The 144,179-nt window shown below is 44.2% G+C and overlaps 2 protein-coding genes across 6 annotated transcripts; one reads left to right on the forward strand and one right to left on the reverse strand.

Annotated features, from left to right (window-relative positions):
• The first annotated feature begins 6,566 nt into the window (after positions 1–6,566).
• Positions 6,567–74,272, forward strand: LOC118757710 (zinc finger protein 14 homolog). Of its 5 annotated transcripts, none has more exons than XR_009246807.1 (6): positions 6,567–6,698; positions 10,101–10,168; positions 13,787–13,913; positions 14,236–14,331; positions 16,291–17,358; positions 17,391–17,798. XR_009246807.1 is itself a non-coding variant. In XM_058674404.1 (6 exons), the coding sequence occupies exons 3-6, from the start codon at positions 62,600–62,602 to the stop codon at positions 74,268–74,270; spliced, it is 1,602 nt and encodes a 533-aa protein (XP_058530387.1). In that variant the 5' UTR covers positions 46,667–47,069; positions 57,627–57,782; positions 62,523–62,599; the 3' UTR covers positions 74,271–74,272. The 5 variants fall into 5 exon arrangements, 4 of the variants coding, with proteins under 4 accessions (XP_058530389.1, XP_058530387.1, XP_036348631.1 ...); XM_058674404.1 differs by lacking the exons at positions 6,567–6,698; positions 10,101–10,168; positions 13,787–13,913; ... (1 more) ...; positions 16,291–17,358; positions 17,391–17,798 and adding exons at positions 46,667–47,069; positions 57,627–57,782; positions 62,523–62,608; ... (1 more) ...; positions 70,400–70,498; positions 72,904–74,272; XM_058674406.1 differs by lacking the exons at positions 6,567–6,698; positions 10,101–10,168; positions 13,787–13,913; ... (1 more) ...; positions 16,291–17,358; positions 17,391–17,798 and adding exons at positions 24,244–24,482; positions 30,970–31,096; positions 33,513–33,605; positions 36,338–37,689; positions 73,158–74,272.
• A 16,685-nt stretch (positions 74,273–90,957) lies between these two features.
• On the reverse strand, positions 90,958–140,554 carry LOC101518415 (zinc finger protein 568-like). Its single transcript, XM_058674397.1, has 7 exons — positions 140,429–140,554; positions 138,255–138,381; positions 137,925–138,020; positions 105,209–105,255; positions 97,578–97,707; positions 96,998–97,093; positions 90,958–92,848 (listed from the first exon to the last, which is right to left on the reverse strand). Exons 2-7 carry the CDS (start codon positions 138,376–138,378, stop codon positions 91,416–91,418), a joined length of 1,926 nt encoding a protein of 641 aa, XP_058530380.1. The 5' UTR covers positions 138,379–138,381; positions 140,429–140,554; the 3' UTR covers positions 90,958–91,415.
• Between the last annotated feature and the right edge of the window lie 3,625 nt (positions 140,555–144,179).

A 144,179-nucleotide genomic window follows, 5' to 3' on the forward strand; every position in this document is an offset into this window, starting at 1 on the left:
GGATCCACGAGCTTGGGGACTACCACTATTACCCCTGCCTCGCCCCACCTGTCCCGAGACTATCTCATCTTTCGTGGAGGCTCCGTAACCTTTGGTAACCATTTCTCCACCATGATCCTTTTCCTGAAAATCTAAAGTGGCCCCTGGAGTTGAGGGACATGACTGCTAATGCATATTGCTTGATCTTTCTTCTCGGCCTGATCAAAATAAAAGCCCACAGAAATGTGCGTGATCTCAATATGGCTGAAAGTTGGCAAGACATGGAGCCTGCCTTAAAATAGGCTTACCCCAAAACAAACTGGGAAGCGGCAAGTTTCTCAAATTACCTTGAACTAGCTCTAGCTGATTACAGGAATTTCCCCCATCTCAAAAGGAGGCAGATAAGAATCACAATAGAAATGCAAACAGAATCTTGGTCCTAAATTCCTCAACAGCATTCTCCAAGCCTGCCCCTCCCTCTTCTATGGCTGGTTCTGGCTTCAAAGGTGAGAAGGTTACTACCTGGCTGCTGGTTCCCTGGATTCAAAGACTGTGGCTATCGGAGCTTCTAAGGGAAAAATCTCCTAACAGCACAGCTCCAAATGCGCTCTCCCATTCTAAGGCTGTTTGGGTTTCAGAGGCGAGAAGCTGCTTGGTTGATAGAATGGAGAAGGGAGACAGAACAAAGTTACTGGCCTTTTCTCAGCTCATCTGGGGGAGTAAAGAGGGGGTCGTCCAAAGCTCCGCACGAGTCACTTTAAGGGATCAACCCAAGTCGCACACTTGTGGGGGTGGCCAGGAGTCTCACCCCTCCTCCACCGAGGAGAGACCAGCCCGAAACGTGGCTGGGGGCTCGGCACTAGGGTATCCATTCGGGCGGTCGGCGTTCAGAATCCACCTGGGGAGTTTCTAGTCACGCAGAAGTGTCGCCTCTGCCAGAGACTGTCAGTCCTCCTCCAGGTATCCTCCGAACACACGCACCCACGGCCTTGCTCCCGAAAGGAAATGGAAGGTGATAGGAAAGGGCAAAGAGGTGGTTAGGGTTTAGAGCCTCTGAAGGCCTAAACAGCCACCCTTCCTTACACCACCCCCCTAATAATACAGTCCCTCTGAAGGTTCGACCGTAGCTAGGCCGTGGCTGGGGGTCCTTCGTGTTCGTGCAGAGCCATGGGGTGCCAAGGGTCACTTCCACGGGTGCAGTCCCACTTGAGGGAAGGCATACAGACCTTAACAGATATATTTCCTATGCTCCAAAGAAATTGCAAAGACAGGCTAACATTTAAGGTTGCAGCAACTGTATTTTTTGCCATAGCAGTTTCAGCTCATACTCCCATCCCTTTCATTAGTTTTTAAGGTTCTTATCAAACCATTTCCCAGAGAGCATGCTACATGTCTGGGCCAGATTCCGGGGCAATGGGTAGGTGTTGTGCCGGTTTCTGAAATCCCCAGATAATCATCAAGTCTGAAGCCGGTGCTAAGGCATAAACGTGGTTTATTCGAACTAACCTAGGTCTCCCAGCCACCTCCCCCAGCCCAGCATGGCCGGGCGGGGGAGGGGCAGCCGTTGCAGGATCCGCAGCAAGCCCGTGAGCCAGAGAGGGAGAAAGGAAAAGACCCCGAGAGCCCAAGCTCCCCAGTTTTTATACATTTCAGGCTATTAATTATACAGTCATGATCTAGCAGGCTTCTATTGGTGGGTTTGAAACTAGCGACTTTCAAAAAGTACAAATCAATGAGCTATAGGGTGGTGGATCTTATCAAACACTAGGTACCTCCTTCCTGAGGAGTGGTCTGCCTACGTGACCTGCCAGGTGTCCTGCTGGGTGTCAGGCCTAGAATCCACACAGCCCCCAGCCAAGCCATCAAGGCGGGATCACAAAGGGCAGAAAACTTCCAGGCTCTTCAGTAGGCACACAATAAGGTGTCCAGAAACGGCATGGGCTTAATTGTACTTCTGTGTGTAGTTAAAAGCCCACCCACCAAGACATTATCAATAGCATTAACTCTCAAGCTCACTTAGATTGCAAAAGCCATCTCACAGGGGCAAACAACAATGCCTCAATAGATTACAGAATTCTCAGTGGGGTGGTCCGGTGTCCATGCAAAAAAAGGGGTGAGACTGGGTCAAGGTGGTCGGAGAGACATCCGCCGGGCCCTGCCAAACAGCTGGAAGCTCCCCTGGGCCCTGCCAAACGGGAGCTGTTGTTCTCTTCACACCTTCGTGCCATCCACACCCACTGCACAGACCCCAGCACATTGGTTCACTCCCCAAATAGCTGCAATGTATTGGAGCCTGGCTAGTCTAAAACCAAGAGCCAGGAGCTTCTTCTGGAGTCTTCCACAGGGATGCAGCAGCCCAGCCACTCGGGCCATGCTCTGCTGCTCTCACAGGCCATTATGAGGGAGGTGAATCCAAATGGAGCATCTGCCACTAGTACTGTTGTCCAGGTGGGTGCGGGTGCTGCAGGCAGGGGCTTACCTTGCTACACATGGCACTGGCCCCATTCTCTTGTTTGAGGTGTCTCTTTAAGTCTGTTACTGACTTTCCCCTTTTGTTTTATTTTTATTTCAAAGCATTTTTTAAAAGATTTATTTCTTTTTCTTGAAAAGTCAGATATATGTAGAGAAGGAGAGACAGAGATTTTCTGTCCGATGATTCACTCCTCAAGTGATCACAATGGCCAGAGCTGCACTGATCTGAAGCCAGGAGCCAGGAGCCTTTTCCAGGTCTCCCACGTGAGTGGAAGGTCCCAACGCTTTAGGCTGTCCCTGACTGCTTTCCCAGGCTACAAGCAGGGAGCTGGATGGGAAGCGGGGCTGTCGGGATTTGAACCGGTACCCATATGGGATCCAGGTTTGTGCAAGGCAAGGACTTTAACCACTAGGCTACTGCACTGGGCCCTCGAAGCATTTATTTTGATACTGTGACATAGTATATAGAATTTCTGGAGTGAGCTTTTGGCCTAGTGGTTAGGTCTTGTGGTGTCATGGTTGGATTCCCACTTGCAACGTCTGATTCTACTTTATCTTATCTGTAAATCCTTCAGAGGGAGCAGGTGAAGGCTTTACAAGCTCCTGGGCTCCTGCTGCGCTTGCAGAACCTGGTCAGTAGGGAGGTCAACTGTGGATGGCACTGTTTGACTCTGTTTCTCAAACACATAATTATATATGCTTCCCCTGTTTGCACATAGTGCAATTGAGGAAAACCAAGAAACCGATAGACTTTTAACTAATTGGAAGACGCTTTTGAAATTTTTAGAAGTTTCGTTTTAAATTTTTGTTGTAGTTGTTGGAAATGCAGATATACAGAGAGAAGGAGAGACAGAAAGATCCACTGGTTCACTCCCCAAGTAGCTGTAACAGCCGAAGCTGAGCCAATCCAAAGCCAGAAGCTTTTTCCTGGTTTCCCACACAGGTGCAGGGTCCCAAGGCTTTGGGTCGTCCTCTACTATTTTCCCAGGCCACAAGCAGGGAGCTGGATGGGAAGTGGAGCAGCTGGAATTGGAACCAGCGCCTTTATGGGATCCTGGTACATTCAAGGTAAGGACTTTAGCCACTAGGCTATCGCACCAGGCCCTTAAATATTTTTAATGTTCTTTTCTATTCTGTGATCCATTCCCAGGTTTTATGTTGATTTATTTGTTTGCCTCATTAGTCTTTCTAGTAAGGTAGAACTATCTGAGATAGTTCCTTATTGCTTTTTATGTTTTATGACCTTTACATTTTTGAAAAGTATTGGTCAGTTGTTTGGTGGAATGTCTTTAGATCAGTGCTCGTGTGACATGTTCTGATTGGTTAAATTTAGATTATACATTTTGGGCTATAAGATTATAGAAATGAAAAAAAAAGATTATAGAAATGATGTCGTGTTTAGTGTGTCACATGAGGAGTCATGTCACTAAATATTACCACTGTGTTAACTCTGATCTCTCGGTGAAGGTGTCTGTCAGGTTTGTTCTCTGTCATTATTGGCTTTGGTTTTATTCCCTAATGTGTACATTATAGAGAGATGCTTTGAAATTATACAAAAATCTTAGTGTTTCATCCTCATAATCTCAGTTTCAATGCAAACGCCCACACTTCTGTGAAGAACTACTTGAGATTTTACCCTACTTACAAGCTGACAATTAGCTTGGTACAGATGCTGGTAGAAGACGGTCAACTTCTGGGTCAGCGATAAAGGACAGTTACTCAGAGCAATAGGGTGTGGACAGGTTCTTGGCATTTATGCCCACAAGATGGCGCTTGTGCGCCTCCTGGCCGTTGGCAACTTGAATTCTTGACAGCGGACAGTCAGCATGCCTGCCCTTTGCGCTAAAGGATGATCAAAGACCTCTTTGTCTTCCAGGACTGTTCACCACATAAAATCTTGAAAGAATAGTCCTGATCAATATCGCTTTGCTTGCAAGATGGTCTGAAACATTCAAGACCCACACGGGGCCATCTTCTGTCAACTTTCGATGTTTCCTCATTACTTCTTTGTTTAGCCATGAGAAACTTGTTTTTCAGTTTCAGCAATTTGTTCTGTGCTACAATACACATGAAGTGGCTTCAGATTGCTTACCCACATCTGCATAGAAACAGTATTTGTGTGTAATTTATTTTCCTTAACCTTAGAGTATATGGTCAAAGACAATTTCCAGAATTATTTTGCTTAGCTTTTTTTCTTCACCACTCAGCGTGGTTTTGTTACTGGTTTTTCATACCTCTTTCCATTCATGTGATGTATTTTGGGTTCTACATACCCCACATCCTGGTTGTTGGTACCTGCCACAATATTTTGGGTATATAACATTAACCTGGTTCCTGCCCACATCTATGTAAAATCAACTTCAGAGCCCAGCTTGGTGGCCTAGTGGCTAAAGTCCTCGCCTTGAGCACGCTGGGGTCCCATATGGGCACCGGTTCTAATCCCAGCAGCCCTGCTTCCCATTCCAATTTCCCTGCTTGTGGCCTGGGAGAGCAGTCAAGGATGGCCCAAAGCCTTGAGACTGTGCACTTGCATGGGAGACTCGGAAAAAGGCTCCTGGCTCCTGGCTTCATATCAGCGCAGCATCGGCTGTTGTGGCAGCCACTTGGGGAGTGAATCATTGGACAGAAGATCTTCCTCTCTCTCTCTCCTTCTCTCTGTATATCTGCCTTTCCAATAAAAATAAATAAATCTTTTTAAAAAATCAACTTTATATCCTTCCCGTTTTTTTTCTTGCACAAATGAAGAGTTACATGTATTTTTGAATGACCTACCTTTTTTGTGTTAACGAGCATACTTTAAATGCCCCCTTTCTAGTTTGCTTTTGTTTTACTATTGCAGAAGTTCAAAGAGATAGTGACAGTTTTTTAAAATAGCTTCAAAATTTAATACATAATCCTATATGGTCTCTTCTGTATATGGATAGTGGGGTAGTTTATAGTATTCTTCTATAATGCTATGGTAAGTTAATCCTATATATATATATATATATATATATGTTTTTGTACTTCTAGGAGTGGCATCTGAGGGTGATTTTTACAGCTGGCATTGTTGGATCTATATTGTTTTGTTATTGCCAGATTTTCCTCTGAAACTGTTTTTTTCTTTCTTTCTTTCTTTCTTTCTTTCTTTCTATCTTTCTTTTTTTTAAACTAGTTTTCATTCCTGATTTAGGAATATGCCTGTTTTTCCCCATAATATCTTGTTATGTTTTTTTTTTTTACCAGAACAATACGGAGGAAACAACATCTTTAAAAGTATTTTTTTAATTTTCTTTTTAATATTGTTTGTATAGTTGACAGGGATGCATCCCAAGTAGGCCTCTGATTAAGGTGAGACGGTTTCAGTTATGGAGGGAGGTGGGTGGGGCACATGTCTTAGTTCTTTTTTCCTCCCCTTTGTGGTTTCCTCCTGTGTCCACACGAGAGGAGGGACAGGGGGCTGCTCCTTGCTGTCAAACCACACCAGCACCGTGGGATGGGAGACAGTCATTTGATAACGCCTTAGAGAGCCCCATGTGGGGAAGAGTGTTCTGAGGGCGTTACTTGAGTAGCTTTAATAGTTCTGAGAAGTGGTTGGTTTTGCTACTAAGGTTGAGAAAATCTTTCCAAGCTCTGTTGGCTGACCAAGTAAACCTCAGTGTGCATTCGTAGATCCAAGAACATGCTGCAAAGCTTGACCAGGAGGGTTGTCCAACCTGTTCTGCTTTCATTCCTCTGATGAGGCAGTCGATGTCCCCTGCTGGCCTGGAGGAGTTGGCGGTCATGTTCCCTGTGTGCACCTGGGCATGCTGTCCAGTGTTCAGGCATCAGCAACTGAGGAGGCCCAATCCCGATACAGGCACTTCAAGGTCGGACCACATACTTTGTGAGTTTCCGAGACTGGGATTGGAGTCCAGTGGTCTGGCACGACAGGTAGCATGAGTTTCCGTTGTTGTCAGGTATGCTTTTCCCTTAACTCCCGGGGCGAGCATGATGCAGGGCCCACGTGGCTGCTGTTCCTGCAGAGCATTTGGCGAGCACAGTGACAAATAGTAAGTAGTGAAAATAGAGAAGCCGTTGCTGTTATAGCAAGCAGTGAACAACATGCCATTTGTTTAAAAGAGATGTTATCTTTTATCCTTCCAGGTTATCAACTGTATTAACAGCCCTGGAAATGGCCCAAGTAAAGAGGAGCCTGAGCCTGGCACTAATAGCACATCCAGCAAGAGGAAGATTGTGAGACCCCTGGAGGACTGTGTCTCCCAACAGTAGGTATTTCAGAGATGTCATTTATGTAAATGTGAACAAATAATCAAATATTTGTACGTTTTAGCAGCCTCGATACTGTAACATGTGGACTTATCATACTTGATTTGATCATTCTACTGTGTATGGATGTTTGTGTTTGAGGAAATTTTCTTTCTAACTTCCTAAGATAATATTACATTACAGAAAGCTGAGTTTTAGGGCCTGGCACGGTGGCCTGGCGCAGTGGCCTAGCAGCTAAAGTCCTCACCGTGAACGCACCAGGATCCCATATGGGCACCGGTTCTAATCCCGGCAGCTCCACTTCCCATCCAGCTCCCTGCTTGTGGCCTGGGAAAGCAATGGAGGATGGCCCAAAGCCTTGGGACCCTGCACCCGCGTGGGAGACCTGGAGGAAGTTCCTGGCTCCTGGCTTTGGATTGGCACAGCACCGGCCCGTTGTGCTCACTTGGGGAATAAATCACCAGACGGACGATCTTCCTCTCTGTCTCTCCTCATCTCTGTATATCTGACTTTGCAATAAAAAAATAAATAAATCTTAAAAAAAAAAAAGCTGAGTTTAATAAAAATAACAATGGCATCGGCCTCTTGCCTCACTTGAGGTAGATCTATGGCCCTTGTGTTGTGTGCTGTCTTCCAGCCTCCCACCGCCCAGAGACCCTCAAGGGCCACGAGGGTTGGAGGACAGTGCCATGTGGCCACTGACTATGCTGTGCCCTCGGTTCCCCAGACCATGGATAATTCCCATCTCCAAGACACCCTCTCACGTTGGTCCTGAGGCATCTGTACTCTACCTGCCTCTGTCTTTCACATTTCAAACTCACTGGTTAGCCTTACACATGGGATGTTTTTAGGTTTCTGAAGTCTTAGAAAATTAGCCATTAATGAATAAAAGTCTTTGTTTCTGTTTGCTCTACAATTAAGACCAAGCATGAACTATAGATAATTTCCTTCACCAAAGAGAGTCATCTCCCACAAGTAAGAATTCAGCCCGGGAAGGTTTGAAATGCAACCAGCATAGGGTGAAATAGGACTTCTTATTTCTTGCCATTCAGCTTGGAAGATAATGCACTTAGAAGATCCATTTAACCAGGGAAAAAAACAAAAATAGAGACCAGAAGAGTGGGGCATATGGGCAAATTAACTCTGTTACCAAATATTTTGACATTATTGATGTTTCTGTAGTATTTAGCACAATGCCTGGCATATAATAAGCTATTTGATCAAAGACTTATAAAAAGCTTAGTATGTTTTAACAGTAATATTAAAGGGCGCTTTAGAGACATTTTTAGATTAGTCTGATTTTCAGTTTCTATTATATGCATACCCCTGGTGATATTTCTTGAATGCCTAATGGTGGAGGAAGTGTTTAGATAGTTGATAACATGGTGCTGCATTCCAGGTTATCAATTTAATGTGGAATTATTGATGAATCTAATGCTCAAGGAATTTTACATAAGGATGAATTATTTTATAATTTGTATCATGTTTAGTTTATTAAATTCCCATATCTTTTTTTTTTTTTTTTTTAAAGATTTATTCATTTTTATTACAGCCAGATATACAGAGAGGAGGGGAGACAGAGAGGAAGATCTTCCATCCGATGATTCACTCCCCAAGTGAGCCGCAACGGGCCGATGCGCGCCGATCCGATGCCGGGAACCTGGAACCTCTTCCGGGTCTCCCACGTGGGTGCAGTGTCCCAATGCATTGGGTCGTCCTCAACTGCTTTCCCAGGCCACAAGCAGGGAGCTGGATGGGAAGTGGAGCTGCCGGGATTAGAACCGGCGCCCATATGGGATCCCGGGGCTTTCAAGGCGAGGACTTTAGCCGCTAGACCACGCCGCCGGGCCCAAAATTCCCATATCTTATAAACCAAAAAAAAACCCAAAAACATTTCTTTGTTTTTTTAGGGCTGGCACAGTAGGCTAGCGGTTCGAGTCCTTGCCTCATCCATGCTGAGATCCCATATGGGCACCAGTTCATGTCCCGGTGGCCCCGCTTCCCATCCAGCTCCCTGCTTGTGGCCCGAGAAAAAGAGATCTTGAATTTGCTGTGTCACTCCCCACATGGCGACAACATCCAGGGAAAGGCCACCCCAAAGACAGGAAACTGGAACTCTGTTCAGGTCTCCTGCTTGAATGCCAGGCGTTCAACTACTTGTCACCATCTAGTGCTTTTCCAGGCACATGAGCAGGGAGTTGGGTGGGATGGTAGAAGCCAAGGCTTGAACTGGCATTTTGGTTTGGGGTTTGAACATTGCAGATGGATGTTTAACTCACTCTAGTAACCCTGTTGGTTTTTTTTTTAATAAACTTTATTTATTTTAAATTCAGAATGACGAGGGACACAGGAGAGAAAGAGGTGTCTTAGTTATCTTCAACTAAGACCCATTAAGCTTAAAAGCCTTACGAAGTGAGGCTGGATGAATTGTTTCTTGGGCTGAACTTAGGATCTGATTGTACAGTTGAGCTTGTTAAAAAAAACTCCTTTGAACACATCTATCCAAACTCAGAATGTATTTAACCTTTTTTTTAAGATTTTTTTAAAAGATTTATTTATTTTATTTGAAAGGCAGATGTACAGAGAGGAGGAGAGACAGAGAGGAAGATCTTCCATCCGATGATTCACTCCCCAAGTGACTGCAATGGCCAGTACTGCGCCAACCCAAAGCCAGGAGCCAGGAACTTCCTCCGGGTCTCCCATGAGGGTTCACTGTCCCAAGGCTTTGGGCCTTCTTCAACTGCTTTCCTAGGCCACAAGCAGGGAGCTGGATGGGAAGTGGATCTGCTGGGATTAGAACCGGTGCCCATATGGGATCCCGGTGCGTTCAAGGAGAGGACTTTAGCCACTAGGCCACCACGCCAGGCCCAGAATATATTTAACCTTGAGTAGTTTTATTTTTTGGAATTAATCATTTAGATCACCTGCGCATAAAATGATACATGCTCTAGGATATTTATAATAGAACTATTTATTGTAGTAAAGTACAAAAGCAATCTATCATTGATTTCAATAGGTAAAATAAATAAAGGCATATCCATTTAATGAGATGGCTATCTCAGTGTAGCTGTTAAGTTAATTACATAGCACAATAGGTATTTGTTGGGATTTATTGTGTGGTTTATTCAGTATATAATTATGTGTAGCCATACTATCATTCAAGTAAAAACATTTTTTTTTTGCTTTTATTTATGTTTCAGTACGTACTCTCCAAGTCCTGTTGCCCAGAGTCATCCTGCTGTGCTCACAGTCTGGTTGTCTTTAGAACTGAAGATGATGAAACATTTGTTTATGTTTCCCACGAATACCACTCAGGTTTGTGCAAGGGGCACAGAGGGAAGCGTGTTTGTGTGAGGGGCGCTGTGAACAAGGGCATCTCATCTCTCTTTTGTTTCTCCCAGCTGTGTCGTTAGCCGGAGGAGGAGCCCAGTGGAGGTCCGTTTCCGCAAGCATCAAAGCCATGGCTCAGGTGAGAGTCTGTTTCCTTTTGCTTACATAAAATCATTTTTACTCATGGAACATTCGAATATTTTCATTCCTTTCGGTGTTACGCATTAGAATTAAAACAAACAAAGAAATAAACAAAAAAGTTTTGTTTTTTTTTTTTACCTGAACGGGTGCGTGTAGCTGGGCCGCAGGGTTCCCTTATGGGAGGGAAGTTCACAGTGGGCCTGCAGTATTCCCAGCTCGGAGGCCTTTCTAACCGGCACAGGTACACACATCCGAGCACACTGGCTGCCTGGGGAAGGGATGCTCAGCGGGCTTCTGGGACCATCCCATCTGGAAGGGTATTTTATTTTTTACCTGCACAGGTGCTTGTAGCTTGGTCACGTGTTTTCCCTAGGGGAGGGGAGTCTGAGGTGTGCCCTGGCGGTTTGATGGTTCTGGATTTACAGGGGAATGGCGGGAGGGCATAGGCAGTAGTTTGTGATGACCTGAGGATTTATGTCCAGGTTAGGAATTACAGCTGAAAGACCTCCATTGGTAAGTCCACAACATGGGTGTGTAAGGAGGAGGCTGACACCGAGTCGGTTTGGAGGGGAACATAAGAGTCAGAGAAGAGGGTCTGATGGTAGAATCTGTGGGGCAATGTGGGCTCACCCCGTGGAACTGCAATCTCTGCTGGCTCGCCCAAGAACTGCGATGGGAACAGGCCTGGCTGGGGAGCTAAGGGGACATCCCAGATGGGTTGGGGTTCTCACTGGTGAGGATGAGAGTAGGATTTGTAGCAGCAAGATGGGCTGGACATGGCTACAGCCTCCACTGGGGTGAGAGTGCACTGGTTTAGGCAGCAACAGATTGAGCTAAACTCTGACCCCTACTGGTACTCATGAGAGCCAGGTTGGATATAGAACGGGCCAGGCTAGGTCTTGACTCCCACTGTGTCTGGGCATGGACTCAGTATTGCTGGGCTGCAACATCCAACAGCAAGAACCAAAATGTGTGTGGCCAATTGAGCAAGGCCACTGTTCTTGCCAGGACAGGAGATGAAAAAAGTCATTCTGAGCCAAGGACGCACTGATGGGTAGGGGAACTGTCACTGGGAGGAGACTTGATGGAGGGGTTTGGGAAACTCCTTCGTCGGGACTCAGTCCCTGCAGGTGAGCACAAGAATCAAGGCAAGGAGCAGCCCAGACCAGGCCGGATTACAGTACCCGCCTGCATATACGTGGATCAAATCTGGGGACAGACCAGTCCAGGCCAGTTCATAACACCCACTGGCAGATCAGAGAACCAGGACAGGGTCAGGAGGAACGAGATGGGGCCACAACACCAGCCAGTTCACTTTAGGGTCGGGACAACAATCAGGCTGGGCTGGGATAAATTGCAACACCCACCAGCAGGAGCTGGAACAGGGGGCAGGCTGGACCAGGCCAGGTTGTGGATGATGAGGGGGATGCTGAGGTGAGGCAGTCATGTCAGTCTGGGGCCGGCAGGGGCCAGGTTCGTGAGTCCCAGAAATGGGGGATCTGACAGGGCCTAGGTAGCTTGGCTCAGGTCCTGGGACCCACCTGTGTGGTGGGGACTGGATTTGTGAGCCCAGGGAGGAGGGCCCATCGGGCATGATTCGAGTCGCCTAGTCCAGATCCTGGGACCCACCTGTGAGGTGGGTGTTGACTTCGTGAGCCCCAGGCGTGGGCGATCTGGTGGGGTTCAGGTTGATTGGCTCAGATCCTTGGGCCCACATGCAAGGAGGGTGGTGGGTTTGTGAACCCCAGGGGTGGAAGACCCAGAGGGCCTCAGGTCACCTAACCTGGATTCTGGGGTAGGCCTATTAGGTGGATTCTAGGTTCATGAGCCCTAGGGTGGGGGACCCAGTGGCGGGACTTAGGGGGATCCAGCTGGGCTTGGGTCACCTGGCTTGAGTCCTTGACCACATCTGCGAGGGGGTGCCGGGTTATTGTGCCTCAGAGCTAGGGGATCCAGGGGGGCTTGGGTCAACTGGCCATCTGGCCTGGGTCCTAGGGTCACCTTGTGAGGTAGGTGCCAGGTTCGTGGAGATCCATCGAGGCTTGGGACAACTGGCCCAGGTCCTTGGGCTCTCCTGAAGGAGCATTTCCTACATAGTGAAAAGTGGACACAGGCCCAGCTGTAAAAGGAGAATATGGCAAATCATTTGGTGATATAATAGAAGAAGGAGAACAGAACAAACTAGACAATTACCCCAGTCAAACGACAGCAAAAAATCCCAGTGAATGGGAACTTGAGGATTACTGTGTCAGCCTGTGGACATTAGGAGGGCGGCTTCATCTTTGAATCGGTAAAAGTGACATTTCAACCTATCCAAGCCACTTGGGCAGAACCCTCAGAATATGTACACATGGAGACGCGGGGTTGATATGAGGTGGCGGTTCCTCGTCTCTGGCTACTGGAGGTGTGGAAAGTCGTGTGGGGCTTCCCCCTTTGTCTCTTTCCTCCAGAAATAACAAGAAGTAGCAAATTTGGAAATAGTAAGTTCACCCAATTTTCCCTAAACCGTCATCCTTCCCACCTTGATCAACCATGTAATCATTATAAACAATAAAATAACAAAAATCTTTCAGTTTGGTTAATAAGCAGTATCAAACTTCCATTCCCTTTATTATAAAGGAGAGTGTAGCTAAGATGCCAATTAAAAAGTTTCTCTTGGTAGAAATAATTATATAAGCAAGAAGTTGTTAGACTTTGTTGAAATTTAATACCCTTAATTTACAGTTAGCTATTAGCCAGCCAAGTGATTCAATAGCAAGTTTCTTTGAATACATTTTAATCATATTAAAATCCATAAGAAAATTGCTTAGTAATTTTTTATCAAGAATTCTTATTTCTTCCTATAAACAGATTGTGTATATATATATATATATTTTAAAGATTTATTTATTTTTATTACAGTCAGATATACAGAGAGGAGGAGGGACAGAGAGGAAGATCTTCCGTCCGATGATTCACTCCCCAAGTGAGCCGCAACAGGCTGGTGCGCGCCGATCCGAAACCAGGAACCTGGAACCTCTTCCGGGTCTCCCACGCGGGTGCAGGGTCCCAAAGCATTGGGCCGTCCTCGACTGCTTTCCCAGGCCACAAGCAGGGAGCTGGATGGGAAGCGGAGCTGCCGGGATTAGAACCAGTGCCCATATGGAATCCCGGGGCGTTCAAGGCGAGGACTTTAGCTGCTAGGCCACGCCGCCGGGCCCTATTTTTTTTTTTTTTTAATTGGAAAGTCAGATATACAGAGAGGAGGAGAGACAGAGAGGAAGATTCACTCCCCGAGTGGCTGCAGTGGCCAGAGCTCAGCCAATCCAAAGCCAGGAGCCAGGAGCTTCTTTTGGGTCTTCCACGTGGGTGCAGAGTCCCAAGGCTTTGGGCCCTCCTCGACTGCTCTCCCAGGCCACAAGTAGGGAGCTGGATGGGGAGTGGAGTAGCCAGGATGAGAACCAGCGCCCATATGGGATCCCGCTCATGCAAGGTGAGGACTTCAGTCACTAAGTAATGACATTGGGACCCACTGATTGTCTTTCTCTTTGTCTGCCTTACTCTTTTTCATCTCTTTCCATCACCAAACACTTGTATTTTTTTGTTAATTGATTCATGTGCATGGTTGCTGTTGCAGGAGTCAGTGATGTTCAGTGATGTTTCTGTAGAATTCTCTCGAGAGGAGTGGGAATACCTGAATGATGACCAGAGAGCTTTATACAGATACGTGATGTTGGAGAATTACAGCAACCTGCTTTCCGTGGGTAAGGAAGTCTGTCCATAATTATTCATATTTTGCCTTTGCAAGATGTTCCTTCCAATATGAAATATTCACGTGCCTTTCAAAGCCTGCATTTCTATAACCTGTCTTTGCAGAAATGTCCTAAATATCGTAGAGACAGAAAAGGGAAATTGCATCGAGTTCTAGGAGGAGTTTCAGATCTTCTGTCACGTTTCATAAGATAACTACATCTTCCTTTGGCTCTTCCTTCAATACCATACATTTTTTTCAATAAATTAAAAGAATTAGGTTTGAATTCTAGAATAGTCTGATCATAATTTGTCTCATTACTTCTTTTTGAGCAGGATATTCCATTTCTAAACCAAATGTGATCTCTTGCTTGGAGCAAAGGAAGGCGCCCTGGCTGGTGACCAGAGGGCTGACAAGAAGCCAGTGGCCAGGTAAGTGAGCCATGGTGGGTAATGACAGCCTGTCAATGGAGTAACTGCACCTTGGCTTCTTTCTCAGAAGCGCCCCTCAGAGACGTTGAGATGCTGTACAAGCAAAGGCTTGTTCTAGTGCGATCTTCTCAATGCGCTCACCTCTCTTCCTTACCTGGAGCGCTGCCTGCTTTTCTCCTCCTGGGCTTCTCTTCCGGTTCTAAACACCTGGTGCCTTTCTCTTTCCTCTCTAATAATATTCCTTTCTGTCCTTATTTTAGATTTAATTCTTTCCAAGCTTTTCACTCTTTTTTGTATTTACTCTTGTAAAAAGCATTATCATATTCTGAAATACTTTTTTTTTCCTCTAAAATTGCCAAGGGCTTCTTTAAAAAGATTTTTTAATTGGAAATGCAGGCTTACAGAGAAGGAGAAACAGAACGATCTTCCTATCCACTGATTCACTTCCCAAGTGGCCATAATAGCCAGAACTAAGCTGATCTGAAGCCAGGAGCCAGGAGCTTTTTCTGAGCCTCCCATGTGGGCGCAGAGTCCAAAGCTTTAGGCCATCCTCTGTCGCTTTCCTACGCAACAAGAATGCAGTTAGGTAGGATGTAGAGCAGCCAGGACACAAGCCAGTGACCACGACGGATCCCGGAGCATGCAAGGCAAATATTTGCCACTGAGCCATTGCTTCAGGCCCGGATTTATTTTCTTTGGCTAGGTTTTTTTGGACATAGAAGTCCTAAACTTTTAATTTATTCAAACCTTTAATCAAAACTTTCTCATTTGGGGGCCTGGTGCGATAGCCTAGCAGTTAATATCTTCGCCTCGCATGCCCTAGCATCCCATATGAGCGCTGGTTCTAATCCCGGCAGCCCCGCTTCCCATCCTGCTCCCTGCTTGTGGCCTGGGAAAGCAGTGAGGACAGCCTAAAGCCTTGGGACCCTGCACCCATGTGGGAGACCTGGAAGAAGCTCCTGGCTCCTGGCTTTGGATCGGCTCAGCTCCAGCCATTGCAGTCACTTGGGGAGTGAATCATCGGATGGAAGATCTTCCTCTCTGTCTCTCCTCCTCTCTGTATGTCTAACTGTCCCATAAAAATAAATAAATCTTCTTTAAAAAAGAAAGAAAAAAGAAAAATTAAAAGAGAATATAACAGAAAGTGAAGGGTTAAGATGTAAAAGCCGAGTTGATCCATGTAGAAGTTATTGGGAGATTTTTGGGTGTGTTTTACCAATGTTAGAGCTGTGTTTCTATGGAAAAGTTAAAGCTGTAAAGTATGGAGAAAATTAGTATTAAGGAGGAAAACCCATTAGCACATTTGTCCAATATACGTTGATCAAGTAAGTATTATTTATATGTAGCAATGTTTTATCATGAACTGTGAAGTGCTAAAACAAAACCAAAAAATCCAGCAAGAGGATAGAGGGCGCTGTTTCGTGTGAGATTATTTTTAAATACATTTTATTTGGCTTTCCGGTATAGTTCCATAGGTTCTGGGGTTGCCCAAGTCCTTCCCCAAGGTCCTCTCTCCCCCCACATTGATTTCCCCTCTGCTCCACTAAAATATAATATGTAATAACAAAGGCAGGATCATAGCTCACTAACCCCTAGACATTTTCTGTTAGGCTTGTACATTAGGTTCTGCCCACTGTCCTGGTAAATAGCACAGATCCTGCTCCATGCTTTAAAGGTGCTGGGGTGTGCGTTTATGATTCAAGTCCTCCTATAACAGTGGGGATGAGGCTAATACAGAATATGAGTATTTTGCAAATTTCCATAAGAAATCCTGATATAGAGGAATGTTTAAAAAATCAAGGGTTTTGTTATTCAATCACTATCTTGATCACACTGTATGTCTTCACTTTTATCTCACTTTTTTCTCCTCCATTTTTCAAAAATGAAGCTTCATTCTCCTATTTTAATAGAACCTTCATTTTTCTCAGCAAGAAAAATGTGTGATTTTTTTTTTCCTAGAATCAAGAGGTGAGGCCAAAAAATTTCTGAAGAAGGAAATTGATGATTTAGAGTCAGCCCAGTGGGAGATCATGGAAAGGCTTACAAGACATGACCTTCAGTGTTCCAGTCTGAGAGAAGGCCGGGAATGCAATGGCCAGTCGGAGGAACAGCGTGGCTCTCAGGAGAGACTCTTCCGTCACCTGGTAATTCCTCGTGAAGAAATGCCCACTTTCAATCAGCATCCATCCCTTACTTTACAACAAATCATTAATCAGAAAGAGAAATACTGTGAAACAGGAGACTATAGGAAAATTTTTAGACCTGGCTCACAATTCACTAAACATCAGATAATTCATACCGTTGAGAAACCCTATGAATGTAAGGATTGTGGGAAGGCTTTTAGGCATCCTTCTAGACTCACTCATCATCAGAAAATCCATACTGGCAAGAAACCATTTGAATGTAAGGAATGCGGAAAAACGTTCATTTGTGGCTCTGACCTTACCCGACATCACAGAATTCACACGGGTGAGAAACCCTATGAATGTAAGGAATGTGGGAAAGCCTTTAGCAGTGGCTCAAACTTTACGCGTCATCAGCGAATTCACACTGGTGAGAAGCCTTACGCATGTAAAGAATGTGGGAAGGCCTTCAGTAGCGGTTCTAACTTCACTCAACATCAAAGAATTCATACTGGGGAGAAACCCTATGAATGTAAGGAATGTGGAAACGCCTTTAGTCAGAGCTCACAACTTATTAAACATCAGAGAATCCATACCGGCGAGAAACCGTATGAATGCAAGGAGTGCGAAAAGGCTTTTCGTTCTGGTTCAGACCTTACTAGACATCAGAGAATTCATACTGGCGAAAAACCCTATGAATGTAAGATATGTGGAAAGGCCTATTCTCAGAGCTCACAGCTTATCAGTCATCATAGAATTCATACTGATGAGAAGCCTTACGAATATAGGGCTTGTGGGAGGAACTTTAACTGTGGCTCACAGCTTATTCGGCATCAAAATTTGTACTGGTGAAAAGCCAAGGAACGTGAAATCTGTGGGAAGCCTTTTCATATGGCTCAAAATGGTTCACGAAAAAGTTTGTCTTGTTAAAAACAGAAACATTTTATTTGCTAACTACAGTTTGCTCAGCCCAGGAAGAATCATGTTAAAGAAACACCCTATGAATAAAACAGATTTTTGAAGTCAAAAAGCTCCTTTTTCTCTTGACAGATTGTGGAAATTTAATCATGTGATAATAATTTTCTTTTTCTCTGCAAGTTGTCTATAATTATTACATGTGTAACAGCAAAGCAGAAAGGATTTTATTAAGATTGGCATTATTTTGCAACATCATGTAATCTATGATAAAAGAAATCCTGAATATAGTATAAACATTGGTGGCACTGAACAAAAAAAGTTTGAAAAGACAAACAGCATTGTTTAATAATTGGAATCAGAGATACCGTACAAATTAAAAGGGTTATACTGAATAAAGTTTGTGCTACATTTGAAAACCTAAACAAAATTATTTTTAGGACAACACTTCAGGCCAACCGCTATGACCTAGTGACTAAATCCTCACCTTACAACTGCTGGGATCCTGTATGGGCACCGGTATTATCGCAACAGCAACACTTCCCTTCCAGCTCCCTGCCTGTGACCTTGGAAGGCAGCAGAGGATGGCCCATAGCCTTGAGAGCCTATACCTACATGGGAGACCCAAAAGAAGTTCTGTTCCTTTAACGTCCGCTCTAGGAAAAGGGTGCTGGAGAGACAAGTTGCTGTGGCCTATTTTTAGACGTAAGCATCAACGTGAATGGTGTTTCCTGTTGGTCCTGTGAAATGTGTTTTTTTTTTTTAAGATTTATTTATTTTTATTACAAAATCAGATATACAGAGAGGAAGAGAGACAGAGAGGAAAATCTTCCATCCGATGATTCACTCCTCAAGTGAACGCAATGGCCGGTGCTGCGCCAATCCGAAGCTGGAAACCAGGAACCTCTTCAGGGTCTCCCACGCGGGTGCAGGGTCCCAAAGCAGTCCTCGACTGCTTTCCCAGGCCACAAGCAGGGAGCTGGATGGGAAGTGGAGCTGCCGGGATTAGAACCAGCGCCCATATGGGATCCCAGGCATTCAAGGCGAGGACTTGAGCCACTAGGCCAAGGTGCCGGGCCCTGAAATGTGTTTTGATTTTGTAGGACACGGGAGCGCTTGCGTTCACCTTCAACATCTTGTCCGTTGAACTGATAGGGAAACCCTCGCAGTAGGACCTATGTGCACCTCTGCATTTGTTGGGTTCTTTCCATCACTTGTGTGGATTTGAAATGTGCACCTCTGCATTTGTTGGGTTCTTTCCATCACTTGTGTGGATTTGAAACTTGTGTATTAAGCCTTTAAACAGTTCCTGCTATTTTGTACAGGTTTTTCTTTTAAGATTTATTTTATTTTTGTTGGAAAGTCAGATATATAGAGAGAAGGACAGAGAGAGGAAGATCTGTCCGCTGATTCATTCCCCAAGTAGCCATAACAGCTGGAGCTGCACCAATCCAAAGCCAGGAGCCAGGAGCTTCTTCCTGGTCCCCCATGCAGGTGCAGGTTTCCAAGGCTTTGGGCCGTCCTCGACTACTTTACTAGGCCACAATCAGGGAGCTGGATGGGAAGCCGGGTTGCCGGGATTAGAACCAACACCCATATGGGATCCCAGTGCGTGCAAGGTGGAGGCTTTAGCTGCGGGGCTCTCGTGTGGAGACCTGTTTCGTTGGTTCTTAATGAACCTGAGCTTTTTAAATATTTTGTTTAAAAAAAAAAGTTTTTTTCCCCCCATGTATTAGTCTCATTTGAAAGGCCAAGGTACAAGAGAGAAGGAAAGACAATGGGAGATGTTACATGAGGTTGTGGGCAGGACCGGAAGTGGAGCCGCTGGGATGTCAATGTGGTGCCTGTATGCCACAGGCTACTTTGGCACGGTGCCGGCCTGGTTTTAGGGTGTCATATAAGTGGTTTCGAGCTGTTCGCCGGCAGCTCTTTCCTGATGAGAAGAAAGGAAAACAGCCAACACTTGGGTTTGGCATTTCCTAAAAGTTTTTTTTAAAGACTAACGCCCTAACAGTTTACAAGAGTTAAGAAACTAGAGATGCTTGAATGTATTTGAGGCTTTCGAGAGGCCAGTGTGCATACAATTATCGTTGCCAGACTGAAGGGGCAGAGGACCCCGAGATACTGGCTGGGTCGGGAGTCACACACCGCCTGATCTCACACAAGGACTGTATTCCAGACACAAGCAGACGCTAGCACGCGTGGTTCCCAGAGCTCTGCAGCTGCCCCGTCCTGCCCACATCCACAGGTAGAACCCTGTGCCCTCAGACCCGCGGGCAACGAAGCCAGCCAAGTCTCAGGGCTATCCAACCACTGAAGTAACACTGTTGGAGCACACCAACCCACGGCGGGGATAAGGTGTCCCCCAAAGTCCCCATTGCCTAGGCGCTGGTGTATTCCAACAATGAGCAGCCCCTCTCCTTCCTCCGTAGGAAGACGCAGGAGGAAAATGAAAACAAACAAACGTCTGTCACACCTGCCTTCCTCCATACCTCGACCCTCCCCACCCCAATGGGAAACACACATGGCCGTGCACCCCTCTCAACTAGGTAAACAATATTAAACATAAATCAAAAATGATCAAATAATCTGACGCACAACGTCTCTGAGACATAGCGCGGTGCTGGGCACGGAGACTTTCAGGGTGGGTGGAGGGGGGCTCCGTGAACGCTCAGGTTCGCCATCGTGCCTGGCCCTTGCCGGGAATAATCCCGCTGCCTGAGGAAGGGCGCGGGCAGGTATGCCATCCCGGGCAGGAGCCGGCGCGCCTGCTGGCGGAGGGAGCCACGCCCCGCCCCCTGGGCTGGGCGCGCCTGCGCACTCGCGGTGGCCGTCCGGCCTTCCCAGCAGCCCCGGCGTCGGCCCGGTTACGCCCCGGGATCTGCGGCCTGCAGGCGGCTGGCGCTGCTTCCGGCCGCCCGGCCGCCGGAGAGACCCGCGGTGCGTACCGAGGAGCCACGAGGGAGCGGGGCTGGCCTGGCCTGTGGTCCTGGCCATCGGAAGCCAGGTGCTGGGGGGCAGGGGTATGAAGAGGAAAGGGGAGGGTCCGCGGCTCGCCCCCGCCTCAGGCCCGCGAGTGTGAGACGGGCGGGCGTGTGTGTGTGTGTGTGTGAGAGAGAGAGAGAGAGAGAGACCGGGCCGCCCATCAGTGTGTGTGTGTGTGTGTGTGTGTGAGAGAGAGAGAGAGACCGGGCCGCCCATCAGTGTGTGTGTGTGTGTGTGTGAGAGAGAGAGAGACCGGGCCGCCCATCAGTGTGTGTGTGTGTGTGTGAGAGAGAGAGAGACCAGGCCGCCCATCAGTGTGTGTGTGTGTGTGTGTGAGAGAGAGAGAGACCGGGCCGCCCATCAGTGTGTGTGTGTGTGTGTGAGAGAGAGAGAGACCGGGCCGCCCATCAGTGTGTGTGTGTGTGTGTGTGTGTGTGTGCGCGCGCGCGCCCGCGGGCCGCCCCTGTGTGAGCGGAGGTGTTTGTGGCGCTCTGGGTGTGACTCCGGTGGGCCCAGCTGGCATCCGAGGGCCGTCTGTCCCCTCAGTCTCGCCGCCCAAGCGTTAAAGACAAGATGGCAAAGGTACAAAAAACAAAAAGGCTCGGGGCCTACCGGCCGGCCCGACTTCCGCCACGGCACGTCCCTGTGCACGCGGGCTGGGAGGGGTCCGGACACGAGTGCGCTGACCCCGAGACCCCCGCAGGAGGCTCTGGGAGCCGGGACCCCAGCTTCCCTGTCGGGGCCCGCTCGCTTTAGGCTGGATCGCGGCGTGGGGCCCTCGTCAGGGCAGCAGCAGGGCCACCCCGTGAAGTCCGTTCTGAGAAATGGGCTTTCAGGAAAGACCTGGTCACGTCAGTGTCAACGTAAAATTGGGTTTCCTGTTGAAATGCGTTTTGATTTTGTAGGACGCGGGGGCGCTTGCGTTCACCTTCAGCGTCTTGTCCATTGAACTGGTAGGGAAACCCCCACTAGGACCTGTGTGCACCTCTGCGATGTTGGGTTCTTTCCAACAGACTTGAAACTTGTGTGTAAAGCCTTTAGACAGTTCCTGTTATTTCATACGCTCTTAATGAACTTTAGCTACTTTTTTGGTTTTAAATAAAGTGATTTTTGTTTTGTTTGTTCCAATTATTAATTTCATTTGAAAGGCAGAGGTAACAAAGAGGAGGACAGACGGGAAATCTTACAAGAGCTTGTGGGAAGCACCGGAAGTATCTTCCGTCTGATGACTCACTCCCCAAGTGACCACAACGGACCAGAGCTGCACCGATCCAAAACCAGGAGCCAGGAGCCTTTTCCGAGTCTCCCACGCAGGTGCAGGGTCCCAAGGCTTTGGGTCGTTCTTGACTACTTTCCCAGGCCACAAGCAGGGAGCTGGATGGGAAGTGGAGCTGCTGGGATTAGAACTGGTGCCCATAAGGGATCCCAGCGCATTCAAGGCGAGGACTTTAGCCGCTAGGCCACGCCACCAGACCCAAGGGTGTCATATAAGAGATTTTGAGATGTTCACCGGCAGCTCTTTCTGGATGAGAAGGAAGGAAAACAGGCAACACCAAAACTAAAATTTTTTTTGTTTGTTTGTTTTAAGACTCTAACGCCCTAATAGTTTACAAGAGTTAAGAAACTAGAGATGCTTGAATGTACTTGGGGCTTAGAAGGGCCAGACAGTGTACATAAAGAGTCCTAAAGCCGTCCTCGACTGCTTTCCCAGGACAGAAGCAGGGAGCTGGATGGGAAGTGGAGCAGCCAGAATAGGAACCAGTGTCCATAATGGGATCCTGGTGCATGCAAGGCAAGGACTTTGGCCACTAGGCTACCTTGCTGGGCCCTGTCATGAATTATTTTTATAATTTCCATGAATATACATCTTTTAAAAATATTCTGAGGTTCAAATTTATCTCTTTTTGTTTTTTGAGATTATTTTATTTGCTTGAGGGGCAGAATTACGGAGAAGGAGAATCAGAAAGAGAGGCCTTCCGTCTGCTGGCTCATTCTCCACATGGCTGCAGTTACCAGACCTGGGCAGTTGGAAGCCAGGAGCCAACAGTTTTTTCCATGTCTTCCCGTACCCCCCAAATATATATATATTCCATTTCTCCCATATGGGTGCAGGGTCTAAGCACTTGGAACGTATTTCAGTGCTTTCCCAGGTCATTAACCAGAAAGCTTGATTTGAAGGGAAGCAGTCGGGAAGCGCCGATAGGGGATGCCAGCACAGGCTGCAGAAATAACTTTTTAGAAGTAGAATTTCAGGGTCCATTGATCAGAAATTTATAAAGTATTCATGATATATCAATTCTGTGCTAGTGTTTAGAAGAAATACAATGACTAAAATGATAAAAATGTGAAAATAACCAATTTTTCTCATTTTTCTGTCCAATGCTATCATGCTGATTTATATGTATATATTATATATAGTATATATAAATAATAAATATAACGTCTGTTTTACCTTATTTATATAAAACACTATGTCTTGAGTATTGTGTAATTACAACACTCACACTCCCTATACACAGGTTTTGCCCTACCATAACAGATTAGTCACAAGTGTTGTGTAACCTGATTTCTTCACTCAGCAGCATGTAGTAAGATTATTTTCATCTTCTCAATTAAATATCTACATTATTATTTATAAGTAATAGCAGTTTTTTTACTCCATGAGTATTTTTTGCTCTGTTTATTTTTCATTGATTGATATTTGGTTTCTTACCAGCTTTTTTTCTATTTATGAACAATGGCTTTCAACATATTCTTAAATATATCTTTCACTACATTTCCTTTTCTTGTATTTATTTATTTTTATTGGAAAGGCTGATTTTTCAGAGAGGAGCGACAGAGATATCTTTCAAGCACTGATTGATTCACTGCAAAATTGGCTGTATCAACCAAAGGTGAACCAATGTGAAGGCCGGAGCCTGGAGCCTCCTCCAGGTCTCCCACAGGTGCAGGGTCCCAAGGCTTTGGGCCGTCCTTTTCCCAGGCCACAAGCAGGGAGCTGGATGGAAACTGAAACAACTGGGACAAGGGGCTCCTGGCTCCTGGGTTTGGATTGGCTCAGCTTCAACCATTGCAGCTGCTTTGGGAGTTAACCAGTGGATGGAAGATGTTTTTCACTCTCTCTCCTCTCTGAAAATCTGCCTTTCCAATTCATTTTAAAAAATAAGAAAATGTATGATAGTTTAGCTGCTAAGAGAATTCATCACACCTTTTCTAGCCTAGGTTGTAGGAAAGAGAACGGCGAAGTAAAGCAGAAAAGCAGTGTGGAGTATCCTAGTTGTCAACACAGCAGATGAACTGGTTGTAGTCAGGGCTGTTAGTGCAGCAGTTTTGCTACATGGTACTTTTTTTTTATTGCATTTCATTTAATGACCTTGTTTCATAGGCTCCGAGATTCCCCCAACCCCTCCCCGTACCCTCCTCCACCTTATTGCAGTATTACAGTTCAAATCCAGTCATGCTTCTTTCTTTGCAAGCGTGTACCATGCATAGAGTCCAGCATCTTATTGTCCAGATCAATTCAACAGTTTCTTGGGGAGACCATTTCTGGTCTAAAAGCAGAGCTGGCAGAAGATCGTTCCGACCAATTAAAAGCCGTAACATAACATCAACAACAATTTCCAACATTATGGAGTTAATTGACATGGTATGGAGTGACCGATATGTTAGAAAATGCAAGTTCTTAGCCACATCCTGTGACTACTTCATTGACATTTCAATTTTAGTTTATATATAACCGGCTTCTATCCACCTTAAAATGGCTATAGGATACTATTCAGCTGCTGCATGGGTACTTCTAAATTTGTCTTCTCATGTCCTGCAATTTCAGGCAGGCTTGTGAGACTTGATTCTGGCTTAGAAGATGCAGAATGTGCAAGTTTGGGCTTTCCAGACTCCTTTAGATGTCTTCATGTATGGTGTGTATGTGTGTGATTTGTGTGAGCATCTGCCCACACTTGGTGGAGAAAGGCTATAGTGGGAAATTATGTCAGCTCAATTGTTGTGGGAATTCTGGGGCACAGTTGTACTCCTGGTCTTGTTTTCCTCCCCTAGCTCCGTTCTCTGGATTCTTCTCTCCTGGCAAGTGAACACCAGAGGAGGACTTTGCATTTCTAAACCATGGCTCATGTAAGTTACTGGATTTTTTTTTCTCTTAGAATTATCATGTTACGTTCCTATGTATATTTGCTCATCCTGAAACGTCTTAGCTAACAAAGTTATATTCCAGAAATTTCTGTTAGTTCTTCTAAACTTGGTGAAGGATGAGGCTTAATGGAATAATTGTTATCCTATAATCTTTTCTTTCTGGTCTTCTTTTTCTGGCATATATTTTGAATAGTCATCAGCACCTCCCATATGTGATCAGTCTTATATTAAAAAATTGCAGTGCTGCGGAAGTGAAATCTCTTGAAAGAGGCATTTGATTATCCCTTTAAAATCTGAGAGATGTTAGGTTTGTTTAAGTACTCAATGGAAACTTTCAACTTTTTTTCAGACTTGAGCTTTCCCAGTATATAAGATAAGTTTCACGTTTAATTGGCTTCAGCCTCTTTAAATTGAGGCTCTCATGCTTTTGTAAGACTTTTAGAATTGGATCGGAATGTGGCTGAGTGCATACAGAAAAAAAGGTCGTGGTTCTTTATTGGGCATTTGGTTTTTTCTGTTTTTTTTTTTTTTTTTAAAGATTTATTTTTATTACAAAGTCAGATATACAGAGAGGAGGAAAGACAGAGAGGAAGATCTTCCATCCGATGATTCACTCCCCAAGTGAGCCGCAACAGGCCAGAGCTGCGCCGATCCGAAGCCGGGAACCAGGAACCTCCTCTGGGTCTCCCACGCGGGTGCAGTGTCCCAATGCATTGGGCCGTCCTTGACTGCTTTCCCAGGCCACAAGCAGGAAGCTAGATGGGAAGTGGAGCTGCCGGGATTAGAACCGGCACCCATATGGGATCCCGGGGTGTTCAAGGCGAGGACTTGAGCCACTGAGCCACGCCTGTGGGGCCCTTTATTGGGCATTTGTAAGAGTTATCCACTAAGGGCACAGGTCTCTCTCTATTTGACATCTCAATTATTAGGCTTACCAACTGCCCATGAACAGTCATGTTTTAAAAAGTGCATTAAAAACAGCTGTGTAACAAAACAAATGCTTATGATATGACACACTTCCCATGATTAGCTTGGAGGAAATTCTTTAATTATATTCAGATCCTGTATAATAGAGATACTGAGAAAAAAAAGTGAAAATAAAAAAAACCAAAAAGATATTGTAGGGAGCCTTTGTGTAAAAATAAATTTATTTTATATTTTATGTTTATATAGTTGAGAAGGATGTATGCCCATGTGAACCACTGATTAGGGTGGAAAGAATCAAGGTGTGGAGGAAAGTGAATGAGATAGTTGCTTCCAATTTTTTTTCTTCCTTCCAGGAGAGGAAAGGAAAGGAAAGAAGGGGAGAGTACTACTCCCAGCAGCCTAACAGGATCAGTAGCCAGGGATCGGAGATGACCACTCAATGTCATGCTAGGATCCCCAATGTGGAGCATGTTCCAAGAGTACTGCTTTTACGTGGTTTCAAATAGTTCTGAGATCCTGTTGATTTAGGGTGAGGAAATCCCTCGAGAGTCCATTGGGTGACGTAGTCTACCTTTAGTCTCCACTTGCCCAGCTGCTTGCTGTCAAAGCTTAGGAGAGTTGTCCAATCTGTTCCACCGTCCATCCTCTGCTATGGTACTAGATGTCCTCTGCAGGCTTGAATGAACTGTTATGTCCCACATGTGCATCTGGGCATGCCATCCACTACACAGGGTTCAGCAACTGAGGAGACCCAGTTCTAATAGATGCATTCTACGGTCAGATAACAAATCCTGTAGTTTTCCCCATGGTTGCAATTCTGAGTCCAGTGGTCTAGTTAGCGACAGGGAGGGTGTCTCCAAAGAAGCCTCACCAGAGGTGATCCCAGACCTGTGCAGTTTCTGGCTCAGTCTGTCACCCACATTATCCTCCACACACACTGGTGGTTGCAGTCACTCAGTCAGTTCTGTCTCTAGTCCCATCTTATATGCAAACAACACATGCTGTGAGCCAACTCAACCTTGCCCGCCACACATTCGGCTCTCAGGTACACCAGCAGGAACTGCAGCCCAGTTGGGATGACCCCCAATAACTCCCTCCAGGCCTGCACCCAGTCCTGGCTCCTGCGCATGCTGGTATGTTCAGCACACTGATCCAGTCCATCCCACATAGCATTTGGCTCTTGTACACACCAATGGGTGCTACATCCTGCCCCGCTATCCAGCCCGTACTTATGCTGACAGGTGCTACCACCTGTCCAGCCAGTCCTGGTCCAAGTCTCATGCTCATCAGTAGAAGCTGTGGCTCATCAGATCTTGCACTTTCCAGATGATAGTGCGGTATAGCCTGACAGAACTTTTCCCCCATTGCTGGTACTTGCCAATTGATGCTGCAGCAGAGCTCAACTAGCCTGTACCTACTCTGGCTCATGTGGCAGCAGATATGGTAACCTAATCAGCCTTGCTCTTCCCCTAACCCAGCTCACGTGCAGATCAACTGGTTTTGTAGGCCTGCTCAGCCTGTTCTGTCCCAAGTCCGAGCTCTCAAATTCATTAGTGGGAGCAGCGGCCTCCGTAGCCCTCCTGCTGGGCTTACCCCCCACCCCCACCCTCACAACTGCCAATTGGGACCATGAACTGGCCCCACCCGGCCTGTATGCCAACCTGACCCACACATATACTGGCAGATTGTGCAACCCGGCCTGGTCTCAGTTGCTCCTAACTTCGGTTCTTGTGTTCACCCGCGGTGACTATGTCCTGAAAGAGGAGTTCCCTAAGCTCCTCTATCAGGCCACCTCCCAGTTGCATATTTCATGTACTCTGGTGGGTACTTGGCCCAGCCTGACTTGACCCACCTCCTGTTCTGGCATTCACAAGCGTTACCTGATTGGTCCATACCTATTCCAGCTCTTATTGGAGGGTATAGCCACACTTGTCCTACCTCCATTCCCAGCTCTCATGTGGTTCAGCAGGTGGTGAGACCTAGCCAAGCTTGTCCTACACCCACCCTTGCTCTTGCAAATGCTAGTGGGTGCTTGACTCTCATCTAGACTGGTACAGCCCTAAACCAAGTCCACACCCATGCTGAGGTATACTGCAATCATGTCCAGCCCAGTTTGTTGTCACCATTCTAACTCCTGTGCTCACTATTGGGGACTGCAGCCCAGCAGGGGTATCCTTTTAGCTTCCTGACCCAGCTGCTCCCAGTCACAATGCTGGTGGGAATGCTGGTGGTTGTTCTTACCTACCCCAACATAGCCCATCTTCCATCTTGGCCTTTGCCATCAGATGCTGCAGCCTGGCCTAACCTAGCCCACTGCCAGTCCTCTCATGTCGGGTGCTGCAGCCTAGTCCTGCCCATTCTGCCCCCGTCCCCAGCTCTCAGGCAAACAAGCCAAAATGCAGAAGCCAAGCCAAGCATGGCCCACATCCCATCCTGGCCGCCACGTGTTAGGTGTGTGCTACAATTTGTTTTTTTTCTTTTAAAGATTTATTTATTTTATTACAAAGTCAGATATATAGAGAGAAGGAAAGACAGAGAGGAAGATCTTCCGTCCGATCATTCACTCTCCAAGTGAGCCGCAACGGCCAGTGCGCACCAATCTGAAGCCGGGAACCTGGAACCTCTTCCGGGTCTCCCACGCGGGTGCAGGGTCCCAATGCATTGGGCCGTCCTCGACTGCTTTCCCAGGCCACAAGCAGGGAGCTGGATGGGAAGTGGAGCTGCTGGGATTAGAACCGGCGCCCATATGGGATCCCAGGACGTTCAAGGCGAGGACTTTAGCCGCTAGGCCACGCCGCCGGGCCCGTGTGCTACAATTTGGCCTGACCTTGTTTGCTCTGCCCTCCCTATCCAGCCCATACACCTGCCAGCAAGTGGAACAGCCCTGCCTGGTCTAGCCCACATCCAACCCCAACTCTTCGTGCTCAGCAGTGGGAGCTACAGCCCCACTGGTTCCCCAAGTTCTCGCACCAGGCTCGCTCCCAGACTCAGATCTCACACGTGTCAGTGGGTGCTAGGGCCCTTCCCTGCATGGTCCAACCCCTAGTCTCGCCTTTGTGAGTGCTGATGCTTGCTGCATTCCAGCCCACACCCAATTCTTGGGTACACCTGTGGGTACTGCAGCTTGGGCCAACCTAGCCTACTCTGAACCCCAGTTCTCACAAGTGTTGGTAAGGTTTGGTCATGCCTGCTTCAGCCATCACCACCCCCAGCTTGGCAAACTAGTGGGTAATACTGTCCCACAGGGATGAACCCATGAATTCCCCTCAGAATAGTGTCATGGCCCTCCCTAACATGGATCACCCTCAGCCCCAACCCTCACTGGCAGATACTGTGGTCTAGTCCTGCCAGGCAAGTCCCCCAGCCCTAGCTTTCATGTGCATCAGTGAGTTGTGATCAATACCAACCAGTGCAGCGCAGGGCTCCCATACGGGCAGGTGTCCAGGTCTGACTCAGATATGTCCTGCAGCTTCCCCCCTCTCCAAAGCACCTGGTCTCAGCCACCTCGTTTAACTGCAGTTGCAGTGGCCCAGTCTGTCAAAGTCCCCCAGAAGTCGTCATTCTTCATCTCTAGTGTACTTCCTCAGCGGTCCTCGCCCACCCACACATCCTCAAATCCCTCTCAGGACAATTCACAGCCACCATTTCTGAAGTAAATGCTGGGCTCTGGGCCTGCACTCGTCTTTTGGTGGTGCCGTGCACGCCGCCTATAGGGAGCCTTTTTAAGAAATTTTTTTGGGGGCCCAGGGCACGGTGGTCTAGTGGCTAATATCCTCGTTTTTCACTGCCAGGATTCCATGTGGGCGCCAGTTGTAATCCTAGCAGCCCTGCTTCTCATCCAGCTCCCTGTCTGTGGCCTGGGAAAGTAGTCAAGGATGGACCAAAGCCTTGGGACCCTTCACCCTCGTGGGAGACCTGGAGGAAGTTCCTGGCTCCTGGCTTCGGATTGGCTCAGTCTAGCCATTGTTGCCACTTGGGGAGTGAGTCAACGGACAGAAGATCTTCCTCTGTCTCTCCTCTCTGTATGTCTGGCTTTCCAATTAAAAAAAATAATAATAAAAAATAAATAAATAAGATTTTTAAAAATTGTTTTTCTAAAGGATAGGTATAATGACTCATATTTTTATGAGTTTATGAAGGAGACATTTAGTAGGTAGAAAGCTAATGTGTGCTGTTTCATTTAATCATAAAATTCTGCTGGGACCCAGTGGGTTAAGCTACCGTAACCTGTGATGCCCACATTCCATATGGATGCTGGTTTAGCCCTGGCTATTCTACTTCCTATTCAGCTCCATGTTGAAAGGCTTAGGAAAACAAAAGAAGATGGCTCAGGTGCCTGGGCTTCTGCACAAATATGAGAGCTGCATAAAGCTCCAGGTTCCTGCCCTCAGCTTGGCCCAGCCCTGGCTTTTGCAGCAGTTTGGGGAATGAACTAGCAGGTGAAAGATCTTTGTTTCTCTTATGCTATGCTCTACCTTTCACTAAGTACATTTTTTTAAAATGCTGTTTCTTCTCCTTTCCAGATTGATTTGGATTATTGAGGTATCCCATAGTATATGAGAAAAATTCTAAAGATAAGTGTATTTTGGTGCAAAAATTTTTGAAACTCATTTTTTTAAAGATTTATTTTATTTTTATTACAAAGTCAGATATACAGAGAGGAGGAGAGATAGAGAGGAAGATCTTCCGTCCGAGGATTCACTCCCCAAGTGACCAAAACGGCCAGTGCTGTGCCGATCCGAAGCTGGGAGCCAAGAACCTCTTCCGGGCCTCCCATGCGAGTGCAGGGTCCCAAAGCATTGGGCCGTCCTCAACTGCTTTCCCAGGCCACAAGCAGGGAGCTGGATGGGAAGTGGGGCCACCAGGATTAGAACCGGTGCCCATATGGGATCCCGGGGCGTTCAAGGTGAGGACTTTAGCCACTAGGCCATGGTGCCGGGCCCAGAAACCCATTTTTTTCTTATGATACAAGCTTTTGTGAACCCCACATTTAAGAGGCAGCAGCAGGATCCTCAGGCATACAAAGGCATTATCCTGCAGGCACTTTGCTTTCTTACATCGATGCGTTTTTTTTTTTTTAAGATTTATTTATTTCTATTGGAAAGGCTGATTTACAGAGAGAAGGAGAGACAGAGAGGAAGATCTTGCATCCGATGGTTCACTCCCCAAGTGGCCACAACGGCTGGAGCTGAGCCAATCCGAAGCAGGAGCCAGGAGCTTCTTTCGGGTCTCCCATGTGGGTGCAGGGTCCCAAGGTTTTGGACCGTCCTCAACTGCTTTCCCAGGCCATAGGAGGGAGCTGGATGGGAAGCGGAGCTGCCGGGATTAGAACCGTGGCCCATATAGGATCCTGGCACATTCAAGGCGAGGACTTTATCCATTACGCTATTGCGCCGGGCCTCTTACATCGATGTATTACAGACATCCAGCCTGGGTCTATTTGCTGTATAATCCAATGCCTATAATATCCCTTCTTACCTTTTCTCTTTTTTTGAAGCAAATTTTCTTTCATTGCAGTTGTAATTATGTTTTATCATTTCAGAAATCAGTTATATTCAGTGATGTATCCATAGTCTTCACTCAGGAAGAGTGGGAATTCCTAGACTTGGAGCAGAAGGATTTGTATAGAGATGTGATGTTAGAGAACTACAGCAACTTGGTCTCCCTGGGTAAGGTTTCTGCCTCTGGTAATTTAGACTGTTCTACATCATCTTTCTCGTCAAAAACTGAATTTCTGTCTCACATTTTGTTTTTCATGTATATTTTCATTTGCATTTGAAAGTCAGAAACAGATTTCCTATTGGTTCATTCCCTACGATGCCTGCAACCGCCAGCACTGGGCCAGGCTGAAGACCAGAGCCAGGAGCTCCATCTGAGCTTCCCACATAGCTATCAGTGACCCAAATGCTTGAGCCACCATCTGCTGCCTCTGGGGCTGTGCATTAACAGGAAGCTAGATTGGAAAGGAGTATGCAGAACCCAAATCCTACACTCTAATGATGGGATGTGGGTATGCCAGGCAGCTACTTAAATTCTGCACCAAAGACTCACTCCAGTTCCATGTTCTAAAGGAATGGATTGAGTTGTATTTTATTGGAAGTATCTCCACTAAATATATCCATCCGCCCCATCCTTAAATAGCTCTGAGGTTTTCCGGAGGAGTTAGATTGGAAATCAGGTTGATTTTATAGCCTTACAAGTTTCCAAATAAATGGATTTCTCTTTTTGTTTGTACTCACAGTTGATTTAGGTGTTGAGACTAGTAAGGAAAATAGATTCTGTTTCTTGGTTTTTCTGTTGGAAAAAAAATACACATAGTTTATAGAGCATTAAATTGGATCAGTAGGCTTTGCTTATAGTTAGTTATAATTAAGAGTACTTGCTTCTGGGGCTGGCATTGTGGCATAGTTTTGTTTTGTTTTTGTTTTTGTTTTTGTTTTCATTTTATGACACAGTTTCATAGGCTCTGGAATTCCCCCAACTCCTCTCCATGTCCTCACCCCTGTGGCATGGTATGTTAAGCTGCTCCCTGCAATGACAGCATCTCATGTGGACACCAATTCAAGTCAAATGCTCTGCCTCTCATCCAGCTTCAGGCTGGTGTACCTGGGAAAGTAGCAGGTGGTGGCCAAGGCGCTTGGGCCCCTGCACTCACATAGAGGAACCTGATGAAGCTCCTGGCAGCAGTATGACCCTGTCCTGGCTGTTACAGCCATTTGGGTAATGAACCAGTAGGTGGAAGATCTCTCTTTCTCTCCCTCTTTGTTTCCCTGTAACTATACCTTTGAGAAAAATAAATCTAAAGTAAATAAACAGGGACCTGGTGTGATGGCTCAGTAGGTAAATCCTCACCTTACATGCCCAAATTCCATATGAGTGTTAGCTTGTATTCTGGGTGCTCAACTTCCCATCCAGTAGCCTGCTTGTGGCCTGGGAAGGCAGTGGAGAATGTCCCAAAGCCTTGGGTCCCTGTGCCTACATGGGAAACCTGGAAGAAGCTCCTGGCTTCTGACTTTGGATTGCCTCAGCTCTGGGCGGCCATTGCAGCAACTTGGGGAGTAAACCAGTGGTTGGAGGATCTTTCTCTCTGTATTTCCTTCTCTCTGTAAATTTGCCTTTCCAATAAAAATAAACTAAAATTTAATAAATAAATAGAGTACTCATTCTTTTGGTTGCTAAGTATATTCCATTTTCTCTCTCTTTTTTTAAGGTTGATCTATTTTTATTGCAAAGTCATATATAGGGAGAGAGGAAAGACAGAGAGGAAGATCTTCTGTCCATTGATTCACTCCCCAAGTGGCCACAATGGCTGGAGCTGAGCCAATCCAAAGCCAGGAGCCTGGAGACTCTTCTGGGTCTCCTGCACAGGTGCAGGGTCCCAAGGCTTCGGGCCATCCTTTACTGCTTTCCCAGGCCACAAGCAGGGAGCTGGATGGGAAGCAGGGCTGCCGGGCTCCTGAGCATGCAAGACGAGGACTCTAGCCATTAGGCTACCGTGCTGGTCCCAGGATCTTTTTTTCTTAAAGGTTTGTTTGTTTATTTTAAGAGTCAGATATTCAGAGAGAAGGAGAGTCGGAGAGAGATCGTCCATCTGCTGTCTCACTCCCCAAATGGCCACAGTGGCCAATACGCATCGATCTGAAGCCAGGATCTTCTTCTAGATCTGCCATGTAGTTGAGAGGCCGAAGGACTTGATGCCACCTTCTGTTGCTTTCCCAAGCTTTAGGCAGGGAGCTAGATTGGAAATGGAGAAGTCAGAGTTCAGAACTAGTGCCCGTATGGGATGCCAGCATATGGCTTAGCTTGCTAAGCCACCATGCCAGACACAATACAGGAAGTATTTGAACCACACAGTTCTCAGTCACTGCTGCCTTTGAAGAAGGAACACTTGCATGAATACTGATTTTCCTCCCTCTCTAGTCCTTATTCATTGTGTAACCTCAAAGTCCATAGTTTTAAAGCTATTTTTCCTTTGGTTTTAAATACTTTATCAATTACCAATTTGACCTGTTCATTATAAGTTTAAGCAATTTAGAATTTTTTTTTTAATTTTGTAATATGTTAAATTTCTTTTCTTCTACGCAGGATGCTTTGTTTCTAAACCAGATGTGATTTCCTTATTGGAGCAAGGAAAAGAGCCTTGGAAGGCTGTGAGGAAAGGCAGGAGGCGCTGTGCAGGTGCGTGAGGGCCGATTAGGCAGGAGAGGTCATCACTACAAAACATAATACAAACAGTGGGAGAAGAGGCACACCCTTGGGATGTTGTTTAAAAGCTCTTTAAAGATCTATTACTGAAGGGTAAAAAAATCTTGAGTTTTGGAGGGCAAATTAATGTCTTATTTACTAGGTAATACAAAAAACTAGCCCATGTATTAACCTGTTAGCAGTCCATTGCCTTAACCACTCAGCCAGCTCATCCCCTATTACCCTTTTAAAACACAAAATGCTATTCCATTAACTCATTTTTTAATCTCTCCAATTTTTCTCTTCTTTGAAAAGACTAAGGGTGGTAGCAACTATTTTTGTTCATTATTAAAAATCATTGTACATTTTCATTTCATTGCGTTCCTCTTTTGCATAGATAAATATCTATATGTCATGCACTGTTATGGATAAAATCATTACAGTGGTAAGCAAAGACTACCAAGTCCCCATTTCCCAGAGAAGTTGCTTTGTACTAAGAGGAACATGGTAGCTGTAAATAAATAAAATTATGATTCAGGCAATAGGACATTGCTATGAAGAGAAGCAGAGAAAATGAATATGAAACTGATTTGGGATTTAATTATTATCAGAGAGACTGCTTTTCTCATGTATTGTAACTATTTGAGAGAGAGAAAGGGAGTTGGGGTGAGAAAGAAAGAGATCTCCCATCTACTGTTTCACTTCTCAGATGACTTCAGGTAAGTAAATTGTTAACACTTCAAATAATGAGGGCCTGGTGCGATAGCCTAGTGGCTACAGTCCTCGCCTTGCATGTGCTGGGATCCCATGTGGGTGCCTGTTCATATCCCTGCTGCTCCACTTCCCATCCAGCTCTCTGTTTACGGACTGGGAAAACAGTCGAGGAGGTCCTAAAACCTTGGGACCTTGTGCCCACATGAGAGACCCTGAAGATCTCCTGGCTCCTGGCTTCAGATCAGCTCAGCTCCGACCATTGCAGCCATTTGGGGAGTGAACCAACAGATGGAAAATCTTTCTCTCTGTCTCTCCTTTCTGTAAATCTGCCTTTCCAATAAAAATAATTCTTTAAAAAATTTTGAAGATTGTTAGTAAATTATAAAGAATAACAACGTAAATTCACATACTGTCAGTTGAGTCAGTCTCAAATAAATTGGTAACTTTGCATATTATCTGTTATACTTCAGGATAAGAGGTTAATCAGTGAACCTGTGCAAGTTTTATTTTCTATGAAAAGTCTTCTTTTTTATAGGATGTATTTTATTTATTTGGTAAGGAGGGTTACAGGGAGAGAGAGAGGGATCTTCTATCAATTCACTCCCTAAATGGCTGCAGTGATCTGGGCTAGTCTGGGCCAAACCAAGCCCAGCACCCCATCAGGTCTTCCATGTGCACAGCAGAGACCCAAGAGCCTGGGCCACCTTCCACTACTTTCCCAGGTGTATTCTCAGAAAGCCAGATAAGAATTAGCAGCCAGGATTTGAACTGGCACTTTGATGTAAGTTGCCAGTATTCTGGGTTTAGTTTAACCTGCTGCACCATACTACCTCTGTGAAAAGTTTGGAGAGACAGAAATAATGTGGTTTTGATGGTGTTTATTAATAATCGTCCCAGTGATTCTGGTTATCAATTTGAGAACCACTGACTTGAAAATATATTCTTTTTTTTTTTTTTTTTTTTAAGATTTATTCATTTTATTACAGCCAGATATACAGAGAGGAGGAGAGACAGAGAGGAAGATCTTCCATCCGATGATTCACTCCCCAAGTGAGCCGCAACGGGCCGATGCGCGCCGATCCGAGGCCGGGAACCTGGAACCTCTTCCGGGTCTCCCACGCGGGTGCAGTGTCCCAATGCATTGGGCCGTCCTCAACTGCTTTCCCAGGCCACAAGCAGGGAGCTGGATGGGAAGTGGAGCTGCCGGGATTAGAACCGGCGCCCATATGGGATCCCAGGGCATTCAAGGCGAGGACTTTAGCCGCTAGGCCACACCGCCGGGCCCTTGAAAATATATTCTTAACACCAATCTCAGGTCCAGCACCGTGGCCTAGTGGCTAAAGTCCTCACCTTGAACGTGCCAGGATCCCATATGGGCCACGGTTCTAATCCCAGCGGCTTCACTTCCCATCCAGCTCCCTGCTTGTGGCCTGGGAAAGCAGTTGAGGATGGCCCAAAGCCTTGGGACCCTGCACCCATGTGGGAGACCTGGAGGAATTTCCTGGCTCCTGGCTTTGGATTGGCTCAGCACCGGTCATTGCAGTCACTTGGGGAGTGAATCATCAGATGGAAGATATTCCTTTCTGTATCTCCTCCTCTTTGTATATCTGACTTTGCAATAAAAATAAATATATCTTAAAAAAAAAACTAATTTCACTTTCTAATATAAACTCTCATTTTCTAGTGTTCCCTTTAGCTGTTCCCCCCCTCAAATTGAATAAGTGTATTTTACTATTTTATTTGATTTTTATTATATTTTTTTAAATTTTTTATTTCCCAGGCGGGTGCAGGGTCCCAAGGCTTTGGGCCATCCTCAACTGCTTTCCCAGGCCGTGTGGGTTAGAACTGGCGCCCACATGGATCCTGGTGCCTATAAGGCGAGGACTTTAGTGGCTAGGCTACTGTGCCAGGCCCCATATTTTAGTACTTTACTTGATGTTTTGTTTTCACTTTAGACATTCTCCTTGTAGTTATAGAAAACAGCATGTGTTTGCTTTCTTGTTTTATTTTAGAGTTGGAAACCAAGTATGAGACCAAGAAATTATCTTCAGAAAATGGTGTTTATGAAATAAACTTAACCCAGTGGAAGATAATGGACAGAATTAAAAACCATGGCATTGAGAGCATCGTTTCAAAAAATGACTGGGAGTCAAAAACAAAGTTTGAAGGACAAGAGGGATCCCAAGTGGGATATCAAATGAAAACCACATCTGAAAACATCTCCTCTCACCCAGATCATACATCTGCTACTGCACCTGAGAGAATTCACTTTGTGGAAAAACCCTATGAATGTATAGAATGTGGGAAGGGTTTTAGAGTACGCCAACAACTTACTTTTCATGAAAGAATTCATACTGGTGAGAAACCCTTTAAATGTAAGGAGTGTGGGATGTCCTTTAGACAGACTGCACACTTAACTCGCCATCGGAGACTACATTCTAGTGACAAGCTCTTTGAATGTAAGGAATGTGGAGAGGCTTTCGTATGTGGTACAGACCTTAGAGTTCATCAGAAAATTCATTTTAGTGAGAAGCGCTATGAGTGTGATGAATGTGGGAAGGCTTTTAGAGTACGTGGCCAACTTACTCTCCATCAGAGGATTCACACTGGTGAGAAACCCTATATATGCAAAGAATGTGGGAAGGCCTTCAGACAATATGCACATCTTACTCGACACCAGAAGCTTAATATTGCTGACAGACTCTATGAATGCAAAGAATGTGGGAAGGACTTTTTGTGTGGCCCTGGTCTTCGAGTGCATTACAAATTACATACTGGTGAGAAACCCTACGAATGTACATATTGTGGGAAGGCTTTTAGAGTGAGACAACAACTAACACTGCATCAGAGGATCCACACGGGTGAGAAACCCTATGAGTGCAAGGAGTGTGGGAAGACCTTCAGTCGTGGCTATCATCTTATTCTTCATCATAGAATTCATACTGGGGAGAAACCTTATGAATGTAAGGAATGCTGGAAGGCCTTTAGTCGTTACTCACAGCTTATATCACATCAGAGCATTCATATTGGTATTAAACCCTATGACTGTAAAGAATGTGGGAAGGCCTTTAGGCTACTGTCACAACTTTCCCAACATCAGAGCATTCATATTGGTGAGAAACCTTACAAATGTAAGGAATGCGGGAAGGCCTTTAGATTGCGCCAAAAACTTACTCTACATCAGAGTATTCATACTGGGGAGAAACCTTTTGAGTGTAAGGAATGTAGGAAGACCTTTAGACTTAATTCTTCCCTAACTCAGCATTTGAGAATTCATTCAGGTGAGAAACCCTATGAATGTAAGGAATGTAAGAAGGCCTTTAGACAACATTCACACCTCACCAATCACCTGAGGATTCATAATGTAAAAATATAATTCTTTTCAGACCTATGTTATAGAATATCCTGTGGGTATAGTAACCTGTTTTGCATTATACAACTGAGTCAGCATAAGAGATTTTGTACTGCTAAAGGAATGTGTAACTTTAATGTATTCTATCTTAACTCAAAGCTGAAACTTTACTATATTGGTTTTAGAAACCCTTGCCTTGCATGCACTGGGATTCTATCTTGGCACCGGTTTGTGTGCCGACCGCTTCACTTCCCATCCAACTTCCTGCTTGTGACCTGGGAAAGAAGTAGAAGATGATCCAAAGCTTTGGGACCCTGCACCCACGTGGGGGACCCAGAAGAAACTGCTGGCTCCTGGCTTCAGATCAGCTCAGCTCCAATTGTTGGACAGATCTTTCTCTCTGTCTATACGCCTTTCCAATAAAAATAAAATGTGGAAAATAGACCATAATCTCTATTCCAGTACTTTTCCACTGTGTTATATTGAACAAGTCACTTAATTGTGCACTATAATTTCTTCACTTAGAAAGTGATATTATAAAACTGTGGTAAATATGCTGCAACTACTTCTAGACTCTTCATCAAGATGTGAAATCTACATTCTTACCCTTGAATATAGGCACACTCTGCAACTGCTTTGTCCAGCAGATTATAATAGAAGTACTGCTGTGCTGGTTTCTGGACCCATGCTTTACCAGTAAGGTTACTTCATCTCAAGCCGTGAATTTTTCATGTTAGAAAGTCTGGCTACTTTGCTGAAGATATATCATGAAGAGCTGAGACTACATAGCAAGAGGCATCCTGCTGAACCCAGTCATCAGACATACCCACTCAAACAATGGACTGTTGGCTGAAATAAGTTTGGGTCCTCCACACCAGGCACCAGCTGAAGATCACTTACTGACCACTTGTGACCATTTACAGCAGTAGATTTGATCAAGTTCTTGACCTACAAAATGAGAAATAAAATGATTATTGTTTTAAGCCGCTAAGTATTGTTTGTATGATTATCATTGATATTACTGTTTTAAAAGTTGATTATTTATTTGAAAAGCAGAGTGACAGGGAGAGATATATCTTCCATTTGTTGGTTCACCCTTCAAATGCCCACAGTAGCCATGATTGGGCCACACTGAAGGCCGGAGCTCAGAGGAACTCTGCAGATCTCGTATATGGGTGGCAGGAACTCGAGTACTTTGAGAATCTGCTGCTTCTCAGGCGCATTGGAAGCAGAGTGATAAAGACTCAGGCACTCTGATGTGAGATGGAGGTATCCCAAGTTTAAGCTGCTGCGCCACAACACCCACTCCAGTATTATGGTGGAGTTCACATGAAAGACTATCAGTAGGGTGGCAATAGAAATGCCTTCCACCAAGATTTATCTTACCTTCAGATTACTTATTGTTAAGATTTAGTGGTGAGAGGGGCTCGGCGGCGTGGCCTAGTGGCTGGGGTTCTCGCCTTGATCCCATGTGGCCGCTGGTTCTGATCCCGGCAGCTCCACTTCCTCTCTGTCTCTCCTCCTCTCAGTATATCTGACTTTGTAATAAAAATGGAATAAATCTTATAAAAAAAAAAAAAGATTTAGTGGTGAGAAACCTTCAGCTCATACAAATACTCTGCTGTCTAAGTTTTTTTATTTAAAAGGCAGAATGAGAGAGAAAGGTTGAGAGAACTCTTGCATGCTGATTAATTTCCCAAATGTCTGCAACAAACCATGCTAGGAGGCCAAGAGTTCCAGCATCCAGAACTCCCATATGAGTGGCAGAAACTCAAGATTTTACACCATTTCCTGCTGCCTCCCAGGTTCTTTGGGGAAAACAGAACTTAGGAGTCTAGTATGGGATATGGGCATCCCAATGGGGGGTCTTAACCCATTATGCCACAATATACCATTCTTTTATTATTGATCATTATGGCTTTGAAATCAAGATTATCTTTGACTAATAGAAATCCTCTCAAATTGTCTGCCGTGTCGTATATTACCATTATAATTTTTGATAGCCTTTTTCTCTGAGCAAGTATATTAATCACATGTGGAATACACCAGTGTTTTCTTGACAAATGCACAGAAAGATGTAACATCTTGGGTTTCTTTTTGAAACAATGAAAAATGGGAGGGGAGGGGTAAGCACTGTAGCTCAATAGGCTAATCTTCCACCTGCTAGCACTGGCATCCCATATGGGCATCAGTTCATGTTCTGCTACACTTGTAATCCAGCTCTCCACTTACGGTCTAGGAAAGCATAGGAAAGATGGCCCTCTGTGTCTTCTATCTGTAAATCAGCCTTTCAAATAAAAATCTTTGAAAAATAAAAAATGGAAGAAAGTATTATTAATTAGAGAATTTGCCCGTGAAAGTTTTAAGGGCTGACATAATTTGAAATTTGTGCTTATTTTTAAAACGTGAAATATAGGGCCCGGCGGCGTGGCCTAGCGGCTAAAGTCCTCGCCTTGAAAGCCCCGGGATCCCATATGGGCGCCGGTTCTAATCCCAGCAGCTCCACTTCCCATCCAGCTCCCTGCTTGTGGCCTAGGAAAGCAGTCGAGGATGGCCCAATGCATTGGGACCCTGCACCCGTATAGGAGACCCGGAAGAGGTTCCAGGTTCCCGGCTTCGGATTGGCGCACACCGACCCGTTGCGGTCACTTGGGGAGTGAAACATCGGACGGAAGATCTTCCTCTCTGTCTCTCCTCCTCTGTGTATATCTGGCTGTAATAAAATGAATAAATCTTTTAAAAAAACCGTGGAATATATTTTAATGTTGATATGAATGTATATCAAAACCATAAAGTGGAAGATTGATAGGAAATTTATTATGGGTAGAGCAGAACTACTCTGAATGACTAAATTAGCCAAGCTGCACATGTAAAAAACAAAGACCTACAGAGAGGGGTGGGGAGAAAGAATGAAACAAGAATCTTCCATCAAGTGGTTCATTCCCAAATGTTTATAGAGATTGGAGCTGGACCAGACCAAAGCTAGAAGCCAGGAGCATCTTCAGTGTCTCCAACATGGATGACGGGACCTAAGTACTTCGGCTGTCTTCTATTGGTTTTTAAGGAGTATTAGCAGGGAGCTGGATCAGAAGTGCAGCGGCTGGAACTTGCCGGTTCTAATCCCAGCAACCCTGCTTTCCATCCAGCTCCCTGCTTGTGGTCTGGGAAAGCAGTCAAGAACGGCCCAAAGCCTTGGGACCCTGCACCCACCTGGGAGACCTGGAAGAAACTCCTGGCTTTGGATTGGCTCAGCTCCAGCTGTTGCGGCCGCTTGGGGAATGAATCAATGGACAGAAGATCATCCTGTCTCCTCCCTTGTAATCTGCCTTTCCAATAAAAATAAAGCTTAAAAAAAAGATTACAATTTATTTGTCTTAATTACCAGTTTGCTGGAACTTGGGGCTTAAAGAAACAATGACAGAAAGCAAACAACTAAATCTAGCATTAAGATTTTCTGAACTAATATATATGTATTTAAGAAGAGAAAGCAATCCTGCAAGTTAAAGGAGACTTAAGGGATATATCAAATAAAGCGTATGCAGTGTATTGATATCCTTATGTTAAAATATAATTAGGCTTGTTTTAATCAGCCATGTTCAGGCAGTCTGATGTGGAAATAAGTTGTCAGGAAGAAAGGATTGTGTACTCAAGATTCCCTGAAACGGGGCACTGCAAACCATGCCCACTCACAAACAGAAATACACAGACCTATCAGGAGGCATCAGGGAAGGGCCAGACATCTGGGGATGGAGTAAAAAAGGCAGGATGTGCACTCGGAGTAATTTCCCAGTTGGATATTTCAAATAGTGTTGGTGGACTCTGGGCTATACAAGTGATTCCTAGTTGCGTAGTCCCTTTCCCAAAGATGGCTCATGACAGGAAGAATGTTGACTTGGTTTCTGAGGTTGGTATTGGAGATGTTTGACAACATGTGCCATAATATTGGTTGATTTGTGTATCAAGGGCGTGCTCCAAAGGGGAGTTGTTTCCTGGAGTTAACTAATGGCTTTTCAGACATTATCCTATGGTGTGTGCTTAACATAAAACATATTTAATAAATTCTTTTTTTGTATATATTTTTTCCTTATGTGATGGAGGATCCTGACTTTCTAAAATTTTTAAATTATTTTGATGATTTTTACATAGCTCTTTAGGGTGATAAGGGTCAAGGGCTACAGGTAGGTTTGTGAGATCACCATTTCCTCATTCTCCTCTTTTTTTTTCCTTCCTGTATCAAAGGGAAGGAGGGGGATAAGGGGGGAAGCCACACCCGGCCTCCCAACCATCCCAAGGTCCCCATTGTGGGGCATGCTCTGAGGGTCCTGCTCCAGAGGTTTCGATAGCTCAGTATTTCTAAATTACTGCTGATCTTGCCACTCCAAGCACGATGAAATCTCTCCAGAATCCACTGGCTGACATAGTCCACCTTAGATTCTCTGCTTGTCCAGTTATTCACTGCCAACACTTGACTAGGGTAGTTGATTAATTCAATTCTGTCCTTTGTCCTCTATTGTGGTATGGTGTCCTCTGCAGACTCCAATGTACTGCCATATCCTCCATGTGCACCCTGACATGCCTTCTACTGTTCCTCCTAAGCCACTGAGTCCCAGCTCTGGCACATTCACTCCACAATCAGACCATGGAACCTGCAGTTCTCTCCATGGTTGGAGTTCTGAGTCTAGCGATTCAGTTGTGGAGATCCCGAAAGAAACCTGATCATCTGAGGTGATCCCACACCTAATTCTTGTGTGTGCCTGCCAATATAAGGCCCAGCGCAATCTGTCACCCCAATTAGCTTATGGACATGCTGGTGGTTGCAATTGCTGGGCCAGTTCTCCCTCCAGCCCTGTCCTGCCCACCACACACTTAGCCTTAAAGTATACCAGTGGGGGCTGTAGCCTAGTCGGATCGACCCACAATAACCCCCACCAGGACTGCCCTCTGCCCTGGTTCTCGTGCTTACCAGTATGTACAGCCTGGTCCAGTCTGTCCCATATCCCATTTAGCTCTCATGTGTCAAAGGGCACTGAGGCCTAATTCAACACAACTAGCCCCACTATCCAGCCCACACACGTGCTGGCAGCTGCCACTCTGTCTAGCCATGCCTGCCCCTAGTCTTGGTTCTCCCGTTCACCAGTTGGAGTGGCAACCCACGAGGGAGGTGTCTACTGTTTCCCTACTGGGCCCACTCCCACTCCCAGATCCTGCACTCTCCAGGTGGTTCTGCGGTTTACCTTGACAGGATTGGCCCCCAGTGCCAGCATCCTGCCAGCTGATGCTGCAGCAAAGCCTAATCATCCCAATACCACTCTGGCTTGTGCATGCACCAGTACGAACAGTCAACTCAGCCTGGCTTTCCTCTGAACTAGCTCACATGAAGCCAATAGGTGATGTAGCCCTGTTGGCCTAGTATGCCACCATCCCAGCCCTCACGCTCACCAGTGGGCATGTTGGTCCAGCAGAGGAGCCCCAGATAGCCCCCCTACCAGTTCTGCCCTGTCTCTCTGGGTCTCACTTGTGCTGGTTGGGTCCCAACAGAGATGTTCCTCAAGTTCCTTCATCAGAATCTCTCCCACTGCTAGATCTCGCCCATACCAGTGGGTCCATGGGCCAGCCCTACTTATTCCACCTCCTTTCCTGACAGGAACATTGGCCTTTTCTGAGTGGCCTTCAACCCTGGTTTTTACTTTTGGGTGTTACAGCCCAGCCAAGCCCTGTCCATACCCAGACACAGCTCTCACATGGCTCAGCAAAGGCAGAGACCTGGCCTAGCCCATCCTACACCTACCCCGGTTCTCACAATCACCAATGGATGCTGGAGTCTAGCCCAGTCTGGCATACCCCAGACCCGGTCCACACTTGTGCCTAGGGACACTGTAGCCCCCACTCTGGCCTTTGCACTCACCAGTGGGAACAACAACCCAGCCAGGGCATCCTCTTACCTCTCCAAACAGGCCTCTTCCCAGCCATAGATATTGCATATGCCAGTGGTTGCTCTGACCCAGCTTACATAGTCCATTACCTGTCTTGGCCTTTGCCTTTGGATGCTGTAACCTGGCCAGACCTGGCCAGCCCCCAGTCCCAATTCTTGTGGCGCGTGCTGGAACTGGCCCTGTTAAGTCTGCTCTCATTCACGGCTCATGCAAGCTAGTAGGTGTGACACCCTAGCATGGTATGACTTATACTCCAGCCTGGTTTCTTCACTTGCTATTGTGCTAAGGTTTGCTCTGCCCTGTGCAGTCTGCTCCCTTCCAAAACCAACCCACACATTTGCCAATGGTTGGAGCTACCTTGCCCAGCTTGCCTGACCCCCAGGCCTGGACCATGTACTCAGCAGTGAGAGCTATGACCCACTAGTTTCCCACATTCTCCCACTTGGTCCACTCCCAGACCCAGATCTCATGCATGCCAGTGTACGTTAGGCTGTTGCCCAGCTTAGCCTGCCCCTCCATCTTGGCCTTGTATGAGCTGGTGAATGTTGCAGCCTGGCCTGTCCTACACCCTGTTTTAGAATGTACATGTGGGTGCTGCAGCCTAGACCTGCCCAAACTATTCTCAGACTAACTCAGCCCATCAACACTTAAGACTTGAGTTAACCAGCAGGACTTGTATTTCTATAGGGTTGGCCCACAAATCCCTCACAGAATTTACCCCCAGACCTGGTTCTCTCACATGCTGATTAGTGTCATGGCCCTGCCTAATGTGACCTGTCCCCTGTTCCAACATTCAGATACTGGGATCCAGTCCTGCTAGACAGATCCCCATCCCTCGCTTCTACGTGGACTAGTCTGTGGTGGTCAGCAACATTCCATGCTAGCAAGACTCCCATGTGGGCTAGTGAATCAGTCTGACCCATACAGATCTTTCATTCTCTCCCTCCAAAGCAGCAGGTCTCAGTCCCCTCGCTTACTGTACAGTGGCCCTGTCATTGAGTGTCCCTCAGGATTTATTCCTCACTGACATGCACAGTGGCCTTATCCACGGATGTCCCCAGGCAGTGATTCTGTACCCCCAAGACCCCAGAACCTGCTGCCAGGGAGCCAGTGGGCACTGGCTGGCACTCTGGCTGGCTTAGCAGTGGTGGCTGGGGCTAGAGTCCCAAGCATTAACTCCTATCTAGCTCATGTACCACCAGCAGCCGCCATGCTGTCAGGAACTCCATTCAACCAAGTCCTAAAGTCGAATTCTTCTTTTTTTTTTTTTTTAAGATTTATTTTATTTTCATTACAAAGTCAGATATACTGAGAGGAGGAGAGATAGAGAGGAAGTGGAGCTGCTGGGATTAGAACCAGCAGCCATATGGGATCAAGGCGAGGACCTTAGCCACTAGGCCACGCTGCCGAGCCCCCTAAAGTCGAATTCTTGACTTTCTTAATCTTCTGATTCAATTTGGTAAATGAGATATAAATGATAAGAATTTTTGAAATGTAATGAATATTTCTCCTTTCAAATATCAAAGTCATGGGCCCGGCACCGTGGTCTAGCAGCTAAAGTCCTCGTCTTGAATGCGCCAGGATCCCTTATGGGTGCCGGTTCTAATCCTGGCAGCCCCACTTCCCATCCAGTTCCCTGCTTGTGGCCTGGGAAAGCAGTTGAGGACGGCCCAAGGCCTTGGGACCCTGCACCCGTGTGGGAGAACCCAGAAGAGGTTCCTGGCTCCCAGCTTCGGATAGGCGCAGCACCGGCCATTGTGGCTCACTTGGGGAGTGAATCATCGGATGGAAGATCTTCCTCTCTTTCTCTCCTCCTCTCTCTGTGTATCTGACTTTGCAATAAAAATAAAATAAATCTTAAAAAATATCAAAGTCAAGTATTGAATGATAAATTGTTTGGAAAACCAAATGTACTGAATATTTTAAAAATTTTATTTATTTGAGCAAAAGGTAGAAAGGAAGACAGTTTTTCCAACTGCTGGTTCACTTTGCAAATGTGCACAACAGCTGGGGCTGGGCCATGTTGTAGTCAGGTCCCAGGAACTCATTTCAGGTATCCCACGCAGGTGGCAAAGCCCCCTACCACTCCAGCTAACACCATTGTCTCTTAGTGTGCCTTCCTTCAATAAATGTAATCAGAAATTATGTGAATAGAACTTTCAATTTTAAAGAATATTTTCACTAAACTGCAAGTCTGTTTCTTTGTTTTACTTCCGACTTCATACATAATCCCTTATTTACAAAATGAGTCTTACAATTCAGCTACACATCTTGAAATATCTATTGAAGTTTTAGGAAAAATGCAAATCTATTAACGAATAGATATTAGATAATGGAGAGTGTGCATCCTCCAGCTGGCTTCTGGTTCTTTCCAGAAGCCCGGAAGAAGACAAACTCAGCAGCAACTCACGAGCGAAGGGCCCCTCAGGATATCCCAGTGGTCACCTCTCAACACTCCTCACCACGAAGCCCTCACAGCCACGGACAGTACAGGCTTAGGAGAACCAGACACTTCTCAGTTCGTTAACAAAAGTAGAATTTTAAGTGAGGAAAGATAGAGGACATCCAATGGGAATGTCAACCACCTCAACCTCATAGATATTTATGCAGAAAACTGCATTCACAACTGCAGGACAGAGGGGTTAAAGCAGGAAAGGTAGACGGCAGGGAGCGAGAAAGGGGGAACGTGCGACTTTTCTGTGAGACTAGGTACCGCTCCAGACTCGGCTGGAGCTCTGCGGGGGATTGAGTGTACACTCACACCTGGCGGGCCACGTGTGCTAAACACCTGCCACAGGCTTAACACACCTAGCAGGCGCCGGCTTCACCGACTTCATTTTTAATTTGGTAGGACTTTTCCCAGGACAAATACTACCTAGAGTTTGAGAAGAAAACGCCTCCGTGGAGGTTTTGCAGCTGCAAGCCCTTCCCGAAGAAACCCACGCTCAGGCGCCTGCGCACTCAGTGGAGCGCACTCCGGCACAGTCTGCGCAGCCGGTGGCCGGACGGAACCGGCCCCTTCCGGCCGCGGACTACATTTTCCAGAAGCCTCCGCGCGGGGCTCCCTTCCGGCTCGGTTGTGGCCGTCGGCTCCGGGAGGTGAGTTGGCGACGTGCGCTGAGGGAACGGTCCTCTGTGTGAGTCGGGTTACCATGACTGTGGGGTTTGTGACGCCACCCAGGCCTTCAGCGCCCTGGCGTGTCTGCCACGGGGCCGCAGCCGCAGGGCTCGGCTCCGGGTTAGGTGGGGGAGTCCTAGGACGCAGGACCCCCTGAACAAAAAGACGCAGCCCCTAGAACAGCCGCTCGACTCAGAACCGCAGCGCTCGTTAGCCGAGCTCCTTCCCGGGGCAGCGGCGTGAAGTGGGAGGCCGAGGGTCGCGCGGCCTTCGTGGACGCTGGCTTCCGTGACCCCGGGCAGGGTCCAGCTTGCTCCGGCGTCCTTCTTGTTTCCATGGAGGTCTGTGGGTGGCAGCTGGTTGGGAGCCCGCGTGGTGGTGGAGGTGTGCCCGAGTCACGCGTGTCGGGCTCCTTTCCCCCGGTGCTGCTCCCGGCGTGGGGAGTCGGGGACGTGCTTGCTGTTCCAGAGGTCAGCATTAGCCTGTGGTTCCTCTTTGTGCCGTGAAATATATATATATATTTTTTCCTGGCGTGGGGACTTTTGAGAGTTAGGAGATAAAAATCAATCGCAGTGCGCTGGAGTGATGAGGCTGCGAGTGAAGAGACAGAGAAGCCAGCTGCAGCGTTAAGTGTAGTTCGTGCATTCGTGCGCGAGGTCCGCAAGCCGTTGTGAAATGCCTTGAGTGCCTGTTTCCGTGTTAGGGTTTCGCCCTGCTGTTTTCCATGTCATTGCTGAGGATACCAGTTGCGAAGGCACCCTCGTGCTCAGGCTCATCACGGTCCATTGCAGATCCCTGCTGCTCTAGGGAGTTCCTTCACATCCTTCACCTGGAGCCCATTCCTCTGAAAGGACGTCTCCCCTAAACAGGCTGGTTCAATTAGGGTTTACACCTGAACCCTGTAGCCATCGTTTTCCTCGCCGCGCAGTGAATGGTGGGATGATGAGGGTAGAGATTCTACCCACCCTCGCTAGCCGTTATGGGAATAGTTGACACTAACTCCTGCCAACTGTCTCTTTGTAATCATGTGGACCTCGTGAAGCGGCTGATTGTAGAGCTGGAGTGTGGAGGGTTTTGCAGTTTGTATGGAGTGGCACATGAGGGGTTCTTTCTGCAGTGCTCAGAGTTCGGCCGCAGGGAACTTGAGGAAATGGTTTGAGGGGTGACAGACAGGGTCTTCTGCTTCCCAGGGTCTCCTGAGTCACCCTAATGTGGTGGGGTTTCCCGTGCAGAGGGAACAGGGAAATGGGTTACTAGAAGGGAAGGCGGTTAGTAGAAATTTGACAGGTGGTTGGAAGTGTTTGAAAGCATGAGTTTGTTTCAGACCATACTTAGGGGAGGCTGTGTGGAGGCAATGGTTATAGGTTCTGGAGCTAAATTATGGTTGCATCCCAGGTTTGCCTCTAAGAGTTGTGTGAGCTCGGGGAAATCAGTGGCTTTGCTTGCTGTGCCACAACACAGTCTCCCTTTGCCTCTCGTTTGGTTGTGTGTATTTATTTATTTATTTATTTTTTAAAGATTTACTTTATTTTTATTACAAAGTCAGGTATACTGAGAGGAGGAGAGATAGAGAGGAAGTGGAGCTGCCGGGATTAGAACCAGCAGCCATATGGGATCAAGGCGAGGACCTTAGCCACTAGGCCACGCTGCCAAGCCCGTGTGTATTTATTTTTAAGTAGTACCTTTTTAATAAACAATACCCTCAGAACATTCTCCACCTGGGGGATCTTAGGATGAGATAAGATGACCCCTTTTCATCCCTAGGTATGGATGTGGCTTGGCTGCTGGGAGTGACCCTCTCCCCTTCTCTCCACCCACTTTCCCAGATAAAGAAGCAAAAAATTGTCACAGTTGATCAAAGAACAAGATGCTTAGCAGATAACTGATTTGATTAATCTGTGCTGTGGCCATCATCCACACTTTCAGGATGACGCACTGTAAGAATGTGCAGATTTTTTTTTCTTTAAAGATTTATGTGCTTTTATTGGAAAGGTATATAAAGAGAAGGAGAGAAAGAAAGAGCTATTTCCCGAAGTGGCTGCAACAGCTCTCCGATCTGAAGCCAGGAGCTTCCCCTGGGTCTCCTGTGAGGGTGAAGAACCCCAAGGCCTTGGGCTGTCCTCTGCTGCTTTCCCAAGCCACAAGCAGAGAGCCGGATGGAAGTGTGGCAGCTGGGACACAAACAGGTGCCCAAATGGGTCCTGGCTCTTTCAAGGCGAGGACTTCATCCACTAAGGCTCTGGTACCCAGCCCCAAAGTAGACTTTATAACCCAAAAGAATCCAGGTGTCATAAAAGGTTTCATTTTTCTTTCTTGGAAAGTCAGATTTACGGAGAGGAGAGACAGAGATCTTCCGTTCACTGGTTGGTTCATCCCCTGCAATAGCCAGAGCTGAGTCAATCTGAAGACAGGAGTCTGGAGCTGCTTCTGAATCTGCCATGCAGTGCAGGGTCCCAATGCATTGGGCCATCCTCGACTGCTTTCCCAGGCCACAGGCAGGGAGCTGGATGGGAAGTAGGACTGCCGGGATTAGAACCATCGCCCATATGGGATCCCAGCGCGTTCAAGGCGAGGACTTCAGCTGCTAGGCCACGCCACTGGGCCCTTTTTTAATTCTTGATGACTAATGATGTTAGGCATTTTTTTTTTTTTTTAGTTTTTAATTTTTATTGGAAAGTCAGATATACAGAGAGGAGGAAACAGAGAGGAAGATCTTCCATCCGATGGTTCACTCCCCAAGTGGCCGCAGTCCAAGGCCAGGAGCCAGGAGCTCTTTGGGTCTCCCACATGGGTACAGGGTCCCAAGGCTTTGGGAAGTCCTCCGCTGATTTCCCAGGCCACAAGCAGGGAGCTGGATGGGAAGTGGAGCTGCCAGGATTAGGACTGGCTCCCATAAGGGATCCCAGCGCGTGCAAGGCGAGGACTTTAACCACTACGCTATCCCACCGAGCCCTGAGCATTTTTTCAGAAACCTATTTGTCATTTGTGTGTCTTTTGGAAAATGTTCATTTCTTACATACTTCAGCCATTAATACCTTCACAATTAATACGAGATGTATAGTTTGCAAATCCTTTCTCGTGTTTTTTTTTTTTAAAGATTTATTCATTTTATTACAGCCAGATATACACAGAGGAGGAGAGACAGAGAGGAAGATCTTCCATCCGATGATTCACTCCCCAAGTGACCGCAACGGGCCGGTGCGCGCCGACCCGAAGCCGGGAACCTGGAACCTCTTCCAGGTCTCCCACGCGGGTGCAGTGTCCCAATGCATTGGGCCGTCCTTGACTGCCTTCCCAGGCCACAAGCAGGGAGCTGGATGGGAAGCGGAGCTGCCGGGATTAGAACCGGCGCCCATATGGGATCCCGGGGCTTCCAAGGCGAGGACTTTAGCTGCTAGGCCATGCCGCCGGGCCCTTTTCTCGTGTTTTGTAGGTTGTCTTCACTCTTGGTTGTCTTCATAGTGCTGTAGTTGATTTTTTGATCTAGTGCAAGATTAGGGTCCAGTTTCATTTTTCTGCATTTAGATACCCGATTATTCCAGTATTTTTTTTCTTTTTTTAAGATTTTAAAATTTTTATCGAGAAACAGATATACAGAGGAGAGATGGAGAGAAAGATCTTCTGTCCAATGATTCACTCCCCAGTTGGCTGCAACAGTTGGAGCTAAGCCAATCCGAAGCCAGGAGCTGGGAGCCAAGGGTGTCCTCCTATGTGTTTCCCACATGGGTGCAGGGTCTGAAGGCTTTGGGCCATCCTCAGGTACTTTCCCAGGCCACAAGCAGGGAGCTGGGTGGAACGCGGGGCCGCTGGAATTAGAACCGGCACTCATGGGATCTTGGTGTTTTTAAGGTGAGGACTTAAGCCACTAGGCTACCATTCCGGGTCCCCCTTAGAGACTTTTTAAAGATTTATTTATTTCCATTACAAAGTCGGATATACAGAGAGCAGGAGAGACAGAGAGGAAGATCTTCTGTCCAGTGATTCACTCCCCAAGTGACCGCAACGGCCGGTGCTGCGCAGATCCGAAGTTGGGAGCCAGGAACCTCTTCTGGGTTCCTACGCGGGTGCAGGGTCCCAAGGCTTTGGGCCGTCCTCGACTGCTTTCCCAGGCTACAAGCAGGGAGCTGGATGGGAAGTGGAGCTGCCGGGATTAGAACCGGCATCCATATGGGATCCTGGCACATTCTAGGTGAGGACTTTAGCTACTAGGCCACGGTGCTGGGCCCAAGACTTTTAAATTATTGATTCTCATCATTTGTTATTGATCTGTTTAAGTTTTCTGGTTTTTTTTCTGTATTCAGTGATTCATTTCTTTCCGATTATCCAGTATGCTTGCACATAGTTGTGTATCAGTTTCTCGTCCTTTGTATTTCTGTGGTATCAGTTACATCTCCATTTTAATTTTTTTAAGTATTCATTTTATTTGAAAGGTAGATGTATGTAGACGAGAGACAGAACTCTTCCATCTTCTGGTTCACTCTGCACATGGCCACGATGGCCAGAGATGAGCCGAAGCCTGGAACCAGGAGCTGCTTCTGTGTCCCCACATTTATGTGGGGCCTAAGGACTTGAGCTGTCCTCCGCTGCTTTCCCAGGCCATAAGCATGGAGCTGGATGGGAAACGGAACAGCTGGGACATGAACCAGTGGTAGCAGGTACAGGATTAGCTTGTTGAGCCACAGTGCTGACACCTCCATTTTCTTTCTTTTTTTTTTTTTTTTAAAGATTTATTTATTTTATTACAAAGTCAGATATACAGAGAGGAGGAGAGACAGAGAGGAAGATCTTCCATCCGATGATTCACTCCCCAAGTGATCACAACGGGCCGGTGCATGCCGATCCGAAGCCGGGAACCAGGAACCTCTTCCAGGTCTCCCACGCGGGTGCAGTGTCCCAATGCATTGGGCCGTCCTCGACTGCTTTCCCAGGCCACAAGCAGGGAGCTGGATGGGAAGTGGAGCTGCTGGGATTAGAACCGGCACCCACATGGGATCCCGGGGCGTTCAAGGCGAGGACTTTAGCTGCTAGGCCATGCCGCCGGGCCCGAGACACCTCCATTTTCACTTCTAATTTTGCTTATGTAGCTTTTTTCCTCATACTCTAGCCAAAAGTGTGTGATTTTGTTTACAAAGAACCTGAATTTGATTCCATTTATCTTTTTATGTTTTTTTATTCTATTTTCTGTACTATATTTCCTTCTTCCTCATAATTGTTTTGTTCCTGTTTTATTTCCTTGGGGTGTAATGTTAGTTTATTAAATTGAAATCATTTTCATCTAGGTATTTATTGATTTATATTTCCATATAGAACTGATTCTGGTATATTGTGTTTTCATTCTTTTTTGTATCATGAAGTTTTTAAGTTTATTGTTAAATTTCTTCATCAATTCTTTTTTTTTATTCAGAATCATGTGAGTTAATTTTCCAAAATTTCTTCTGTTATTGAACCACAAGCTGTAAAACAAGAAGCTTGGTAAGATTTCAATCTTAAATGTGTTAAGACTTGACTTAGCGAATGTTCCACGTACAATTTTCTCTATATATTTGTTTTCTGTAAATGTTCTGTGGGAGCCTGTTGGAGTCATTTGTCCAGAGTGTAGTGTAGCTCTTACTTTTAAATTGATTTCTGTATGGATTATCAATTTCTTTTTTTTTTAAGACTTATTTTATTTTTATTTTTATTGCAAAGTCAGATATACAGAGAGCAGGAGAGACAGAGAAGATCTTCCACCCGATGATTCACTCCCCAAGTGGCTGCAGTGGCCGGTGCTGTGCCTATCCAAAGCTGGGAGCCAGGAACCTCCTCCAGGTCTCCCACATGGGTGCAGGGTCCCAAGACTTTGGGCCGTTCTTGACTGCTTTCCCAGGCTACAAGCAGGGAGCTGGATGGGCAGTAGAGCTTCCAGGATTAGAACCAGTGCCCATATGGGATCCTGGTGCATTCAAGGCGAGGGCTTTAGCCACTAGGCCACTGCGCTGGGCCCGGTTACCAATTATCTGCTTCTGCAAGTGAGATATTGAAGTCTCGTATTGTTGTGGTACAGTTAGTCTTTTTAGAGCAATTAAAATTTGTTTTGTTGATTTAGGTACTATAGTGTTGGGCGCTTGATGTGATGACCTTGAATTGATCCCATTAACATGTAATTTTGTTATTATACAATCTTTTGTTTCCTTCTGGTTTTTTTTTTTTTTTTTTAGAATCTATTTTATTGTATTGTTGTTGACAATCTTTACATAGTTAATTACAGTTAAAGAAAGAAAAAGAAAAAAAAGTTCAGGGGGATAGGGAAGTGGGTAATACTATTATGTCCATATTGTTTCCATCATGTATCTGAGGTAAAGGGGGATATTGAGGGAGAAGCCCCACCCGGTTTCCCACCCACCCCGAGTCCCGGATGTGGGGCAGGCTCTGAGATATGTGCTCGAGTGGTGTTAATAGTTCTCCAGTTATGAATCGCTGCCAGTTTCACTCGATGAGGTCGTCCACTGATTGATATGGTCCATCATAAAGTCTCTTTTTGCCCCATTTTTCGCTGCCAACATATAGCTGAGATGAATGATTGATCTGCTCTGTCTTCTGTCTTTTCTTGATTAGAGTTCTGAGTCCAGCAGTTCGATTGGGGAGATCTCCAAAGAAACCTTGAGGTATTCCCAGACTAGTTTCTTGCATGTTATAGCAAGCACAGGGCCCGGCACAGTCCATCTCCCCGATCAGCTGGTGGTTGCAATTGCTGGGTTGGTTCTGTTTTCAGTCCCGACTTGCACTGGAACCAATGGGTGTTGCAGTCCAGTCTGGTTCTGCCCAGCACGTACTCGGCCCTCACACTAACCAGTGGGAGCTGCAGCGTAGTCGGAGCGACCCACGATAACCCACACCAGACCCGCCCCCTCCCCTGGTTTGCCAGTATGTGTAGCAGACTAGTCCAGTCTGTCCCCCATCCCATTTGGCTCTTATACTTGTCAATGGGTATTAAAGCTTAGTTCTATCTAACCAACTCAACCATCCAGCCCTCACAGGTGTTGTTGAGTGCCTCTCTATCTAGCCATCCCAGCCCCCATCCTAGTTTTCATGCCCTCCCACGGGACTAGTGACCCAAGAAGGGGGAACCCACTTTTTCCCTCCCAGGTCTCTCTGTCCCGGTTTATGCACTCTTTAGGTGGTTCTGTGGTTTGACTTGACAGAATTAGTCCCCAGTGCCAGCTTCTGCGGCTATGCCCAAACATCCCTCACCCACTCTAATTTATGCTTGCACCAGCAGGAATAATCAGCCCAGCCTGGCTTTTCCCTGATCTATTCCACATGCAGCGCACAGGTGTTGTAGCCTTGCATAGTCTAGTCTGTCTCTATCCCAGCCCAAGCTCTCCGGTGGGAGTAGCTGTCCAGCGAGGGAACCAGCCCCTTAATCCCCCCGCCAGTTCTGCCCGTCCCTTCCTTCCTGGATCTCACGTGTGCTGGTTGGGTGCTGCATTCATATCCAGTACAGGCAACCACGCCCTGGCATTCCATAATGTGTACTGGTTTTGTCGCGACCAAACCCGGCTCATCCCACACTCTGATATGGTGATCGGATTTGCCAGTGGGCGATATGGACTGATTCAGCCTGGTCTGCTCCTGACCCATGCTGAATGTGTGCCAGTGGGAAACTTTCCATGGCCTATTCTGGACTGTTTCCTATCATGCTTCTTGTGCTTACCTGCAGGGACTGTGTCCTGCCAGAGGAGTTGCCCAGGCTCCTCCATCAGAACCCCTCCCAATGTCAGATTTTGCGCATGCCAGGGGGTCCTTGAGCCAACCCAACTCAGTTCACCTCCTGTCCTAGCAGGAACAGTGGCTTTTCCTGGCTGGCTTTCACCCCATTCTGGTTCTTGTAGTTGGATGTTTCAGCCCGGCCATGGCTCGTCCATACCCACATACAGCTCACACATGGCTCAGAAGAGGAGTGAGACCCAGCCTAGTCAGTCCCACATCTACCCTCTGGTTCTCCATGACACCAGATGGTGTTGGGGTCTGAACTGGCCTGGTGCATCCAATCCCAGCCCACACTAGTGCCTAGGGTGACTGCAACTGTTTCCTAGATAGAACGCAGCTCCAATTCTAGCACATACGCCCCTTGGTGGGAACCTCAACCTAGTTAGGGTGTCCCGTTACCTCCCCGATTGGGCTTGTTCCTAGCTGTAAATCATGCACCTGCCCGTGGTTGCTCTGAGGACCACTAGGTGCAAGAGCCTAGCTTGGTATGACCTGTGTTCCATGCTGGTTTCTAGTTTTGCTTGTAAACAAAGGTTTGCTCAGTCCTGCCCAGTACATTACGTTCCATTACCAATTTACACATTTTGGAGCTACTATGCCCTGCTTGTCCGACCCCCAGATCTGGACGGCGTGTTCACCAGCGAGAGCTATGACTCGCCAGGGGAGCTTCCCAAGTACCTCCACTTGATCCACTCCCAAACCCAGTTTACATACATGCCATTGGTTTTTAGGCCAGTGCCCGGTGTACTCTGGCCTCCCATTTGGCCTTGTATGAGCTGGTGAATGTTGCAGCCCGGCCCACCCCACAGCCTATTCAGGATGCACATTTGGGTGCTGCTGCCTTGCCCAGTCCAGTCTATGGCGGATCCCTTTACCTGTGATTGATGGCAGGCTCCTTGGTCACACCTAGCTTAGTCCATAACCACCCAAAATTTAGGTTTACCAGTGGGGCCAAACTTTCTACAGGGTGTGGCCCACACATCCTGCACAGAGTCCACCCCAGGATAAGGTTCCAGAGTGCTAGTTAAAATTATGGACCTGCCTAATGTGACCAGTCTCCTGAACCAACATCATGTCAGGCAAAAAAATATCCTGCTAGACAATCCGGGGCTTATCTTTTGCATTATAGGTGTTCAAAGCTCAGCATTATTGAGTGATTAGAAGTTCTCCAAAAGAAGAGTTACTGGCGTTGGGAATCTTTAGGATTGACTCAGAACCCAGGAAACAGTGGGGTCACCCTAGAGCTATCTAAGCAGCAATTCAGACATCCATTACCCCAGAGCTTCCCGGCCGGGCGGCCAGCAGGCAAAGCCTGGCACCACATGGTGCACTGACCGCCCTGGATGAGGCCGAGGACTCGTTCACTGCCTTGTGGCAGTGTCTTTGGCGTGAGCCCCCAGCATTGGGTCCGGCCCGGCAGGGGCACCCCCACAGCCACCACACTGTGAGGAGCGGCAGTTGCCCCCGAATCCCAAGGCCCGAACCCCTTCTGTTTTTTTAATTTAAAGTTTATTATAACTGATACAAGTATAACAATCCTTGTTCTCATTCCGCCTTCATTTGAATGAAATATTTCTATCCTTTTTCACTCTGTGTAGAATCTTATAAATGGAATGAATCTCCACTATGTAATATATGGATGAGCCTTTTTTAATCTATTCAGTCAGTCTGTGTCTTTGGAGAATATAATCTGTATTTAATATTGTCTTTTTTCCGTTTTTATTATTATTTTATGATACAGTTCCATAGGCCCTGAGATTTCCCTGACCCCCTCTCCAAGTTTCCTCTCCCCCCACTTCTGCATTCTCTTATATTATTATAGTATAGTTCTTAATACATAGTCATCTTTATATCATTGTGGGCATGGACAATGGCAGTGTCCAGCATTCTATTGTCAAAATATAGTTAACAGTTTCTTTGGGAGTCCGTCTTTGATCTGGAAGTAGAGATGTCTACTGCATTGTGTCCTCACATCTGGGTATGATAGTCTCCATTACGCAGTTGCTATAGATCGCCTTAAATGAAAAGCCACAAAACAGAACCAACAACAGGAGTATAAGAAGAAACTAAAAATATCATGAAGTTAAATAATAACATACTACTGAATGATTAATGCATCACTGAGGAAATAAAAAGAAAATGAATAGCCTTGAAGAAAATGACGCTGCTGTATGATCTATGAGTCATTGAAAAAGTTAATCAGAAGTGTTTTGAAGAGATGAAACTAAATGTAAAAAGTCAAAATCCATGAGATATAGTTTCCTCTGATATTTGTTGGTGAGATGTATCTTCTGTAGGCAACAAATAGATGGGTTTTGTTTTTTTAAATCCAACCTACGTTTGACATTTGATTGAGATAATCCATTTACTTTCAAGGTTAATATGTTGTACCACTACTAGAGTTCTTGATCTGCTGGCCATCACATCTGAGGGCTACCTGGACCTGTCTTGGGTAGAACCTGTAGGATGCCAAGTTCTGAGCCAGAACTGAGTTCACTGCTGGCCCAGTGCATGTACAGTACTGTCCATAGCCTTTGCCTCCTTATACAAAATGGCACTCGATTTGGCTCTGGAGAGCAGAGTGGGCTGTGAAATTCACCTGTTCCCACACCGCCTGTCTGGGACCTGCTGCTCTGTCTCTGCTCCTGGTCGAATCAAACTGCCCAACAGGATGGTCAGTTCTTTGTCTGGGTTCACTTCCTGAGCTCCTCCTGTGAAAGTCCCTTCTCACCTTATTGCTGGTGGGGTTCTGGCTGCCAGTGCGGCTCAGATCGCTGCTTGCAGAATGCGATTGGTGTATCGGTCACTGCAGGACCACACAGTTGTGTTCACTGTTTTCCTGTGTCTCAGTCTCCAGGTGCCCCTCTGTTGTCGTTTTGTCCTCTCCTATTTCCTGGAACGTGCCCTCTCTGCTTCACACTGGCTAATGTTTCTCCATCCTTACCCTATTCCGCCATCTTGATTCTCCCAAGATTATTATCATGTTTTAAAGACTTATTTATTTGAAAGAGTTAGGGCGAGAGAGACATTTTGTACCTGTTGGTTCACTCCTCATTAGTCACAATGGCTAGGCTAAGCTAGGGATTTCATTTCGGTCTCTCATGGGACAGGCACTCAGGTCTTTGCTCTGTTTTCTGCTGGTTTTCCAGGCCATTAACAGGGAGCTGGATCAAAATTGGAGCAGCTGAAACTCAACCTGGTGCTCCCATGATATGCCAGTTTCACAGGTGTGTTCAAGATCTGCCACCAGGAGGAGACCTGAGAGAGCAGCTTGGGAAACTCCTCTCAGGACATAATCCCTGCAGGTGAGTATTCATCAAGATAAGGAGCAGCCCAGACCAGGCCAGGGTACAGCACCTGCCCGCGTACGTGTGGGTCAGGTGTAGGGGAGGGCCAGGCTGGGCCAGTTCATTATACCCACTGGCAGTTATGAGAACCGGGGCAGGATACAGAACAGGCCAGATTTTGCCATAATACCAGCCAATTCACATTAGGCTGGGACTGGGGGCTTGCTGAGCTTGAATAGGCTGCTTGGCACCCACCAGCAGGAGCTGGAACTGGGAACAGACTGGGTCTGCCCAGGCTACAGCACCTGCCAGCAAATGCTGAGTTGAGGCAGACCATGGTAGACTGGGCCAGCACCCAGCAGCACATGTGATACCCTGGGCTGGGCAGGCGGGGGGAGGGCGGAGTGTGAGCTTGGTAGGGGGAGGCTGGGGGCTCCCCTGCTAGGCTACTGCTGCTGGTGAGCAAGAGAACTGGGACCAGGGGCAGACCAGGTCGGGCAGGGTTATAACACATGTTGGCCTGCACTTGAACTGGGTTAGGGATGAGCTAGGCTGGGTTAAATGACTATCCACTGTTGTAGACAAGAGCCATGTAAGGGCAGGCTAGTTAGGCTTTGCCACAACATCAGCTGGCAAGGGCTGGAACTGGGAACAAGTACTGTCAAGTTAGACTGCAGAACCACTTGGAGATTGCAAGATCTGGGACTAGTGGGTGGGCCCAGTAAGGAAACTGTGGGCACCTCTCTGATGGGCTGCATCTCCCACTAGTGAGATGGGAACCAGGGCTGGGGGTGGGCCTGGCTGGACAGGCAGTTGCACCTGCCGACATGAGTGGGCTGGATAGTGGGGTTGGCTGGGCTGAGATATGCTCCAAGGCCCATTGATGTGTACGGGAGCTGAATGGGAAGTGGAACAGTCTGGGGCATATGCTGGCATGCACAGGAACCAGAGCTGGGGGTGGGCCTTGTGGGGGTTACTGAGGGTCACCGCGATAGGCTGCAGCTCCTGCTGGTATACATGAAGGCCAAGTGATTGGTGGGCAGGATTTGGCTGGACTGCAGCATCCATTGGTTTGCCTAAGAGATGGGGCTGGGGGCAGCACTGGCTCAGCGACTGCCAGCACCAGTGTGTGTGTGGAATGCTGTGGGTGACAGACTGAGTTGGACCCTGTATTGGCAAGCACATGCAAGAGTTGGGTCTAGAATCATCTTAGACAATTTCTTTGGGGATACGTTAGAATTGGGGCTACGATCACCTCAGATGGGGTTTTGGGGGGGATTTCTCCAAATGAACTGTTGGGACTCCAACCATGCGGGAATTACAGGATTGGTGGGCTGACTGTAGAGTGCATGTGTCAAAGCTGGGCCTCAGTGGAAAAACAGAGCAGTGTACATAATGCCCAAATGCACATGGAGGATATGACAGTCCGTTGGAGCCTGCAGAGGACATCTGATACCATAACAGAGGAAGGAGGGCAGAACCAGCTGGACAGTTACTCCAGCCAAGCATTGACAGTATATCTGGGCAAATGGAGACTCTAAGGTGGACTGTCAGCCAACTAACCTTGGAAGGATTTCCTCATCCATGGATCAACAAGATTGACAGCATTTCAAAATTATCGAAACCACTTAAGCAGAACCCTCGGAGCATGCTCCACATGGGGGACCCTGGGATGACATTGGGTGGCCATTCCCCATCCCTGGGTACTGGGTGGTTGAGATAGGTTGAGATGCTATGTGCGGCTTCTCCCGTTCTCTTTTCCCTTCCCCCAGATACAAGAAAAAGAAAATATGACAACAGTGGTCTTCTCCACTTTCCCCTTTTTCTCCACCCTTCCCACCCTAATTAGTGGTCCACATGGGTATGTGTCTTTCCCAACTAAGTAAACATCAGCAAAAATAAAATAAAAAAAAAGCGGGGGCACACTGGAAGACGGAAGCTCACTGCTGCGAGTGGCTCTGCTCGCTCTGGGCTCCAGGGCCTCTGGCTGGTGTGGAGCAGGACGTGTCAATCCTAGAGCCTGCATTGTGGTGGTGTGCTCCGGTATTTCTGACCAGGCACTGCTTGGGCTTGTTTACTCTTTTTTTTTTTTTTTAAGACTTATTTTTATTGGAAAGGCAGAGATACACAGAGAAGGAGAGACAAGAAGATCTTCCATTTGCTGGTTCACTTGGCCAGAGCTGAGCTAATCTGAAACCAGGCTCCAGGAGGTGCTTCTGAGTCTCCCACGCGGGTGCAGGCTCTCAAGGCTTTGGGCCGTCCTTCACTGCTTTCCCAGGCCACAGGCAGGGAGCTGGAAGGGAAGTGGAGCAGCCAGGGTAAAAACTGGCACCCATATGGCATCCTAGTGGATGCAAAGCAGGGATTTAGCCACAAGCCTATTGCACCAGGGCCGGGCGTGTTTACTCTTAAGGACTGTGTGGAATCTGGGGCTGCTGACATTAACATTGAGGTGGTGTAGGGAAAGGGATGAAGGTTGCTGTGTACACCACTTGAAGCTGCATGGTGATGCTTTGGGGGTAGGATGGAGCGGAAGTGGTTACTGGCATGTACTTGGGTCTCGGAGATGTTCCTTGTGCTGGATTTTCCTATGGTAGTGCTGCGCTTGGGTTCCAAGGCTAAGTTCTTTGTTTCTTTCCCCCTCGTGAATGATATCCCTTACGCTGTGCTACTGGAATTTGGGGAGCAGTGAGGCATGTAGTGGGAAACTTTTTTTGCTGTCTTGTGTGCATCGTGTTTTGCTACAGCTGGGTATGATTGATCTCTCATTTGTTTCCTTAGTTCTTCCGAAGGCATTTTTAGTTGTAGATAGTTAAAATTATTCCTGCAGTGTGGTAGGAAGTCTTCTGTTCTCTGCCCTCTGAGAGTTATTTTTGATAGTTTATTGGTTATTTCTTTTTTAAAAAAGTATTTACTTATTTGAAGGCAAGAACTCAGAATTAGAGACAGAGCTTTTTTTTTTTTTTTAAATATTTATTCATTTTATTACAGCCAGATATACACAGAGGAGGAGAGACAGAGGAAGATCTTCCGTCCGATGATTCACTCCCCAAGTGAGCCGCAACGGGCCGGTGCACGCCGATCCGAAGCCGGGAACCTGGAACCTCTTCCGGGTCTCCCACGCGGGTGCAGGGTCCCAAAGCATTGGGCCGTCCTCCACTGCTTTCCCAGGCCACAAGCAGGGAGCTGGATGGGAAGTGGAGCTGCTGGGATTAGAACCGGTGCCCATATGGGATCCCGGGGCTTTCAAGGCGAGGACTTTAGCTGCTAGGCCACGCCGCCGGGCCCGAGACAGAGCTTTTTCACTGCTGGTCCATTCCCCGGTTGGCTGTAAATGCCAAGTCTGGGCCAGGCCAAAATGCAGAGACTCTTCCAAGTCTGCCACGTGGTTCCAGGGTGTCTGGCACCTAAGTCATTTACTTACGTTGTGGGCTGTAGGCAGGGAGCTGCACCAGAAGTGGAGCAGTTGCAGCTCAGGTTGGTGTCTGCGTGGGTTGCTGGCGCTGCAGGCTGTAGCCTCACATCCTGCTCCCGTAGCGCCAGGCCCTGGTTATTTCTTTTCTAGTGATTCTTCCATGCTTGTGTTTCCTTCAAGTGAGGCAGAAATCTTAAATTTCAAAGCAAAAACCAAAATAAAAGGGAATTAACTTTTTAGTTGGAGAAATGCAATTTCAAAGGAAATATCTGCTACTTCATTGAGTTGATCCCTGAGTACCAGTATCCTGAGCTGCTGAAGAAATACATTGCAGAACACTGAGGATCAGCTGGTAGATACATGGGAAACACACATCATATAACAATTCTCAACTCACTAAGTTGACTAACTGCAGGGTCATGAATCCCCTGGCTTTGATATAAAAGAGACAAAATAGTAGAATGTTTTGGTTTGAGAGATCTTGATTAGGAACCCAGAGTGGTGAATTTTCATGGCTGGACAAAGACTAGTGCAGCCTAACTATCATGGCAGGATCTGCAGGTCCTATCTGTGTGACTTTGTGTTTTATATTATTTTGTTTTTAAAGATTTGTTTTTATTGCAAAGTCAGATATACGGAGAGGAGGAGAGACAGAGAGGAAGATCTTCCATCCGATGATTCACTCCCCAAGTGACGGCAATTGCTGATGCTGTGCCAATCCGGAGCCAGGAGCCAGGGACCTCCTCCAGGTCTCCCACGTGGGTGCAGGGTCCCAAGGCTTTGGGCCGTCCTCGACTGCTTTCCCAGGCCACAAGCAAGAAGCTGGATGGGAAGTGGAGCTGCCGGGATTAGAACCGGTGCCCATATGGGATCCTGGTGCATTCAAGGCGAGGACTTTAGCTGCTAGGCCCCCGCGCCGGGCCCATGATTTCTTGTTTTAGAAGTTTAGGAAGGATCCCAGGACTGCAGAGGAGGCCCTGTTAGTTTGGTTGTGGCCCTTTTCAGCCCTTTGAAGTTGTGTCAGAAGGAAGAGAAGGTTGACAGTGCTGTTTAACTCAATATCAAGACAAATCGGAGTCATCCAGTATCGGCATGGCCAGATGGAGATCTGGTCAGAAGTCTTCCTGCAGATGTCTGGGCGTTTGTACCAAAGTGGCTGTTGCTCCAGTGCATTTCGTCAGGGTTTGGCTTTCTGTACGATGTATGCCTAGGGTTAAAATATGGCTATTGTAGCGAGGAATGGTGGGAAGCAGGAATGGGAAAAAAAGTGTGACCGCATTAGGTCCGTTGGTGTGGGAAGTCTGATGGACAGCTGCCTTCATGACTTCTTTTTCTTTTTCCAGGTCTGGCTTGTCTGGACCCTGCAGATTGCTAAGAGAAACCCCGGAAGGGACTGACTGGTTCTCACTGTTTTGAGACCATGGCACATGTAAGTTAATGTTTCTCTCTGGTTTGTGAAATACCTGTGACTCAGGCTATAGAAGCATACGTATGCCCTGAAACTCCTGGGGTGTCTCCATTCAAGAACCTGCTATAATTTCTCTCATTTGGAGACATGGGAACTCACAGCCCTGTTCTCTCTTTCTGTGGTTTGATACTTTTAATAATGTTGACATCATGACAGAATCTTCTATTTTGGGCAGAATTGAAATGCCTGGTGAATTTTTCACATTTTGTAGTGTCCCGCTGGTCACTGTTTTCTGTTGGGATAACTTTTGATTGTAATACTTACTCTTGGGGCAGGTATTTGTCTCAGGTGCTAAGGTGGCATGTGGGTTGCTCATGTCCCGTATGGAAGGGCCTGGGTTCAGGTGCTGCCGGCTGGCCTGATTCCAGCTTCCTGTGTATGTATACCCTAGGAGTCAGGAGATGGCTCAGGTGGTTGGGTGTCTGCTTCCTAAATGGGAGACTGAGATGACGTTTCAGGCTATTGGCTCCCGCCTTACTCATCCTTGACAGTTGGGGGAATTTGGAGAATGAAGCAGCATGTGGGACATCTGTTCCTTCTTTTTTCCTATGTCTCTTTGCCTTTCAAATTAAGCAAGCACAACCTTAAACAAAAACAAATGGGCCTGGTGCTGTGGCCTAGCAGCAAAACTCATCGCCTTGAACATGCCAGATCCCATGTATGTGCCAGTTGTAATCCTGGCAGCCCTGCTCCCTGCTTGTGGCCTGGAAAAGCAGTCGATGATGGCCCAAAGCCTTGGGACCCTGCACTGGCATGGGAGACCTGGAAGAGCTCCTGGCTCCTGGCTTTGAATCGGCTCAGCTCCAGCCGTTATACTTACTTGGGGAGTGAATCATCAGACAGATCTTCCTGTCTCTCCTCCTCTCTATGTATATATCTGATTTTACAATAAAAATAAATAAATCTTTAAACAAAAAAAAAGAAGAAAGCATATTCCCCTCAATACAGTGATTTTTTTTGGTCTACTTTTTTTTCTTTTTTTTTTTTTAATTATATTTTTGACAATCTTTACATAGTTAATTACAGTAAAAAGGTTCAAGGGCTATAGGGAAGTGGGTAAGACTATTATTTCCATATTGTTTCCTTCATGTATCTGAGGTAAAGGGGGATATTGAGGGAGAAGCCCCACCCAGTTTCCCACCCATCCCAAGTCCCGGATGTGGGGCAGGCTCTGAGATACTGGCTTAAGTGGTTTTAATAGTTCACCAGTTAAAAATCGCTGCCAGTCTCGCCACTCCAAGCATGATGAGGTCATTGAAGAATCCACCGGTTGACATAGTCCATCGTAGAGTCTCCATTTGCCCAGTATTTCGCTGCCAACATATAGCTGAGGTGGTTGATTGACTTGTTCTTTCTTCTGTCTTCTTGGCTAGGGTTCTGAGTCTGGCATTTCGATTGGGGAGATCCCCAAAGAAACTTTGAGGTATTCCCAGACCAGATTCTTGTATGTTCTAGCAAGCACAGGGCCCGGCACAGTCCATCTCCCCGATCAGCTGGTGGTTGCAATTGCTGGGTTGGTTCTGTTTTCAGTCCCGACTTGCACTGGAACCAATGGGTGTTGCAGTCCAGCCTGGTTCTGCTCAGCACACACTCGGCCCTCACATAAACCAGTGGGAGCTGCAGCCTAGTCGGAGCGACCCACAATAACCCCCACCAGGCCCACCCCCTCCCCTGGTTTGCTAGTATGTGTAGCAGACTAGTCCAGTCTGTCCCACATCCCGTTCGGCTCTCGTACATGTCAATGGTTATTAAAGCTTAGTTCTATTGGAAAGTCCGATATACAGAGAGGAGGAGAGACAGAAAGATCTTCCATCTGCTGATTGACTGCCCAAACGGCTGCAGTGGCCGGAACTGAGTCAATCTGAAGCCTGGAGCTTCCTTCAGGTCTCCCATGTGGGTGCAGGGTCCCAAATCCTTTGGGCTGTCCTCGTCTGCTTTGCCAGGACACAAGCGAAGAATTGAATGGAAAGTGGGGCTGCTGGGATTAGAATCGGTGCCCACATGGGATCCTGATTTGTGCAAGGTGAGGCCTTTTAGCCACCATGCTACTTTGCAGGCCTGTGGTCTATATAGGAAACGTTTATGTCCTCACTACATGAATCACAGTTTTACAAAGGTTTTGGATATCTTACTAAGATGTGTGTTATATGTTGAAAACCATACAAACCATACATGTAGAACTGAATGGATTTTCAAAAATTGAGTACATCTTTGCTTCTAGGTCAGAAAAAGGAATGCTGGGCCCGGTGCAGTAGTGTAGTGGTTAAAGTCCTTGCCTTGCACACACACGGGATCCCATCTGGTCACTGATTCTAATCCCGGCAGCTCCACTTCCCATCCAGCTCCCTGCTTGTGGCCTGGGAAAGCAGCTGAGGACGGCCCAAAGCCTCGGGACCCTGCACCCGCGTGGGAAGAGCTCCTGGCTCCTGGCTTTGGATTGGCTCATTTCCAGCCATTGTGGTCACTTGGGGAGTGAACCATCGGACGGAATATCTTCCTCTCTGTCCCTCCTCCTCCCTGTGTTACTGACTTTCCAATAAAAATAAAATAAATCTTTAAAAAAGAAAAATGAAGTAAAAAAAAGGAATGCTACTAGCACCTCCTGCCTCCCCCTTTACTCACTTCCCAGCTCTAAGTTTACCCTAAATTAATTTTTTGTATTGTTCGAACTTCTGTTTTCTTCGAATAATGCTGTTCAGTACCCTTTCTTCTGGGAAGAGTCTCAGTGTATGTCAGATGTGATTGTAAAATGTCAGGAATGTCTACATGTGTTGGGCCAGTCTCTGCTGCTGCCAAGGGAGGCGCCAGAGCATCACCCGGAATAGGAGCCCCTCCTGCTCTTATGTTCTTCCTGGAAATGCTCTTCTGTAGTGTATTTTTTTTTTTTTCTAGCCCAAGTCAGAGATATGTGTAGAGAGGAGGAGAGACAGAAATATCTTCCGTCCGATGATTCACTCCACAACTGACCGCAATGGCCAATGCGGCACAGATCTGAAGCCAGGAGCCAGGATCCTCCTCCAGGTCTCCCACAGAGGTGCAAGATCCCAAAGCTTTGGGCCGTCCTCGACTGCTTTCCCAGGCCACAAACAGGAAGCTGGATGGGAAGCAGGGCTGCTGGGATTAGAACTGGCACCCATATTGGCATCCCAGTGCGTTCAAGGTGAGGACTTTAGCCTCGAGGCCACAGCACTGGGCCCTGAAGTGTATCTCCTATGGTCTTTGTGGTGCAGTGGAAGGCACCATGCAAGGCTACATGCAAGGCTACAAATCCGTATTGAAGCCCTCCTTCTGATTCTAACCACTTTGCCTCTGCTCCAGCACCCTGGTGTTGCTCCTGGAAGGACAAGGGAAGACGATCTTAGTGCTTGGACTCCCTTGTGTGGGAGACCAGGATGAAATCCTTGAGTCCTGGCTTTGGCCTGACCCAGACTTGGCTGTTGTGGCCATTTGTGGTTCATTTCATGAACAAGTGAATGGGAAATCCTTTTCTCTTTACTTCTCTCCCTCTCCTTTTTTGTCACTCTGCTTTTCAAATAGATAAAACTTTTTTTTTTAAAGATCTATTTATTTTTATGGGAAAGTCAGATATACACAAAGAAGGACAGACAGAAAAAAAGATCGTCCGTCCGCTGGTTCTGCCTCCCCAAGTAGCCGCAATGGCCAGAGCTGAGCCAGTCTGAAGCCAGGAGTTTATTCTGGATCTCCCAGAATGCAGGGGTCCCAAGGCTTTGGGCCGTCCTCAATTGCTTTCCCAGGCCACAAGCAGGGAGCTGGATGGGAAGTGGGGCCGCCAGGATTAGAACTGATGCCCGTTTGGGATCCCGGGCATTCAAGGTGAGGAACTTAACTATTATGCAATCGTGCCAGGCCCATAGCATTGTGATTTTTAAATAATGGGAAAATAGGGCCTGGCATGGCAGCCTAGCAGATAAAGTCTTCGCCTTGAATGCATCGGGATCCCATATGGGCGCCAGTTCTAATCCCGGCAGCTCCACTTCCCATCCAGCTCCCTGCTTGTGGCCTGGGAAGGCAATTGAGGACGGCCCAAAGCCTTGGGACCCTGCACCTGTGTGGGAGACCGAGAAGAGGTTCCTGGCTTTTGGCTTAGAATCTGTGGAGCTCTGGCTATTGCAGTCAGTTGGGGAGTGAATCATCGGATGGAAGATCCTCCTCTCTGTCTCTCCTCTCTGTATATCTGACTTTGTAATAAAAATAAATAAATGTTTAGTAAAATGTGAAAGTAATGCAGTTAGGATATACGATTTTCAGAAGTGGATTATTGATGTCATGTTTGGACTCTTGTTTTTAGCTTTGAGGATTTATGATTTGACAAAACAGAGTTTGATCCTGTTTGCTTATAGGGAAAACCTGAAGCTTCTTGACCGATCGCCTGTTTCAAATATGTAAGATGTAATTTAGTATTAACTGGTGTCTTTGTGTGTGGACTTAAGGAATGGCGGATTAGATTAGTTCTTGGGCCTTGTCTGACATGCCCTGGCTCGCCTGTCCTCAGCAGAGATGCCCGCAGCTCTCTCGGCACTAGGGAAAGGCCGGTCCCTCCCTCAGCTAACAGTGTACTCCATCCTGGCCTTTACCAGGAGCAAGTGATCTTTGTCTCCTTTCTTACCTTGGAAATTATTCAAACGACCGCATTATTGTTTTTTTTTAAGATTTATTTATTTTTATTTATTTATTTCACAATTTGCCCCTGCTTGTTCCCTGTGATTCTGAGTGTGACTCTGAGTAGCCCTGTATGACATGAGTTTTTTGTAATTTCATTAGAGAAATTTTTACTGGTCCTTTAATTATGATCATTAAAGGGAAACGAGTTGAAAGATCTCAAATTTCTTAAGACTTTATGATGGATTGGGCAAGCATTTAGCATTATTAAGCATATTTAGCATAATTGAGATGCAGCTTGGGGTGCCACCTCTCATATTGGAGTTCTTGGGTCTGTGTCCTGGTCCCACTCCTGATTCTAGCTTTTTGCAGATGGTGGGTAAAGTAGCTGGGTCTCTGACACGCGTTCCTGGCTCCTGGCTTGGGCCTCGCCCAGCCGTGGCTGTCACAGCCAGTTGAGAGGATGAACCAGCAAACAGAAGATGAGTGAAAGAATTTATCATGTGATCCCCTAATATGAAGATACTTTATGTGCACTGTTTCCTTCAAAAACGTTTTAAAGATTTATTTTTTATTTATTTGAAAAGCAGAGTTACAGAGAGAAGGAGAGACAGAGATGTATCTTCCATCTGCTGCTTTACCTCCCCAGATAACTGTGATGATGGCTGAGGGTGTGCCAGGCCACAGACAGACGCCTGGAGCTTCCTCCAGGTCTCCCCTGTGGGAAGCAGGGACCCATGTACCCAGCAATCCTCCGCTGCTTTTCCAGGTGAACCAGTAGGGAATTACATTGGAATTGGAGCAGCTGGGGCTTGAAATGATACTCATATGGATTGCTTGAGTCAAAGATGGCTTAACCCACTGTGCCACAGCGCCAGCCCCTCTTTAGGTAATTTTATTCATTTCCAGATATGTTTGAATAAAAGTTTGATCTTATCTGCAACATACAACTCTACAGTATCCCTAGGCAGTCTGCTGCAGTGTTGCTAATTTTCTTACTGTCCCCTGCTATTAAATATTGGCACGCTTTGTGATCCAGTGTCTGCCATGCGATCCCAGTTGATACCGAATTTGTGTTTTAGGGGCCAGTGACATTCAGGGACGTGGCCATAAATTTCTCACAAGAAGAATGGGAATTCCTGGACTCTGCTCAGAGGGACTTGTACAGGGATGTGATGTGGGAGAACTATAGCAACTTCATCTCACTGGGTAAGATTTGCCTTAAGTGGTAACTAACTATCTCTGTCAGTTTCATGACTATATTTTTGGAAAACTAGGTAAAAGGTTTGAAATAAACCTTTCCATTTAATTCTATGGGAAACAAAACCTTGCCAGTATGGCGAGTCTTAACATACTTCCTTCAGGCTTTTTTTTTTTTAATTTATTTATTTTTATTGGAAAGGTGGATATACAGAGAGGAGGAGAGACAGACAGGAAGATCTTCCATCTGATGGTTTACTCCCCAAGTGGCTGCAATGGCTGGTGCTGTGCCGATCCGAAGCCAGGAGCCAGGAGCTCTTCCTGGTTTTCCACGCAGGTACAGAGTCCCGAGGCTTTGGGCCGTCCTTGACTGCTTTCCCAGGCCACAAGCAGGGAGCTGGATGGGAAGTGGAGCTGCCGGGATTAGAACCGGTGCCCATATGGGATCTTGGTTTGTGGAAGGCAAGGACTTTAACCACTATTCTATCGCGCCGGGGCTCCCTTCCGGCTCTTTAATTGCTGATCTGCTCGTTATTTAAATTGCTGTGTTTGAAGATGGCAGAAGCGTCGTTCAAGGAACTAGATTTCATATGCAGTTTGAGCTTAGAGTCGACACAGATGCTGCATGATCCTTTTGAGTCCTCCTGAAGCGAGACGGGTTGTGAGCTGCTTTAAAGCCGGTCAAAGGGAAGAGGAGTCATTTGGCACAGCACATCGGAGGGTTTAGATGTGGGACATCCCACTTCCTACCAATGCAGACCTTCAGAGATAACACTGATGGCCCAGGTAGTTGGTTCCTGCTGCCCATGTAGACTACATGGATTGAGTTCCTGGCTCCAGCCCAGCCCTAACCATTCTAACCGTATCAGCAGTAGACCAATGTATGGGTGAGCTCTGTCTCTAAATAAAACAACAATGAAACAACACAACCAAGGGACCTGTAGAACATATGTAATGTTAGTTGATTCAACAACATTTAAATCAGAACGTGGGTCGGCAACACTGTTTCCTGTAAGAGACAGATTCATTTCTGTCTGTGACAGGTAAAATCTAAGAACCTTACATTTGACATTGAGTGAATATCCTACCAAGGATATGAGGATTAGCGTACTATTCACTTTCCCCCCAAAAAAAGACATCAAAAGAAAATATTATTAAAGATAGCACTCTTTTAGGCCCGGTGGCGTGGCCTGGCAGCTAAAGTCCTCACCTTGAACATGCCAGGATCCCATATGGGTGCCGGTTCTAATCCTGGCAGCTCCACTTCCCATCCAGCTCCCTGCTTGTGGCCTGGGAAAGCAGTGGAGGATGGCCCAAAGCCTTGGGACCCTGCATCCGCGTGAGACACCTGGAAGAGGTTCCTGACTCCTGGCTTCGGATCAGCTCAGCATCAGCCAGTCACTTGGGGAGTGAATCATCGGACGGAAGATCTTCCTCTCTCTCTCTTCCTCTGTATGTCTGACTTTGCAATAAAAATAAATAAATCTTAAAAAAGATGGCACTCTTATTTTGTGTATATAGATCTATCATATTTGTGCTAAAATACTCTTCTAAGCATTGTACATTATATAATTCTCACAGCAACTCTGACAAAGTTAACAGTTCTCCTGGTTTCAGATGAGAATCCTTAGGTGCTTAAAGGAAGGATTTGCTTAGGGAGCACAGCCACAGAGGCGTAATTGGAAGGCAGACAGTCTGAAGGAGTGTGTGCTGAACTTCACGGTATTGCCTCTCAACAGAAACGTTATGAGTTTAGATAAGTTAAGGCCTGTTCTTGAATACCTGGTGGCCTTGCCGGATACAAGTGCTGCTCACTTCCCTCCATGTTGTTTTGGTCCTAGTCTCTACAGCAGACAGTTTTGACCTCTAAATTATAAAATCAGGATTCAGTTCATCTAAATTTATAATTTAATGTCATGTTTTTCTTTTCAGCTGGACCCGCCGTTTCTAATCCAAATTTGATTACTTTGTTGGATGAAGGAAAGGAACCTGGAATGGTTTTTAGGGACGGGAAAAGAAACTACTGCCCTGGTAAGTAAGGCCTGAGCAGGCAATGAGGAATTCAGTACTACAGGTGCCTTGGCTGGCTACTATGGGGGCGTGCCCTAGAAATATTACTGGGGATCTGTCTTCAAAAGCCTATGGGTTTTGTAGCAAAAGGCTGAAACTTGAACCTAAGTTAACTCTTAAGCTTGGACTAAAGGAAACGTCCTATTAACTTTTATTATTACATACTATCTTATCCTCCTGTTTCCTGATTCACACAAAAGAATTTGTTTAAAGACTTATTTTTATTGCAAAGTCAGATATACAGAGAGAAGGAGAGACAGAAAGATCTTCCGTCCGATGATTTCACTCCACAACTGACTGCAACGGCCGGTACTGTGCTGATCCGGAGCCAGGAGCCAGGAACTTCCTCCAGGTTCCCACGCCGGTGCAGGGTCCCAAGGCTTTGGGCTGTCCTCGACTGCCTTCCCAGGCCACAAGCAGGGAGCTGGATGGGAAGTAGGGCTGCCAGGATTAGAACCAGTGCCCATATGGGATTCCGGCCAGTTCAAGGTGAGGACTTCAGCCGCTAGGCCACACCAGGCCCAAAGGAATGGTTTTCTATAGAAGATAAAAGTGATGATGATGAATGTCTTTACATTCATCATCAAATAAAGTAAAAAAAAATGCAATAGGAAAAGGTGATAAAGGTGAAAGTTGTGTGTGTGTGTGTTTACGGATTCATTCATTTTTGTTGGAAAGGCAGATTTACAGAGCGAAGGAGAAACAGATCCTCCACTTGCTGGTTCGCTCCCGGAGTGGCTGCACTGGCCAGAGTTGAGCTGATCCAAAGCCAGGAGGCAGGAGGTTGGTTTTGGCGTGGCTCACATCTGGTTGCTACAGGCATTTGGGGAGTAAACCAGAGGTTGTAAGAATTTTGCCTTTCAAGTAAAGGTAAAAAAAAAAAAAAAAAAAAAAAAACAACAAGAACAAGAATGCTAAAAATAACTTTGTGCCAGTAAAGTTGACAAATTCAATGGAAAATTTTCTTGAAAAATTCAGTGTGCCAGAATAACACAATATAAAAAAGAAAATGAGTTATGTAGTAACTGTACTCCTTATCAGAAATCTGTTCCCAAAGAAAATGTCAAGTATAGTTTATTTCATTCATGTGTTCTGTTAAACATTTATGAGTATAGCTACAATATTATGCAATATTCTTTCAGAAAGGAAGGAACACTTCTCAGCTGACTTACTGAGGATACTGTGTAGGTCTTGCACCATAAGCTAAGAAGGTATACACAGACACATTCATATCCACAGTGTCTCTCTGTATGTCTGACTTTCCAATAAGAATAAATAAATCTTTGAAAAAAAACTCCCTAAAGCATGAAGTTTTAAGGAATAAGTTTGAAAAAACACATAAAATAATGCTGAAGATGATGAAATGTTGCCAAGAAGAATCTAAATGGAGAGGTGATTTTTAGGAGGGGAAGACTTAGTGTTATAAAGATACCAGTTTTATAAATAGTGCAGTTGCAATTGTAATCCTAAGCAGCTTCTTGGTCTCCTGCCTGGGTGCAGGGGCTCAAGGGCTTGGGCCATCTTCCGCTGCTTTCAGAGGCCTTAAGCGGTGATCTGGAAGAAAGTGGAGCAGGTGGGATACGAACCGGTGCCCACATGGAATGCTGGCACTACCGGCAGAGGATTGGCCAGTGGAGCCGTCAAGCCTGTCCCTGTTGGGGGCTTGTTTTTATTTGTAATGGGTTAACACTGAGATCCAGAGTTTCTGCTTTATTTATGTGCATTTAAATATCCGTGAAGCAGCCTTCATCGAAGTGAGCTGCCTTTCAGTTTATCCCGTGGATTATCAGCAGCTACATTAATGAGCACACTGAAAGTCAAGTTGCCTAGCGCTGTGTGCTTGCTCAGTCCCTGTTTCTCCCGTGAACTTGGTTGTTTCTGCCTTGTAATTTTGTAGATCATGGTTTCACCAGAGAAGCCTGTGTTGCAGAGGTCTAAGAATTCACTTGTTTTTTTTTTTTTTTTTTAAGATTTATTTTTATTGGAAAGTCAGATATAGAGAGGAGAGACAGATAGGAAGATCTTCCATCCACTTACTCATTCCCTAGGAGGCTGCAATAGCCAGAGCTATGCTGGTCCGAAGCCAGGAGCCTCTTCCGGATCTCCATGTGGGTGAAGGATCTCAAGGTTTAGGGCTGCCCTTGACTGCTTTCCCAGACAACAAGCAGGGAGCCGGATGCAAAGTGAGGCCACTGGGATTAGAACAAGTGTCCATATGAGCTCCCGGCCATATGTAAGGCGAGAGCTTTAGCTGTTAGGCTACCGCTCTGGGCCTATAATTCTCTTGATCGGCAATATTTCAAGTGTCTTTTCTCGGAAGTTTTTTTTGGAGTAGGAAGACATTGTTTTTTTGTTTTTGTTTTTAGGTGTGGAGTCCAGATGTGGGACCAGCACTTTATCACCAGAAAAGGATATTTATGAAATATATTCATTCCAGTGGGAGGTAATTGAAAAAATCAAAAGCTGTGGCCTCCAGGGCTTGGTTTTTAGAGATGATTGGAAATGCAAAAGCAAAATTGAAGAGGAAAAGGAGCCAAAGAACACTTATTTTGAGCAAGGAAACATTCCCTCTGAAAAAATGGCCTCTTACAAAAAGCCAAATATTCTTGCTGACTATCAGGTAATTCATAATGGAGAAAAAATATATGAATGTAAGGAATGTAGGAAAACCTTTATTCGTCGTTCAACTCTTAGTCAACACTTGAGAATTCATACTGGTGAGAAGCCTTACACATGTAAGGAGTGCGGGCAGGCCTTTAGGCAGCGTGCACACCTTATTCGACATCATAAACTTCACACTGGGGAGAAACCCTATGACTGTAAGGAGTGTGGGAAGGCCTTTACAGTCCTCCAAGAGCTCACTCAGCATCAGAGACTTCATACTGGGGAGAAACCTTACGAATGCAAGGAGTGTGGGAAGGCCTTCAGGGTCCACCAGCAGCTGGCTCGACATCAGAGGATTCACACTGGTGAGAAACCCTATGAATGCAAGGACTGTGGGAAGACCTTCAGACAGTGCACCCACCTCACTCGCCACCAGAGGCTTCACACCGCTGAGAAGCTCTACGAATGTAAGGAGTGTGGGAAAGCCTTTGTATGTGGTCCAGATCTTAGAGTGCATCAGAAAATTCATTTTGGCGAGAAACCTTACACATGTAAGGAATGTGGTAAGGCTTTTAGAATATGTCAGCAGCTCACTGTCCACCAGAGTATCCATACCGGTGAGAAACCCTATGAGTGCAAGGAGTGTGGAAAGACGTTCAGATTAAGACAGCAACTTGTTCGGCATCAGAGAATACATACTCGTGAGAAACCCTATGAATGTGTGGAGTGCTGGAAGACATTTAGTAGTTACTCCCAACTTATTTCACACCAGAGCATTCACATTGGTGAGCGACCTTATGAGTGCGAAGAATGTGGGAAGGCTTTTAGACTGCTGTCCCAACTGACTCAACACCAAAGTATTCACACTGGTGAGAAACCTTATGAATGTAAGGAGTGTAGAAAACCCTTCCGATTGCTCTCACAGCTTACTCAGCACCAGAGTATTCACACTGGTGAAAAACCTTACGCGTGTAAGGAATGTGGAAAGGCTTTTAGACTTTACTCATTTCTTACTCAGCATCAGAGGATTCACACTGGTGAGAAACCCTACAAATGTAAGGAATGCAAGAAGGCATTCAGACAGCATTCACACCTTACTCAGCATCAGAAGATTCATAGCGGAAGTTAGCAGACAGAAACCTTCAGATACGCATTATGTGTCCAAGCATCAGAAAATTCATTCTTGAAAACATTCCGTGCTCACAACCAAGCATAATTTTATGTTAGAATCTGTGGCTTTGGAAACTTCTGTCACCTTTTAATTTTTTTTTTATCTTCAGCAAATTCCTTTTGAGAGAAGAATGAATGTGGGGAAATGGTTAGCCTTATCTGTTATTATCTGCGTTTTAGTACTTCATTACCAGATTTTGGACAAGATATTAAACTTTTATGCCTCATTTTGCTCACTGGTAAAATGGTGATTACAGTACTTATTTATATTATTATCACAAACTTAGTAGTTTAAAATAATACACATTATCTCAGAGTTATTGTGGGTTCCAATCTGTGCCAGAATTAACTGGGTCAGGGGTCTGCCCTGACGGCTGTGCCGGAGAAGGAGCCATGCACTTGTAGCCTGAATCCGTTTCATTAAGAATCATTGCACTGAGATCCCGTTTCTGTCTGGCTGTTGGCTAAATACTGGCTGGTTTCTTGCCACAGCGATGTGTTCAACATGGCTACTTGCTTCATCAAAACATACAAGACGAGCTGGCAATCTTGGGTTCTCAACTCCTAGAAATATCACCACATCACCCTTGCTGTGTTCTGCTGGTTAGAAGTAAATTACTAGTGACTAGCAGGAGACGGGAACCATTGGAGGTCAGTGTGGCATCAGCGTGAAGGACCATTTAATAGTATTCAGAGTGTTGAATAGTTGGCAGAATAACAATCATAAGGCATATATTCTGTAAATATTATTTATAATTAATCAGTATTCAAATGAAAGGAGTAATAAATGTAAAAATGTCTCCTGTTACCTCAGCACTTATTAAACAAATTTATTCCAAGTAAGAAGATATGAGAGATTATAGTGAATACAAGAATTTCTTTATTTGCATCAGAAATTTCATGCTGAAGAAATGAAGTTTCATGAGTATGAGGTTCTTGACTGTAAATGTTAAAGATTCAGAAGTATGGAATGATATTTTCATAATTTATAAAACAAATGACTACAATCCCTGTTGTCTATTTCAAGATTAATTTAAAAAACATGCTTCAAAATGATGACATAAACTAACCATTTGGAAAATTAATTTCTTTGCATACAAGCATGTGCATATATGTGTACTTCTGTGTTTTAAGACTAAAATAAATCATTCCATTACTATCAGTATACTTTGTGGAACTAAAAAATGCCTGCTCTTTGACCTGTTAGAGTTGCTTGATTTGGGTGCTTTGACATGACCCCAGTAGTTGCTTACTGATTTATTTCTTTATGGCAGCATGATGTGGTTAGAAGACAATAGGGCACCAACTCATCGTTCTTGAAGTCAACAGGGGAGAAAATGAGCATTTATTTTCCATTTTCTATATGAACCATAATGTGAGGGTCACTCCAAATTCATCTAATTCAAATTCAGTTCTTTTAAAAGTCTAACCAGTAAGTGCAGAAAGAATGAAACTAATGGCCAAGAAAATAACTCAATGCATAGATACATGGAGATTTTATATTAAAAATTGCATAGTGGACTTATCAAGCTGGCCATCTGAATCCTTTGAGACGGTATCTGCGGACTGATATAATGCAATACAGTGAACCAGTGCCTATGAACTCTTACTACCCAGATAAACAACTGAAGACGTCTTTAAACCCAGTGGTTTAAAACCAAGAGTGAAACCTAGGTGGACAACGCAAGTGGCTTAACATGGAAGCAGAAGAGCCAGACTATGAAAAGCTTTCTGATTTTTTAAATAAGTGGCATGAAATAAAAGGAAAGGCTACCATTAACAGAATGAAAGAGACTTAAATATGTGGCATTTTGTTGCCATGGAGTTGATGGCAACAAAATGTCAAGACATTTTTGAGATGAGGCAAATGTGGACATAAAAATCCTTTTTTAAATCTAGTGAGTGACTGTGGTCATTTAAAAATGTTGTTGAGATGTTTGTAGGATTAATGTCCATGAACACATTCTAGCAAAACAAAGAGCAGAGAGCTGAACTCCATTGGCAAAATGTTGCTATTACTACAGGATATTCATGGGGACTGCTGATCTGAAATCTCCACTTTGGTATATGTTTAATAAAATCTTAATAAAATATTTAAAATCAAGACAAATTATAAACTGTTTAGACATGGATGATAATGAAATGCCTGTGTATCTTGAAGTTGTGAAATATTGCCTAAGCTGTGTTCTTTGGGAAAATTTTGTCCTGTAATGTATTAAAGAAATTTTGTTTGTAAGCCCAGTATTCATCTTCACTTGTGCACAGAAGCCAGCATATCATACAGAATACGATGAAGGAATGAATTAGCACTGATGCCAAGAAACAAAGTAAAAGCATCAATTAAGTATTCATACATGTATTTCTTCATAATACATGTGGCCCCATATGGGACCCCGGCACATGCAAGGCAAAGAGTTAGCCACTAGGCTACCATGTCAGGCCCTCATTTGCTTTTATTGTTTTATTTAGGATTGTTAAAATATTCTGGATACTATTAAGGTGTCTTAAGTGTAACAGCTGTTGTTTTAACTAGCATCTTAACTGTTTTTCAGCCTTATTCCAGCTTTTTTCTCAGTTCTTTGTTTTCTTTCATGCAGTCAAGAATATACACATGGGAAGTATTTACTTTGTAGTTATATTTCCTGTTTATTATATAATGGGAATAGCAGATTTTTTTTTCCCTTTTGATTGTAACTCACAATCACCCAGTGTAATGCTTTTTTTATTTGAATGTTCTTTTACGTATAGGTAGTTACGTTCAGTCTTACTAATGACTGGTAGATTTTACAAAAAAAAAAAATGTTTAGTCATCTGTTTGTGAACATGTTTTTTTCCTTTAATTTTGTGATTAATTATACAGACTTTTATGAATCATTCCTAAATGATAGGTTTATTCATCATTGGTAAGCCCCACGTATTTTTTAAATTTAAAGCACCGTTGGGTTCCTGAAGCCCTTTTGTCTTAGTGTATATGCTTGTGTATACAGCTGTTACATAATAACCAAAATGAGAGGACCCATTTTATCTCTGTACTCGAGGAACTTAGTTTCTCTTTTCTAATTTGTTTTGTCCCTATAAAACTTTAAAAAAAATGGTAAAGGAGAAATCAATTGTATTCCAATTCAGCTATCATAATCTGTTGCTCTGTTATAGTTGAAAGCCAAATTTATAAATAGCATTGTTGAACTTCTAAAGTTTTGTTGCCCACTGTCTTCAGTACCCCCGGGCTACAGCTCCAGGTGAGGCTGTAAGGGTTTCTTGAGCAGTCTGAGTCAATGCAGTGTCATTATGTATATATGATTAATTATATAGGATTCATTATGGTTGAGTCATGCATTTGAACAATCTAGTCAGACTTATTGGTTTACTTTTTAGTTTCAAAGTATAAAATTTTAGAAGTCAAATGGAAAGCCTGAATTATTCATGTGCATTTTAAGTGTTGAGAGAATTCAAATGCTAAGCTTTTTTTCTTTTGACAGCATTAACAGGGGTACATTTATTTCCTGCTTGGCCTGGCGGGCTGGGGGGCAGAACAAAGGCCGGGGGTGTGTAGGCCCACATGGCTGCCTGGATGACTCAGTGTGTGTCAGGATGTGTCGGATGTGTTGGAATGATCCTTCCAGGGCTGAGAGAGGACTTGTGTGCGTGGAAGTCACACAGGTGTTGGGCTTGCACAGGTGCAGGCCGGAGGTCATGGAGAAGGTATAATAGGTATGGGATTAGTGGGGTGACCCTTGGCCAAGTGTTCTACAATGTCTTAGAGCCAGGGGTGTTGTAGGGTTGTGGTACACAGGGGCGTGTTGGCTCTGGACTAAGAAAAAAATGCCTGTGGGTTGGTAGGCCCTGTGAAGACGTGACTGCAGCCTGGATCAACCATGGGAGAGACCAGGAGTCCAGGATGACCCAGACGGTGAGGCCGTAAGGGGCAGGTGAGGGAGTACCTGGATTTGTCTACTGCTATTTTTGTCAAGAGGTTGCAAGGGACCATGGCTTCCATCCTGACCAAACAGCTAGTAAAGTTGTTAAAATCTGTATTTCCTCCTGCATGTAAATAGTCAGATGATCACTTTGTAGAAATGCTTGCTTAGGTAGGGCCTTGCTGCGTCCAAGGTCCCTTCGGTTTGCTGCCACCTATTGGTCAATGTCAAACTCTGTACTTGGCTTGCCCCTTTTTGATGTTCCACAGATATTTGAACTTGAAGCCCAGCTTGCCACCGGGTTGTGAAATGTGTCAATGCCAAAACTATCAGTCTTCAGATAAGTACCTTATTGAAAAAGTACATGAGTTCTGCGGCACCAGCCCTGTCTCCCCTCCAGCCGTCTGCATGCCAATGGTCCCCAGGACGACTGGCCCTGTTCCTCTGGCTGATCTCGGTGTTGGAGCCGTGAGTCTGAGGCGGTGTAGGCTTGGGGCTGTGTTGCACAGCCGCCTCCCTGAGGGTGCTGATGACTGCCCAGGATGGGCCTGTCTCTGCTGCCTGCGATCAGGTGTCCAAGCACGTTTCCCAGGGGCACATCCATTCAAATTTATTCTTCCTCCATTCATTTGAAATACCGCATTTATCTTGGTGAGTTTTGCTATTTTTTTTAAAAGACTGGTTCATTCCCCAAGGACCACAACAGCCAGAGCTGAGCTCATCTGAAACCAGGAGCCAGGAGCTGCTTCTGGGTCTGTCACATGAGTACAGGGTCCCAAGGCTTTGGGCCATCCTCGACTGCTTTCCCAGGCCACAAGCAGGGAGCTGGATGGGAGTGGAGTAGCTGGGACACAAACTGGTGCCGACATGGGATCCCAGTGCAGGCAAGGTGAGAATTTCAGCCACGGAGTCACTGTGCCGGGCCTGGTGAGTTTAATTCTGTGCTTAGATGATGATAGCTTACAGTGGAGTCTTAGTCACGCACTGTTCCTTCACGCCAGGTCTTGAGGGTGGTGTGGAACGTTTGCAGGGTGAGTCCGGTCTTGGGCTGACTTCCCACTATTTAAAAATGAAATCGATGTTCTTTCACCCTGTAGTTGTACTTTTTCAAGACAATGCGAAGATTGAAAGCTGTAATAGAAAACTATGCAGGAAATTAATAGATCGATCCAGAAAAATTTTCATCTCTATATACAGCAAGTCATATGACACCTGACATGTTAAGAAATGTGAGAAAATTTTGGAATTCACTTCAAGAGATGGCTCTTAAAATTGTTAGAATCTGTTTGAGAAAATGAAGGGTCTTTTATTTTTCTCCTCAAGATGCTATACTCCTCTCTTGCTTAGCATTCCAGGCATATGACCCAAGGAAGTGTGCTGACAAGATTCGAAATATGTACATGTCAATGGTAAGTTTGCTTTTATAATATATCAGTTATTGAGTTCAAGGAAAATTCAGGTGATATCATTGAATCCCTTGATTTTCCAAAATATGACTATGGACTATGTATTGGCATAGCTCATGAAGTATTTTTTAATATTTTTATAAGTTGATTATGGGCTAATAACTTTATAAAATCTGAAAACTATGAATTAAAATGTATTTTATAAAATGAAAACTAATTAAAAAAAATAGGACCCTTTTTCCTACCAATACCCAGTAACAGATACCATACTTACCCTCTCACTTGAAATAACTAAAATTTTGTACAGAATAATTGTGTTAATTCCCAAGAAGTTGAAAAGCATTGGGACAATGATTTTCAAGAATAAGTTGCTGGGGTTGCGCTGCCTGGGATGTTCAAGTCCCAAATGCTCTGCGTCTGCTGCAGCTGCTTGCTAATACACGGGAGGCGTGGAAGAGGCTGCAGGTGCTTGAACCTTGTTCCCGTGGGTGGGAGGCCGCAGCGCAGGCCCGGGCTTCAGGCTGGCTCATCGATGGCTGTTGCGGACATTTCAGGAGTGAGCCTGCAGGTGAAAGACCTCTCCTTCACTCTCTTACTGTCTTTTGTTTTAAAGATTTATTTATTTATTTTTAATTAGAAAGTCAGATATACAGGGCGGAGGAGAGACAGACGGGAAGATCCTCTGTCCATTGATTCACTCCCCAAGCAGCCGCAACTGCCAGAGCTGTTCCTATTGGAAGCCAGGAGCTGGAGCCCCTTCTGGGTCTCCCGCACGGGTGCAGGATCCCAAGACTTCGGGCTGTTCTTGACTGCTTTCCTAAACCACAAACAGGGAGCTGGATGGGAAGTGGAGCAGCCGGATGTAGAACCAGCACCCATATCGGATACTGGCACAAGTAAAAAGAGGACTTTAGCTGCTAGGTTACCACACTGGGCCCTTTTTGTTTGTTACTGGAAATGCAGATTTACAGAAATATATTTTGCATTGGTTCACTCCCCAAGTGACCGCAACGGCTGGTGCTGTGCCGATCCGAAGCCAGGAGTCAGGAACCTCTTCCAGGTCTCCCACGTGGGTGCAGGGTCCCAAGGCTTTGGGCCGTCCTCGACTGCTTTCCCAGGCCACCAGCAGGGAGCTGGATGGGAGTGGAGCTGCTGGGATTAGAAGCGGCGCCCATATGGGATCCCGGGGCTTCCAAGACAAGGACTTTAGCCGCTAGGCCACCACGCTGGGCCCTAGAAAAGAAATCTAACAGAACTTTGTACTCAGGTATGTTTAGGCCGCAATCACTTTCAAAGAGGAAGATGACAGGCACTCTTCCCCAGCCACGCGGCCCCAATCTCAGCAGGAAGTTTGCTTCCTGCCGTGTCTCACGCTGCCAAGAACATGTGAAATTCGGGGCACCAAGTGACAGTGTCCGTCTCTTTACCGACTCTACAACCTTTTCGAGCTCCAAACGCGGCTGGAGCTGGCCTCGAGCTTCCGAAGCTCTTTGTAAATCCTGAATATTAGTCCCCTGTCACTTGTGTAGCATGCAAAAATTTTCTCCCATTCTCTCGATTGCTTCTTCACTTTAACAGTTGGCTGTACAAAAGCCTTCTAGTTTGATGTAGTGCCGTTTGCTTACTTTGGCTTTGCCCGTCTGCCTGTGCTTTTGGTGTCTTTTCTGTGAAGACTTTCCCTGTTCCTATATCTTGGAGTGTGTTTCCTATGCTTTGCTTTAATAGTTTGATGGTTTCTGGGTGTAGATTTAGGTTCTTGATTAATTTAGAGCTGATTATTGTATACTGTGACTCGTGTGGATCTTGCTTCTTTATTCTACAGGCTGAAATCCAGCTGTTCCAACAGCATTTGTTGATAGAACAGGCTTTCTCCCTGGATTGTTTTCAGTTTTCTTGTCAAGGATTAGTTGACTATACATGTGTGGGCTCCCTTCTGGTGTTTCTATTCTGTTCCACTGATCATCTTCTCTGTTTCTGTACCCGTACCAGACTGTTTTGATGACCACTGCTCTGTAGTATGTTTGAGGTCTGGAATTGTGATTCCTCCAGCTTGATTTTTATTCTTCAGGATAGCTTCGTGTGTTCATGGTCTTTTGTGTTTCCAGATGAACTTCTGTATCTTTTCTGTTTTTGAGAAGAATGTTGGCATTTTGATTGGGATTGCATTGAATCTGTCTATTACTGTTGCTACTGTCTTCCTCAGTTAACTCTGAGGGTGGGAGAATCTTTGGTAACATTCATTGTGCTTCTGTCTCTTTTAACTTTTGACGTTTCAATCCTGTTTGGATTATTCTTCTCATTAGTACATGTTCCTAAGATGTATTACCTGCAGATCTGCAAGTTGGTTTTTATCTCCAATCAGTGTCCCGGATTAGGAAGACACCAACTGCCCCAAATAACTGGTTTGTCAGTGGCGCTGATCTTGACACAGATAATGCCTGGTGTGGCACTGTTGGAGAACCGGGGCTTTTGGCCTTCAGATCCGGGGACCACACAGGTCCTGCAGAACACAAAGCTGGCGCTGTCGTCCCCGTGGGATCAGTCCAGCATGACCAGCCAGAAATGCGCCCACTCCGGCATAGCTCCCCGTGCTGTGAGCTCTGTCCTGCCACTGGTCTGCCTGTGGAGTCAACCACTCCCCCTCTGTTCATTGCTGGACCAAACTATTCGGCAGGATTGGCTGGTCCCAGCCTTCCTTCACCTCCCGAGCTCCCCGTGTGAACCCAAGCTCCCACCTGGCTGCCACAAGAGCCAGTCTGTGGCCATCGCTGGATCTCTAGTAGTCGCTCGAGTCGGGATCGCTGCTCACCAACAGCTGGTGGGTTTTCTGTTCCCTGTAACACCGTTCCGCCATCACCGCCTCTTCCCTGTGTCCAGGGGTCTCCAGGACCCCCGACTACCTAACCCCCATCTTCTCCTGTAATCTCCCTGTGCTCCACCCCGAACGTGTCTGCACCCAGCGCTGCCATCTTGATTCTGCCATTTGTATTTCCTCTTTTGCCTGTCCACACCCTTTGACTATTTTTTAAGTGGATGGTTATTTCTGTTTCTGAGTTTTCAGTTCCTGGTATATTCTGTTAGTCCTTTGTAGGTGGATCGCTTGCAGATGTTTCCTTCCATGAGATTTTTGTTCTGTTGATTGTTTTTGCTGTGATGAAGCTTATGTGTTTGATGTCACCACATTGATCTATTCATGCCTTCTTATTACCTGCCTTTTGGGGGGTCTTGTCCAAAAAATCATTGCTGGCACAAATGTCTTTAGTACTTCTGTTTTCTTCTAGCAATTTCAATTTTGATCTTACAGTTAAACCTTTGAACCATTTAGAGTAAATTTTTGGGATATGGTGATAAGTAGGGACTAAATTTTAATTCTCTTATGTATGTTTCACCAGTGTTGCCAGTATCATATATTGAAATAATTATTCTTTCCCCAGTGTATTTTATTTTTGGTACGTTTGTTAAAACTCAATTGTCTGTATGTGGCTTGAATTTCTGGATTTTTTGTTGTTCCTTTGGCCTGTGTTTTAGTTTTTAATGCAAGTATAATGATGGTTTTATTTTATTTTCGATGATTAATGTTTTAATGATGCTTACAAAGGAAAAGGGAGGGGGTTTGCAGGTCCATACGGGCCTCTGGTAGGGAAGATGGAAAGGGCCAGGGAGGGGAGGAGTTGTGAGAGAGAAGTGTTTGAAACGAAGTGGGGAAGAGGGTGTGCCCCCTGCCTGTCAGACCATGTTCTAGGTTTACTAATGCCACCTCAGGAGCTTTGGGTGGGAGCAAGTGCCCTGGGTGTTTGAGTGGTCATTGTATAAGAGAGAAGTGATCCATCAGTTCTCACAGGAGCTCTTTCTCGCTCTGACTGTAGGATCTGAGGCTTGCTGGTGGTTCCACGTGTTTCTCAGAGTGCCCACAGGCCCAGATTCCTGCCCTAGAGCTTGGCCTCGAGTGCTGTGCCACTTGCTGCTTTTTCCTCCCTTTGCAGAGGTGCCTGTGGTCTTCTGTTGGATTAGGCCAGCTGGTGGGATTCTCCCTCATGTGTATCTCAGTGTGCTCTCCATCTTCTCTGTGGGGTCAGCCATGGGGTGGCCAGATCCCACAGCATGCGCTCTGCAGCTGGACCACACGTCCATGCGATGTTCTCTGATATCAGGAAAGTATACCACTGTTCCAAGTATTTATGCGATTCAGGGTACCCATTCCTGATCTGGTTACCCAACTTGGCCCACCTCCAGCCCCTGTTCTCGCATTCCTTGGTGGGTACTGCAGCCTGGCCTGGACTGCTGACTGTCCTGTCTCCCATATGTACCTGCGGGTGTGTCTGCATGGTTGGGAGACCCTCCTCCTTGGCCCCTAACAAGATAGCCCCCAGCCCGTTACCACACCTCTGGAAGGTATGGAAGTCTGACCTCGCCCACCCCCAGCCCTGGTTCTCACACAAACCAGCAGGTATAGAGGCTCAGCTGGGGAGATCCTTGAGCCCTTACTAGGCTGTTCCCTAGCACCGATTGTTGTACACACTCAGGCTGCTCTCAGATCCCCCTGTACCCACCAGGGATGAGGGACTCCCCAGAACCCCTGCTTGTCCAGCCCCCAGACTTGGCTTTGGCATGTGCTCATGTGCAGCATCCAGGTTCAACCACCACTAGGCCCAGCCCTCATGGCCACTGACAGGTTCAAGGTGTATGCAGGGTGAGGACTTTAGTCACTAGACTACCATGCTGGGCCCGATCCTGTGATTTTCAAAGTGGATGGAGTTCTGAGTATAGTGATCAAGTTGGGGGAGTCCCCTAAAAACCTCATCAAGCTGACTCCTGTGTGCCAGCCAGAGTGGGGTCCAGCACACTTCATCAACCATAGCAGCCTACACACTTGTGTTGGATCAGTTCTGGCTCCGGCTCCATCTCATATGCAAACCAGTGGATGCTGAGACCCAACTCAACCCTGCCCACCACCACACACTTGGCCTTACACACACCTGTGGGAACTACAGCCCAGAGAAACCCCAGTGCCCCGACCAGGCTTGCCCCCAGCCCCAGTTCCTATGCATTGCCAGTGTGTGCAGCCGACTGGTCCAGTTTGTCCCGCATCCCATTTGGCTTTAGTACACATCAGTTGGTGTTGGAACCTAGCTCAACTTTCCCAGCCCCACTGTCCAGGCCGCACTCCTGTCTGTCCTGGCATTGGGTGCACACACATTTATGATAATCACATCTTTTGTCGAATTGATCCCTTAATCATTATGTAATGACCTTATTCTGTTGGTCTGGAATATCTTTCCTATAATTCCACTTTTATTCCATAAATGTTTTTTTTAGTGTGGTATATCTGTTGTAAGCCTCAAGTAAATGGCTTTTGTTTTTGGGTCTATTTAGATCCAATTTGCAGGAGTGCATCTTTTTTTTTAAGACTTATTTAATTAAAGTCAGATATACAGAGAGGAGGAGAGACAGAGAGGAAGATCTTCCATCCGATGATTCACTCCACAAGTGACCGCGACGGGCCGATGAGCGCCGATCCGAAGCCGGGAACCTGGAACCTCCTCCAGGTCTCCCACGTGGGTACAGGGTCCCAAGGCTTTGGACCATCCTTGACTGCTTTCCCAGGCCACAAGCAGGGAGCTGGATGGGAAGTGGAGCTGCCGGGATTAGAACCGGTGGCCATATGGGATCCCAGGGCATTCAAGGTGAAGACTTTAGCTGCTAGGCCATGCTGCCCGGCCCAAGAGTGCATCTTTTTTTTTTTTTTTTTTAAAGATTTATTGTTATTGGAAAGCCGGATATACAGAGAGGAGGAGAGACAGAGAGGAAGATCTTCCATCCGATGTTTCACTCCCCAAGTGAGCTGCAATGGGCCGGTACGCGCCAATCCGAAGCCGGGAACCAGGAACCTCTTCCGGGTCTCCCACACGGATGCAGGGTCCCAATGCATTGGGCCGTCCTCGACTGCTTTCCCAGGCCACAAGCAGGGAGCTGGATGGGAAGTGGAGCTGCCGGGATTAGAACCGGCGCCCATATGGGATCCCAGGACTTACAAGGCGAGGACTTTAGCTGCAGGCCACACCGCCGGGCCCAAGTGCATCTTTTGATTGGACATTTAGGCCACTCACATTCAGGGTTATTGTTGAAAGGTAATGATTTAATCCTACTCTTTTTCATGAATATCCCCATTGTTTGGGTTGAATTGCCTTTGTATTTTCTCTAGATTTTCTCCCTTCACATTCTTTCATTATTAGTGACCATTATTTTTGTGTGTCGCGCGTTCTCAAGCATCGTATTTAAGACTGGATGGATGGTGGCAAATTCTTTCAATTTCTGTTTTGGAAGGACTTTATTTCATCTTCATTAACAAATGAGAGCTTTGCTGGATACAGTATTCTCACCTGGCAGTTCCTTTTACAATACAGAGAGATCCCATCTGTGTTTCTTAGCCCATTAAAAAAATTATTTTATTGGAAAGGCAGATATACACAGAAAAAGACAGAAAGACCTTCTAAGGCCTGTTGATTCACTCCCCAAGTGGCTGCAATGGCCAGAGCTGAGCCGATCCGAAGCCAGGAGCCAGGAACCTCCTCCAGGTCTCCCACGCGGGTACAGGGTCCCAAAGCTTTGGGCTGTCCTCGATTGCTTTCCCAGGCCACAAACAGGAAACTGGATGAGAAGCAGGGCTGAAGGGATTAGAACTGGTGCGCATATAGGATCCTGGTGCATTCAGGTGAGGACTTTAGCCGCTAGGCTACCGCGCTGGGCCCCATTGTTTTGAGTTCGTTTCCAAGCTTACTGTACATTTCCTTCAGGATCTATTTCTTGTAAACTGCTGTGTTCTTTTGGAGGTGTTGGGTTTCCTTGCTTCTTCATGCTTCCTACGTCCCTATTTGATTGTATACCTTCTTTTTATGGAGTAAGTTTAGTTGGAAAAGACTTTCGCTAGATGAAATGTAGGCTGTCACTTGAGTTGGTGCTTTGGTTTTAGATGAGCCCAGAAATGTCATCTAATTCCTCCAGGGAACAATTAGGATCAGCAATTGTCTGCAGTAATTTCTTTTTTTTTATAAAGATTTTATTGGAAAGCCAGATATGCAGAGAGGAGGAGAGACAGAGAGGAAGATCCTCCATCCGATGTTTCACTCCCCAAGTGAGCCGCAACGGGCCGGTGCTGAGCGAATCTGATGCCGGGAACCAGGAACCTCTTCCGGGTCTCCCACGCGGGTGCAGTGTCCCAATGCATTGGGCCGTCCTGGACTGCTTTTCCAGGCTACAAGCAGGGAGCTGGATGGGAAGTGGAGCTGCTGGAATTAGAACCGGCGCCCATATGGGATCCCAGGACTTTCAAGGCAAGGACTTTAGCTGCTAGGCCACGCCACCGGGCCCATCTGCAGTAATTTAACAATATGACTTTAAAGTGAACATAGCTTTTCGTTCCCCAGCGTTGGGTGTCCGTCAGACTGTCATTCTGACAGTGGGGCGCTGAGGGGCGCTGTTCCTGCGGCCATGAGGCAAGCCTGTGTGACGCTCTGCCATGTGCCACCAGCAGCTGCAGTCTGTGATGCGGCGAGAACTTCCCCGAGTTCTGCCGTGTGGAAGTGGCACCAAAAACCCCAAGTATTGGCTTTATACAAATCAAATAATCAGAGAAGGGGAGAAACTACCTTTTTCTGAAATGATTTATTTCCTTTGCAAATCTTTGTTTCAAAACAATAATAGCATGCTTAATTACTAGGAGGTAGTGATACAGTTGTCATTGTTTATTATTTTACTTATTCAAGACGACTTAAAGGCATCAAAGTCAGGAAAATATGGAAAGATATTTGAGGCAATTCAAAAACAAAACCAGAAAAACTATCAATATAGCAAAAGGATATTTAAAACATGTGCTAGCAAACTACAGCTTGTAGGCCAGCTAGTTGATAGGTTTTTGGAGCACAGTCACTGTCCAGTGACTCACAGATGAGTTTCCCATCGGGAGACCTACCGACAAGGACCGGGTGCTCCTGCCGCGGGGCGCACTGTGGAGCGCTCCTGTAGTTTCGTCCACTCGATAGCAGCGGCAACCCCTGCCCGTGCTGTCCGCCAGAAAGGCCTCTGAAGCACCACTCTTAGGGAACACGGGCTGTGGCTCAAAAAGCCTAAAATAGCTACTATCTGGCTTTTTAAGGTAAATGCTGGTCTCCTTTTGCTATAAACAAAGGTAAAAGATATATGCTATAATAAGAAAATAAGGCACAAAGCATATAACAGAACAATTTTCTTAACGAAGTTTCCACACTTTTTTTAAAAGTCTCTAAAGAAAGGAAACAAATACAGGCAAGCAATTCACAAAAACTCAGTTGACCCTTAGAGTAAAACACTGAGGTATAGTAAAACATTGGCTTAAAGTCCAATCCTGCTTAAAAAGGTCAGGAAATAGACACACGTTCCTGTTTAATGGCAAGTTCATGACAATAATAAGGCACAATCAACTATATTTTAAACATACTGTGTTGTTAAGGCAAGGAATCAAATTACAGGAATCAACTCATTCGATAGAAATAAAAGCACCAACATGCAATAATATATGAATAGCAAAACTATAGAATAATTGGTAAAAACAACAAACTAATGAAAGAACTGGCTAGATTCTGGCTTGCCCACATGTAAGAAGCAGAAGCTAGCTCGCTTGTGTGGAAGTCTCAGGTACTTTGGTAAGAGAACACTTCCCAAGCGTGCGCTCCCATTCCCACAGCGCTCCCATCCCACGCAGGCCGGGCGCCGGGAGCAACCTCTGCATTTTGATATCACACTTCGGAAAATCAGTGTCTGTATGGCTTTTGTTGTTTTAATCCCTGTATTCTCCCCTGACTCGAAAGTGTGAACAAGATTAGCAGTATGATAGCACCTACTTTAAAAATCTTACTTCAATTCTTAGGGCAGGTATAAACGTTCTTTAAAAAAAAAAATTAAAGACTTATCAGGTAAATATTGCCAGGATAGATAGAATTCATTATTAAATCATTTCCCCCTTAAAAAAAGCCCACATTTATAAAATTTCCTTCAGGATTGCTAATGTTTATCTAGAATTGATCACCATGTAACACACATTTACATTTAACTTGTTTAAAATGTGTTATTTTTCTTTAGGACAGAAGTGCAAATCCACTGGTTTTGTGTGTGTGAATGATGCCTGTTGCCAGGAAGTGTGCTCCCGCGGCTCTGCACCATCTTCACAGAAGTTGAACAGAATACGCAGGACTTTGATTAAAAAGGTTTAAGCGTCTACGTTCTAATGTGTAAGTGTACAACACATACTTTAGGAATTTAACATGTCAGATAACATTCTTCTAAAGATGTTAGATTTGTTTTCTATTTTAACTAAAATATTTCTAGAATAGAGGTTTATTAAACATTGATTAGGATGCTGTAATTTTCCAAATTTGGTAAAAATGTTATACTAGACTCACAGCTGCAAATTTCTTATTTTGAGGAATTCAGACGTTTTGAAAAATAAGTTTCTATGAGGTAGATACACAGCAAAAGAGCTACCATCTGCTGGGCAAAGTTGGGAGCCAGGAACCCAGTCCAGGCCCTTCAGTGTGGGCGTCAGGGACCCCACATTTGAGACACGACTGCTGTCTCCTAGTGTGTGCGTTAGCGGGGAGCTAGGACTCAAAGCAAGGCACTTAAATTGATGCGGATATTTTAACCCCTATACCAGATGCCTGCCCCTCAAAGATTTTTATTTAAAAATAACCTGGTACCTGGGGAATTACATAGTGTGGCTCTTTCAATCATTTCTTTTTGGCTTTTTACTTTACTCAGGAAAATAGCATATTTTAGGGCTTCAGACATAACACAGAAAGCTGAATATAGACACACACAAAAGATACTAAAAGTAAATATATTTCCTATGTCTTACTAAGTCAAAATTGAGTATATGTATATATTTCTACTATATGTTTAATAATGCTTTTCTATTATGTCAGGTATACTATTAAAAGGTAAGTATAAGCATTTTCTCATCTTAGTAATGATTAATGTGTATATATGAAAATATTTAAAAACTATAATTTTCTGGAACTCAGATGTTGTAAAAAGTTGAATATAAACTTACAACATACGCATGGATTTCCTTATTTCACTTACGTCCAAAGACGAGATGTTTCTGAACTGTTTCATCCATAACAAAGGTTCACATAATTCAACTAACCTCCTGTGCCAACTTAACACTCCGCAAAATGGGCACAATTCCAGATATTACACATGCATCCTCATTTACGATGAACATGTACTGTTCTCTGTCATCCGCTACAAATGACATTTTCCTTCCTTTTCTTATTAATATAGAAATCTTTGTTGTAAAAATTATTTTTAAAAATGGGCCAAAAGTTCCTGCTGAAGAACTTTTGACTAAGCCTATTTTATTTTCTAATACTCTAGAACAGACATCAGAGCTGCCTGGTTTTGGGGAAGGCTTCAGTAAATCCTCTGACTCTTTCCCCTGTCCGCTTTTCAACTCACCTTTACATTAGGAAGTCCCTGGTGAGCCAGAGAGGCAGGCTGTAAGCGAAAGCTTTTCCCTGGAAAGATTTAAACATTCAATAAAGAAAAAAACAGTGCATGATGTTGCTATAGTTGCTGAAAATAACAAAAATAGCAATTTTCAAAGCTACTAGACACTGTCCTAAAAACAAATTTACTACCCACAATGCAACTAAAAATGGGCTGGTAATACTAACATGTGAATAAGGCAATGTAGATGCAGTAAAAGAATTTGCCCCGTACTTGTGAGGGTGTATAAAAATGGACCCTTTGTTTAACTTTTTCCCCAGTTTTGTTCAGTCTGTTAATTTTAAAGACTCAATATGAAATAGTTAATAAAATCTGAATGGGATGGAAGAATTTTTAATATTTTTTATCCTAAGGTAGCCATCCTAATGTATGGATTATTAGATGACTTGATAGTGAAAGCAAAGGTTTCCTACAAACCTCGTTTGAAACTTCTGACTAGGAGCTGCTGGCTCCGCTGTTGAGAAAGGTTTGAATGGCTAACTTCTCTTAGACGTTCACTGTCTTCCTAAGCTTTCTATTGTCCATCCCTTGAGGTAGAATTGTTTCTGAACCAAAAAGGCTTTCCCACTTTTACATTCATGTAGTTCTCTAATTTCTTACAAATTGAACTTGGACATCTAATGTAGGGAGAATTGAACTTGAAACATAAATATAGGGAATCTTCAAAAGCTTGTGGAAAATGGGCATTTTCTTTTAATTCCATTTTCCATGAATCTTCTTAAGTATCCTCACACAGACATCCCTCTACAGCTGCTGGGACGCAGGGACAACGACCCACTGCAGATAATTCGTGGGCGTTCAAGTCCCTATATACAGTAGTGTTTGTATCTAACCATTCTACATCCTCCCATTTACTTCAGCATACTTGTAACAAGTAGCTTAATATAAGAGCTGTGTAAATTACTACCCAGGGAACAATGGCAAAAACCTGATTATTTGGTATACATACAGTTGTTTTTCTTGAATATTTTCAATGCACAGTTGCTTGACTCTACAGATGCACAGAACCCGGTGACAGACCAAATTCCTTCCAGTTTCTGTCATTCATAAGAGTTGTCATTTGAACAAGAGTTACATCAATTCTTGTCCTTAATGGTCTGGCAGGTTTTAAATCTACAATATGAATTCTGATATTTGTTAATTAGTTAACCTCAGTGATTTCTTATAATTCTTAAAATGACAAGTTTTCTTGAAACAACTATCGGTTTTTCTGATGTCAAGTTCTGAGCCTTCCTACCTTCATTCACTCCTCTGTCCTGAATGAATTCTCTGATGTTGACTAAGGTGTGAGCCACGAATAAAGGCCTTCCCGCACTCCTTACATTCATAGGGCTTCTCACCAGTGTGGATTTTCTGGTGTCTACTAAGCTCTGAGCCACGGCCGAAGGCCTTCCCACACTGCTTACACTGATAGGGTTTCTCACCAGTGTGGCTCCTCTCATGGTGAGTCAGTTCTGACCTTCGGATAAAAGCTTTTCCGCATTCCTTACACTTATGGGGTCTATCACCAGTGTGCACCTTTTGGTGTCGAACAAGTTCTGTGCTGCAAGTAAAGCCCTTTCCACACTCATTACATTTATAGGGTTTCTCACCAGCGTGAGCTCTCTGATGCCGAACAAGTTCTGAGCCACGACGAAAGCCCTTTCCACATTCCTTACACTTATAGGGTTTCTCACCAGTGTGAACACTCTGATGTCGAGTAAGATGTGAATCAGAGATAAAGGCTTTCCCACATTCCTTACACTTATGGGGTTTCTCACCAGTGTGAACTCTCTGATGTAGATTGAGTTGTGAGGCACAAGTGTATACTTTGCCACAATCCTTACATTCATACTGCCTTTCGCCCGTATGAGTTATCTGATGAAGCCTAAGCTGGGTGTCATACCGAAAAGCCTTCCCACACTCCTGACATAAATGGGGCTTCTCACCAGTGTGGATTCTCTGATGTCGAAAAAGGTGTGAGGGGCGTGTAAAGGCCTTCCCACATTCCTTGCACTCGTAGTATACCTCATCAGTATGAACTCTTCGATGGAGATTAAGTTGTGCATTAGATGGAAAGGCCTTTCCACACTCCTTGCATTTATAGGGTTTCTCACCTACATGGATCTTTTGGTGCTGACTAAGCTGGGAGCTAGAATGAAAGCCTTTCCCGCATTCCTTGCATTTGTGAGGTTTCTCAGCACTATTACTGTTCTGAGGCTGAGTAATTTTAGGCTCACGAGCAACAGCACGTGTCTTATTTTCATTATTTTTTTCATGCAGTTTCTCATGCTTGATTAAGTCTGACCTACTAGTAAAGGTTTTCCCACATTCTCCACATTTAACATCTTTTTCCTTATTATGACTCATTTCCTGTTGAACAGGATGTGACTGACACCTGGCAGCTTTCTTACATTTTGTACATCTACAATCTTTCTCTCCAGTATGAGTGACCGCATGTTCTCTCCCGGCTGTGCGCGTGGCAGAACTGGCAGGCGCTGCAGGGCCTGTGGCGGCTGCTCTGGCGTGGCCCTGTTTCTCCGGCTGGCTTCTCTCTCCTCTGTTATCCACCACTTCGGTGCGTTCAGGATTAGGCTGTGTGGATCTCTTTGTCTTGAGACGCAACAACTTAATTTCATAACCATTCTCTTTTGCATGTGAATTCAAATTAATTGCCCTTTTGGATGCCAAACCTGTAAAACAAAAAAGAAAACATGAGGTATTTTTGCATTGTAAGAGAAAGGAAAGTCTTACAGAAGAAATGATAGAAATAATAACCTAAGCAATTTTTAACAGCTGCAATTTGACCAAAAAAGGGATGAGGACTAAGAATAGACACAACAGGGAGTGTGAAAAGGAAGGTGAAGGCACCGCAGGTGAGAACTGAGGAGACATGTTCAAAACATGAGCCCAAGAAATGATTCTAATATGACATCCTCAACTCTGGCTTAAATATACAGCCAATATATTTTGAGTTCTCTTTCCTTGTATTTCCACCATTGTGTCCACCTCTCAGGATCAACACAACAGATTTCTAAAAATCTCCCAGCTCTCATTATTGTTTTCCTACTCTCTCTCTCTCTCACACACGCTATATATATATATATATATATATATACACACACACAATTTTCAAGTCCCTGATTACATTCAATGCAACCACACCCCTAACCTGCCTAAAAATCTTTCCATGACTAGTGTTCTCAAGAAAATATTCAAATTCTTAGATTTGGTGAGAAAGCTGTGTGATGCAGACCTTTGTTTATGTCTTTCAGGTCCCCCAGAGCTTCCTCCTTCAATTCCTTTAATATATGGATTTTTCTACTTGATACGATGCCCACCACTCTGGCTGTTTCCTACTATGCATCCTTCCGGCCTCTCCTTATTAGATATTTTGAAGAATCTTTCCAGCCTCATACTATTTCTTTCATACCTTTGCCTCACAGGTGACCACAGTCCTCAGAAAAAGGTCTGCTTTTCTGGCCATACCACAGGTCAGGTATCCAATGATTCCTACAGAGGTCTCACTGACTAGGAACTTAAATCAGGCCCAAAGGCCTTTGCAGGTGGCTGGTAAGTCGTCGTCTTGTCCATTAAAATTCAGGGCAGGGCCTGGAAAGAGCTCCCACCTGAAAGCATGACCTCACTAGAGCTCTGTGTTCCCTTCCTAGACCAGTATCAGAAGCAACCTCTGACAGTGATACTCCTCGTCCTCTAAGGGATCGGTTAACTTCGGCCCTACCACCCCTTTTGATTCTAGCTACTTCTCAGGTTATGAAACATCTTTTATAACCTCCTTCCAATGTTTTCTAACTACCCTTAGAGTAACATCTTCATAAAATCTAAACCGGTAAAATCTAAATAAAAGGTCTATGGCTTAGTTGCTACCATTATGCTAACAACAATGCATTTGTTGGGAGATTAGGGAGAGCTGGATAAATGGTACATGGGAACTCTGCCAGTTTTGAATCTCTACAATCCGATTTTTGGTCCTTTCACTCCTCTCTGCTTTAAGGTCTAAATCTACATGTAATCAGTCAATTCTAACAGTTTATTCTCAGTTATTATTTTACCTAGCTGAAGAATTACACACTTGTTTTCCTCCTCCTCCTCAGATGAGGGCTGTGGATACCACATTCTCCTGATTTGGTCCTTAATCACTGCCCAGCTAAATAGTACTGTGCTCCAAGGGCTGAATCTTCCAACAGTCTTCCCTCTCCAGCTTATTACCCAGGAATGGCGAGCATTTTCCAGACAATCTTATAATCAGGATTACGAGACTAATTCTGGCCAGTGGAATCAGAATGGGAAGAAGAGGAGTATGCTGCTTTTCCTCTTCACTGTTCCTGCTGCCTGAAAGGTGACTGGGAATTCCTCATGTACTCCCCACCATCCTAATGTCTGCAGCCTATACTGGGTACAACTGAGCCACCAGCGTCTAGATTCCTCCACTGCTGCCATAAAAATAAAATTAGACACAGGTATCTATGTATTCACTGTAACAGAACTAAACTTACAGCTAACTGCTATACCAGCTGCTTGCTGACAGCCAGTTCATTGCATCCTTTTGCACATGCTGTTCTTTCTAGGTTGATACTCCCCAGCCCTGCTGTGTATTTTGTATCAAATTCCCCTCCTCCTCCTCTCAGGTGTCCTTACTCTAATGTCACCTCCTCACAGGATCATCCCCAACACAAGTCTATAGAATACACTTCATAATGTTCTGGTTTGTAACTTTTTATTGGTACCTGACTGCCTGCCACCATTTTGGGCCCATCCTTCCCATTATAACGTGCAGTAAACCATGAGACAGCCTTCTGCTTGCTCACTACGGAACCTACAATAAACAAGGTTGGACCTGCTTTTCTGCCTTTCAAATCAAAATTTAAAATGATTTCAAAGTGAGGGATGGAATTTGGCACAGCAGATAAGATGCTGCTTGGGGACTCCTGCATCCCATACAAGAGGGCTTGGATTTGAGTCTTGGCTCTGTTTACAATTCCAGCTTCCTCTTAATGTCCATTCTGGAGGGGCACAAGATGGAGCAAGTACTTGGATATCAGCCACCCACAAGGGAAACCCATACTGAGTTCAGGATCCTGCCTGGCCAGGCCTGAGCTGCTGTGGACATTGGGAGTGAACCAGCAAACACAAGCGCTCTCTCATAAATCAAAAACAAAAAACCCTAAAGGCTGATTCATGGAAAATTTGTTTAAAAAAAAAAAATTTTTAGAATGGGAAACTTGGTGCACTCATTCCCTCCTCTATCAAAAAAAAAATTTTTAAGCTCGATTTTTAATTAATATAATTGCATATATTCATGGAATATGATGTAATATTCTGTTGTACAATGTGTAGAGATTCAGTCAAACTAAGTAATCTATTCATCACCATCAATCAAAAAATTTAAATATTGGGAACTCTTGGATTTAACCAAAGCCATAAACTGAAGACCACCTATCCAGAGAAACTACTGAACTTTGATGAGACATACAGGATCCGAGACATTCCCCCCACCCCCTCACCACTTCCCATCCCATTCAGCTGCCCCTACATTGGTCAGCTGAGCCACAACCAATAGAGTTTTCTGACCTCTTTTGCAGCTCTGGCACAAGTGCCACTGTCACCCAGCATTTTGCCCAGACTTTCAGCTTCCTGGAAAATTTCCTCATGGAGTACCTTTTCTATTTGATGGAGTCAGGGCTCACCTCAGTTGGTGGAAAGGCAGCAGGAACCAAGAGGCAGAGAATCGCATCCTAGAGCACTGAAAACGGCAGCCAACTACTGACAACACTATGGCTGCATTAAACTGACCTCAGCTGGGACAGCAACCGGCCACTACAAGGAAACCAGGCAACCAGGGAAAAATTACCATGCTTACGGGACTAGGAAAGGCGGTGGAGGTCCAGTGCCGCTGTTAGCCCAGAGGAGACCTTGAGGAGCACAGGTCTCAGGCGTCATGATTGCGTAACTTTGACGCACCGCATAAACAAGATAAACCCAGGTGTCCTGTTCTGACGGGCCAAAGGAGAGCCTGCCCGTCTTTCAACACTCCAGCACTGCGTCTCTGAATTTCTTCTGTAGGTATATCTCTGACACTTCAAAGACGCTTATGATCACACTGGGCTCACTTGAATAAAACATCTAATTTAGTGACAGCTTTTTCTTTTTATAATATTACCCCCCTCTTTTTTTCTTTTATACTAACACATCAGGAGGTTTCAGAGATTAGGATTAAGAGGAGTGATTATTCTGCCTAAGATTGGCTTTTAGTGTTCAGAAATGTAGTTTATGTGATAATTGTATAACAAAAAGCAGGTAGCAACAAAGAAAAGAGGTTTAGAACAAACTTTTCATATAAGATTAAAGTTAGTTATTAATCCAAACAAAAGTGGTTTAAGTTAAAATGTTAACACAGTCAAGCTGAGGATAAACACAGTTAGTTATTAAACCAAACCAAAGTGCTTTAAATAAAACGTTAGGAAACCCACTAAGAGAAAGTTCCCAAAACTAAAGTAAAAGAAACAATAAAGTAACTGAAATAGTACTCTAGGAAATTTCTATTTACCGTAATAGATGGAAGGAATGAACGATTAGAGGAATCAAACATGTATAAATTAAATACCACAAAGTCAGAGGCAGATCCTACCCGGAATTGGTTTACAGGTACAAACACTACAAACAAGTGGCTGAGGTTGGCAGAACAGAGTCAAAAAGTATAACCCAAGTGTGCATTCATGATGTCTGTCGGAGTGCTCCTGCCGACCTCTCAGAATAGATGCCTTCCCACAAGCTGGCAACCACCTGCCATGCCTTCCCAAAGCAAGTCATTAACCACTCACCTGGACGCGGCTCTTTTGGGTCTTTCCTCTGATTCATCCAGGGCTCTTTTCCCCTCTCCAACAAGGAGATCACAGTTGGTTTGGTGTTATAAAGTCCTGGTCAAGAAAAAAAAGAAACGACGTTATATTATAGGTGTCAGTGCATGATGACCAAGAATGAGAAGCCAGACAACAAAGGCACAGAAAAACAAGGATCCGGCCCTGGGGGCCCAAAGGGAACAGTCAACTTCCAACTCCTCGGGGACAGACTTGTTTTTGGTGAGCAAGAACCACTAGTTCAGTTAGGGTGGAGATCCTTGTATCTTGCCGAGGGCCACTTGGATATGTAGAATATCACTCACAGGCCATACAAAATCATCAGCTTAAAAATCAGCCTGCTACACATTTATACACAGTCAAGTCGGCCTGATGGCCTTGGTAAGGCCAGACCAAATGACCTGGGGGATCTTAGAATGGACCACCGCTGAACTTCCCCAAGCCCTGAATGGAGACTTGGAAACTATTTATCAAAAACTTGAAACAAAAAAGAAAATTCCAAAAGGCGGATTCTGTATTGGAGGTGGGGCAGGGATAAACTTACCCACTAAAATCAGGTTGCTGTAATTCTCCAACATCACATCTCGGTACAAATCCCTCTCAGCAGAATACAAGCATTCCCACTGTTTCTCAGAGAAGTAAATGGCCACGTCTTTGAATTTCAAGCCCTGAAATTACAAATAAGTACATTAACTTGTACCTATCCATAGACAAACTTATTAAGATAGTATAAAACAAACCAGAGAGGACCTGGCGCAGTGGCCTAGCAGCTAAAGTCCTCGCCTTGAAAGCCCCGGGATCCCATATGGGCGCCGGTTCTAGTCCCGGCAGCTCCACTTCCCATCCAGCTCCCTGCTTGTGGCCTGGGAAAGCAGCTGAGGACGGCCCAAAGCCTTGGGACACTGTACCCATGTGGGAGACCCGGAAGGAGATCCTGGCTTCGGATTGGCACAGTTCTGGTCGCTGCGCTCACTTGGGGAGTGAATCATCAGATGGAAGATCTTCCTTTCTGTCTCTCCTCCTCTCTGTATATCTAACTTTGCAATAAAAATAAATCTTAAAACAAAACAAAAAAACAAACAGAGAAAGCAATCCAGTAGGATTCCTCCATTGGGAAAACAAGCTTTGCTAAGTCTTTCAACATGAATGGGACAGTGCAGAAAGAAAAATGAAAGTCAAGTGGCCACACGATTGTTGAGCACAGCCATTGCGGGAGATTTAACCCTGCAGAACTCGCATTACCCAGCCAGTTCTGGAAATAAACAGTCCACATATAGAACTGTACATGAAGGATACAGCACACTGTATGGTAAACACACTTCTCAATGCCTCCTTTCCATACCCCCATTTGAAAAAAAAAAGCAATATTCTAAAATCTCTGAACAGGATTTGTATATAAATTATATAACAATGATTTTTTTTTAAAGATTTATTTTATTTTTATTACAAAGTCAGATATACTGAGAGGAGGAGAGACAGAGAGGAAGTGGAGCCGCCGGGATTAGAACCAGCGGCCATATGAGATCAAGGCGAGGACCTTAGCCACCAGGCCACACTGCCGAGCCCATAACAATGATTTATTAAAACCTTTGTATATAATTTATGTAACAGTGTTTTATTAAAGACCCAGGCTTTGGGGCTGATGTGGGCTTAGCACGCCAATCCTCGCCTGCATGCTGGCATCCCATGTGGGCACCGGTTCAAGACCCAGCTGCTCCACTTCTGATCCAGCTCCTTGCCTTGGGAAAGCAGCAGAGCATAGGTCAGTCCTTGGTGCCCTGCCTTCGATAATCCAGATGGAAGAGTGAACAACTAAGAAATGTGTTTTGCAGATGAACACCTGAACATTTGCTGCACTGAGAGAAATCCAATCGGCAGCAGCCTTTGGCAACATCACTGAAGGGAATGAGCGAACCAGGGAACAAGTTCCAATGGGGCTGTGGTTCCCACTGCAGTGCTGGGATCCCGTATGGGCACTGGCTCATGTCCCAGATGCCCCACGTCCCATCCAGTTTCCTTCTTCTGGCCTGGAAAAGCAGTGGAAAATGGCCCAATGCCTTGAGACTCTGCACCTGTGTGGGAGACCTAGAAGAGGCTCCTGGCTTCGGGTCAGCTCAGCTCTGGCCTTTGAGGCCACTTGGGGAGTGACTCAATGGATGCAACATCTCTCTCTGTCTTTCTCTCTGTAAATCTGCCTTTACAATAAAAATATATAAATCTTTTTAAAAATGGCCCAAATGGTTCTATTGTCATTGTAGAGCATTCCTCAAGGGCAAAACAAAGGCAGAAAGGAATGAGAGGGGAGAAACAAATGTGCCAATGAGATTCTTTCACCAAAAAATATCAGTAGTGTCTCCATGACTCTGATTCAGTGCCCCTATGTTCACACTTGGTTGGGGAGAGGGGACGTACATACCCAACTCAGAGGCAATCAGGACATCCCATCTGGTGGATAATTGATTAACATGACCAAATTATCCATTGAAAATCAATGGACCAAGGGCAAGTGTGTGGTGCAGCAGTAAATTGCCAACTGGGATGCCCACATCCATATTACGTCCTGGCTACTGTGCTACTGATCACCTTCCTGTTAATGTGGCTCGTAGGGGAAAGAAGATGATGGTGCAAGTCCTTGGGGCCCTGCTCCCATCACGGACACCTGATTAGAGTTTTGGGTTTCTTGCTTCTGCCTGGCCCAACCCTGCTGTTGCGAATATTTAGAAAACAAGCAGATAGAAGGTCTCCTTGTCTTCCTGTCAAATGAAGTGGGAAAAAAATATAAAATGATTTATCTATTTCCATTGGAAAGTCAGGTATACAGAGAGGTGAGACAGAGGAAGATCTTCCATCTGCTGGTTCACTCCCTAAGAGGCCGCAATGGCCAGAGCTTAATCGATCTGAAGCCAGAAGCCAAGAGCTTCTTCTGGATCTCCCACGCAGGTGCAGGGTCCCAAGGCTTTGGGCCGTCCTCAGCTGCTTTCCCAGGCCACAAGCAGGGAGTTGGATGGGACGTGGGACCACCAGGACACAAACCAGATCCCAAATGGGATCCCGGTGCATTCAAGGTGAGAACTTTAGCTCCTAGGCTACCGCACTAGGCCCTGAACATATTTTTTTAATGGAAATAAATTAATGGGCTATGTGAAATTAACAAAGATCAAAAATAATTGTCAAAGGTTGAACTAAGTCAAAATGGGAACTGAAAGAGGCAAACAGAGTCACTGAGGCTTGTACTGCCCAGGAAATATCTGCTGAGCCGAGTTGATGGTTTCCCATTCCTGCCCTTGTGAAGCAGAGCATAGGAAGGCCGAGTCTGCAGCCAAGATGAGAAGCTAATTAGCTGTGCTCTGCAAAGACCTAAGACCTCGAGAACTGGAAAAACTGGAAGTAGAACATTGATTATTTTAAAATATGTTTGGAAAGCAAAGTGACAGAGATAGGGAGGGAGGGAGAGAGGGAAGGAGGGACAGAGATCTTCCATGCATCTGTTTATCCTGCAAATGGCCACAATTCCTGGGGATGGGCCAGGCTCGAGGCTATGAACCTGACACTCCATCCGGGTCACCAGTGCTCTAGGCGCTGTTTCCACCCACTCACTACAATGCCAGCTCTAGAGCGTTCCCATTCTCAGGGAATCCAAAAATGGTGGCTGCAATTTACACAAACATGTTCTGAAGATTTAAATTCTGGGCCAATCTTATATACTCCACAAGAGTAACATTAAAATAATAATTGATCTGGCAATATGTAAAAGAAAGCTACATTTGATATTAGAGATCAATTAAAGTCATTATGTACATTAACAAACAGAAAACCTTTATAGTCACCTAAAGATAGAGAAAAAGCATTTCACAATGTAATATTCATTCATGGTAAAAAAAAAATCAGGAGTAAACCCCAGCTGTAGGCAGATGTCTAGGTTGCCTTGTACCGAGCAAATTGTTACCAGTACTGGGAGAAAAGCAGCTAATAGCTGGAGGGCAGTCTGGGCCTGGTTAATGCCAAATTTGTACTAACTATACCAGTGTGCCAGCGGTTCTGTCTAGAAGTTAACTCCTCTTTTTTTTTTTTTTTTTAAGATATGTGGGGCACAGGCACCAGCACACTGGCAGACAGGACCTGAGGACTTGCACACGAGTGTGCATGGGACGCTGGCAGGCAGGGACCCAGGTTGGCATGGCACACTGCCAGAAGGCCAGGCTTCAAGAGATGTATGCTCGTGGGCAAGGGGGTTGTGGATCACTGAGGGAAGGGGCACTTCCACCCACCAGGTTTCTACACCTGCAGGGAAACAAGGGGGCTGAGACTAGATGGTTGGCAAGCGGGAAACTGGAGGACTTCTGAGGATCAGACCAATGTGCCTACACATGTGGGAGACCACTGGTGCACATGAAAGACAGGCTGATTTGGCAGAACTAGACCACAGAACCCAGAAGTGAGTGTTGGAACAGGGGATGGATCATGTTAGGCTGGGCCAGGACACTAATGAACATGTGAAATAACAAAGTCTGGGAGCAGATTCTGTGGAGGATGTGGGCTCACCCCTGTAGGACTACAACACCTGTTGGTTTGCTCAAGGGCTGGGGGTGGTGACAGGCCAAATCAACAGCATTTCAAAGCCACGGAACTCACTGATACTCATGGATACTGGGGTTAGGAACAGACTGGGCTGCTCTAGGCTACAGCCCCTGCAGGCGCACCCAAGAATTGAATATGAGGTGGGTTGTGCCTTAACATCCACCAGCATACACAGGGGGCCGAGACTGGGGGTGGACTAAGCCAGGTAAGGGTCCTGTGACATCAGCATCCCATATGGGTACTGGTTCATGTTCTGACTGCTTCACTTCTGATCCAGCTCCTGCTTCTGGCTTGGCAAACCAGCAAAGGATGGCCCAAGTCCTTTGGCCCCTACATCCATACAGGAGTCCCAAAAGAAGTTACTGGTTCCTGACTTTGGATCAGTTTAGCTCTGGCCATTGCAGCCATCTGTGGAGTGAACAAACAGATGGAAGGTTTTATTTCTCTGTTTCTCCTTCTCTCTATATAAAATCTGCATTGCAAAGAAAAAAATAAATCCCTTTTTAAAAAAAGAAATATCCAAAGAATCTCCTCTAAAACTGGCTGTAAAAATAAATTAAAAACAAACAACAAAAAGTAAAACTGGTTGTAAGACAAGTGTGCCCATATTCACTATTCACTGTTCTGGGAGGTGTAATCAATGTAACAATGCGAGAGTTAGAATTACAGCTTGAAAAAGAAGGAAGAAGCAACAGTGGAATGAAGCATGAGATAAGTCAGTAGGAAAGGGATAAAGGCAATGGGATTTGGTACCTCCATATATGTTAGAAACAGCAGGATGTAAAATTTGGGTGACCCCCTCCTCTCTGATGGGCTGCAGCTCCCAGCGGTGAGTATGAGAACCAGGGTTGGAGGTGAAACTGGCCTGACAGGTGGCAGCACCTGCCAGCATAAATGTAGGGTGGAGAGTGGGGCTGGTTGGGCTGAACAAGGCTGCAGCATCCATTTGCTTGTAAAAAGCCAAATGGGATGCGGGACAGACCAGAGAAGTCTACTGTACATACTGAATGCACAGGAACCAGGGCTGGGGGAGAGCCTGGTAGGGGATACTGGGGATTGCCTAACTAGGCCACAATTCCTGCTGATATACATTAGGGCTGAGTGTGTGGTGGGTAGGGATGGGTTAGGCCACAGCATCCATTGGTTTGCATATGAGATGGAGCTAGAGACAGAACTGACCCAATAAATGCAACCACGAGTGTACCATGAGTGTATGTCTAGGCTGATATGGATGCAGAATGAGCCACACCCAGTACTGGCTAGCACACACAGAAATCAGGTCAGGGGTCACCTCCGACAAAGTTTCTTTGGAACCCCTTTCTCCCTGACCAAACTGCTGGACTCAGAACTCCAACCATGGGGAGACTCACAGGATCTATGGCTGACTCTGGAGTGCACCTCAGTTGCTGAAGACAGTGCAGTGGACAGCATGCCCAGATACTCATGGGGGTTATGGCAGTCCACTGGGGACTGTAGAGGACATCTAGTATCATGCAGAGGATGGAGGGCAGAAGAAATCCGACAACTCTCCCAACCAAGCGTTGGCAGAAAGTGTCTGGGGAAATGGAGACTCTAAGGTGGACAGCCAGCCAATGGACCTTGGAAGGATTTCCTCAACCTTGGAGCAATGAAATCAACAGCATTTCAGAACTATTGAAACCACCTGAGCAGAACCCTCAGAACATGTTCCACATGGGGGACCCCGGGATGACACTGGGTGGCCATCCCCCATCCCTGGGTACTGATGTGGTTAGGATGCTGGGTGTGGCTTCTCCTCTTCTCTCCCTCCTCCCCAGACACAGGAAGAAGAAAATTGGAACCAAATAATCTCATCCATGGCCCTCTCATTCCTTGACCCTTCCCGCCCTCATCATGTATCCTTCTCAACTATGTAAACATCATTAAAAAAAATTTTTTGGGTGATCCCCATCCTGCCAGCATAACCTGCAGATTCAGGTGAATTTCCATATTCCCCAACTTTGTACCCCATATTATTCAGAGGAATTAGGAGGAAGCAGAGGCAGTAAACAGCATATACAGCTTAAGAATCTACCCTTTAATTATAGAGCCTTCCATTAACCTGGACAAGCCCAACTATGCCTCACAGAATCATAAAGAGAAATCAAAGGGAAAGAAACCGTTGAAAAGAGAAAAAGAAATGATGTTTCTTAATTAGAGAAAAGGAATCTTTGCTAGTTGACTTGCTAGCCAAGTGCCATGCCCAGACACATCAAGGAAACTTCAAGTTTTATATTCTACAAACAATGTGCAAACTTCAAAATTGATACTTCAAAGTTACAGAAAAAGGTCTCAGTAAGTACTCAGCATTACGAATTTTATGGTCAGTATTTTCTGGTCATGTAACAGATACGTTATGGTCCAGATTAGATAAAAGACAAGAGTACTGTAGAAAATTGTGTGACTTCTCTGTTTGTGTGGTAGAGAAAATCTTCAGGTATGACATATAAGGAAGGGAAGAACAGGTAAGGAAAGAATTCCCTGAAAATGTTTTTGAAAATCTATTTTGCATGTGTTTATAGACTCAGAGTTAAGTATGGAAAAACATTTGTTCAATAATTCAAGACAAAGGGAACATATGTTTAATATATAAACTACTGTTTAAAATAAATGAAAAGCAATCGCTTACAAGTGGGTAAGGAAAATCGATAGGTAATTTAGAAATTCTGATTTTATCATTAATTACCTGTAACTTTGGGGCAAATGACAGAATCTGTATCCTCACATGTCAACTTCATATCTTATTAAGATGAGCTGATATGACACATTCTAACTTTATATATAAGGAAAAAATGTCACCAGTGAAACAGAGGTCCAGGAATTATAAAGCTCATCGGAGTTTGAAATGTGAAAACAAAGTGCATGACAGAATTAATGAATATAATATCTCCTACGCTTGCTGTTTAGATTACACAAGAGCACACTGGAAAAGTCTTTGAACTAGAAGCAGCTAGAAGAAGCGATCAATTAGTTGTCTCCACTGGAAGTGTGATCCTACTCTGAAAAAAATATCACATATCCATATATGTACAGCACATATATGTACTGAAGTTGAAAATATTAACAGAAACTGAATGGGACCGTGGGTGACTTATATAACTTTCTAAGGTTTTCAAATTTTTGCAAGAATCTTTTGTTTCTCTGATGATTAGGTCTTTCTACCTGGGAAAACTTCTCTAGAGCTGAGATGGACAGACAGCAGATTCCATGCCATTAGGAATTTGTAAGAATTTATAAATAAAAATGCTACTACATCAGACCCTGGGGAGGACATAGCAGAAGTGCGTAAGACTGAAATAAATATTTTAGTCTGTTCTTCAGTTTCCCTGTTGTCTTAGAAAAGCATGTTTACTGTTCTGAAACTGAACAAAATTCAGGGAAATGTACATTCCAGATCAGGTGAGTCAATGTACGTCAAGCAGACTGCCTTGGCACTGGTTTAGGAACACTTCATACAGATACCGTTTCCTCTTCTCCTCCCCTTTCTTCAAATCATTATTTTAAGTTTTTGGATGGATAGGAATTAACAGGTCTTAATATGTTGACAACCAAGAAACAAAAGTGGCAAACATAACTTACCCCCACTGTGACTTCAGGTGGACAGCTGTTCCCGCTTCTTCTGGGCACTGAAAGAAAAAGGTAGAAAGGGGGCTTAAGAAACTAACAGTTCTTCAGGACAAACCCTGAGGAAGTCGTCAGGAAAAAATCCCGGTCCCTCACCAAGGCAGTCAAAGACCAAACTCTATCTCCTGGCCCTCCCTACTCTCCTAAGGAAAGCAGGTGGGGACCGCACGGCCCAAAGGCAGCAGCACAAGCCCGCCAGCTGACAGTCCACACTGGTAGCTCCAAGACACACGCCTGTCCTTGGGGCTGGAACCAGCTCTCTGGACCTAGGTCCCTGGCAGCACCAGTGACCCAGGACAGAGGAATGTCTACAACACTCTCCCCCTGGTCCCAAACTGAACCTGCAGACTGCCTGGCAGGGACTGTCGCTTCCAGCTACCTTTGGAAGTACCACAAAGGGCCACACGGGCCTGCACGCAGTCAGGGATTTCACACAGACGCCAGGGGCCCGACGTGGGCCAACCTCTCCCAGTGTAGCTCAAGAGCACACAAAGGAGGCCGCACCTCTCCGACCCTTCTCAAAGGCAGAACCAAAACGATCCGGCCCCAGGGAAGAAGCTGGGATAGTTTGTTGCGTCTCTGTGTGTGTGTCAGAGTCCCTCTCAGGCAGCAGAACACAAATGCCATGGATCATGGCCTAGGCACGGCAAAGCACTCCCAGCACTCGGCTTCCAGCTCACAGCACTCCCATTCCAAGCCAGCCCTCCGCAATGGCGCCGCGCGCCCTCTTCCCGTCAAGGCCTGGGAACTCCTCCCTCACATATGGTTCAGCCCTGCACCTTCACTCAGGTCACCGCGCCAATGTCCTTCATTTTGGAAATCTGGACATCGCCAGCAGCTGCTTACAATCAAGACGACACACTACTCTCCCCTCCCGCCCCCAAGCACGCTCCGGGATTCCTCCGGTTCACTCCTCAAGCGACAGAGTCCACCCCACGGATTGGACGGAGTCCATCTCACGTCAGTGAGCTAAGGTGTTCAGTAAACCCCGATCCTTTTTGTTTGGTCTCCTACAAATCCAATAAGCGTCAGCCAATGATACCGGAAGTGGCGCAGGACGCGGCGCCCTTCGGGAAATGTAGTCTGAAGCGTCCGAGCAGGCGCACTGGCTACACCCCTCCTTCCGGTCCAACCCTGGGTCCAGCGCCATCCAGACCTTGCAGCTGCATGGAAGCACCGCCTAGGACCTGGACAAATCAACCGGACACAGCACAGAGAGATGGCAGCCCAGAGGTAAGAAAAAGTCGTGGGACAGTGTCCGCTGCTGGTAAATGTGGCGGGGGCAGTAGCAAAGCGGCTTCTTGGACTTCTAGGACGCCAGGACTCTTTCAAGTCCTCACCTTAAAGAAAGGTGTAGACTGGAGCTCTAGCCACAAGGGGAGTTAAATCTCCTCGATCACGATCACGCCATGGAAAGGCGTCTCCTTGCACCTGGGAGGTCCAGGACCGATCCCTAGAGGCGTTTGTCCTCCGGGATGGGGGTGCAGGGTGCAGGAACGTGGCTACCACGCGGCCGGGTCCCGGGCCTCTCAGCATGGCTCAGCCGGATGGCGGGCACGGCGACCAGCCTGGAGGCGTTGGGCAAACGCAGTCCCGCCTCGAGGGCCGGGGATGCGGTCCTGGGATGAGGGCCGAGGATGAGGTCCAGGGATGTGGTCCGGGATGAGGGCAGGGATGTGGTCCAGGATGAGGTCCAGGGATGTGGTCCGGGATGAGGTCCAGGGATGCGGGCCGGGATGAGGGCCGGGGATGAGGGCAGGGGATGCGGTCCAGGACAGACTCAAGGCTAGAGAAAGGGGAAGGTGATAACCCTGAATCGTGAATGGAAATCATGTCTTACCAATGTAGTGAGCGCTGTTGTAAGATTAAGAAGCAGGATATTTAAAGACAGAAATAGAGTGGAGAAATACTTTTAGTAGAAAAATGTACTACATTGTCTTTACTGTGCAAACCGCTATATTCTGTGTAATACTGTTTTTGTAATTTTTAAAATAAACACAGAAAGGTAGGTATTGGATAACACGTTAAGACTGTGTGATAGTATTTCCAAGAGTTACACTAATATTATTAACAATAGTTATTTTCTTGAAGGTTTAATTGTGAGTGATTTTTAAATTTTTGCCTTTTAGTTTCACAGTATTCTTTTAGTTTGGCTACTGGGGTTTCCTTCTTGTTAAACATTACTTCTTAAATTTTGGTAAAAATAAAATGAGGAAGTAGAGATTCTGGATTGAACCAGAAAGAAAAATAGTGAACCAGATTTTAAACAAATCAATTTGATTATTAAAAAGCAATGAAACACAAGACAGATAACAAAAAATTAAAATAGAAACAGAAATGAAAAAGATTAAGCAAGAGACACAGAATTTAAAAGAATGTTGAGGATAAAAAAAAGAATGTTGAGGTTATGTACAACTCTATGTAGAGGAAACATTTAATTTATACTAAGAAGCAGAAAGCCTGAGCAGACTATTAACCTTAAAAATATTTAAGGATATCACTAAATATGTGCTTTGGAAAAGGCCAATATATCAGTATGGTTACGACTTAGAATGATAGGTTCAAAAAAAAATGATAGGTTCAATTAATTGTATATTACAAGAAAGATGAAATGTTCTTTGATGAACTTTGTTTAGCATAATAAAATACAATGAAGACAGGCCCCAAAAGCAGTACTAATCAATTTCATTTGAGATTACAGGTGTGGAAGTCCCAATATAAGCCTTATTTCAGCAATGTAGTGTAAAACGTACAGTGCACTTTAAGACTTCTTAATGATTGAACATTACTTAGGAAATTTTATGACAAAATTGTATTGCATCAAGAAATCAAAAGGGGAAAAACCAAATCCTACAGCTGATGTGAAACAAATTACACCCCTATCTTCAGACCTAGTCCTAGTCTCCAGATGTGTGACCTTTGATGTTTCATATGCCAAGCAGACTGTCCAGATGTGCTTCCATGGAAGACCTTTGGAGATGCGAAGAAGGTCTTAGATTATGTGGAGACCCAATAGAGCTCCTTGGAAAAGGCAGGCAGCAGGCTGGAGTTAGAGATGTGACAACAGAAGTAGCTGTTAGAATCCTGTACTGCCTCACATGGGAGGACCCGACCCCAAGCAAAGAAATGCAGACAGCTTTCTGAGGCAGGGAAAGGCAAGGAACTGGATTGTCCCTGGGAGCTGACAGGAGGACAAGGCTCTGTTGACACCCTAATGCTAACCAGAGGTCCCCATTTGGATTTCCAAACACACTTTGTGGTTGAAGGGAACTCTACCAGCAGGAAGAAGGTGGAACCTCTCGTCACTTACCAGGAACCCATGCACTGTCCTGAGCTAGTCCTTCACCCTCACTTCCTGAGCGACTTCCTCCTGTCCCCAACTACAGGATACGCACAAGCAGACACGCTTGTTCCCCTGAAACCAAATCTCTCAGAGATGCAAACTGACTCCCTACCACTCCTGTTGTGGTGTCACTGCTGTGTCTCCAGGCAGCTCAGTGCCTTTCACATTTGGTGCCTAGAATAGAGGAAGCCACCTCATAGATAGCTTTCAGGTATTTACATTAAAAAAATTTTTTTTAATTCCATGAGGCTAATACAAAGAAATCTTTTACTAGGTATAAGCCTGTTCTCTGGTCTGTAGGTCCACCAAATGTTAACGGCGCTGCTTTTGTACAAGAGTTGGACTGGATGCTGGTGTCTCAGGCACAAGCCTGCTGAGCCACAGAACCAGCCCCTAGAGTCGTCTTTAGTGTTGGATAATTGATCCATGTTTAATGGAATGTTGCAAGACACAACTTTTTAAAATAAGATACAATTTTGGTTTTGTTCCAACTGAATTTAATCCTCAGGGAAATGCAATATCATTGTAAAGAGAAATTAATGTGCAAGTCGCTGAGATTCCCCAGCATGCAGAGTGCATGGAAACACTCTGGAGACAGGAGTCTATATTGTAAAATTATTATCTGCCAAGAAGGCAGGGGCACTGAGATGAAATAGCTTATGGATGCTTTTGGTTGATGGCAAACCTTCCTGGCCTTATGAGGAGGGGTCAGGTGTCATGGAGAGCTTAGTGTAAAAGTCTCAGTGAATAGTGGTGGGCTTCTATCAAGAATAGCTGAGGGGTATGTTGTACCAGTAGCCAACTCTTCTATTCAACTGGCATTGGTTTGGTTTCAGATAGAAAGCAGAAACACCAAAATAATGTGGGTTTTTTTGTTTGTTTTTCCTGTTTACCTAGGAGGGTCTTTTTTCCAGAAAGACAGGAATGGGAGTGGGGATGGAGGGAAAGAGAGCAAAGAGGGAGATCTGCTGTGGTGGCAGGAGGGGTTGCAGGGAAGGGTCAGGGAGCAAGCCAGGAAAAAGGACAAGGCCTGGCCGGGCCGGGCTGCTGCGGCATGTGCAGGGAAGCGGGTAACACCACGATGATGTCACTGCAGGTTTAATATAAAGGAGTATGACTTAGAGAGTTCTCAAGGGCTCCTTAGAGCTGAGGCAGAGTGCCCAAGGAAAGACAAACTTGGCAGGAGGTCCTGTTTCAGACATTGCTAGAGAAACCATGGCTAAACCCTAAGGACAGTGGAGAAGTTTCCTGGGTTACAGTGTGTGGTTACTCAGAGTGTGGTTGGCACCGCAAGCATGAGACCTGGGGTTCGTGATTTCCCAATAAGAGGGTGGCAGGAAACACATACAAGCCAGGATTGATGGGCAGTCTGCAGAGGAGCTGGAGACCCCAGTCCGAAGGACTGCTCAGCAGAGGGTGGCTGGGCCCTGGCCAGCTCTGCAAGCCCTGGAGCCCAGCTGTTGCCAGGCATCACCGACTGTTCTCACACATAACCTCCCACTGACACAATATGATGAGAGTAACTATATCAGCATCCAGAGCCTTCAACACCTCTGCAGAAATGTTTGCTGACAAAGCTTAATGCTAACACTTACTTTAAAGGATATGATTAAGATGCAGTCCATTTTCACAGAGGAAGTTTTAAGGGTCAGAAGCTGAGAGGCAGTAAATCGGTAACTCGCAAACTATCCTTAACCCTTTGGCATAAATTTAAACTTATTAGGAGTAACAACACAACTCTATATTTCAACCTAGCAAGGAAACTACCCAAATGAAAAGCAGCACAATCCCAACAGCTGGCTACACTAGTTACTTACTGGATAACCGCTCATTATATTAATTGCTTGGTAACTTCAATCACATTTCAACTGAGTATTTTGATACTTAATGAGTAAATTGGAAAGTTAACCTCTAAAAGTCTGTATTTAGAAACACTGTTGGGTATAAAAATAAGCACACACACATAAATCAAGAAAGGATAAAATGCACAACGCTGCCATAGTTCTTGTAATTGTTTGGTAGGTTGTGGTTGATATTTATGGGCTCTTTTCCCAACAGAACATTCCATGCTCCCATCACCTTTGATGACAACCTCAGATGCTCTGGGTTCTTTACGTGGTAGGATAACCCATTCATTGAATCCTGAAACTTCTGTTTATCACTGCCATTTTCCCATCTGCCATTATAGGAAATGCCAGTCTGCTGTTTCTTCCTTCCATACTTTAAGTACTCTACATTATCTAAATATGTAATGCAATGAAAATATCATGCAAATATTTGTTTAAATGGTATTGTTTAGTAATTAATGACAAGAAAAAAGTGTGTACATGTTCAGAGTAATATCATCTAAAAACCATTTTTGATCCGCTTGGCTGGATCTGTGGCTGTGGAAGGCTGTGTTCAGGATGATGAATCGCTGTCCCATCCATGATGGAAGAGTTCCAGGAAAACTGACATTTGAGCTGATAGTCAGGTGGTCCTCACAGGAGCAGAGCTGTGTTAGGGACTTACTGCTGTTGGCTGCTATTGCAAAAATTAAAGGGAAGGACTACTGCTAGTTGATTGTGGCCCTTTTATTAAGGAAGAAAATTCTTCCAAACACCCCTCATCCCAAAATATTTGTGCTTATATCTCATTTTGGTTGATTCATAACATGTGGCTACCTTTAGTGAAGATAGACTAGGCAATGAAATACAAAATTCTTCCAACATCTGTGATAAAAGTCAACAAAGGGGACCTGGGGCCATCGGTTGCATCTTTTAAACACCAGTATGTGACACAAGCCCCTACCACAAAAAAATTATCTTCTTAAAGGAAAGGCAAGAATCTGAACCCCACAGTGGAGACTTTACAGAAACAAACAATAGATTTTTAGCTTAAGCCATAGGTAAAAATTAGACTGTTGATTTGGACTTTGCTGCAAGTCAGATTCCCTGGAAAGAACAACTTCATGAACAGCAATCACTTCCAAGAAGAAACTGTGGGGGTAAGGGTTAAGGTGACACTCGTAGAAGTGGCAGAGGCTAGGATGCTTTAGACGGAGCATTTCTTACCAGACAGAAAGAGGAAAGACCATGGGACCTGTTCACAGAGGTGAGAGCAGCAGGCAGATGGGTGTATGGTGATGCTACTACAAAACATTCACAGAGGCTCAGGTGCCTCACGCTGCAGATAACACTTCTCTGCTTCTAGAATCTGTTACTGTAAGGAACTCTCAGGCACAGCAAACATCGTGCTTGCACTCTGAACAGTAAATCTTAGCAAGTTATTGTACAGCATGCAAAAGGAAAGTAAAATTTCATGGAAAACTATCAACAGTCCTGAAACAAGGCACGGTATTATAGCCCTCTGTCAAGTTCTCTTAACAGACTATATTAGGATCATCTTATAAAATAACTTGTTTGTTACTCAGATGCTGAATTTGGAAGACAAACAGCAGCTGGTCTCATGGGCAGGCACGCTGAAACTTCTTTAGTCATTAAGTGTGCCCTGGAAGCAGCTGCTGAGGGTTTGCCTCAGCTTTGCACTGGCACTCTGCCTAAAGCCTGGAGCAGCTGAAATTCATGTCTGTCTACTGGTACACAAAGTTGCCAGTTGACACTGCCACCATACCTGACATTCCCATAGCTTGCCAAGCTAAGGAAAAACGAAACAAGCTGCATTAACTGTACTAACAGTCATGAGCTTTCACTGACATACCTCTTTTATTATCTAACTGGTCTTACCTACCCTGGGAAAGGACAAATTGTTTAAGTGACCAAAGATAAGTGGAAAAATATATATCTGTGCAAGAATTGAACATAAATATTATGATGGTTATATTTGTAATAGCCCCCAAATGCAACCAACACAACTATTCATTAACAGGTGACTGGGTAAAAAAAATAATCATGGCACTATCACTAAGAAGACGACCTAAACTACTGAAGCACACAACATGGCTAAGACCATCTGAGAAAATGAAGCCAGGTAGCTAGGAGGTGGCATAATTCTAGTTATTATAAAGTTCTAGATCAAGCAGAACTAATCTGTAAGAAGCAGAAAAGTATAAATGGTAATGGCAGATACTATCTGGGAATGAACCAAGGGAATGGAACTTTGTGTTGTTCTAGGAGGCAAAATGCACGCTTCATGAAAATTATTTTTACTTTTAATAAAAAAGTACATCTTAAAAAACAAAAGGGGACTGGTAATATGGGACGCCTGGTTAAGCCATCACCTGTAATGCTAGCATCCCATATGAGCACCAGTTTGAGTGTTGGCTACTTCACTTCTGATCACCTCCCTATTATGTCTGGAAAAGCAGTGAAAATGGCCCAAGCTCTTGGGCCTTGTCGCCCACAATGGAGACCCAGACAGAATTCAGGATCCTGGCTTTGGCTGGGCCAAGTTCAAGACATTGCAGCCATTTGGGGAGTGAACTAACAAATGAAGGATTTCACTCTCATTCTTGCTCTCTAACTCTTTCAAATAAATCAATCAATATGGGGGGCGGGGAGAAAAAGAAGAGAAGGGCTGGTGTTGTTGATTAAGCTACTGCCTGCAATGCTTGTATCCCATAGTGAGGGCCACTTGGAGCCCCAGCTATTCTATTTCTGATCCAGTTCCCTGCTAATGTTCCTGGGAAAGCAGCAGAAGCCGATCAAGGTCTCGGGCCCCTACACCCATGTGGGAGACCTGGAAGAAGCTCCTGGCTTCAGCCTGGCCCAGCCTCCGCCTTGCAGCCATTTGGGAAGTAAGCTGGCAGATGAAAGGTCTCTCTCGCTCTGCCTCCCAAACAAAAGAAATTTTTATAATAAAGTGACTGGGAGGTTTGGGCTAGTCACAGAAACACAAATACATTTTAGACCAAAATAAGAGCTCTGGTTTCCAGTCCAGCCAACTTAAGAGCTTGGAAGCCATCACACTGTCCTAACAAGTAAAATGCTGAACAGATTAAAAGAGCAATGAATCTTACAGCTCTCAGCAAAGTGAGGTCATGGGGCAGTGTGTGACACCCACATTCAGACAGGCAGATACGAGAATCACAGCTTACCAGGGAAGAAACTTCCAAGAGTGTCAGTCAGTACTGAGACACAAAATTAATCCCAGCTTGCCACTAACACATTTTCATGAAGTATGAAGTTTCTGTACCCAAATAAACTCATACTTTTGACTCAATCTCTAAAAACTCTAAAGTACTCTCATATGATAATGATCAAATTTTCACACAAACAAAAGCAACTGAAATGCAAGGCTGAATTTAGGCAAAAACTGAGAATTTCTACAGTAAGTTCTACTAGAATGCAGCAAGATTAAATAAGCCATGGACTCATTCTTCCTATATTGTGACACCATCACACAGCTGTCCTAGAAATCCCTGGTCAAGTGTGTATGGGAATGGAGACCTCCAGCTAATCTTCAAAAAGACTGAGATACTGTGTACTTCAGGAATTCTTCACAAAACTTTTGACATTTTTCCAAAAATATCTATCATTATTTGGGAAATAGATTCGTTTTTCAAAACTAATTTTTGAAGACATCCAACTCTTAAGGTGTACGTTTGACTTCTCAGTTGTATGGAGTACATTGTACTGGGAAGACACACAGATCCCAGAAAAGGATCTCCCAGTTTGTCATTGGTTTTGCTTCAGGTGCGTATTACTCACAGTCCTTGGGTTACACACATGCTCATCACTGGTCCGTGAATTATTCCATTGCTTGCTGTGTGCACTGTGACACTAACACACTTTTCACCCTTCCCTTCAGGGCCATTCCAGGGAAGATTGTACTTCTGCATATTAAGATCACACTTAATAATTTGACTTGTTCCCATCAGTAAAATATAAAAGCAGCATGTATTCATACAGGGCAAAAACTTAACAGCTGCGTGTTATTTTTTTTTAAACACCTGTTTTCTTCGGGCACAGACTGCTGTGTTCTATATAAAGTGTTGCTGCTTCAGCTTGGGTACTGGACTAAAGATATGCCTGAGGTGTACTTGACAGTCACTTCAAGTGGCCAAACATATTTCCCTGTCCCACTGTCTAAAGAACACACAAGCCATAAAGGGTGTTCAAAAGTTTATGGAACATGTATACTATGAAAAAAAGTATATATTTCAAGTTTTTCACCAGAAGAAACTTGTACCAACTCGTTGTTAACATAACCAAAGTAGATGAACTCTGAGGTGCTAAGAGGAATAAAAGCAACAGTTTGAAAGGAGCTCTAATCAGAGCAACATGAAATTTTTAAAAATTGAAAATTAAAGAACACATTGGTTGTGAAACTTGGAAGAATGGTAAAATCACTGATACTTAGTTAAGAACTTTAGGACAATACCCCAAAGAAATCTGAAGTTTACAAATGGATAGTTCATTTTCAGAATGTATAAACAATGTTGAAGAGGAAGCCTCTCATGGTAATTATTGGCATAAAACTGTAATTAAAAATTTTATCTTGTTCATTCAATAATTGAGGACTGATGATGAACAGCAGATAGAGTAGTTAATACCAGAAACATCTCAGTCTGTTCAGCTTACACAATCCTGTCCAGAAAATGAACATGGAGCATACTTGGTGCTTCAAAACCTATTGGACCCAGATCAGCTACAGACAGGATCAGAGCTCTTAATGGAAATGTTAACGGTAGAACCAAGATCCCGAAACATTTCTTGAGGAATTGTAACAGGAGATGAAACATGGCTTTACTAGTGTAATTCTGAAGACAAAGTAGAACCCTGACAGGGCCACAGAATGTAGAGGTGGCAAAAGTGGATTGCTTAAGAGCAAATTCCATGGAAAAAAATTTGTTTAGGGGGGAGGGGATAGAGGATGCTCCCGGCATTTTGCACATTGACTTTCTAGAAAGTGAAAAGAACACCTGCTTTTAGGAGAGTTTTTTTTTTTTTTTTAGAAACTGAGACAAAACTTCAGCAGAAAAATGCTGAGGAAAAGCTCCATGCAGCAACAGCCCTTTCCACCATCACAATGGGCAGTGGTGTGAGCGGTATGGCAGGACATCGTTAGGCGTCCAGTAGTTTGCTAGGACATCTGGCTAGTTCACACTTCAAAGGCCCCTACTGACCGGGCTTGGATCCCGGAGGCAGGAATACAGCCTGAGGCTCCCAGGTCGGTGGCAGGAATCCAGTGATTCGAACCATGACTACCGCCTCCCAGGGCCACACTGGTGGGAAGCTGTAGTCAGCAGTCAGAGCTGGGTACTGAAGCCAGGTTCTCCACCGTGACACAGAGACATCAGAAATGCTATGCTAAGTGCTCCTCTGGCTGTGCCTTAGTGGCATCTCTAAACTTTTCTTTTCCCTTTTGGTAAATGAGAATTTATGTGTACATATTTTTGGCTCTGTCTCTGTTGTATAAAAATTTAAACATAAATTTAATCGTACTACTTTTAGCTATAGTTCTTTTTCAATGTTAGAGTTTCATTTTGGGTCAGGCTGCGCTCTGGCATCTCATAATAACCAGTCTTTCATTTTAGTATTTTCGCATATCATTAAATGTAGGTTTTTCTAATTTTGGCATTGTTTTTACATTTAATAACTAGAATTATTTTGTATGGCACTTTCATTTATAAACTGGTTATTTGAAACCTTTAATATGGAGTGCTTTGAGATAGTGTTCATACAGGGAAGGCAGAATATATGGAAACACTTTCTAATAATCACATTTTCAGAACAAGGACTTGATACATTCACCAGAGGTGAAAATAGTACAATTACCTGCTTTCTATTTTTCCTGCATCATTTGATCATGTGGATCTTTACATATTATACAGACTTATATACATTAATTTTACATTAATCTATAGTCATTAACTGTCTTCTTAAAAATCATCTTTGGCCAATGAGAGAGCCTTCAAGTTGTCTCCCATGTCCTTTAGAATTGCTCAGCAGTCTTTGTCTGCTTGGTTGAACTGTGCTGTGACACATGCATATGTGGTTTACGAGGTCACTCTAACGATACTGATGACGTCTGTGCCATCTGTTTCTCTAAGCATTTCATCTCTGCTGTGAAAATACAATTTTGAACTTTTCAGGTGTATGTCTTAGATAGGTCCAGCAGGTTAATTTTGTTAATCTGGATTACAACAATGGAGTCTGGGTGAGGGTGATGCCAAGGATATTAGAGGAAACAGTAACAAACCTCTGGTAACCACAGCTGGAACATTAAACAGCCCAGCTACCAACCAAATTAACCTAGAATCGCACATTTAAATTTACCTACCTCAGCTCACATTAGCTGCACTCGGGGTGCTAGAAGACAGGAAGGCTCTATTGCCAGTCCTGGCCTGACCACTTGCACTAATAAAATGATAGCACAGAAAAACTAGTTTTTACTTTAAGACAGTGATTTTGTTTCTTTCATAGCTTGAAACATTAGCCTTATCTATGAAAATAAAGGAATTTGAAGTAATTTAAATCAAATCTACTTAAGTGACCTAAATCATCCGGCACTGGTTCCTTTTTAAACCTCTAAGTCAATTTTGCTCTTTTTACACTATTGTTTCTATCTACTCATACAATTGACATTTCCTGGATTTTTTTTTCCAAGTCATACATCTGGGATTCCATATTACTCATGGCATGCCTATACCTCTGAGGCCCTTTAACAGACACCTCTATTACAGGACACTTGAGTTTTTAAAATGTAGTCTGTGAATCTCTAAGGACCCCTGGGGGAAAAAAAGGCTAAAACTGATATGCTCTCATTCTATCCTGAGTGTAGAGTGGTTTCCCACCCACATGAATGGGACCTCGCTAGCCTTAATACAGAAGCAGAGAGGAGGACCCAGCTGTCAAGTCACTGCAGAGATTTGCCAAAATTGTGTAACAGCTGAAGACAGTGACCCGACATGGGAGCCTTCTCCTGAAGAGCAGTGCCTGTGGAGGAATGCAGCTGAGAGCAGCTGGCAGGATCAGCCGTCAGACCCTCGGCAGCTGGCAGCGCGAGGGCTTTTTTTTTTTTTTTCCAGACTTTAGGAGTTTTAATACTGAAGCAAAAATCATGCAAGAACATTTTTCCCTTGCAAGCCCATAACACCAAAAGAAAAGAAAAAGTACGTGTAGGAGAAGTTTTGTACACGGAATGAAACAATATAAATTCAAAACTGACAGATACAGGTTAGCTCTATCACTCACTCAGCTCTTTTAAAAACTTGAGATGAACATCCAGTCAGAACCAACAGGGTATGGCCCGTGAAACGTCACCTACAGGCGTTTCCACGTGGACCACAGGACGGTACAGTTTCGGCATGTCCACAAAGGGCTCGCCGTGGATCTAGCAACACAGAAAACCCCAGAGTCCTTTCTTCCAGGTCAAGAGAGAGACACACAGGGACGGGCTAGTTAGACTTCGCTGTCTTCCCTTGTCCGGGGCTGCATCTCAAACAGGGATTCCTGGATCCCCCTCTCGAGATCAGGCCTCACTGCCTGCACTGAGCTCAGACAGGGACTTGACTTCTCCTCCCAGACATTTGTCCTCCATGGCCCGACCGTTCTTACTAGGATCATTTTCTTAGTAATAGTAACCACTTGCAAAGAGTTCTCAGCTGAAGGTCAGCTTCGACAAAGCAGAGACAAAAGCCAGCCTCCCACCTTTACCCTGAAGTGTTTCTGCCTTGCCTGCTGCACTCTGAGCGAACGTCCACCACCCAGCCAAGCATGACTGAGCTCTTCCTCATTTGTTCAAATGAGCAGTTCCACTGAACTATCTCAGAAGTATATTTCACACCCACCAATTTCTTTCTTTTTTTTTTTTTTTAAGATTTTATTGTTATTGGAAAGCCGGATATACAGAGAGGAGGAGAGACAGAGAGGAAGATCCTCCATCCGATGATTCACTCCCCAAGTGAGCCGCAAATGGACGGTACGCGCTGATCCGATGCTGGGACCAGGAACCTCCTCCGGGTCTCCCACGTGGGTGCAGGGTCCCAAAGCTTTGGACCGTCCTCAAATGCTTTCCCAGGCCACAAGCAGGGATCTGGATGGAAAGTGGAGCTGCTGGGATTAGAACCGGCGCCTATATGGGATCCCGGGGCTTTCAAGGCGAGGACTTTAGCCACTAGGCCACGCCGCCGGGCCCACATCTACCAATTTCTACGGCCACATCTCTAGTCTGAGCCACTACTGATGTTTTATTCTGTGGACTCTACAGGAATTGATCCTTATAAAGTCTGACATCTAGAGCGACAACTCTCCAGGTGACAGTTCATGCGGGTTCAGGTAAACAGGGATTTGCTCTGATTTTAAAGGAACTATCTTGTTTCAATGTGTTAGGGTGAGAAAATTAATTTACAGAAATCAGATCACCTGCGGACATACTATAGCTAAAACAGCCTTCTTAGATCTCAACTTCTGTTTACTCTCACAGACTACTTGAAAAATTCACTCTGATAGAGGTGAAGGTAAGTATTACAGAGGAACCTAGCATTATCCTTTTGGATCTTACTGGAGAATCTAAATTGAAAATACAGCACTGTCTCCAAAGTCATGTTAAGGAAGGGAAGAGGGGCCCAGTGCAGTAGCCTAGTGGCTAAAGTCCTTACCCAGCATGCAATGGGATCCCATATGGGTACAGGCTCGTATCATGGCAGCCTCGATTCCTATCAAGAACCCTGCCTGTGGCCTGGAAAAGCAGTCAGGGACGGCCCAAAGCCTTGGGACCCTGCACCCGCGTGGGCGATCTGGAAGAAACTCCTGGCTCCTGGGTTTGGATCATCTCAACTCCGGCCATTGTGGCCACTTGAGGAGTGAATCAATAGATGGAATATCTTCCTGTCTCTCCTCTGACTTCCCAACAAAAAATAAAACTTTAAAAAAAATCAGTCACTGGGCCGGTGGCGTGGCCTAGCGGCTAAAGTCCTTGCCTTGAACGTGCCAGAATCCCATATGGGTGCCGGTTCTAATCCCGGCAGCTCCACTTCCCATCCAGCTCCCTGCTTGTGGCCTGGGAAAGTAGTCGAGGACAGCCCAAAGCTTTGGGACCCTGCATCTGCATGGGAGACCTGCAGAAACTTCCTGGCTCCTGGCTTCGGATCGGCACAGCACCAGCTGTTGCAGTCAGTTGGAGAGTGAATCATCGGACAGAAGATCTTCCTCTCTGTCTCTCCTCCTCTCTGTACATCTGACTTTCCAATAAAAATAAATAAAATCTTGAAAAAAAATCAGTCACAAAAAAAGAGAGAAGCGGATTTAAGGCATATGAGGTATAGGACAAGTAAATAAAGGAAGAAAATCAGAAAAACGATGGTTTGGATAAAATCATCTTCCTAAGGAATATAAGTTTCCTCTATAGATTAACCCTGAGCTTTGAAAACTACTTTTAATAAAAAGGCCTGTAAAGATATACTGCCAAAACTGGATTTAATATAAAACCTTTAAACATGTTACTAAAATGGCAATATTTACTTTGACATTTATGTTTTAATAATTGCTTTAAAATAAAACCTGCTAGTTATATAACTTAAAGACTCAAAAACACCAAATAATAAATTTTATAGTCATATTCATACTTCACAATTTTAGTTTGAGATTTATTTTCTGAAATTACCTTCAACTGCGTGCAGTGGATGGCCAAGCACAATAAGCCTTTTTGCCAATCCTCCATTTTTTTCTTCTTTTTAAAGGGCTTAATCAGTAGGAAGATCTTTATTTTTCTACCGGACAGAGATAGAAAAATAAAGATCTTCCTTTCACTGGTTGTTCTCCAAATGGCCACATCAGCCAGGTGTGCATGGGTGAAGCCAGGAGCCCAGAACTCTCTTCTAATCTCCTGAGTAGCAGGAGACCAAGCACTTCCTCAGCCTTCCCAGGAACATTATTAGCAGGAAACTAGATGCGAAACCGAACAGCCAGGGTGGCATGCCGATGTCAAATTGCAACTTAACCCACTGCACCACAACACCAACTCCATTGCTTCCTTCTATAAGATATTGAACGTCTTTTCATAAATCAAATAATACTGATGGGAAGGCATAATAAAATTTACTTTAGATAAGGATTACCTAAGTATTGTTAAAGCACCCTTATTATCACTGCCTAAGGTGTGGGACCACCACTGTTTCCAACCAGAACTTGCTAGGTTGTATAAGTCAAGGATTGTGGAAGGAATGAAATGATCTATAGTTACAACTGACAGTTTTACACAGCTGCATACAGCCAACTTAAGAAAGCAGAAAGGTTCATTTCCAAACATAACAACTGACAGTGATGCAAAAACATGCTGGTTGAATGAGAACTTATAAAGTTCACATTGCAAAGTCATACTGCTCAGGAAACTTTCTCCAGAGTCTACGCATATTATCAGCTAGTTAGCCATGAATCTAACAAATGTTTGCAAGGAATGCTAGCCAAATTCAGAGGGTAGGAACCATCCATAGATTGTGATACCCGAAAATAGGAAAAACACATTTGTTTAGTAGTTAAATCTTTGAGTCTAATATCATTTAAAAAATGAGTCTCAATTTCAGAAGTGATAAAAATGGCAAAGTTAACATGCTAATTTCATATTATAAACAAGATGACTTCAATTATGAATTTTCTGAGATAATTTTTGATAAAGTACTTTAGCATCAGATAGAGAACATGAATGCATAACACTACTTTCTATGGGGACCTATTTTCCTTTCCTTATTAATTCTAAGAAAGTCTTTTAAAGAAAGCTATTATGACAAGTCATTCATATTACCATTGTATTTCACTAAGATTTTATTTGATATGCAACCAATCATAGGTATAAAAATTTCAAGTGACATTAAAGTTCTCCACATATACATTTTCTTCCAAATGCTATCATGAACAGTTCATTTTAAAATGCTTTATATACATAAATACATCAATATTAATTTTTTCTTTGTAAATAATTTCATTACAATTTATGATTATCAGGAGACAACATACTTTATCTGTATCTTTTATTCAGCATTGTTTTAAATGACTTATACAATATGGATATAGTTCATCCTTCTAACTGCTGGATTCTGCTTATCATTTAATACATCAAATTGTATTCAACTACTACTATTACTACTGTCCTACTCACAAGTGTTTAGGCTGTTTTTAATTTGTACATGATTGTATCTAATTCCTATAAAACTTAGATCCAAGAGTGTAACTACAGTGTTCTTCTGTCTTGTTTAAAGCAATCTTCTTTTCTTCCAATCCATAGACAGTGTCTCGTATTACTTCTCAGTGGTCTTGGAGTTTGGCTTTTCCACATGATACTCCAGTCCTTTGGAATACTGTTTCTTTATATGTTGTAAGGTTGTATGTAGTTTTACTTTCTACAGTAGGGGAATCAAATATTTCAATAATTTTTCTAGACTGTCCTTTTACTAATAACTCATGATGTCATTTCTAAAATAAACAAAGCTCATGTATATTACTGTGCCTGTTTCTAGGCACTGCGTTATTTAAAATTTGCTTATTTACCTATTAATTCACAAATGCCAAAGACTTTTCAATTGTTATAACTATATACAATAAATAGTGAAGGTCTCTTGTCTTTATAAAAACTGTCTCAACAATACCGATCTTCTATGTCACACAGACTTTTAAATTATTTTGGACAGATCCTAGATAATCCTTGTTACTCTGTTTGGAACTGTAGTCAAGCTAGCTGTTTAGGACTGACACCTTTACCATACCATTTTTCCCCATGTATGTGTATGGTATTTTTCTATTGTTTGTTTAAGTCTTATACTTGTCAATAAACTTCTACCCCCACCCCCATCGAGATCTTGTTCACTTTTCTTAGGCTTATACAGCATATTTTATTACAGCAACTGCTTTCCCAGGCCACAAGCAGGGAGCTGGATGGGAAGTGGAGCTGCTGGGATTAGAACCGGCACACATATGGGATCCCGGGGCTTTCAAGGCGAGGACTTTAGCCGCTAGGTCACGCCGCTGGGCCCTATACGGCATATTTTAGTGGAACTGAAGTTACGAGCAGCTCTTCCCTCATCTAGTACACTTGGCGTTTCTCACCTGTGTGAGCTCTCTTATGTATGGAGAGAGATGCTCTTTGAGAGAACGCTTTCCCACATTCATTACACTCAAAGGGTTTCTCACCAGTATGACTCCTCATGTGTATAATAAGTAATGAACACTGAGAGAAAGCCTTTCCACATTTATTACATTCATAAGGTTTTTCCCCTGTATGACTTCTCACATGAAGACTAAGGGATGAAATTCTAGAGAAGGCTTTACCACAGTCAGTACATTTAAACGGTTTCTCTCCAGTATGGATTTTTTCATGCTCGAGGAGATTTTGTCTCTGACTGAAGGATTTTCCACATTGATTACAATGGTAGGGTTTCTCTCCAGTATGAATTTTCTCATGTTCAGTGAGATTTGATTTCTGACTAAAGGCTTTCCCACATACTGTACATGCATAGGGTTTCTCACCAGTATGAATCCTCTGGTGTCTAATGAGGTTTGACATCTGAATAAAAGCTTTTCCACATTCATTGCATTTATAAGGTTTCTCTCCAGTATGAATTTTCTGATGTGTAATGAGATTTTCTTTCCGGCTGAAGGGCTTTCCACATTCATGGCATTCGTAGGGTTTCTCAGCTGTATGCTTTCTCATATGTACAGTAAGAGAAGAACTTTGAGAGAAAGCTTTCGCACACTCAGTACATACATATGGTTTCTCACCTGTATGGCTTCTCATGTGTATAATAAATATTGAACACTGAGAAAAAGCTTTTCCACAGTTATTACATTTATAGGGTTTTTCCCCCGTGTGACTTCTCATATGTAGAGTAACAGATGACATTCGTGAAAAAGCCCTACCACATTGGTTACATGTGTAAGGTTTCTCCCCAGTATGAATTTTCTCATGCTCAATCAGATTTTGCTTTTGGCTAAAAGATTTCCCGCATTCCTTACATTCATAGGGTTTTTCTCCAGTGTGAATTCGGTTATGTTCAATCAGATTTGATTTCTGACTGAAGGCTTTCCAACAATCCTTACATGCGTAAGGCTTTTCCCCAGTATGTATTCTCTGGTGTCTAATGAGGTTTGACATCTGAATGAAAGCTTTTCCACATTCATTACACTTATATGGTTTTTCCCCAGTGTGAATTTTCTGATGTGTGATAAGATTCTCCTTCCTGCTGAAGAATTTTCCACACTGCTTACATTCATAGGGTTTCTCTCCAGCATGGATTCTCTCATGTCTGAAGAGGTCAAATTTATGGCTGAATTCTTGTCCACACAGATTACACGTAAAGGGGATCACAGTGTAAGAGGAACGGTGGTGAAACGGTTTCCCATATTCATTACATTCATAATTGTTCTCTCTTACAGAGCCTTTCTCATTAGTCAGTAAGTCTAAATTATGTTCCAAACCCTTATCAAGTGAGTTATATCCAGAGAAGTTTTGTCTTGAAGTAACAATGTCTGAACTCAGAGGAAATATCTTTGCAACTCTTTTATATTCAGTGACTTTTTCCTTAATCAGAGCTTTCTTGGAGACTGAAGTGACTTTCCTCGTAAGTGTTTCCTGTTGTTGCTTGATCTGTTCATCAACTTCCCAAACTTCTAAAACGGAGGATCAAAAGTTATTACTTGTGAATTTCTCTACTACACTAGTATCAGCATTTTAGAAATTTTTTAATGTGGGTTTTCATTTTAAGGTTGGCCTTTTCTCAACAAAAAAATCTAAGTTGCAGATGTTGCTAATTCCTAAAATCTGAGAACTATTATTAATGACTTTGTGGAAAGAAAACAGGCATTTGTAAGCTGAGCCACCCGTGACTGATTTGAAACTGTTCATGTACACTGCAGGAATCAGCAAAATAAATAATTAAAATGAAAAGATGAACATACAAATATTTAAATAGGGAATCAAATGGCAACAGAATAGAGTTAATACTTCTGATTAAACATTGCTGGATTAAATGCCTATGTTTATTTCTCCTTCTTGGAAAAAACTCCATGAAAATTACAGCTGGAGAATAAAGGGTCAAAAAACCTGTAAGATACAGTCAATAGATGTATAAAGTAAAGCAAACAAGATGCTTCAACAAACTATGCTACAAATCGCATACAGAACTGTCAACTGAGCAGATCTAAGAAGTTCAATCGAAAGTATCAAGAAGGTGCTCACTCCAATAATCAAGAACATACTGGAAATGTGAAGAACTGAAGATTTCAGGTACTCAAAATGTACAAACAGGAACAGAGAGAGATGCTCCTTTTCACTACTGTTTTTCAACATTAAATGACTAGGTCCTACTTAATGGAATATGACAAACTAAGCAAATAAAAAGCACAAATTAGGAAGAAAATCTAAAGTGGTTTTTCTTGGAGAGGACGTGATCATTTTTTTAAAAAAATCAGAAAAAATAATAAACCCACTAGAATAATTAATTATATTAGGGTTGCCAGGACAATGTTTCTGTAAAAATGAAAGTCCTGTGAATCAGCAATGTGCAGGTAGAATCTGCTGTTAATCTGAAGTAAAACCTATCACACTTACGTTTGCACCCCCAAGCTGAAATACTTCGGTATAAATATGAGGCAGATGATAAAACTCTTACTAGAGAAGTCAGTAAGTACTAAATAGATCTGGCACACTCCTGGATTAGAAAATTAATAGCATCAATATACCAATTCATCTCAATTTGATCAATATTAGTGCAATTCCACCTTACAGCTTATTTTGTGGATACGCACAAATAGATTCTGAAGTTTATAGGACGATACAAAAGCTGGAGAATAGATAATATTAGAAACAATGAAAGTGGATGACTGAAACTTTCCAAATTCAAGATAAATCTATAATAACCAAGATAGTGTGCTATTAGTAAAATAACAGTCAAATAAATAAATGGAATAGAAATATACCCTCATAAATATAATCAACTGATCTTTGACAAGGGAGCAAAAATATAATGGAGGACAGTCTTTCAGTAATGCTGAAATAACAGGACATCTGCACGTACACAAATGAATCTAGACAAAGAAGTCACTCCCTTCATGAAAATTAATTCAAAATGAACCACAGACCTAATTGTAAGGCACAAATTAAAAAACTTTTATATAACAGAAAAAAAACAAAGTAATCTTGCATATAGTGATAACTTGTTCAACACACATTTAACAGTATGTTGCATGAAAAGTAGCTTATACGCTGGACATTAAGATTTAAAAATCTTCTATTCTGCAAAAGGACACTTTTTAACAGAATGGAAAGACAAGTCACATACTGGGAGAAAGTGAAAGACAAAGCGGAGGAAGGACTGCTACCCCATATACATACAGAACACCGAAAATTCAAAATGAAGAAAGCAAATCACCTGGATACAAAATAGTCAAAACAACCAGACATTCATCAAACAAGATCTAGAGATGGCAGGAAAGCAAGTGAAAACACACTTATTGGCATTTGCCATGAGACAGCTGAGAATAATGTGATACCACTGCTCATCTTTGAAATCCCAAATCCCAAACAAGTGCCAAAACTAAAGGCTCGATACAAATATGGAACAGACAGCTACTGTCTATTGGGACTGCAAAGCAGTACAGCTACTTAGGAAGACAGTCTGGAAGCTTTATCAACAATTAAACATACCCTTACAATACGATTCAACAAATACTAGCCTTGGATTTTTTCATGAGTTGAAAACTTTTTCATACAAAAACCTGTACACAAATGTTATTATCAGCTTCATTCAGCTGACCTGCCACAAGCTGGAAGATGTCCTTTGCCACAGAAAAACTATCTCCAGACAATGGAACGGAAATCAATTCTGAGAATTGAGCTAGCAAGTCATCAAAAAAATGGAGGGATTTTAAATACATACTGTACGTGAAAAGCCAATCTGAAAATTACTCAATTATTATATGATTCCAAATACATGACATTCCAGAAGACACAAAATCATGAAGGTCGTAAAAATGGCAGTAATCAAAGGGAAGAAGGAGTAAGAAACAGTGTTTTAGATCAGTTAAACGATAGATTTTTTTATTAGAAACTTATCAAAACTCATAGAATGTACTCCAGCAAGAGTGAACCCCTAAGGCACTGAACTCTGGATACTAGAGATGTGTCAGTGTAAGTTTATCCACTGTAACAAGTACACCACTGTGGTATGAAATGTTGATGGTGGAAAAGTCTTTGGGGAATGGGGTAAATGGGAACTGAGCTTTCTGCTTAGTTTTGCTGTGAGTTTAAAAACCTAAGATGCAAAATGTATTAAACAAAAAGGGGACAGGATAAAAGTGGGACTGAAATAAGAGCAGGTAGATTCGCTAGGGCTGGTAGTCTCTATTTCTGTTTGCTTCTATTATATTTTTTATCGGCAAAGAGTGGGTATTCTGCTTGACATTACAACAAATAAAGCAAGCTCTTGGAGGCCACAGAGATAGATGTGTTTTCCTGGCTCAACCAGAAACAACTTTTTTATTTATTGGAAAGTCAAATATATAGAGATTAGAGACAGAGAGGAAGAGATTGACTCCCCAAATGGCCACAACAGCCGGAGCTGAGCGGATCTAAAACCAGGAGCCAGGAGCCTCTTCCTCATCTCCCACATGAGTGCAAGGTTCCAAGGCATTGGGCCGTCCTCGACTGCTTTCCCAGGCCACAGGCAGGGAACTGAATGGGAAGCAGGGGCACCAGGATTAGAACTGATGCACATGTGGGATCCTGGCATGAGCAAGGCAAGGATTTTAGCCACTAGGCTACCACCCCAGGCCCCAGAAGCAACTTTTTGACTACAGTGAAAGAAAATCCTGTTAACTGCTCATTTCTGTATATACCCAAGACTTATTTTCAGAAGCTGATTTTTGTCTATTCTCTATCCTCCCAAAGATTCTGCAAATCATTTAATAGTAACGTAAAAATTCCTTCATTAATTAGAAGCTAATATATTCTGTTTATAATTGAATGTTGAACACTGTCTTACCTCTTGATTCAGAGGAAGCAGCCATGTCACTACTATTCATGATGAAACAAAACAGCTTTGCTTTGTAAAGAAAATGAACCTCACAGACTTAAGGAACAAGGAGAAAGATCCTCATCCTCACTAAATCACTAAAATGTAGAAATCATATGAATATTTATATGCTGAGTACAAAGGCCTCTAATACCTGGTGTTGCCTAGCTTCAGCAATATACTAACAAGTACCTCAAAGTAGAGCATGGAGAAAAGACATACAGATAATGGCTACAGAAAAAGTACAGCTTCTCACCCAGCCATTCAACCTTCCAGAGTTTTAGTAAAAAAAATAATAATTATTATTATATATATACACATATATAGGTGTTTGCTTGCTGTATGTAACATGTTTATAACTCCCTTTATTTCTTTTACCTCAAAACCAGGTGAACTCATTACACTTTTTTAAACTAAAAAATATAGAGAAAACAAAGCAAACAGAAAATGTTTGCAGTACTGACTGCAGGAGTGTCTATTTACAGAAAATGGATAAGTGGTGGTAGTAATACTGTACTGCATCTTTCATTTATATTGGTTTTGTAGAAAATGGAAAAGTACTGAACAGAAACATATTCAGACTAGTCCAACTTTCACCCTGTATCTAAGACATTGATTTGTACTTACATAACTTTTGAGTTTTAATTATTCCAACCTGTAGAATAACATACATATTTGCTTTTGTGTGTACAAACACTATTTATACCTATGCAGACAAGTAAAGAGGAATCAGTTTTACCCTTGGAGTCACCCAGTAATGTGTGGGAGGTCTGCAGACGCTTCAGGGTTTCATGATGGGACAGCAAGGAGGAGTAAAAGGGATGGGAAAACCTGCACTAATGAGCAGAGGCTAGCAAGCCTAAACATCCTACAACAGACAATAGACAGTTTGTCACAGCAAAGATTACCAAAATACCGATGTGCTAAGGCTGAGAATTACATTTGGATTAAGTAATTACCTTAATATAACAAGTGAGAAACATGTGAATACAGCCTGTCTCCTCCAAAACTATTGTTGGACATTAATCCCCATTGTGACATTATAAGAGGACAGAAGTTTAACTGGTTTTTTTTTTTTTAGATTTATTTTATTTTTATTGCAAAGTTAGATATAGAGAGGAGGAGAGACAGAGAGAAGTATCTTCCGTCCCTTGATTCACTCCTCAAGTGACCACAACGGCCAGTGCTGTGCCAAACCAAAGCCAGGAGCTCTTCTGGGTTTCCCACACGGGTGCAGGGTCCCAAGACTTTGGGCTGTCCTCGACTGCATTCCCAGGCCACAAGCAGGGAGATAGATGGGAAGTGGGGCTGCCAGGATTAGTACCGGTGCCCTATGGGATCCTGGCACGTGCTAGGCCACAACGCTGTGCCCAGAAGTTTAACTATTGCGATGGCACTTAGGTGAGGTGGATTAGGCTGCTGCCTGCACTGTCAGCATCCCATATGGAAATGCGGCAGAAGCTGCCTAAGTGCTTGGGCTCCTGCACCTGCAGGAGACCTCAGTGAAGCTCTGCAGACTCCGGGATTTGGCCTAGTGTACTCCAACTGTTCCAGGCATTTGGGTAATGAACAGGTGGACAGAAGATTCTCTGTCTTCTATTATTGTGCATTTCAAATAAATAAATAAATCTTTAATAAAAAAGAAATTTAGCTGTAATGCCAAGAGGTGGAATATTTGGAAGTGCTGAGGACTGGATGATGCACACAAACGCCCTGCACTGCCAGAAGGCCCACCACCAGATGTAGCTTTGTGCCAGAACCAGGAGCCACAATGAACTCTTCCCACACAGCTTTCCTAATTTATGCTATTACTGGCAACAGAATATGGACTACAATAGCCTTATACTTTCATTTTAAGAATGTAACTCATACTTACATAAAATATGTATTCTTCCTAGTTCTGTGTCCTTAAACAAGCTTTAGAAGCAACGACAGCTCAGTACTAACAAGCAATCATGATACTGACACTGTAGTCTCCAAATATCATCTCTTAATCAAGGAAACATGGGTTTAAACAGACAGTGCTATTTCTGTCTGCAACAGGAATGCATGAAAACTGTTTTGCTATTCAAATTATATACATTTATAATTATTTGACAAACTTGAGATTTTTAGGGTATAATTTTTCTAAAAACTTTTAAAGACAAAGAGCTGTGTATGTATTTTTCATGTCATGTAAAAACTGATTCAGAGAAAACAAGTTGCTGTTGAGAGCTTGAGAAAATTATAGGAAACATTAAATGAGTATATTAAACAGTAAGTAGCATAAGGTAGCAAATTGCCAAATTCAGAATAAGAGACATCCTAAAACAAGGTTTAGCAAATAATAGCCAAGGCCTGTTTTTGTATTGCTTCCGAGTCAGGAAAAGTTTTACATTTTTTAAAGGTTTTCTTAAAAACAGAGTGAGTGAACGAGAGTGAGTGAGGGAATGTAACAGAGACCTTATGTGGTGTACTATAGTGTCCTGTAATAGTCCAAGATTCCAAGAGATGCTTGACATCACAAACCCTCACCCCAAAATCACATACACAACTAAACCTCCCCTTCAGTGAATACATGTATACCTCCAACACGTTTGCCTGTTTATACTTTAATTTATAAGCTGGGCACTGTCAGAAATAACTAATACTAATGTAAATGTGGCTTCTCACTAGATCTTACTGTAATCTTGCAATTTTTTTTCCTTCTTTCCTGAGAACCTCCACCTTCGTAGAGGAACTTCACAGCTTCTCTGGCATATTCAGACTGCTGACATCATTACTCTTTCACCGAAGAGTCCACCTTACAACTTTTCTTTTGAATATCCAGTCTGACCACCAGCATCACTACTCTCTCACTTGTATTAAGTGAAATCAGGATTATTCAAATGCAAGTGCTGGGATACCTCTCCAGTCCGGATACAGGGTGCACCTGGTGTGGACACCCTGGACAAAGGGATAACTCACTTCGACAGAGTGGGACTGTGGGCAATTTAACATGCTACTCAAAGTGGCACACAATTTAAAGTTTATAGGAGTTGTTTACTTCCGGAATTTCCCATGTAATATTTTCACACTGTGATTAACTGCAGGTAACTGAAGCAAAACTGGTTAATGGCAAATGTGAAATTGGGTCCTTGAAAAACTGCTGGCATTTTTTTCCTAATGTGTAGGAAAAATGTATTACAGGAAAGAAAGGCTTCTTAGAAACCAAAACACACCTAAAAAATAAATCAAAAACATACAATGTAAGGATTTTATTTCAATCCTGACTCAAATAAACCAACCACAGAAAGGCAGAAGGAGAAAAGCGAGGAAATTGAGCCTGTTAGGGATTATTAACGTTGCCAGTGTCATGGTAATATTGTGGCTTTCTACACTGTAACTGCAGGCACTGCACACTGAACTATACAAGGGTGAAAAGCAAAATAGTCCAACCAAAAGCAAAACAAAATAAAACTTGGCCACAGCAGAGGGATTAACCAAGTTTGGCAAATACTGATAACTTGAAATTTATTGGTGAATACACAGGGATTTCCTATAGTTTCTCTAGGTGGAACAAAATAATTGTACTAATTTCTAAAGACTACTATATTTAGAAATATAGATGTCAAAAACAAAAAATGTAGTTAAAGTTGAAATTGTCTAAGGATGTGGCTCACTAAAATAAGTACATGTGCAACTTTAGGAAAATTAAAACTGCAAATTAAGGAAAGTTAAAAAGTATATAAGAAGGAAAGGAATTACATAAAGAGGAAGCAATGGCTACATTAGGGAAACAAATTCTCATTGCCTTTTCCTAGATTAGCTGCCATATATGATCCTTGCATACTCCTTTGCTCATTCTGTATATCAAGAGCCAGTAAGTTTCATAAAGTAGTAATTGCCTTCTTTTTTTTTTTAAGATTTATTTTATTTTCATTACAAAGTAGATATACAGAGAGGAGGAGAGACAGAGAGGAAGATCTTCCGTCCAATGATTCACTCTCCAAGTGACTGCAATGGCCGTTGCTGTGCCAATCCAAAGCCAGGAGCAGGGAATTTCTTCCAGGTCTCCCACACGGGTGCAGGGTCCCAAGGCTTTGGACCATCCTTGATTGCTTTCCCGGGTCACAGCAGGGAGCCTGATGGGAAGTGGAGCTGCCGGGATTAAAACCAGCACCCATATGGGATCCCAGCGTGTTCAAGGAGAGGACCCTAGCCATAAGGCCACGGCACCGGGCCCAATTCCCTTATTTCTATATAAACATACTTGAAGCACTGGCTGTGTAAATTAAATCCAATTTAAAATCAGTAAAAGGGCCTGGCGTGGTAGTCCAGCGGCTAAAGTCTTCGCCTTGCATATGCCAGGATCCCATATGGGTGCCAGTTTAATCCTGGAGGACAGAAGTTCTCTCTCTGCTCCTCTCGGTATATCTGATTTTCCAATAAATAAATCCTAAAATAAAAAAATCCAGTAATAAATATGGAGAAAAATGTCAACTTTCCATCTCACTATAGTTCATTTTTATTTGACCTTAAGCATAAGACATACTTAGAAATGTGAAAATTTGGGCCCGGTGGCGTGGCCTAGCGGCTAAAGTCCTCACCTTGAAAGCCCCGGGATCCCATATGGGCGCCGGTTCTAATCCCGGCAGCTCTACTTCCCATCCAGCTCCCTGCTTGTGGCCTGGGAAAGCAGTCGAGGACGGCCCAAAGCTTTGGGACCCTGCACCCGCGTGGGAGACCCGGAGGAGGTTCCTGGTTCCCGGCTTCAGATCGGCGCGCATCGGCCCGTTGCGGCTCACTTGGGGAGTGAATCATCGGACGGAAGATCTTCCTCTCTGTCTCTCCTCCTCTGTGTATATCTGGCTGTAATAAAATGAATAAATCTTTAAAAAAAAAAAAAAAAAAAAAAAAAAAGAAATGTGAAAATTTATTTTTTTCCAATGAGAATCTTAAGAGATCAGGAGGCAGGTGGTTTCTGATGCACTGCAGTGTTCCGCAGCAGGCCCATCTTTTTATGCTGTATTCATTTCTAGATGGTCTTTACATCAAATCTTATCATGTCTTGCTTTAGTTTATAGTATCACCCCAAATTACAATTCTTCCCTATATGATTTGGTTCTGCACTAGCTTTCCGTTCCTTTGGGTGCTAATCAACTGTGAGCCATTACAACTCAGAGCAGGTATTTTCAAACATTACTCAGTAATCTCCTGTCTGTAGTTGATTATTGGTAATCTTCTACATATAGGATAAAACTAACTTCCACAATTAAAAATCAGAAAAAAAAATAAACAAGAGTGACAACATTTTAAAAAGAAGGCAAAGATGACATAATTCAGGACTTTGGGTGTTTGGTAAAGATTTATTTTTACTTGAAAATCACAGTTACAGATAGAGGGAGAGACAGAAATAGATTTTCCAACTATTGGTTCTCTCTCCAAAATGGCTGCAACAGCCAGAGCTGAGCCAGTCTGAAGCCAGGAGCCAGGGCTTCTTCTGGATCTCCCATGTGGGTGCAGGAGCCCAAGGACTTGGGCCATCCTCTGCTGCTTTCCCAGGCCATAAGTGGGGAGCTGGATCAGCAGTGGAGCAGCGACGACTTGAACCTGTGCTCACATGGAACATCTTTGCCACTAGCTGAGGCTTAGCATTCTATGCCACCACACAGGCCCCAATTCTAAACCAATACTGGTTATCTCATCCTCAGTTTTGTTAAGCTCTTAAAATCCACCCTCCTATATTCTACAAGGAAGTGTTTTGTTCTGTTTTCTTACTCTCACAAATCTTTTTTTTTTTTTTAAAGATTTATTCATTTTATTACAGTCAGATATACAGAGGAGGAGAGACAGAGGAAGATCTTCCGTCCGATGATTCACTCCCCAAGTGAGCCGCAACGGGCCGATGCGCGCCGATCCGAAGCTGGGAATCTGGAACCTCTTCCGGGTCTCCCACGCGGGTGCAGTGTCCCAATGCATTGGGCCGTCCTCAACTGCTTTCCCAGGCCACAAGCAAGGAGCTGGATGGGAAGTGGAGCTGCCAGGATTAGAACCGGCGCCCATATGGGATCCCGGGGCTTTCAAGGCGAGGACTTTAGCCGCTAGGCCACACTGCCGGGCCCTTACTCTCACAAATCTTAAGGAGCCAAAGATGTTTCAAGAGAACTTGAATGCAAGATCTCTTTAAGTAAAAGAAAAAAACAAAGTGGCAGTGTGGTGGCTTGCTGGCAAAGCTGCCACCTGTGATGCTGGCATCCACATGGGTGTCTGTTCCTATCCTGGCTTTTCCAATTGAGATCCAGCTCCTTACTAACAACTGGGAAAAGCATCAATGACCCAGGCACTTGGGCCTTTGCAGCCCTTTGAGAGATCTGCTGAAGGCTTGGCTCTGTGTTGGCCATTGCCACCATCTTGAACCGAAAGAATGGGAGACATCGCTCCCCCACTCTCTAATTCAGAATTTCACAATGAATACACCTTGGCAATCCCTTATCCCCAGACAGTGCAGCAGTACTGACCTCACCCCTTCTCTCCCCATCTGCCCAAGATACAGGAAGAAAAAGGAGATTGGAAACAGTGGTCTCATCCACATTCCCAAATTCCTCAACCCTTCTCGCCTTAATTGGTGGCTCACAAGAGCATGCATCCTTCTTAACTATGTAAACATCATCAGAAATAAAACAAATTATTAAAATTGATTTTAAAAAATCACCTTTAGGGCCTGGTGTGGTGGCCTAGTGGCTAGGGTCCTCACCTTGAACTGCCCGGGATCCCATATGGCTGCTAGTTCTAATCCCGGCAGCTCCAATTCCCCTACAGCTCTCTGCTTGTGGCCTGGCAAAGCACTCGAGGACGGCCCAAAGCTTTGGGACCCTGCACCCGTGTGGGAAACCTGGAAGAGGTTCCAGGTTCCCGGCATCGGATCGGCGCAGCACTGGCCGTTGCCATCATTTGGGGAGTGAATCATCAGACGGAAGATCTTCCTCTCTGTCTCTCCTCCTCTCTGTATATCTGACTTTGTAATAAAAATAAATAAATCTTTTTAAAAAATCACCTTTAAAAAAAAAAGAAAACTTGTCTTGTAACTTCACCTACAGCTTTCCTCTTAAAACTTTCAAGTATTCTGATTAACTCATTTTTTTTTACCAAAATAACATTCAATTTATGATTCTAGCCAAACTTCATGAAATTATACCCTTTCTAACTCTGTCCTGAATGCCTCAGTATTTGTTCTGAAAGAATGCAGGTGGATATTTTACGATAGCAAGAAGCAACAGTCTTTTGAAAAGCAGCTGTGCATGAGCCACTTCCAGGAAGAAAGCAGCAGCCTTTCTCTCGGTGGGTTAGTGGCTTAAACCTCAGACACACCTGTGAGAACATAGTATGCATGTTTCAGACTGCAGTCATTGTGTAGAATGAAGCAAAAGTTGTGAACTGGGTGAGATCAATAGCAGCTGGAAGTATGGGGGACAGTTTCTTGGAAATGGTGGCCTATCACTGCTAACGATAAATTAGAATATTCAATTAAAGGGAAAGATGTGAAGAATTTCACAATTTCTGAAAACATTAACAATACATATTCATACGATATAATTTCTGGAGTTAAATACTGAGTTAATGGCAGGAACATGTATAAATCATGAAGACACAAGGAGGAAAAGGGATGTTGCATGTAATTCAGAGGTTTTGGGGGTGACCACTGAGGAAAGAAATGTGAAAGAATTTCATTAAGGAAGAAAAATAATGCCTTAGAAGCAAGGAGATTGGAATCCTTTAAAGAGCAAAGGGTGAGTCACACCAGGATAAAAAAAGTTTTAATATTGGTAGAATGAACCATCTGTTTCCTCTTTACTCTATGAACATAACATGTATTTTCAATAAAAATAAAAGCAACTGAACTCCAGTTCTAGAACATGAGGAAGAATGGCTTGTACGAGGTAAGGTAGACCCCTATAGAGTGGCTGCTGTTTCTTAGAAAGTACAGAGAACACGGTTCTTGGGAACACAGGCACACCTTTGTGGGCAGGATGTATGAATCAGCTTTTCCAACAGTGCAATCCAGATGTGTTGCGATGGTAGAAGGAACACTGATAATCTTTGAATTGAGAGAAATAAACAATGAAACAACTTGTAACACAAAACCTTGCCTTATATGGGAGGTAAATGTGAACTACAGAGGCTTGTTACTAGCTCAGAGCAGGTGTCTGGATAGTTTTTAACTTGATCTTTCTGAAGATAAGAAATTCCACCACTCAAAGATCAGTATAAAGGGGATCGGCATCAAACCTATGCAACAGTACTGCCAAGAAGCAAATTAAATTAAATTACAGGTTGGTTTCATAAAATTCTGTTTGTAAAACAAAAGCAATCTATGTGAAAATGGGAAATAAATGAAGTCACCTATGGGAGAGAACAGTCAGGTTCCAAGACATCTTTAAGCAATATATACAGCTAGGAAACAATTTTTTTTAACCACTCAGAATTGTTTTTGAAAAACCACTGAGGTGGGGGGGGGGGGGGGAGAATGGGTGGGAAACCTGTCTCAAAAATTTTATGCAAACCCTTAAAATAAAGACTGTTTTCTGATGAGCAAGACCATCTCTTAAGCACAGAGGAGAGAGCATTGTTTTGTATCGTATCCATATCTATACACATAACAGAATTGTATTTATTTTATTAGAAAGGCAGACTTACGAAGCAGAGACAGACAGATATGTCGCCTGCTGGTTCACTCCCTAAGTGGCTGCAATGGCTGGAGCTAACCAAACCAAAGCCAGGAGCCAGGAGCTTATTCCTGGTCTCCCAGGTATGTTTAGGGTCCCAAGGCTTTTGGCCATCCTTAACTGCTTTCCCAGGCCACAAGCAGGGAGCTGGATGGGAAGTGGAGCGACCAGGACATGAACCAGCACTTGCATGGGATGCCATGTGATCACCCACTTGCAAGGCAGAGGATTAGCTAATTGAGCCACTGTGCTGGGCCCTAGAATGTTATCTTTACTATTAAGACTATAAATGCAGTTTCCCTTTATTGCATATCTTCTACTTAGTGGTTGATATATGAAACTTATTATCTGTTGTTAATCTGATGTCCTACTTTTTCAGTTGCAGCTCTTATTTTCCAAGTGGCATAATCCCATCATCAGTAAACTCAATTATTACTTTTTCCAGCTGATGTAGCGCTGACTTTCCCTCTTGTCCACAGTATACACTTAACAGTAAAAGTATAAAAGCTTCAAAAAAAAAACTTGTGAAATTCCATTTGTCCAGGACACAAAAGTAAATAGGTGAGGACTGGTGCTGATGGCTCAACAGGCTAATCCTCTGCCTGCTACCATCAGCATGCCACGAACCAAACCCCAGTTTGTATCCTGGTTTTTCCCACTTCTGATCCAGCTCCCTGCTTATGGTCTGGGAATATGGCTTTGGGGCCCTGCACCCACTTGGGAGATCCAAGAGACTCCTGGTTGCTTGCTTTGGACCAGTTCAGAACTGGTCATTTGTAGACACTTGGGGAATGAACCAGCAAATGGAAGACCTCTCTCTTCTCTTTGTATAAAATCTGCCTTTCAAATAAAACAGAATCTTGAAAAAAAAAGTTAAGTATGAACAGAGACACTGTTAGCTAGAAGCTTTGGCACTATAAGGATGTCAAATCTCTGAGAAGATATTTTATACAGTTAGCACAATATCAATTAAAATTCCAAGGTTCACCCTCCCCCAGGAAACAGTTAAGTCCAAAACTTATATGGTGAAATAAGCAGTCAGGAATACTCGGGAACTTGGGGGGGGAAAAAACGCTATGCAACAGAGGAAAGGCAAGGTCTGCATGTCGAGGCAGGAAGGGGCATTTGTTTGCAGTTATCTTTGGAAATATTTATACTTTTAACCAGATATACTTATCATGTATTTTCAAAATGAATGTAAGATGGGCATAAACAGGGAGGAGATACCATGGGATTTCTAAGCCAGAAATTTAAACATTTCTCATCCACCGTATGGTGGGTTTTAAAGTATAATGAGAAGTGTAACTATTGTAACAAAAACACAAATCTCAACTTGTCAAAACAGAAAGTAGGAAATACACTAAGATGAATTAACCTGTGAAACAATGTTTTTAAAAACTATACACCCACAAAAGATTAAACACGTAAGAAAATGAAATTAACATAATGGGAGCCCCAGGATCTTATCACAATAATCCTGAAAGCTAGGTTACATGTGTATTACGGTAGGCTGGCACCCTAAAACTTGACAAGGCTGCTGCTCCTTTAAAAAGTGAAAAAGACGGTACTTCAAAGTATTCCTGCCACTCTACAAGAGTAGGACTTTCACAAAAAAAACTTGGAAAAAGTAATATGGTAGCAACCTTTCACTGAAAAACTGCCAACTGGCTTCTCATTTAAAGATATTTGTAACTTATTCACCTGGACTTTGCATCTCAAATATTTCTTCCTCTGTGACCCATGGCTCCTCTTCTCGCTCCAACTTGAAGATCACATCTGGTTTGGTAAGTTGACAGCCTTGAAAGCAAAGGAGCTGGAGGTTAACAGTGGATATGGCCATTTTAATCCTTGGGCTGCGTTTTGGGGTCTTGATTGCTTGTGAAAGTTGATGATGGAGGACAATTCACTAAGACACAACTACTCTTCACTTGGAAAAATGGGATAAAACCATGTGAAAAGGGGAGGATTAAACATTTTACATATTTCAGAAATGGAAAGCACTTCTGTTTCAAGTTGGAAACCTATCCTTACCCACTGTGACTAAGTTGCTGTAGTTCTCCAGCATCACGTCTCGGTACAGGGTCCTCTGAGCAGGTTTCATGTGCTGCCACTCCTCCTGAGTGACGTCCACAGCCACATCCTTAAATGTCACCATTTCCTGAAGAAACACAATGTTCATTAGTCAACACAAGCAAAAACTCACTTCGCTAGAATCCAGGAATCAACAGCTCTATTTTACACTAGGTCTTATTACCTGATTTTGAATTATTAAAATCTACAGCTGAGATGACCCATAATACCATGTTGATTATTAAGTCAGCAAACATATTTATCATTATTATGCAGGGAACTAGAGAAAGTGGTCACCGATTTTCTTTTTACTTAGCTGTGGCAGAGATGGACAAGTTGGAAATGACTGAAAATAACTATTTCAGAAGCTAACTAGTTCAGAAGCTGACTAGGTGGTTGTGTAATCTAGGGAGAAAGGCAACCTAGCAGAAACTAGAAAGGTAAGAGAAGACAACAAGGAGAGGCATCAAAATTTAAATATGCAATGCTTGAAATACATACAGGTATATGGGGGAAAATGCCCACGTTCCCAACAATTGTGAAAATGATGGATGTATAAGTGCAGTCTTACTTGTTTGAATGCAGTCTCATATAAGTAACTTCTAATCATTATAGAAGACTACAGGTTAAATGGGAAAACTTATTAAAATTGTGATGTTTCTGAAAACTACCAAACAGGCCTTGCTCTACAGTCACCAAAAGAACATTTTTTAAAAAAAGATTTATTTATTTTTATTGAAAAGTCAATTATACAGCAAGGAGGAGAGAAAAAAAGATCCTCCGTCCAATGATTCACTCCCCAAGTGACCGCAATGGCCTGAGCTGCGCCAATCTGAAGCCAGGAGCCAGGAGCTCTTCCAGGTCTCCTATACAGTTGCAGGGTCCCAAGACTTTGGGCCATCCTCGACTGCTTTCCCAGGCCACAAGCAGGGAGCTGGATGGGAAGCACGGCTGCCTGAATTAGAACCAGCGCCCATATGGGATCCTGGTGTGTGCTCAAGGGGAAGACATTAGCCACTCGGCTACCACGCTGGGCCCGAGAACTATTTAATTAAGGTGTAAAAATATTAAAAAGATCCACTTTGAAAAAAAAAAAAACGAAATAAGGAAAGAGACTCATTTAGCACCAAATGATGAGAATTAAATCTGAGATGGTTGTAACAGAGGCCAAGACACAAATGACAAGTTTCTGGAAACAAAGCTCCTGGTTCTTGGCTTCAGCCTGGCTATGCAGCCAGTTGAGGAGTGAACCAGATGTGGTGGGCCTCTCTCGATTACTCATTCTCCCTTTATCTCTCACTTCTCACTTTAAATGTTTTTTTAAAAATACTCATTATATATTTAGAACTCAAGAAATTAAAGTTAGGAACATACAATGACAATATCTCATTAAAGAGAAAGTATCAATAAAAAGATATGTTACAAAAAAGAGCCAAAGAAATAATGAAACGCATAACTACATAACCAGAGTGGAAAAACTGCCAAACAGTCACAATTGTACATCTGAATCAATCACACTTGGAGGATGGCCCAAAGCCTTGGGACCCTGCACCCGCGTGGGAGACCCGGCAAAGGCTCAGCCTTGGCCGTTGTGGCCATTTGGGGAGTGAATATCAGTGGATGGAAGATCTTCCTCTATGTCTCTCCTCCTCTCTTATAACTGACTTTCCAATGAAAAATAAATTTTAAAAATAAATAAATATGGGGCCCAGCGCGATATTGTAGCAGTTAAAGTCTTTGCCTTGATGCGCCCCGGGATCCCATATGGGCGCCGGTTCTAATCCCGGCGACCTCTCTTCCCATCCAACTCCCTGCTTGCGGCCTGGGAAAGCAGTCGAGGACGGCCCAAAGCCTTGGGACCCTGCATCTGTGTGGGAGACCTGGAAGAGGCCCTTGGCTCCTGGCTTCAGATTGGTGCAACTCAGGCCGTTGCAGTCACTTGGGAAGTGAACCATTGGACGGAAGATCTGTCTCTCCTCCTCTCTGTATAATTGACTTTCCAGTAAAAATAAATCTTTACAAATAAATACATAAATATGGTCGGGCAAAATAGCCTAGTGGCTTAAGTCCTTGCCTTGCTAGCGCCGGGATCCCACCTGGGCACCAGCTGCTCTGCTTCCCATCCAGCTCCCTACCCGTGGCCTGGAAGAGCAAAGCCTTGGGACCCTGTACCCACATTGGAGACATGGAATAAGCTCCTGGCTTCAAATCAGCTCAGCTCGGGCCATTGTGGCCGCTTGGGATGTGGACCAGTGAACAGAAGGTCTTTGTATTTCCTTCTCACTGTATATCTACCTTCCAATAAAAATAAATAAATCTTCAAATAAATAATAAAATATAGGGAGATAAGGAAAAATCTGAAAGGTATAACAATTATATGTATATGTATACACCTAACAATTTGCAACATAAAGCATAAATTAATAGAACGGAAAGGGGAATTCAGCAATTCAACAATAGTTGGGGGGCTACAAGCAAAACCACTAAGCAAATCATCAGCCATAAAACAGAAGACCTAAGCAACACTGTTCAACTCAACCTAATGAATATCTATAGAATACGTCTTTTTGAAAAAGAATACACATACTTCTCAGAAGGGGATCATGATAAATTTGACCCTATGGATCAAATTCTTGAGCTGTTCTTCAATTGAACAATTTGTGTCTGCCATGTTTGTCAAATTTCTGGTAAGAGAAATGGTACTATTCACAACTTAGCTACTGGTTATTGGAATAGTGTTCATGACGATTCTGTACATATTTTACAACTTTCCAATTCTATGAGTATGGAATTGATACAGGTGCATTAAAATAGGGGAGAAATCACAACCATAACATATATATGTGTCTGTGTATAAATATAATATATATTATATATATTATATATAATAAAGTATAGATACTTTATTAACATAAAGAACAAAATACAGACTGTCTTAACAGGAAACTGGAACAATATAGTGTGACATGGGAAAAATGATATCCTTGCATGTATTACAGATATTCAAAGAAGTGACTTTAATAATCCGTTCAAACTCACTGTTAGTGGAATGGAACAAAAACTTGAACATTTTAACTGTTTTGTTGGCTTTATGCAACGTAGTTTTTTTGCCATAACTGTCCTCGGCTGTTTTGCACACTATGGATTCTCACATAAATCTGCCATCTTAGACAGTAGTACCTTTGGAAGTATTACGGCTATCTTCTCGATTGCTGCTCATTGCATTAGTTTACGTATGCTTAAGCAGATTTTAAGATTTATTTTTATTGGAAAGTCATATATAGAGAGAGGAAGAGAGACAGAAAGATCTTTCATCTGCTGATTCACTCCCCAAGTGGCCATAAGGGCCAAAGCTGAGCCTTTGCCAGGTCTCCCATGCGGCTGCAGGGTCCTAAGGCTTTGGGCCGTCCCCCACTGCTTTCCTAGGACACAAGCAGGGAGCTGGAAGGGAAGCGGGGCTGCCAGGATTAGAATCAGCACCCATATGGGTTAATGGCACATTCAAGGCAAGGACTTTAGCCACTAGGCTACCACACCAGGCCCGCATTTTAAAACATTTTTTTAAATCTGTCAGATTTATAGAGGAACGATCTTCCATTCATTGATATCATTTATGTAACATCAATTACATAAGTGAGTGCATTGCATACCAATGTGGGCCTTCAATTAGGGTGAGAAGGTTAGGTTCCAAGGTTGGGGCTGGGGAGAGTGATACTTCTTGCACATCAGCATCAGGGATGGATATGGTCATTTGATGTCACTTTAGACACCTCAACCTGGAGAAAAATGTCCTAATGGTACAACTTAAATGATTTTTACTGTTTAAAGACTCATTTAGGGGCCCGGCGGCGTGGCCTAGCGGCTGAAGTCCTCGCCTTGAAAGCCCCGGGATCCCATATGGGCGCCGGTTCTAATCCCGGCAGCTCCACTTCCCATCCAGCTCCCTGCTTGTGGCCTGGGAAAGCAGTCAAGGACGGCCCAAAGCCTTGGGACCCTGCACCCGCGTGGGAGACCTGGAAGAGGTTCCAGATTCCCAGCTTCGGATCGGCGTGCACCGGCCCGTTGCGGCTCACTTGGGGAGTGAATCATCGGACGGAAGATCTTCCTCTCTGTCTCTCCTCTCTGTATATCTGACTTTGTAATAAAATAAATAAATCTTTAAAAAAAAAAAAGACTCATTTAGTTTTATTAGAAAGGCATGTTTAGAGAGAGCAAACAGAGAAAGATCTTGCATCCATTGGTTCACTCCCCAAATGGCCACAGTAGCTGATCTGAAGCCCGCAGCTGGATGGTTCTTCCCACCTCTCACATAAAAGTAGGGTCCCAAAGACTTGGGCCACCTTCTGCTTTCCCAGGCCATAAGCAGAGAGCCGGACTGGAAGTAGAGAAACAGGTTCACGAACTGGTGCCAATATGGGATGCTGGCACTTATAAGCAGAGGAGTACCCTACAGAGCCACTGCGCTAGCCATGAGAAATTCTCTCTAAACTCTGTTGGCTCATCCTGTGTACTTCAGTGCGCCCACAGACCTAGGTGCCTATTGTAGAAACTGGTTCGGAATGTTATTCAACCTGTCCTGCTTTCCATCTTTTGATGAGATATTAGAAGTTTCCTGCTGACTTAGATGAGCTGGGTATTTTGTCTTTCCTATGCATCAGGGTATGCTCTCTTGTTTTGCCCAATTCTGCAATGTATACTCCAGGTTCACATGTCTCCCAAGAAATGATTATCCTTGTTCAATAATTTGTGAATAACATGCATTTATAACACACATGTCAATTATTTGAGTGAACAAAAGCCCATGATTTTCCATGATCTCTAACATAAGTGGAATATTCCACAATACTGTGTAATCCACTATCCCAGTGTCTAGTGGACAGATACTTTCAAACACTAGATAAATTGAAATAATTTATCATTTTCTGAATGATAACTTCATTTCTTGAATAAGTACATTTCTTGAAATAAAACGACAACCTAGCGCTAGGAAATGTTTTCATGAATTCATTTTTTTAAATCCATTATCCGCTTCAATGTTTGGTAAAAGTAATTTTTACATTTAAGTTAATGCCATTTTCACAATGAAGCTGAAAATATTTTCAAACATTTTAATCATTTACCTATTATTTTTTCAAGAGATAACACTAAAAATACAGTATTTCAAATTTTGTACAAATGGTATATTTACTGTTGAATTTTAATGAGTATCCTATATAGGACAATGGGACACAATGGGCTATTCTATCTTTATCATTCATTCTGATTCATGGGTTGAACAGAACATTCATCTCTCCTTGGTTTCTAATAAGCTATGAGCAACTATAATGACCCCAACTTGTATTTGATACTATTTTTTGGCATGTATGCCCAAAACACCAAGTCCTGTCGGAACAAATACAAAGTAAAGGACAATATTATGTAAGGAAGCCATTAGCATGTGTTGATTTTAGATTTGGGCAAATCTTTGTGGTGAACTGATTTGGGATAATGCTCTTTGGATTCCCTTTTACTGCATGCATCAGAACAATTTCCTGTTACTACTTAATGTTCTCACTTTTTCTCTTAGTATGCTTTAGTATACAGATTCAGGGAGAAACTAAATCTGAGAGAAAAATTGTTCAATTACAAATATGTATAAAATGTTCTCCCAGATCAGTAACATACGCTTTAAAGAAGTCTCAATAAACTTAGGACTAAAACTATATAACGTATGTTCTCTGTTCACAACTGATAAAAATTAGAAATTAGCAGCAGAGAAAAATTTATAAAATGAAGTAATACTCGTAAGTACTCAAAGGATCAAAAAATTGCAATGGAAATTACAAAATATTTTCAGATGGATAAAAATCAAGACATGCCATAGTAAAATACAATGCCAGTAAAGTT

Source organism: Ochotona princeps, chromosome 16 (genome assembly GCF_030435755.1).
Source record: "Ochotona princeps isolate mOchPri1 chromosome 16, mOchPri1.hap1, whole genome shotgun sequence".
In the NCBI taxonomy this organism is placed as follows: Eukaryota; Metazoa; Chordata; class Mammalia; order Lagomorpha; family Ochotonidae; genus Ochotona; species Ochotona princeps.

Bases quoted from the DNA above. Each gene is read 5' to 3' on its own strand.
- LOC101518415 (XM_058674397.1), bottom strand. From the start codon at position 138,378: ATGGTGACATTTAAGGATGTGGCTGTGGACGTCACTCAGGAGGAGTGG. The intron at 105,256-137,924 runs GTGAATAAGTTA...TTTTTCTTTCAG, and splicing joins ATTTGAGATGCAAAGTCCAG to TGCCCAGAAGAAGCGGGAAC. The intron at 92,849-96,997 runs GTGAGTGGTTAA...TTTGTTTTACAG, and splicing joins CCCAAAAGAGCCGCGTCCAG to GTTTGGCATCCAAAAGGGCA.
- LOC118757710 (XM_058674406.1), top strand. The intron at 31,097-33,512 runs GTAAGGTTTCTG...TCTTCTACGCAG, and splicing joins CAGCAACTTGGTCTCCCTGG to GATGCTTTGTTTCTAAACCA. The intron at 37,690-73,157 runs GTAAAAATATAA...GCTGACTATCAG, and splicing joins ATCACCTGAGGATTCATAAT to GTAATTCATAATGGAGAAAA.